This window comes from Hemiscyllium ocellatum, chromosome 12 (genome assembly GCF_020745735.1).
Source record: "Hemiscyllium ocellatum isolate sHemOce1 chromosome 12, sHemOce1.pat.X.cur, whole genome shotgun sequence".
Lineage (NCBI taxonomy): Eukaryota > Metazoa > Chordata > Chondrichthyes > Orectolobiformes > Hemiscylliidae > Hemiscyllium > Hemiscyllium ocellatum.
Window position 1 is genome coordinate 47,935,567 of NC_083412.1, and position 144,179 is coordinate 48,079,745.

The 144,179-nt window shown below is 39.8% G+C and overlaps 1 long non-coding RNA gene across 1 annotated transcript; it reads left to right on the forward strand.

Moving 5' to 3' along the window:
- The first annotated feature begins 60,938 nt into the window (after window positions 1-60,938).
- LOC132820738 (uncharacterized) lies at window positions 60,939-108,836 on the forward strand. The gene is made up of 3 exons (XR_009645235.1): window positions 60,939-61,018; window positions 104,999-105,104; window positions 108,784-108,836. It is a non-coding gene; the product is annotated as an uncharacterized LOC132820738 (long non-coding RNA).
- The last annotated feature ends 35,343 nt before the right edge of the window (window positions 108,837-144,179 follow it).

Sequence of the window (144,179 nt, forward strand, 5' to 3'; positions counted from 1 at the left end):
AAACAGAACCAGTCTGACTCCATATTGGAATACATACAGACTCTAACCACACAACTTTAATGCATTGTCTGAGCTAAGATGTCTCCTATTTTTATAAAACCTTAAATTCTCTCAGGAATGTGACTTGAAAGAAGTTCTGGAATTCATGTATTAATGAACCTAAACTTGCAAACCATTCTAAAAGATGAAAGACTTAACTGCAATTCATGTTTGTTCAATATAAATCAACAGAGTATAACACTATGATCTCTTGCTATAAATTCTATGTCCTATGATCCTACTCCACTAGCTACTTGATGAAGCACTCTGAAAGCTTGTAGTTCTAAATAAACCTTTGGACTATAACCTGGTGTTGTGCAGTTTTTGACTTTGTCCACTCCAGTCTAACGCAGACACCTCCACATCCTGATTGTCTACGTTAATGCAGGGCAACATTTTCCAATAATTCAAGGAGATGCTGCTTATCCATCACATTGCCTTTGATTGTCCCATGTCAAAAATATGTTTGCCTACAGGTATTCTCCTCACCCAACAAACTTGGAATTTGGGAATTGTGGTCAAGGCTTCTGAAATTGTGATTAGGAAACTAAGTTTGTCTGATGAGGTTAAAGAGTAGATATAGGGGTTATGATATTCACAAAATAGATCCCACACAAGGGACTTTTGTCGAACCTCTACCTCCAGTGCACAGGTGGAAGTAATTCAAAAATGTGACAAATATTTACAAGGTGCAGGAAGGAAAGATCTTTCCCTGACTGGGGTTTGCCCAAACATTCTCTAATATGTAGGAGGCAATTTTGAACTGAGATGTGAATTTTTGCAATCATTAAGAGGGAAGTGTTTATTTTTGTGCAATTCCTGTTAGTGGAGGCACTATCACAGAGCCTGTTCAGTCAATGCGAGGGAACATAGCAAAGGAACCTAATATTCTAATATGGATAGTGAGGCAAGAAGGCAACCACTGACATCAGGTCGGATGTGAGAGAACTGGGGAACATTCTCCAGGGTGAGTGGTTCTTATTTTGCTTCCTCTTAGTTTGAATCAAGACACATATTCCTGCAACCTCCATAAACCCCATTTGCAGGTGTAGGCATTGTGTTCAGCTACAGTTACTGACTGTTCTGTTGAAGGCTAGATTTGTAAATGCAGTTTCGTGTGTCAAACTGATCCTATTACTAGCACAGTAAAATTAAAACTGGATGCTTTATTGAAAACAATACTGTAAAATGAAATCCTCCTCTGTCAATGATGTATATTGCATACAGAAAGCATTGCTGCCCAGCCATTTGGTATGTAAAAGACAAATACAAAGACCATATCATCTTACTTTTTGACTTTTATTCCTATATGCTTTTCATTTGTATTTTTGTTTGATGTTAACGAGGATGGTTTTAAGACAAGGGACTGTCAAAGGAATTGCTACACTTTTAAAAATAAATAACTGTTTCAGAAGTATGTCTTTTTATACTGTGTTTTTGCATACTGGTGACTGAAATGTAAAAGTGCTTTTGTTTTTGAAAGTGCAACTTTTATTGTTGCGGTTCTATTCGCCAAGCTGGGAATTTTTGTTGCAAACGTTTCGTCCCCTTTCTAGGTGACATCCTCAGTGCTTGGGAGCCTCCTGTGAAGCACTTCTGTGCTGATTCCTCCGGCATTTATAGTGGTTTGAATCTGCCACTTCCGGTTGTCAGTTGCTGTCCGCTGCAGTGGCCGGTATATAGGGTCTAGGTCGATGTGTCTGTTAATAGAATTTGTGGATGAGTGCCATGCCTCTAGGAATTCCCTGGCTGTTCTCTGTTTGGCTTGCCCTATAATAGTGGTGTTGTCCCAATCGAATTCATGTTGTTGGTCATCTGAGTGTATGGTTACTAAGGATAGCCGGTCGTGTCGTTTCGTGGCTAGTTGGTGTTCACGGATGCGGGTTGTTAGCTGTTTTCCTGTTTGTCCTATGTTCTGGTGTGCTTCTGTGTGTTGTGGCCCTTTTGAAAAATGTCCTGATGCAACTTCGTTTGTGTGTGTTGGGGTGGTTGCTTTCATAGGTCAGGACTTGGTCTGTGTGTGTGGCTTTTCTGTATATACAGAAGTTGCATCAGGAATTATTCAAAAGGGTCACAACACACTGCAGCACACCAGAACTACAAAAAGAGGAAGAAGAACACCTATACAAGATATTCACCAAAAACGGATACCCGCGCAATTTCATCAACAGATACCTAAGGGAAAGACAATGAAATGAGGACATGACACAACCCAAAGGACTGGCCACACTACCATACATCAGGCGCATTTCTGAACTGACAGCCAGATTGCTGCGACCACTAGGACTCATAATAGCACACAAACCAACAGCCACTCTCAGACAACAACTTACCAGGACAAAGTACCCGATACCTAGCATGAGCAAAACCAACGTAGTGTACAAAATCCCATGCAAGGACTGCACAAAACACTACATAGGACAAACAGGAAGACAGCTAACAACCCGCATCCATGAATACCAACTAGTCACGAAACGACACGACCAGCTATCCTTAGTAGCCATACACTCAGATGACAAACAATATGAATTCGATTGGGACAACACCACTATTATAGGGCAAGCCAAACAGAGAACAGCCAGGGAATTCCTAGAGGCATGGCACTCATCCACAAATTCTATCAACAGACACATCGACCTAGACCCTACATACCAGCCACTGCAGCGTACAGCGACTGACAACCGGAAACGGCAGATTCAAACCACTATACATGCCAGAGGAATCAGCACAGAAGCGCTTCACAGGAGGCTCCCAAGTACTGAGGATATCACCTAAAAAGGGGACAAAACGTTTGCAACAAAAACTCCCAGCTTGGCGAACAGAACCACAACAACGAGCACCCGAGCTACAAATCTTCTCACAAACTTTGAGCAACTTTTATTCATTCACAGAGTGAGGGCACCCTGGTTAGGCCAGCATTTATTGCCCATCTTCAATTGCCTGGAGAGCAGTTAAGAGTCAACCACATTGATCTAGGTCTGGACTAACACAGAGACAGACAAGGTGAAGATGGCAGATTTCCTTCCCTGAAGGACATTAGTGAACCTGCTATTTTTTAAAACAACAATCAACAATGGTTTTATTAACTCTAGATTTCTTTTACTGGATTCAAATGTTACTATCTGCTATGGTGGGGTTTGAACCTGAGCTCCTAGAATGTTAGCTGAGTTCTAGATGAATGTTTGCTCGCTGAGCTGGAAGGTTCATTTTCAGACATTTCATCATCATACTAGGTAACCTCATCAGTGAGCCTCTGATGAAGCACTGGTGGTATGGCATGCTTTCTATTATGTGCTTAGGGTTCCTTGGGTTGGTGATGTCACTTCCTCTGGTGACATATTTTCCTGCAGTGATGTCATTTCCTGTACTTTTTCTCATGAGGTGGTAAATGGGATCCAAGTCAATGTGTTTGTTGATAGTTGGAATGCCATGCTTCTAGGAATTCTCATGTGTGTCTCTGTTTAGCTTGTCCTCAGGCATGTGTTGTCCCAGTCGAAGTAGTGTCCTTTCTCCTCTATATAATCAGGAAACTATAATGTAAGACCACAAAGACATGACCAACTCTTACTCCCACAACCTGAACTACAAATCTTCTCAAAACTCACTAATGTTAGCTGAGTTTCTGGATTAATAGTCTAGTGATGATATCATTAGGCCAACATCAACTTAAAGAGTGAAAATCATGAAAGGGTGGTTACAGGTTTGAAAGCAAGAAACCTGATACCCATTATAGACCTTGCATAATAAAATTGTTTAAACAAGCAGAATTGGAGAGTTGCAGACAACTTGAAGTAGCACTGATGCAACTTTCACGAAGAACAAGAATTGGTTGGTCTATGGAATAGTGATCAGTTATCAATAGCAGAGATCTTTTTGCCTGCCAACAATTGTGTGTTTTAGTTCTCAGGTTACTGAAAAGCTTGGAGCCGACAACGAGTGAGATAGAGAGGTATTCAGTTCTTTCTCAGCTGAGAAGCAATTTTTCTGTTATCTGCAGTCAAGACTCACTGTAAATCTGAAGAAGACCATTTCATATTTCCTGCAACACTTGTTGGATGCTGTGACTTATAACTGGTAAGTCAGAAACGTTTAGAAGTTACCAGCCAGCTTGTCTCTCTTTCCAACCAGTGGAATAAATGAGGGAAAGATATCTGAAGTAATGTGTTGGCCAGCAGAAAAGATATAAAGAAAAAGATAATCTCAACAACAGAATGTGGGAAAAAAGGACACTGAAATGTCTTTAGAGTCTTTTTTCCCCTCCGTTCATCACCCATACTTTCGGTGGTTGTAAGGATAGCTTTTAAAGAGATTAGAGGTTTAATTTGTAATATTATATGCTGACAATTTATATTAATATATATTAATTCAATTTTATTAACTCTAGATATCTTTTACTGGATTCAAATGTTACTATCTGCTATGGTGGGGTTTGAACATGAGCTCCTAGAATGTTAGCTGAGTTCTAGATGAATGTTTGCTCGCTGAGCTGGAAGGTTCATTTTCAGACATTTCATCATCATACTAGGTAACCTCATCAGTGAGCCTCTGATGAAGCACTGGTGGTATGGCATGCTTTCTATTATGTGCTTAGGGTTCCTTGGGTTGGTGATGTCACTTCCTCTGGTGACATATTTTCCTGCAGTGATGTCATTTCCTGTACTTTTTCTCATGAGGTGGTAAATGGGATCCAAGTCAATGTGTTAGATTAGATTACTTACAGTGTGGAAACAGGCCCTTCAGCCCAACAAGTCCACACCGACCCGCCGAAGCGTAACCCACCCATACCCCTACATTTACCCCTTACCTAACACTACGGGCAATTTAGCATGGCCAACTCACCTGACCCGCACATCTTTGGACTGTGGGAGGAAACCGGAGCACCCGGAGGAAACCCACGCAGACACGAGGAGAAGGTGCAAACTCCACACAGTCAGTCGCCTGAGTCGGGAATTGAACCCGGGTCTCAGGCGCTGTGAGGCAGCAGTGCTAACCACTGTGCCACCGTGCCGCCCACTTTGTTGATAGAGTTCCAGTTGGAATGCCATGCTTCTAAGAATTCTCATGTGTGTCTCTGTTTAGATTTATATATATATATATATATCAATTTTATTAATATAGAACTGAAAGTGTGTAAGTTCAACTAGGAGAAAGTGAGGACTGCAAATGCTGGAGACCAGAGTTGAAAAATGTAGTGCTGGAAAAACACAGCAGGCCAGGCAGCATCCGAGGAGCAGGAGAATTGATGTTTTGGGCATAAGCCCTTCTTCAGGATTTAAATTGTATAAGTGATGACTTCAAAAACAGTAGGATTTGATTTACAGTGCACTCTCAAAGCAACTGCAACACATTGGTGCGGCGTTTACACAGCTGCTTTACTCAAGATAGCACAAAACCAGAGTGTGTGCAATTTAGCCAGCAACAAGTATTTAATTGGAATTAACAATTACCAATCACCTTTGTCTTCTGCAAAGATGTGCAAGAATCTGGAGAAAGCATGTTGAAGAAGATGAAGTCTTGATAAACTGGAAGGATCATCTCAGCAAACCCTTATGATTAGGACATTGAACTGCATTTCCCACCTTTTTCCCTCCTCCATTTAAAGAAAAATATTGAACTAGTCCATGCTCAAATGCAACATGATCTGGATGGTATCCATTTTTGGGTTAACATGTGACATTCGGGCCAGACAAATGACAGGCAGCGATCATCTCCATCAAGGGAGAATCAAACCATTATCAATTGATACTCATTGGCAATGCCATTAGTTAACCTCCAACAATCAACATTCTGGGTGTTACCATTGATCAGAAACTGAATTGGTCTAGCCATATAAATACAGTACCTACCAGAGCAGGTCAAAAGCTTGGAATTCTACAGTGAGCAATTCACCTTCAGACTCCTTGAAGCCTGTCCACAATATACAAGGCACCAGTCATAAAATGGAATACTCTCAACAACAACACTCCAACAACACTCAAGAAATTTGACACCACCCAGAACAAACCAGTCTGCTTGATTGGCAACATCTCCACAATCATCCACACCCTTCATCACAAGTGACAGTGGTATATACCATTGATAGAAATTCACAAAAGATTCTTACACAGCATCTTCCAATCCCATGTCCATCAAGAAGGACAAAGATGGCAGTTACATGGGAAACACTACCCACCTGCAGGTTTCCTTCCAAGCCACTCATGTGCTGACTTGTAAATATATTTCAATTCCTTCAGTGTCATTGGGTTAAAATCCTGGAATTCCCTTCTTTATGGCATTTTTAAATCTACAACACATGGACTGCACCAGCTCAAGAAGGCAGTCACCCTTCTAAGGGCAACCAGGGATGTGGGTGTCAGTGGATGGACTAGAATTTACAGCCCATCCCATGAGTGAGTCATAAAAAACAAAGCAGCAAGTATTCACTCTAGAATCCTGAAGGAAGTTAAGGTTGTCCGATATATGCCTCCACTACGTGGACAGCTATCTGAAGCATTGAGTTTTCTTGATTGAGCAGGGGCTGATTGGTATGGCTAATTTAATTCCATTAAGTTTCACTATTAATGATATGCTAATGCCGGCAGATAAGGTTCTCAACACTTGTTGCCAGAAAGGTTGACCTGACTTTTAGAGTCAGGAAACTTTAATCATTAAAGTTCATCTTGGCAGCAAGAATCTTATTTTTTCCCTCTCACCCAATTCCATTCACCTTTTAACATTCTCATCTCCTCCATGATGAGAAAATCCTTACTTTCCAATTTAAACTCAGATTGCTAATTCCTTTCGAAGTGGAAACTTTCTCAAATGATAATGGCATCATATTTGTCCTGCTGTGAATGTTACTGTACATTGAAAATAGAAAATGCTTTAACACTTAATATCTGCAATACTACTCACTGCCAGAGCAAAAACAGTCCAAAAAGAATTAAAATTAAAACAATGTACATGCTTTTAAAAAGCCACAAAAGAATGAGTTCAAGGCTAATCACCAAAAAGTGGTAATTTGAGCACCTAGGTTAGATTACAGCCAAGACATAACTCTCAGGTATCTAGTATTCTATATATAGTCACTGCCACAATTCTTTTCACTATAACAACTGTTGCAAAGACAGTTAAATGATTAGACCGTAATTGACCCCCTATTTTGAATATGTTTTAGAGCATTCACCTTAGCAATAAACATTTGAATAAACTTTATATTCCTCTGGGCTCATTTTCTTCCCTTTTATCTCCAGAAATCATTGACGCATTGCTATGGTATAATTCCACAGCATCCATTGTACACTAATTCATTTAAGATGTCTTTATTCGTGTATTAGATTTAAAATCATAAAGTATGGTGAAAAATAGGCTATTTGGCCTACAAATTCAGCCTCAATCAAGATTCCTGCTGAATCTCCACAATCTATAACATTCACCTTTTTCAAAGAACAATCTATTTGCTTTAAATGTAAATTAGTATGGAGTAATGAACAATAAATTGTGACAGAAAAAATGTACAATTTATTTCCTTTCTTTGCCTTTTACGTGTTATTTAAAATTTGCTACTGTTTGCTGAACAAAGGAAGCAATCTATGATTTTCACCCTGTTATCATGTACTCTTAAATATTTCGATTGTGTTGCCATAACGCTTGGAGCTCAAATGAAGTAAATTCTTAAACTTTCACATCTTTCTTCAGAGCAGTAACTTCAACTCTGGTAATATCCTTATTATTCCACATCATATTGTTCTGGTTGCTTTTATATTCTTCTCATAATGGAATTGGTAAAAACATAGCACAATAGGCCAGATTTTTAATGTTGGCATACACAAACTATACCACTGAGTGATATTTTAAAAGTGACAGTTCAGTCATATGGTAGCTAAACAGGAAGCTGTGGTAAAGTACCATATCATTGGACTGGTAATCCATAACCTCAAACTAATGTTCTGGGGATAAACTAAAAGAACTGTGGGTGCTGTAAATCAGAAATAATAAAAAGTTGCTAGAAAAGCTCAGCAGGTCTGTTAGCATCTGTGAAGAGAAATCAGGGTTAACTTTTCAGGTCCACTGACCTTTCCTCAGAATGGTAATGTTATGGGGATGTGGGCACCACAACAAAGGATGAAATTTGATCTCAACTTAAACAAAATACTGGAATTTAAAAGCTGACATAATGTCAGCCATCTAACTATATCTAGGTTGTAGGAAACCTCATTCAGGTTTCAGGAAGAAAATCTGCCATCCTTACCCAGTGTGGACTGCATGTGACTCAAGAGATGGGGAATTCAGGCTGGGCATTAAATAAACAAATAAAAGAATACTCAAGTTCAAAGGATAATTCTGGATTATTCCAAATGGTATTGGGACTTGTGTGATGCAGTTTCAGTATCACTACTTCTCGGCCAGAGGGCCTTGGTTCACATCCCAGCCAAAGGTCTGTCATAATATGACTGAGTCAGTTGATTGAAATATCTACATTGGTGTCATGTAGCCAAACTCTATATACACATGCAAGCTGTTGGCACATCTCGGGATGTCTTTTTAGAACAGTTGTGACTAGATGATTTCCCTTTGCTGGAAATGACATGGAGCATCCTTATTCCTCTTCAATATTCTTCTATGAGTGGTAAAGATTAGTGTTAGTGAATTTTTCAGCTCAGAACCTTTGCAGAAAGGAGCTGTGAAGAAAGCAAGAGGGAACAAAAGGCTTTGAAAATTTTTGCATTTTCTTTGACTAGGTTCAAAGATCCTTGGCGTTATTTCTTGTAGACCATACCGTGGACTGGATTGGCCAGTTGCTACAGAGGTGTACAACAGTATGCTTCTGTCAGGTAGCATGTGCAAATCCATGACAGCCTCGCATCCTCAGAATTGTGTTTGCCTATGTGCTGGACAAAGTGGTGGACACCTCCTCATCACCTGGACAGGAAAAGGTCGTTGACAGACTATTACACTTCCAAATATGGGATATGGTCTCCAAAATAGACTTTGAGGAGGCAATCCATAATTGGATCCAACTGCTCTCTACAACATCAGTAGTTTAATCTCAATCAATAGGTGGGAATCAGAAAGCTTCCCAATGAGATCTGGAGCCAAGCAGGGCTGTCCACTCTCTCCCGCCATATTTATATGTTATATAGAATCTTTTGCAGAATCCATCAGGAAGGATGCAAGCCTGAGAGGTGTAATTATTCCAGGTAGTGGAGGCTTTTGGGTCAAAGCTTCCCTGTACATGGGTGACATCGCCATTTTCTACTCAGATCCACTGTTGGTTTTATGAGCATCTGAAACCAGTTCAAACTAAAAAGATGCAATGGTTTTTGCCAAGGCTCATCTGAGCAGCTCCACGACTCTGTGCTATACACCTTATTCCCCGGTATGCACACTGAGACAAACATTGCCCGTGCCTGGAAGTCCATCAACTCGGTGAAAGACATTCTTTGGTCTGCCCAAAACTTGCTGATCTTCCAGAGCAAGGAGTTGACCTTGACTGGGTGTTGCAGACTGGCACATTCCAAAGTCCAGGACTGCATGCTGAGGGATGCACTAAAGTTTGGTTAGCTGTCATGAAGACACAGTGAGGAAAGACCACTATTTAAGAGCTTTCTACTGTTCAGTTACTGGACCCTCCAGTGCTCAAATATATGTAAATATAGTCTTGTACTGGTAAGAAATATCTTTGGTTTGTTCTCCAAGTTTATTGGTTCTGCATAAGCTACTGTACAGAACAGGAGTAGCATGTTGGCAATGATAAGAAATCTTGAAGAATCAGGTAAGGCATCCAGCAAAGCCTTTCTAAACATTCAGAGCTATACATTGCATCTGTTAACTAAATTCCAAAATGTTGAGATACAAGTCTTAGTAGACAGTAGTGGGTTGCATATTAAGGGTGGGCATTGCTTGTTGATGGCTTTAAAAATTGCCAATCATACTTCATTAATATGCAGTTTCCACTGCAAGTAAATAGACGTCAGATTGGTACTTGGCGACTCAAGCTCAAAGGACCACATGCTGAATACTCAGCACAAGCCGCTCAGGGGACACTATATAGGTACCAACTATGCACTCCATATTTATTGACATTGATATGTGCCAATGTCAATCTCTAAGAACCCTCATGGCCTACCCACTTACAGCACATTTCTGCTGTACAATACAAAAGGCATCTATCACTATAATGCCGCAGCAAAGACAATTTGCACCAGAAAACATGCACTCAACTTATGGACTCGATCAGGATGTATCTTTGAGTGTTTGCTTGCTCTTTTAGTGCTTACTTACACTGAATCTACCTGAATGCTCACAGTATCCCTGCCTTGCAATGTATTTTACACCTTGCCCTTCAGCTAGAGATACAAAGCTTACAGAACTTACATGTATTGACATGCTATTTACTATCGACACAAAGCCAGGAAGCTTGTCATTGTGGTCTGCAGTCCTCAATCAAGTCAATGGAGATCGTGCATCGGAAACCCCTGACTGAAGATTAAGTCAAAAGGTAGCCTGTAATACCAGTCAGTCTGGGCTTGGGCACAGTCAGTCACTGCTCAGTCAAGATGAGGGATGAGAAGCAAATGTTGCGGCAGCCTATTACCCTTCTTGATCTACATAAAAGTGGGTCCAATGGGCTAGATTTTCCAAGGAGTGGCAATGAATAGCAAAATGCCACCCCAGCCCTCTTTTACAGGAAGAAAGGTGGCCTGCATTTTTGAGGAGATTCTGAGCAAGGCTGTTGAATCTCCCTTTGAAAATTGAGCTGTTCTTCTATACTGATGGTTTCTTCATAGTACAGAACAGTCAGGGGAATGCAAACCATGCATCTTTTTCACAGCAGTCAAATGGTTCAGTTTAAAAAGTGGAGAAGATGGGAGACTAATGAAAAGTGCATTAGAGCAGTTAGGCCTAGAAGTAAAGAGGCATAGATGGGGATTTCACCAGGAAGACAAACTGAGGCAAAGATACAATCAGATAATTAGAGCGGTGGTTATCAGCAGTCTTAGTGGTGGGGGAACAAGCTTCATTGGTCTCAGAAATTGCCAGGGAGGGGATGGAGTCAGTGGCTCAAGGATGGATTTTGTAGTTGGGAACAAAGACAAAGACAATATCCTCCCAATATTTAATTCAAGGTAATTTCTGCGTATTCCAATATTGGATGTCAAACATACTGGTAGAGAGGGATGTGGAAACTGCTGCCAATTTTTGGATGATTTTGTTTGAAAAATAGGGGGGGGTCGAACAAAAGTAAGAGGGGCACCTGAGAGGTATAAGTGCAGGAGCAGTAGAAAAATCCATTACAGGTAATGCTGTGGTTATTATTAATTAGAGATAATGACATTGGTGAATACATTTCCACCCAGTTGGACAATGGAGCTAAGTATCCTTTTAAACTCTTCTTTTTGCAGCTTTCCTATTTTTGGTAAAGTTGCTTTTGTTTTCATACAACTAATCATGATCACTTTTTATCCAATGCTTTTCCTTGATATTAGGAAGAAGTGAGGACTGCAGATGATGGAGATCAGAGTCAAGACTAGAGTGGTGCTGGAAAAGGACAGCAGGTCAGGCAACAACCTTTAGGAAAATCGATGTTTCAAGCAGGAGCCCTTCATCAGGAATGTCGATTTTCCTGCTCCTCAGATGTTACCTGACCTGCTGTGCTTTTTCTGCACCACTCTAATCTTTTCCTTGACATTGCCTACTTTTCCCTTTTTAAGCCCGAAGTGTAAAGGGAACTGACAAGCCTGCACTTACAGTGACTTAAAGAATAATGCTACGGTTAGGATGCTGTGTGATTTGAAAAGTAACTTACAAGCAATGGCATTACTGAGGTTTTGCTTCATTTGTCCTACTTGATTCTGAAATTGCAACACTACTTAATGATTTGCTTCAAACTAGAGTTGTGGTGTATCATGGCAGATATCAAATCCATTAGCAGGGATGGTGATTAAGACTGTTCTGTTCCAGATGTTCTCAAGCTTCTTGAATGCTTTCCAGTTTTCCAACTGAATGTTTCATTGTGTCTCTGATTGGCACCTTCAAAAGGGAAGAGATATACAGAGAGATTCTGGAACTAAATCATTCATCACAGAGTACTCAGGCTTCCTCATGCTCCTGTCGCATGAGGGATAATAATTGGTTTCCAAGATTCTGAAGAATAGTCTGTTGGCTACATTTATGAATAGTAGCACTGCCGAAGAACAAAAACAGATTGATATAATTACCAAGAAGTGATGCACTTTTTGATGCATCAGAAAAACATTAGTTAGGAGAATACTTCTGAATGAACTATGTAAAGACTCTTTTGATTTCCCAGATTTGCTATTCAAATCTATTTTGGATAATTAAAACATGTGCAATTTTGGTTGCCACGCTACCAGAAGGGTATGGAAGCTTTGGAGAGAGTGCAGAGAAGGTTCACCAGGTTGTTGCCTGGCCTTGAGAGCATTGATTTTGATGAAAGGTTAAAAAGACAAAGATTGTTTTTACTGGAAAGACAGTGGTTGAGAGGAAACCTATAGAGGTCTGCAAAATTAGGGAAGGCATAGATAGGGTGAATAGTCAGAAGCTTTTTTTCCTAACATTGTAGTTTCAATTAAAAAGGGGCACAGGTTTAAGGGAGAGGAGGAAAGTTTAAGGGAGATATGTGAGGGAAGTTTTCCATGCAGAGAGTGGTAGGAGCCTGGAATGCCCTGCTAGAAGAGGCAGTGGAAGCAGGCACACTGGTGACATTTAAGATGCATCTAGATAGTTACGTGAATAGGAAGGGAATAGAGGGATACAGACTAAATAAGGGCAGAAGGTTTGTTTTTTTTAAGTTTGGTTTGGGAATGATGATCAGCACAAGCTTGGGTGTGTGTGTGGGGGGGTGGGGGTGGGGGGGGGGGAATGGTGGGAGGTTGAAGGGCTATTCCTGAGCTGTATTTCTCTTTTGTTCTTTGTTCTTTTGTTGTCCCGGTCTCTGTTTTTGTTAATACAGCTATGTATTCTATCTGCCTCAATTTATTTTTCAATGGAAATACAACTCCAATGGATAAGAAAATCAGCAAAAGTATAAAAAAGATCTACATATTATCATCTATTTTCTGCTACTGTTGAGCATTATCCATAATGATTGCAAGAGACGGAGACACTATTCATTTTCGTCTGAGAAAAATAGCTGATAGAATGTGTAAAAGCAATCAAAAAAGAAGAAAGATTTGCAGTTATATAGTACGTTTCGTGACTTTATTCATCCCACAGCATCTTACAGAAAATGAATTGCTTTAAAAACTTACCTCGAACGTCAGGGCCCTCCACTTTTGTTGAGCAGCAGGAAGAGCGGGAGCGATGACCGGGGGCTGCTGCGAAGGTAAATGACTGCTTTAAAAACTTCTCATAATAGGCGGAGTACACAGAACAGGAGCGGACATAGGACTGCTGAATAAGTAAAGGAGTATATTTGGGTAGTTGTTTTACCGAAACACTACTTACGTAGTGTCTCCCACCTATCCTCCACCTCTAATCAAAAAGAAAAGAGTTCTGTGAAGCAGATTGGTAAGGTAACTATGTTTTTTTTTTCTTTATTTCTTTTTCAATAGTCTCTTTGGGAAATTAGGCTAGTAGGAATGGAGGATAGGACAGTAACTTTCCTCCTGCAGAATGTGGGAGGTAAGGGTCACCACTAGTGTCCTTGCTGACTGCGTCTGTGGGAAGTCCACCCAGCTTCAGCTCCTTGAAAACCACATTAGGGAACTGGAGCTGGAGCTGGGTGAACTTCAGATCATTCGGGAGGGGAAGGGGGTTACAGAGAGGAGTTACAGGGTAGTAGCCCTACCTCAGGTACAAGAAATAGGCAGATAGGTTACAGTCAGGAATGGAAAGGGAACCGGCAGACAGAGCAGGGAATCCCCTCTGACCATTTCCCTCAATAACAAGTATATAATTTTGGATACTGTTGGGGATATGACTTACCGGGGTAAGCCATGGGGTACAGGTCTCTGGCATAGAGTCTATCCCTGTTGCTTAGATGTGGATAGGGAAGGTGAGCAGAGCATTATCATTGCAGACTCCATAGTTAGGGGGGAAGATAGGACGCTCTATGGGAATGGGAGAGACTCACAATTGGTGTGCTGCCTCCTAGCTGCTAGGGTTTGTGGTGTCTCGGATCATATTTTTGGGATTCTTGAGGGGGAGGGGGAGCAGCTCCAAGTTGTCACTCACATAGGCACTAACGACATAGGTAGGAAAAGGAATAGGGATTTAAGGCAGAAATTCGGGGAGCTAGGATGGAAACTTAGAGTTCGAACAACAGTTGTTATCTCTGGTTTGTTACCCGTGCCACATGCTAGCGAGATGAGGAACAGGGAGAGACAGGAGTTGAACACATGGCTACAGGGATGGTGTAGGAGGGAGGGTTTCAGATATCTGGATAATTGGGGCCCATTCTGGGGTAGGTGGGACCTCTACAAACAGGATGGTCCTTACCTGAACCAGAGGGATACCGACATCCTGGGGGAAGTTTGATGATGCTCTTCAGGAGGGTTGAAACTAATTCAGCAGGGGGATAGGAACATAAACTGTTGTTCCATTGTCCAGGAGGTTGAGAGTACTGAGGTCGTAAATAAGGTTTCAAGGTCGCAAGAGTGTTCGGCAGGCAGGAAGGTAGTTTGAAATGTGTCTACTTCAACGCCAGAAGCATCTGGAATAAAGGTGAGTGAACTTGCAGTATAGGTTTGGTACCTGGGATTTTGATGTTGTGGCCATTTCGGAGACATGAATAGATACAGGAATGGTTGTAGCAGATGCTGGGATTTAGTCATTTCAGTAAGAACAGAGATGATAAAAGAGGGGAAGATGTGGCATTGTTAGTAAAGGACTGTATTATAATGGCAGAAAGTATGTTTGAGGATTCGTCTACTGAGGTAGTACGGGCTGAAGGTAGAAACAGGAAAGGAGAGGTCATTCTGTTGGGAGTTTTCTACAGGCCTCTGAATACTCCCAGGGATGTAGAGGAAAGGATAGCAAAGATAATTCCTGGATAGGAGCGAGAGTAACAGGGTAATTGTTATGGGTGATTGTAACTTGCAAATATTGAATGGAAATACTATAGTTCAAATACTTTAGATGGGTCAGTTTTTGTCCAGTGTGTACAGAGGGTCTCCCAACACAGTATGTAGACAGGCCAACAAGGGGCAAGGCCACATTGGATATGTTACTGGGTAATGAACCTGACCAGGTGTTAGATTTGGAGGTAAGTGAGAACTTTGGTCACAGTGACCACAATTCAGTGAAGTTTCATTCATTGATGGAAAGGGATAGGTATATATCGCAGGGCAAAGAGTACTGGGCTAATGGTAAGATTCTTGGCAGTGTTGATGAGCAGAGAGATTTGTCTGTCCATGGACATAGATCCCTGAAAGTTGCCACCCAGGTTGATATGGTTGTTAATAAGGCATTGGTTATGTTAGTTTTTATTAGTAGAGGGATTGAGTTTCGGAGCCAGGAGGTCATGTTGCAGCTGTACAAAATGCTGGTGCGGCCGCACTTCGAGTATTGTGTATAGTTCTGGTCACTGCATTATAGGAAGGATGTGGAAGTTTTGGTAAGGGTTCAGAGCAGATTTATGAGGATGTTGCCTCGTATGAAGGGAATGTCTTATGAGGAAAGGCAGAGGGACTTGAGATTGTTTTCATTAGAGAATAAAGTTGAGAGGTAACAGTTGAGATATAAGATAATCAAAGGATCAGATAGAGTGGACAGTGAGACCCCCTTTCCTCGGATGGCGATGGCTAGTATGAGGGGGCATAGCTTTAAGTTGAGGGGTGATAGATATAGGACTGATGTCAGAGGTAGTTTCTTTACTCAGTAGTAGGGGTGTGGAACGCCCTGCCAGCAACAGTTGTAGACTTGCCAACTTTAAAGGGCATTGTAAATGGTCATTGGATAACTATATCGATGAAAATGGAATAGTATAGGATAGATAGGCTTCAGATTTATTCCACATTTTAGCGCAAAATGGAAAGCCGAAGGACCTGTACTGTGCTGTAATGTTCTATGTTCTAAGTAATTTCTACAGTGCAGTCACTGTTATAGAAAAGGTTATATAACACATTTAATCAGTACAGGGTTCTACTTCAAAATAGGCTACTTAATTTACTAAACAAATCAGTGTTTACCAAAAACAAAAGATTTTAAACTTATCTTCTGGATTTTCGTCAGTTAACACTAAGAACAATCAAATAAATATTACTGAAAGCTTAAAAATGTTCCATGATCCTGAATAAATGCTGCCAATGCATTTTGGCAAGTTGTGTATGCACAACTTACTCAGACTGCAAGATCTACTTTCAGCTAACAGAGTAACATTACTTTGAACAAAAATTGGAAATCCTAAGCCAGGTTTTTTGAATAACAAGAAATGAACTTGCATTCATATAGTGCTTCATATGAACTCAAGATATTGCAAACCAAGTCAAAGCAAATAAGCTGCTTTTGTTCAGCGGTCAATGTTGCAATGCATGGGACTGTTATAATACGGGGAGTGATGTAATCAAGTAAAATACATATAATTTTTAAAAAACAAGTGTGTAGCATTAATCAGGTTGTTTCAGTATTAATCATTCTTGTTTTAAAACTTTAGTTAAGACAAAATAAGTTTGAACGACAAAAAAAAGGGAATATTTTTGGGCAATGTTTTGAATAAATTGAATACTGTTGTTGCTATATATTTTTCAGTTATAAAAAAAATGATATTATCCCATAATAAATCTTGACATATATGTTGTTTAAAACATATCACAGCAAATAAATTTGGTAAACAGGAAGTGTGTAATTTTTAACAATGTATCAGTCTGTCCTCTAATTTTGCACAAATTAAATCAGACAATATGCAAAAACATAAGGAGGTATCTGTGACACTTCGAGATAGTGCGTGTTGTGTGTAAGACTTTTGATTAGAAACAGAGGTAGAAAGAAAGAGTTAGAATGAAATGGATACCCAGAAAAGAATTCTCAGCAATAATGGACAGAGATGACAAAAATTGTTTCAATACCCTGGATGAAGTCCAGGAAATAATTAACTCAACAGGGCTATCAAAGTACAACTCCACTTCATACCTGTCTTATTTCAAACACTCTCGCTCCTTACTCCCTCTACATCCCATGCCTCTCCCCATCATTGTATATCATATATACAACATCTTCTGTGGTCTCAACTACTCCTCTCATTGTCCATACTTCATCTTTCTTTCACCATGCATGTTATGCTAAGTTACCACTGATATCTTCAAAACCTTTCAATAGGATATGGCCACATCTAAAGTCTATTCTGCTTTAGAGGTAAAACTAGCATACAAGGGATATCAATTTTTGTTCCCACTCGAGTAGCCACATAGTTGGCCCACAATAAGAGTCATATTGTTCTCAGGGAGAATTTCGGCATGGTCAAGTAACATTTCAGCTAACAATGTTCTGAAATGAATGTTGCAGTGCAACCCTGACCATGCATTCAGAATCTATTACATTCTATAACCTGTGAAATATTGAGAAGTCAGTTCTTATCCCATACCTTGACAACAAGAAGTGCAAGAGGATGATGAGAAAGAACATGAAAACTTGGAAAAGTGTGAATAGAATTGACACCAGTGGCCTAGCTCCTGGACCAAGTATCAAGAGACAGTCTGATAGTGCAAAGGAAAAAAAAACTAAAATGCTACAAAAGTTATGCATTGATGCATTGTAAGTAAAGAGCAAGGACCGAATTAGCCAGGAATCAATTGTATGTGTCAGCTTTCCAGTGGGCTACATTTATTGGCTGCATGGCAAATGAGCTATGGTGTTATATGAGACCAACTTAAGCAGTCCACCAGCCAGGCAGCATGACAGTTGTAATTAAGACAAAGAACTCTAATCTTTTCAAATTAAAAGCATTCTTACTTTAAACATCTGGGAGGCAAAAGACAACCAGAACTCACAACAAAACAATAGACAGTGAGGGAACTTAAAGAGAAGGAAATGTACTGAAACTTGGAATACATAAATTGCTTGTTTCTGCAGAGATAAAATCCTTTAACTTGGGGCTGAATGGAAAGAGGATGGAACAATGGTCTATGATTTCCACCATTGTTCCATTATGGAGACACAGGATCCAATTTTAATAGTGTGGATTAAATTTTCCCTCCCTGTTGTAATAGGAACAAAGCAAGAAAGTTTGAAATATGCAGATAAAAATAAATAGACAAAATGCAAAGAGGATAGAACAATGGTGGAAATCTTACTACGAGCCAACTATCCATGCAGCATGAGCTCCAAAGCTGCTGTATATTTCTAACAGTTTCCAAGGCATGAGGAATAATCTTCCAAATCCTATTCATCCTGAGGTATTCTTCAGGACAACTTTAGATACTTCTTCTATTAGTCTCAGAAAATGGTGTTCACATGGGTAAAAAGCAAAACTTCTCAATACCCAAGTCTCTGCTTCCTCTTCCACAATTTTTGTACAATTGATGAAGAAGGAGCTGATATAGTTGTTCTGGGAGCAAGATAGTAGGAGAACAAAAATGTAAAATGTTTTTAGAAATATTAATGCTCTACCCTCACAATTGTATCAAAGGTGTAACAGAAGCTGAGTGAAATTACATCCATAAAGTACAAACAACTCCAAAAATAAATTTCCATGACCAGTCTGTAATATGTTATGAAGGTGTCAGGGGTACTGTACCTTTAAGAGATTTGAAAGCTAGTAAGGACTTAGAGAAGCGCACAGAGTGCTGGAGAATTTGCAATGTAACAGCAGCTAGCAGTATCTGGATTGCTACGAGACAAAAACAAATTCAAATTCAGTCAGTTTAAGTTATGCCCCAAGATACTAAACTCCAATCAAGTTTGAATTTGGTATTTTGACAGTATTGAAACCAATGAAATGATCCGATGCTTTAGGGTATAAAGCCAAGCTAAAATTGAATAGTTAGGGAAGAACTGCCAAGCCACAAACATATGCAGACTGTCCACAGAATACCTCTCAAAAGGTACCTTTATCTATCAAAGACTTGTAAAACAGAAACCCCAAGAATAAGAAAAGACGGAGGAAGATACAAAGAGAAGATTCATTGGCTGGCTGGTTTTGAAATCTGAAATTTTTGGTAAATCTTATTGGGGGAGTTTATTGGATCAGTATTATAGAAGGGGAAATAAAAGATAGGTTAGAGAAAGGAATTGAAAATAGCTGTTAGTTAATTATTCTCTGTTAGACTTCAAAAAATAAAGTTGTTAATTTTTACTTTAAATAGCAACTTTTGCGATAATACTTGGCCTCTCAAATTTTCACAGACTACCGTATAGGTTGCTGGTTTAAATTTGCAGGGGGTTTACCCCATGTGGTAACAGTTAGGGGCATTAGTCCTAGACGTTGGCTAGGCAGATGGAGTGGTCCAAGGATTTATGGATAATGCCCCCAAACTGTTTCAACATGTATTCATCTGCTAATTCTGCTGCCCTTCTCACTTCCTAAACTTTAAGTTTCTTTCTTCTATTTTTAAAGCACGAACCCATCGTTCAAAATGACTCTATGTTTAATTCTTTCAAACTCAACATCAGTCTGACCTGGTTCCTTTTTATGTTTCTGAGCTACTGTCTATGTGCTTCTGATACCAATTCACAAGCATTAAAAAAGCCTGTTTAACCTCTTCATAATCTCTTGACCTCTCATCTGACAGCACAGCAAATATCCCACTCACTTTGCCTATCAGTTTAGTCTGCATTATCCATAAATCCTCAGACCGCTCCATCTACCTAGCCAATTGTTAAAATGAAATAAAGGCGGCTTCAATACTTTTCTCAACGAAATGTGGCAGAGTTTTGACATATTTGTATATATCAATACCTTCTCTTTTAATCTCCATCCTATTAACCTGACTTTCCTGACTAAGTTGCACTTCAAGTTCAAATTCTCTTTCCTTGTGTCTCCCTTTCTTTGCTCAACTAAGAACCTTCTCTCTCTCTCTCTTCGTTTATCTTCTAACTCCATTTTGCTCAATTGTAATTTAAGTTTTTCTATCTTTACTACACTTGTCTGTTTCTCTGACACATCTAATTATTTGAGTAACTCCCTTACAATTTCAGCTTTACTTTTTTTCCCTGATTAATTCCAAAAATAATTTCTTTGCTAATTCTAAAAGTGTGGCATTTTTCTTTCCTTCTAAACTTTCTTGGCAAGTTTGAGAATCATTTTCAAATCCCAGAACCTCTTTTGCAATTTTAAGAGTAATTTCTTTCACTTTTAATTTAATCAACCACAAATCACCAAAATTAAACAAATTGCTTCACCTACATTTTATTTAAAGATGCAGGACACTAACCTGCAAGTGCTTAAATCTACTGGGCTTTTCATATCCCAAATCTATTCAAATCTGTCTAAACATATTAAAATCCCAAATTGGAGACACCAACTGCTCAAATGAGCCTCCAAAGTGTTACAACATGGGGTGACCCCCTTGCCAGCTTAAACCAGCAACACAGACAAGAAACTACATGACACAAATTCCCAACTTGTAATAAGCTCATCAGTCAGTAATCAGTGAAAATTCGAGAGGCCAAGAATTATCCCAAAAGTCACTATTTAAAAGTAAAAATTAACAACTTTATTTTTTTTAAAGTCTAACAGAGAATAATTAACAAACAACTATTTACAATTCCCTTCTCTAACCTCTCTTTTACTTTCCCTTCCATAATACTAGTCAGATAAAACCCCCAATTAAGATTTACCAAAAATTTCAGGTTTCAAAACCAGCCAGTTGTCGCATCTTCTCTTTGCATCTACCTTGGTCTTCTTTCTCCTTCTTAGGGTTTCTGTTTCACAGGTCATTGAGAGATAAAAGTTACCTTTAAGAGAGGTATTCTGCAGGCAGTCTGCATATATTGGTGGCTTGGCAATTCTTCCTTAACTGTTGAAATTTTTTTGGGTTTTATACCCCAAAACATCAAATTGTTTTGGCAATATTGAAAACAATGAAACATCGAATTCAAACTTGATTGGAGTTTAGTATCTTGGGGCATAATTTAAACTGATTGGCCAAATTTGAATTTGTTTTTGTCTCATAGCAACCTCAGTACTGATAGATGCTGGACCAAATGTTACATTGTAAATTTCCCAACACTCTGTGGTTCTTTGTGAGCTTTCAACTCTCTTAAAAATTACAGTAACCCCTTACACCTTCATAACACAAGAGAAATATTATCATAAAGATATTATTAAAAAAGTGGTATCCCTGAAAGTATGATTTGAAAGCAAAACATATGTACTATATAAACATTTCTTAATAATATGGATGGATACATTTTATTGTGTTAATATTGATAATATTTGTCCTTGCCTAAGAAAGGTGCAAAAACATAACTTTGGCTCAGTGCAATCATAGAATTTACTACGGAGACATAGGATCAAATTTTAATACTGTGAATTATATTTCCCTCCCTGCTGTGACAGGAACAATGGCAAGAAAGTTGGAGCAATGCGAAGAAAAATAAATTAACACCACAATGTGAAGAAAATCTTTGTAATTTTCTTTTTAAGCATTAAATAACTTCAGAATCTTGCCACTGACAACCAACCAACTGATTTCCTTGCACTTTTATCTCATAGATAACTACCTTAGCTGTACACTATTCTCCTTTCTTTCCAGCAAGAAACTACATGACACAAAATCCCAACTTGTAATAAGCTCATAAGTCAGCATCAGCAAACCAGCAGTCTCAACAAATCATCGTGCCTGCTTTCGACCAACTGAGCACCACTTCAATACTTTACTTTGGAGCTCAGGGACACCTGCAACTTGTAAGTATCTGCCAGGTCAATTTGTGGGCAAGGACATACACACATTTCATTCATCTGCACAGGATACTTATGGCTCTTAGCTTGTTTGCTCCATGCACACTCATTGACTTAGAGGTTGCCAGCACCTGTGTGGATCATATTACTTTTTAATACAGAGGGTCTTCAGTGTTCAGTCACAGGTTCCTATCGTCTGTTGCTTGCACTGATTTTTTTAGAGCTGAGGACAAGGCAGTCAGCTTGTCATGGTGAGGAGCACTGAATTGTCAAAGGGATGGACATGTTACTGTTCAGCTTCATGCTATGTCGCACATATAACATGTCCCAGCAGTTTACATGGCAAGTTTAGTTTTTTTTTAAAGAAAGCTAGCTTTTTAGAGGGATGGCAGTGCAGGCAGTGCAATGTTCCTCTTGCAACATGTATGAGGTGAGGGAAGCCATTAGCGTCCCTGCTGAGTACACTTGCAAGAAGTGCACCCATCTCCAGCTCCTCCAAGCCCGTGTTAGGGAACTGGAGCTGGATTTGGATGAACTGCGGATCATTCGGGAGGCAGAGAGGGTCATAGATCAGAGCTTTAGGGAAGTAGTTACTCCGAAAGTTCAAGATAGATGGGTGACAGTGAGGGGGAGTAGGAGGAGGAAGCCAGTGCAGGGACCCCCTGCGGTCATTCCCCTCAAGAACAAGTATACTGTTTTGGATACTTGTGGGGGGGATGACTTACCAGGGGCAAGCAACGAGGTTCAGGCCTCTGGCACGGAGCCTGGCCCCGTTGCTCAGAAGGGAAGGGTGGAGAAAGGTAGAGCGATAGTTCTTGGGGACTCGATAGTGAGGGGTACAGACAGACGGTTTTGTGGGGGCGACAGTGACTCACGTTTGGTATGTTGCCTCCCAGGTGCAAGGGTACGTGATGTCGCTGATCGTGTTTTCCGGGTCCTTAAGGGGGAGGGGGAGCAGCCCCAGATCGTGGTCCACGTTGGCACCAACGATATAGGTAGGAAGAGGGGTGAGGATGTCAGACAGGCTTTCAGGGAGCTAGGTTGGAAGCTCAGAGTTAGAACAAACAGAGTTGTAGTCTCTGGTTTGTTACCCGTGCCACGTGATAGAGAGTCGAGGAATAGGGAGAGAGAGCAGTTAAATGCGTGACTACAGGGATGGTGCAGGAGGGAGGGATTCCGGTTTCTGGACAACTGGGGTTCTTTCTGGGGAAGGTGGGACCTCTATAAAAAGGATGGTCTACACCTGAACCTGAGGGGCACCAGTATCCTTGGGGGGAGGTTTGCTAGTGCTCTTTGGGAGGGTTTAAACTAACTCCACCGGGGCATGGGAACCTGGACTGTAGCTTTAGGGTACAGGACCTTGAGTGTAGGGAGGTTATGAATAATGCAGCGATCTCGAAGGAGGGTGCCTGTAAACAGAAGGGTGGATTGAAGTGTGTATACTTCAATGCCAGAAGTTTAAGAAATAAGGTAGGTGAACTTGCAGCGTGGGTTGGTACCTGGGACTTCGATGTTGTGGCCATTACAGAGACGTGGGTAGAACAGGGACAAGAATGGCTGTTGCAGGTTCCAGGATTTAAATGTTTTAGTAGGATCAGACATGGGGGTAAAAAAGGGGGAGGTGTGGCATTACTTGTCAAAGATAGTATTACAGCAGTGGAATGGACGATGGAAGAGGACTTGCCATCTGAGGTAGTTTGGGCTGAGGTTAGAAATAGGAAAGGTGAGGTCACCCTGTTAGGTGTTTTCTACAGGCCTCCTAATAGTCCTAGAGAAGTAGAGGATAATATTGTGAGGATGATTCAGGAAAAGAGTGAAGGTAGCAGGGTGGTTGTTATGGGGGACTTTAACTTCCCAGATATTGACTGGGAGAGCTATAGCTCGAGTTCATTAGATGGGTCGCTGTTTGTCCAATGTGTGCAGGAGGGTTTCCTGACACAATATGTAGACAGGCCAACAAGAGGTGAGGCTATACTGGATTTGGTTCTAGGTAATGAACCAGGCCAGGTGTTAGACTTGGAGGTAGGTGAGCACTTCGGGGACAGTGACCACAACTCGGTGACTTTTACTTTAGTGATGGAGAGGGATAAGTGTGCGCCGCAGGGCAAGAGTTATGGCTGGGGGCAGGGAAATTATGATGCAGTGAGGCATGACTTAGGATGTGTGGATTGGAAAAACAGGCTTCAAGAGAAGAACACTAATGAGATGTGGGGATTGTTCAAGGAGCAGCTACTACGTGTCCTCGATAAGTATGTACCAGTCAGGCATGGTGTAAAGGGCCTTGTGAGGCAGCCGTGGTTTAGTAAGGAATTGGAATCCCTTGTGAAAGGGAAGAAGGCGGCATATGTAAAGATGAGGCGTGAAGGTTCAGTTGGGGCGATAGAGAGTTATAAGGTAGCCAGGAAGGATCTAAAGAGAGAGCTAAGAGAAGCGAGAAGGGGACATGAAAAGTCTTTAGCTGGTAGGATTAGGGAAAACCCAAAGGCTTTCTATAGGTATGTCAGGAATAAAAGGATGACCAGGGTAGGTATCGGTCCAGTCAAGGATAGTAGTGGGAAGTTGTGTGTGGAGGCGGAGGAGATTGGAGAGACACTAAATCAATACTTTTCATCAGTATTCACTCAGGAACAGGACACTGTTGCTGATGTGAATATGGAGTCACAAATGATTAGAATGGATGGCCTGGAAATATGCAGGGAAGAGGTTCTGGGAATATTGGAGAGGATGAAAATAGATAAGTCTCCTGGGCCTGATGGCATTTACCCTAGGATCCTATGGGAAGCTAGGGAGGAGATAGCAGAGCCATTGGCCTGGATTTTTATGTCGTCATTGTCAACGGGAATAGTACCAGAGGACTGGAGGATAGCGAATGTGGTCCCCTTGTTCAAGAAAGGGAGTAGGGATAGCCCTAGTAACTATAGGCCAGTGAGTCTGACTTCAGTGGTGGGCAAAGTCTTAGAGAGAATGGTAAGGGATAAGATTTATGAACATCTGGATAGGAATAACGTGATCAAGGATAGCCAGCATGGTTTTGTGAAGGGCAGGTCGTGCCTCACAAACCTTATTGAGTTCTTTGAGAAGGTGACTAAGGAAGTGGACGAGGGTAAAGCAGTAGATGTTGTGTATATGGATTTTAGTAAGGCGTTTGATAAGGTTCCCCATGGTAGGCTAATGCTAAATCTACGGAGGTATGGCATTGAGGATACATTAGAGGTTTGGATTAGGAATTGGCTGGCTGGAAGGAGACAGAGGGTAGTAGTTGATGGACTATGTTCATCTTGGAGTGCAGTTACTAGTGGTGTACCACAAGGATCTGTTTTGGGACCATTGCTTTTTGTTATCTTTATAAATGATCTAGAGGAAGGGCTTGAAAGCTGGGTAAGCAAGTTTGCGGATGACACGAAAGTCGGTGGAGTTGTGGATAGTGAGGAAGGAAGTGGTAGGTTACAGCGGGATATAGATAAGTTGCAGAGCTGGGCAGAAATGTGGCAAATGGAATTCAATGTAGCTAAGTGTGAAGTCATTCACTTTGGTAGGAGTAACAAGAAGATGGATTACTGGGCTAATGGTAGGCTACTTGGTAGTGTGGATGAGCAGAGGGATCTTGGTGTCCATGTACACAGATCTCTGAAAGTTGCCACCCAGGTAAATAGTGCTGTGAGGAAGGCATATGGTGTACTGGGCTTTATTGGTAGAGGAATTGAGTTCCGGAGTCCTGAGGTCATGTTGCAACTGTATAAGACTCTGGTGCGGCCTCATCTGGAGTATTGTGTGCAGTTTTGGTCGCCATATTATAGGAAGGATGTGGAGGCATTGGAACGAGTGCAGAGGAGGTTTACCAGGATGTTGCCTGGAATGGTAGGAAAATCTTATGAGGAAAGGCTGAGGCACTTGGGGCTGTTCTCATTGGAGAAGAGAAGGTTTCGGGGAGATTTGATAGAGGTGTATAAGATGATTAGGGGTTTAGATAGGGTCGACACTGAGAACCTTTTACCGCTAATGGAGTCAGGTGTTACTAGGGGACACAGCTTTAAATTAAGGGGTGGTAGGTATAGGACAGATGTTAGGGGTAGATTCTTTACACAGCGGGTTGTGAGTTCATGGAATGCCCTGCCAGTAGCAGTGGTGAACTCTCCTTCTTTATGGTCATTTAAGCGGGCATTGGATAGGCATTTGGAAGTTATTGGGCTAGTGTATGTTAGGTAGGATTCGGTCGGCGCAACATCGAGGGCCGAAGGGCCTGTACTGCGCTGTATCTTTCTATGTTCTATGTTCTATGTTCTATGTTCTACATCACTGGCACTAGGATTAGTTGTCACATATACTCAATGAGTACAGTGAAAGGTTTTATACATCGGTGCTTACAGCACCATCTTAGATACAAAGGTACCTAGGTACAGTTTTTTTTTCAGTAGGGATCTTAGAAAATAGAAAAATGAAATGTCCAGAGTTACAGAAATAAAACTTCAGAACTACGGTCTTCCAAACCAGACCATGCCTGCACCTAGTCTCCAGTCCACACCAGGCCCTAACTCCAGGCTGTGCTGGACTTCACCTTAAGGATCATGAGGCTAGGAAATCACTTTAGACTGCAATGCTGGGTAGAGGACACTATGCCAGGCTGGGAGGTCCCTATGCCACGCTGGGAGGCTGTTGCACCAGCCAGGAGATTGTCACACCACACCAGGACTTAACTGTGCCAGGTTGAGAGGTCACCACACCACATCATGCCAGAGGCCACTACAGGGGTGGGGCTGATGAACAAGGCCGGGTGTTCATCAGTCATTGGAAGCCGCTACAGAAGGCTGCTACAACAAGTTGGGAGGTCACAAGTCATCAGAGACTGAGAATGATTGCTGGAGGCCAGGATAGCTGTCAAGAGTATGTGCTAAAACAAATGGTGACCACTGGCTGCACAGAGAAAAATCAGCATTCTTGATTCCCTGGGTACTCACAGACCTTGCCAGTGGAAATTACATAAAACTCTTACACTTTGAAGTAAAACAACTTCCTGTGCTGGAAGGGTTCACGAGAAGCTGGTTTAAGGGAGAAAGTATTGTTTAAATCAGGGTTACACGATATGTTAATGCATAGAACAAAGCTAATAAGATTAGGAAGTTAAAGAGACGCAGAAAATGCTGAAGAAACTCAGCAGGTCTGGCAGCATCTGTGGAAACAGAAGCAGAGCTGGTGTGACTCTTCTTCAGAACTCTGCTCAGGATGAATCATACCAGACTTAAAATGTTAACTTTGTTTCTCCCTCCATAAGTGCTGTCAGACTTGCTAAATTACTCCAGAATTTTCAGTAACAAAAACAAAAACAGAGATTGCTGGAAAACCTCAACAAATCTGGCAGCATCTATGAGAGAAATCAGAGTTAACGTTTTGGGGCCAGTGACCCTTCTTCAGAATGAATAGTACCTAGGAAAGGGATAGGTTTTGTACAGATTATTAGGGGTAGGCAGCAGTGGGGTTTGCGGTGATGGTGGAGATGGAGCCTGAAAAGAAAGAAAAACAGGCGGACAGACAGAGGAGTGCTTAATTGTCAGTCTGGCTGAATGAATGGCTGCTAATGGGGGCTATTAGGGTTTGACAATGGATAGTGCATATTAGCAGCCCATATAATGCCAAGGCTCTGTGTTGAGATGCTGTTCATCCAGCTTGCACTGAACTCTGCTGGAGCACTGTATCAATCCGGAGACAAGGTTGTTGGCAAAATTACATGGTGGTGTTGTTGAAGTGGTAAGCAACTGAAAGTTTTCAGGGTGTTTTTTTTGTGGTCAGAATGTGGGCATTATGTGAAGCAATCACCCAGTCTATGCTTCGTTTCCTGTATTTGTTTCAGATTTCAAGCATCTGCAGCATTTTGCTTTATTTGAGAGTTAAAGGCACAGATCGCCTTGAGAGATTAAGATGTTGTGGTTATAATAGAGACCTGGTTTAAAAAGGGAAAGATCTGAGTGTAAAATATTCCTGGTTATAAGGAGTTCAGAAAAGATAGCCAAGGGGAAAAAAAGGAAGAGTGTACTTTTGGTTAAGGAGAATGTTGCAGTACTGAAGAAAGAAAATGTTTCAGGAAATCTGGGTGGCACAGTGGTTTAGCATTGCTGCCTCACAGTGCTACGTATCAGGTTTGATTTCAGCCATGGGCGACTGCCAGTGTGGAGCTTGCACATTCTCCCAGTGTCTATGTGAGTTTCTGTTGGGTGCTCCAGTTTCCTCCCACAGTCAAAAGATGTACAGTTTAAGTGGATTGGCTATGCTAATTTTATCATCATATCCAGTGGTATGAAGGCTAGGTAGATTAGCCATGGAGAATGTAGGATTACAGAGTTAACGGGTGAGATGCTCTTCGGAGGGCTGGTGTAGACTTGATAGGCTGAATGGTCTGCTTCCACATTGTAGGGTTTCTATGGTTTTCTACATAAGTTGAAGGACAGATTTGCTTCGGTTAACGATAAGTGTGTAATTAATATGATTCATGTAATATATAGATCACCAACTGGTGGGAAGGACATAGAGGAACAATTCTACAAAAAAATTACAGAAAGGTTTAAACATCATAGAGTAGTTATAATGGGGGAATACACATATCAATTGGAAGTAAAACAACTTCTTGTGCTGAAAGGGTTCATGAGAAGCTGGTTGAAGGGAGAAACCAGTGTGGTTTAAATCAGAGTTACACTCTGTGTTAATGCTCAGAATAAAGCTCATAAGATTAGGAAGTTAAAGACACACACAGGAATGATAGTGTAAGGGACAAGAGTTCCTGCACTATATTGAGGAGAATTTCCAATAGCAGTGTGTGTCCAGTTCAATATGAAAGACTGGTTGTTGGGAACGAGGTGGGCCAAACAGATTAAATGACTGGAGAAATATTTATTGGACAGTGATCATTGCATCATAAGGTTTGGGATGATGGCAGAAAATAACATTAGTCAATCTAGAATAAAAATTCTCAAGTGGCAGAGAGTGAACCTCAATAGGTCAGGAACAGAGCTGGGCCAGACGGGCTGGCACCAAACATTGGCAGGACAAACAAGTTGAACAACTGTTTACCTTTAAAGCAGAGAAGGTTTGGGTGCAATCAAGCTGCATTCCTTCAAAAGTAAAAAGATGGGGCAAAAAAAAATGCAGTGTTCCTTGGATGACAAGAAATTAAATAAAAGAAAAACTGTAAACAAAAGGACTATTTGCATGAGTCTAGGAGGTGTCAGGATAATGGTGAACATAACCTATTGATCTTCATGGCCCACTTTTAGAATTAGAATTAGGTTTATTGTCAGATTTATAACTACAGATCATCATATTTTTTTTTACATTCATTCAGGGGATGAGGGCATCGCTGGCCAGACCAGCATTTATTGCTCATCCTTAATTACCTAGAGGGCTATTAAGAGTCAACCACATTGATGTGGTTCTGGAGTCATAAACCAGGTAAGGATGGCAGTTTCCTTCCCTAAAGGACATTAGTGAACCGGATGGTTTTTCCCAACAATCGCCAATGGATTCATGGAATCATTCTTAATTCCAGACATTTGTTGAATTCAAGTTCCACCATCTGCTGGGGTGGTATTTAGACCCAGGTCCGCAGGGTGTTACCCGAGTCTCTGAATTGACAGTCCAGCGATAGTACCATTAGGCTATCGCTTACTCCTACAGTGTGGAAACAGATCATCTGGCACAACAAGTCCACACAGACCCTCCAAAGAGTAACCCACCAAGACCCATTCCCCAACCTTATAGTCTAGATTTTCGACTAACTAATGCACTCAACCTATGCATTCTTGAACACTCTGGGCAATTTAGCATGGCTGATTCACCTAACCTGCACATTTTTGGGTTGTGGGAGGAAACCGGAGCACCCTGAGGAAACTTATGCAGAAATGGGGAGAATGTGCACACTCAACACAGGGTCCCTGGCACTGTGAGGCAGCAGTGCTAACCACTGAGCTACCATGCCTCCATGTAAAGTAGTACAGTGAAAAGTTTACAATATATCTAAAATGGCGTCATAAGAGACAAAGTACTGAGATACAATCTTAGATACAAAAAAAAGAGGAATAGAGAAGAAAAGTTGCATTAGCTTACAGTGGTTCATAGAAAGGACAACATTGACTTCAATATGACAACCCATAAATAGGAACAAATTACAACAGATGCTGGAATCTGTACTGAAAACAAAAAAAATGCTACAAATCACAGCAGGTCAGGCAGCATACATGGAAAGAGAGCAAGCTAACAATTCACATCTAGATAACTCTTCAACAGGGCTGATATGAAGTGTGGAGACAGCAGCATTTATGGTATGTGGGGGTTGGAGTGCTGAGAGAGCATGGCTACTGATAGTTCAGATTAAGCAACTGGAATATGAGAATGGCAAAACAATGGTGTGTATATCTGCCAGATTGGAAAGAATAGATAATCCCACTCAAGTGGTTGGAGCAGTGGGGGTGTAAAGGGAAAAAGGACGTGCTGACAAAGAACACAAATAATGCTAAAAGAAAGGGAAAGAATGGAAGTGTATTACAACCTGAAAGTGCAGAGACAAAAGGATGAAATGAAACTAGGGAATGGCACAGCTCGGAGACAGGGCAAGTTGATGTTGCTGCAAAGTGGAATCAAGTGTGCACATTTGATCGCACATGGAACAGATCACTGATCGCAAGCTGCAGCGGGAACAACAGTCCAAGGAACTTTGTATGTCCTGGAAATATTATACTCCTGGGTGAAAAGGAAACATGAAGGGTGAAACTGGAGTTGAAACCCATATGGGGTAAATGTGAATCATTGGCAGTCACTAAAAAAAACATGGCTATGAAAGCAAGTTTTGGCAAACACCTTTTCAAATGCCAGCAGTGAAATATAAAGCAATGAAAATGCACAGGTGAAAGAGACAACCAGAATTCCTGCTGGAGGGAAAAGACTTCTTCAGTGTCGGCATTCTTCAAAGAGACGTGGCAGTCAATTAAACACAAAGTAGGAGCAAATTACTGCAGATGCTGCAATCTGTGGTAAACTGGCCAAAAATATAAAGGAGGATAGTAAAAGCTTTTTTAGGTATGTGAAAGGCAAAAAAAAAAAAATTCGGCCCTTGAAGACAGAAACAGGGGAATATATTACGGGGAACAAAGAAATGTCAGAAGAATTGAATTGCTACTTCAGATCTGTGTTCACTGGGGAAGACACAAGCAATCTCCCTGAGGTAACAGTGGCTGAAGGACCTGAACTTAAGGGAATTTATAATTTGCCAGGAATTGGGTGTTGGAGAGACTGTTAGGTCTGAAGGTTGATAAGTCCCTGGGGCCTGATGGTCTACATCCCAGGGTACTGAAGGAGGTGGCTCGAGAAATCGTGGATGCGTTGGTGATTATTTTCCAGAGTTCAATAGATTTGGGATCAGTTCCTGCGGATTGGAGGGTGACTAATGTACCACTTTTTAAGAAAGGTGGGAGAGAGAAAGCAGGAAATTATAGACCAGTTAGTCTGACCTCAGTGGTGGGAAAGATGCTGGAGTCTATTATAAAGGATTAAATTACAACACATCTGGATAGTAGTAACAGGATAGGTCAGAGTCAGCATGGATTTATGAAGGGGAAATCATGCTTGACTAATCTTCTGGAACTTTTTGAGGATGTAACTCTGAAGATGGATGAGGGAGATCCAGTAGATGTAGTGTACCTGGACTTTCAGAAAGCTTTTGATAAAGTCCCACATAGGAGGTTAGTGAGCAAAATTAGGGCACGGTATTGGGGGCAAAGTACTAACTTGGATTGAAAGTTGGTTGGCTGATAAGAAACAAAGAGCAGTGATAAACGGCTCCATTTCAGAATGGCAGGCAGTGACCAGTGGGATACCGCAGGGATCATTGCTGGGACCACAGCTTTTTACAATATAATGTTAATGATATAGAAGATGGTATTAGTAATAACATTAGCAAATTTGCTGATGATACTAAGCTGGGTGGCAGGGTGAAATGTGAGGAGGATGTTAGGAGATTACAGGGTGACCTGGACAGGTTAGGTGAGTGGTCAGATACATGGCAGATGTCGTATAATGTGGATAAATGTATGGTTATCCACTTTGGTTGGAAGAACAGGAAGGCAGATTACTACCTAAATGGAATCACTTTAGGTAAAGGAGTAGTACAAAGAGATCTGGGTGTTCTTGTACCCCAGTCAATGAAGGTAAGTATGCAGGTACAACAAGTAGTGAAGAAGGCTAATAGCATGCTGGCCTTCATAACAAGAGGGACGAGTATAGAAGCAAAGAGGTTCTTCTGCAGCTGTACAGGGCCCTGGTGAGACCACACCTGGAGTACTGTGTGCAGTTCTGATCTCCAAATTTGAGGAAAGACATTCTGGCTATTGAGGGAGTGCAGCGTAGGTTCATGAGCTCAATTCCTGGAATGGTGGGTCTACCTTACGATGAAAGACTGGAGTGACTGGGCTTGTATACCTTTGAGTTTAGAAGACTGAGAGAGGATCAGATAGAGACGTGTAAGATTATTAAAGGATTGGACACTCTGGAGGCAGGAAACATGTTTCCACTGATGGGTGAGTGCCGAACCAGAGGACACAGCTTAAAAATACGGGGTAGATCATTTAGGACAGAGATGAGGAGAAAGTTCTTCACCCAGAGAGTGGTGGCTGTGTGGAATGCTCTGCCCCAGACGACAGTGAAGGCCCAGTCTCTGGATTCATTTAAGAAAGAGATGGATAGAGCTCTCAAGGATAGTGGAATCAAGGGTTATGGAGATAAGGCAGGAACAGGATACTGATTAAGGATGCTGCAAATGTGTTGCTGGTCAAAGCACAGCAGGTCAGGCAGCATCTCAGGAATAGAGAATTCGACGTTTCGAGCATAAGCCCTACTGATTAAGGATGATCAGCCATGATCATATTGAATGGTGGTGCAGGCTCGAAGGGCAGAATGGCCTACTCCTGCACCTATTGTTTATTGAAAACAAAAAATACTGGAAATCAGAGTGGACTTCGGTCATTCTCACAACTGAAAGACTCTACAAAGCTTCAAGTGAAATTGCCTTTACCTTCAATATGTATTAAACTTTTCTTCTGTTCTAAATCAAGCATATTATCTGTGTTTGCATATGTGCTTGATAGTGTTTTTATTATTTATTTTGAATGTAGAAGATATTAAATTCCTTTTTCATTCAAGAATGCAACTTTTTATTTTAATGTAACTAATCTGCTTTCATCCAAAATAATAGCTGGGTACTGAAATAGAAAATTAAAAACTAAAAAAGAAAACAATTTTTTTTGTAAATGACCACTAGGAGTTTATAAAGAGAGAAGTCAATTCACCCTCCTTATCTGATTATACTTTGGGGTATTCACAGAATAAAAAGGTGCTACATAAACTAATAAATAACAAAGTCATATTTATGTTGAATGAATGATTCCTGATCGCAGTCAGCAAATTGCCTTTTATTAGTTTTTATCCATGCTTTGCATCTACAATAATCACATAAAATATTGATCAACATTAGTATGTTTATCAGACTCATTTTATAGATAGCTACGATATGCTGTCTCAATTTTCTTTTGAGACTGAAGAATCAAACTGTATCTCAGTTTCACTTTAGAGCTTGGATATCTCTTTTTAAAATTAGCAGTCAGATTGAACATTACATTAATAGTCTGATATTCTGAATAATGTGTTACAGATTCATAGAGTTATGGAGATGTACAGCATGGAAACAGATCCTTCTGTCCAACTCGTCCGTGCAGATCAGATATCCCAACCCAATCTCGTTCGATTTTGTAGGACTTGGCACATATCCCTCTAAACCCTTCCTATTCATATACCCATCCAAATGCCTTTTAAATGCTTCAATTGTACCAGTCTCTACTACTTCTTCTGGCAGCTCATTCTGTACACGCACTGCTATCTGTGTGAAAACATTGCCCCTTAGGTCCCCTTTATGTCTTTCCCCTCTCACCCTAAACCTATGCCCTATAGTTCTGGACTCCACCCCACCCTGGGGAAAAGACCTTGTCTATTTTTCCTATCCATGCCCCTTATGATTTTATAAAATCTCTGTAAGGTCACCCCTCAGCCTCCGATGCTCCAGGGAAAACAGCCCTAGCCTGTTCAGCTTCTCCCTATTGTTCAAATCCTCCAACCCAGGCAACATCCTTGTAAATCTTTTCTGAACCCTTTCCATATTCACACACTTAATATTATAATCTGATAATTATAAGTTTATTGATGACGAATGCCAAGTGAAAAGACAACACTTAATGAAATAAAATGAATGCAAGAAAATTCAAAATGAGAGGGATATCCTGTACATAAAGTGCAAGAGTTCAATAATAAAAAAAATCAGAAACCCTATTTTCTTTTCTATTTAGGCTTACCTTAATGGGTGCATTTTGACAAGTTTTAGGCAAATTGCAGTTCAGACACTTGTAGAAAAAAGGAGGAAATAATGCTGCAGATGTGTCACCCAGCAGGATAGCTGAGAAGCAGGTTCCTAGCATCCTTGGAAATATTAGGTAGATTTCAACACTTTTGGCAGCAGAATCTTTTTAAATGTTTCCACCAGAGTATCTACTTTGATTCTGTAGGCTTTCAATAACAAATGACACAGAGACCTAAAATCAAACTTTTGATGACAGCAGTGCAGGACAGAATCTTCTGGACACACCAAGAAGTTTTAGAAGGGCGAGTGGGAAAAGTTAATTTGGCAGAAGGCAACAATAAGTTTCCTAACAGTGGGTTAAAACTTTGCTCTAATAGATCAGAACCTTGCAAGCAAGTCAAAATTTGTGACTTCCATGCTTTGGAACCACTGCTGCATTTGTTTGCATGCAATGAATCTCCAGTGGTATTCCAGCCTGCTGGAATAATATTAATGGACACAACCTTGTTCACCAAAAATAGAAACACATGCACTCCTAAACTTGACACTATAAATTAGGCATGTACCTACTGATATTAACTTATTCCTTCAAGTTCAAGTACAGACTACTTTTGTTACTTAGCTCCTTCATATGCAACCTGTAGGTTCGATATAGGGCTATATCACAAAAAATAATTAACATTACCTCGAATTAGATTGCTTCCCATGCATGTAGCATTTAGAACAATATAAAGATCAAGGCCACAAATGTCTTAACAAGGCAGCTTCAGGTAAGGGAAAACTATTCATGGGTCAATGAGGATGCACTTGACCTGTAATGTTGGCTTAGGTGGTTGAAGGGCAGATTTTCATCATGAACAGCCTCATAAGAGCCCAAAGTTTGATACTGAAAACATACCCCTCATTCCAGATCTTTCTTCACAAATCAGTATGCCAGATGTTTGACCAACAGCAGTTATATTATCTTTCCAAGGATAAGAAAGGATTAACAATGCCAAAAGAAGCAAGACATGAGGATTAGGGGCTGCAAGTATAGATAAATAAACAAAACAACCAGGGGAATCAGAGTCATCAAATTCATCAAGCAGACTATCAAGTGTTTAGTTATCTGCATGCGTGAAAAGGGTAGTGCTGGAAGTTACTCCACATGACTAGGGAAGCCATCATCTACATCTGCTTTCTCTTGCAGGCAGATCTGCAGAGTGCAGCTTGGGAGACACAGTGCTCCTTTCAAACCTCAACTGGACACACATGACATTTCCAGCTGGCAGTGCACAAGTAGATTTTTGAGTTCACTAATATTCTTTACAGAATGCAATACAGTTTGCCCAGTTTACAATGGGTCGAGACAACCAAGTTGCCTGACCTGCTAGATTTGCAACCATTGCTGAATCCTCTCAGGTAGAAGGAGCCATCAAGCTAAATGTATTGTATATGTGTTCTTAGGGCTCCATTGCACCATCTAGGCAGATTACTGAACAAGAAGACATTTTAATCAATTAATGGTCAGTTCATTTGTGACTACAGACGTTAATTCCTGCAGTTGAATGCCTGCAATCCAGCTGTCATGTCATATCAACATAAAGGTTCTGTGATAGTTTGTCTCCCAACACCATTTCCATGGCTGACTCATGAATGAAAAAAGGTACCTCTAAAAAGCATGTTTATTGACACCATTTTGATAACCTCAGACTGATCCCAAACAGCACTACATTGCTGCCCATGCATCGACTAGGGCCATCGCTGGGCTGACAATTGGTCCTCTGAAAATGTGCTTTAGTTGCCTGGACTGCTTCAGAGCAACATCCTAGCACTCACCAGACATGGTTTCCAGAATAATGTTTGTTTGCTGTGCCCTGCACAACAGAATTCAATGAACTTAGAAGAGGGGACAATGAATGAGCCACTTGTTTCCTCAGATGAGGAAACAGGGGAGTCTAACAGAGATGCTGAGGGAGACAATATCAATGAGGAGGATGCCGAGGAAGCCAGGACAGTAATGAGGTAAGGTGGACAGGCATGGGAGAAACTGATGGTAGCTAGATTTGAGACATAATCACTTTGTATTAACATATGTGAGCGCTCAGAACCATTAATCAATTATGGTGCAGTGGTATAATTGTCCACAAAAGGACTGGTCCATTTTTGAACATTAAAACATTAAGCTATTTTGTTTGATATAATCGGTTTGTTAATTAGCTACCTTGGGCAACAATAACCTTCAGTTCTGTTTTTGGGCCAGAACATCGTGCAAAGATCGTTAATGGGCTGTGCTCATCTGATTGAAACCTTTATTTGCAGGGGCATTCATCTATGACTGAGATTTGAAGGAATTAAACAATGCTAACTGACTCATAATCCCAACCATTTAGCTTCTTGCATTTGTTAGGCCGGAATCTCGGGATTCCGGTCTTTGCGAGTTCGTTGGAAGGAGAGACCACACCAGCTTCTTTAGTTAGGAGCAGAACACCGTTTATTTTACAGAATCACGACTGGCAAACTATACAACGAATTCTACAGCATGCAATTCGTTGGAGAAGGCATTCTCTCTTCCCCTTCGGACCTGGCTCAATTATACTTCACGCCGCCCGGAGTTCCCGGTCAGTTCTCCCTCATTCGTCCCCCTCATTGGTTGGTACACCTGAGAGAGAGGGGGTCTGCGCCTCCATTGGCCGTATCGAGGTGCCTGTCCAGCTCCTGCTGTGCCAGACAATGGTACAGCCATCCTGGGGTCGGCAGTTCCGATCCTGTAATCAATGGTCCATTGTTCCGAGTATCGATCTCATTACTATGCGTCTGACAGAGTCAATGGTCTTCCGCAAGCGAATTAACAAACATTATCATTTATCATGGGTTTCGATGGGAATCTATTCTGATAGGTACATTAACAGGTGCTTTAGTAATCATGTACTCCGACAGTGCAATTCACACCGTTCGACAGTTACCGGTTCCTTTATTAGTCATGAGTTCTCAATGGGGCAGTCTGATACTGGCTGGCATGATCTAATCAGCGAGGAATGTTACTTCAGACAGGTAGCCTTGCAGTTGCCAGGTTCTCCCCCATGGCTGCGATTAACTGTTTAGGGGCTGGAGCTGGTAATGTCTGGTGTAGTAACAGTGCTACCCTCCCTAGCCCCACTCTTAGGCAATCTAGGGGCTATTCTCCCCAACACATTCCAGAGAATATGTTCCTTCCAAAAGGCACCAGTGAATGAGAATCTTAGCGCGCTTCACACAGAATCTGCACATGAGCACCTAGAATAATCCTCAAGGCAGGCTACAGGAAAAAAGAAGTAATCAGAAGATTCAACATACTGAAAGAAACCACAGGATTGTTGTATGAGGTGCTGTCTTTGTGTGAAGTACCATATTGTCCAGTAGATTGATAACTATGCACCAAAAGTAATTTCAATGTTTTTTAATCTCTCTTTTGTTACTGCTCCATCTGCTACTTCAGCAGCCACAGCTAGACCTTCTGTCGGTTTGGCCACTCCACTTCAGAAGACTTTCATACACATCCTCTAGTGCTCCAGAGCCTAAAGGACCCTTGACTACTAGGGGCTCCTGCATAGGTGTAGATGCAACCTCCTTGGCCTGACCTGATGGAAACATTTGGATCCCTGGCAATGGGAAGGTGATGCAGCAAAACTTGTGGGAAATGCCATGGTGTGGTAATTCCTAGGTGCCTGATGTCTTCTCTTCCTTATGGGTGCACAGTGGAAAGGTAATATCCTTTCACTCTCTCTTGCTTAGCCTGTGAATGAATACAGCTTTATCTTGAGGGACTGATTGAAGGTCCCTACATATGTCCATCTGATAATGATTGTTCTGCTGAATCTGGCTCTCCAAAGCAGCCAACAACCAGTCAATGAAGGCAGTTATGTGCTTGCATGTCACATGCATTACATTAGACAAAATTTGGGCAGACTCCCACGTTCTTCAATCTAGTTTATGCATGATCTGATTTCTCTACCTGACTTTCTCCTATTTGCAATGCATCTCCACTAGCTCATTATTGGCTGGATCCAGAGATTCATCTGTTCTGGTCTCAGCAGAGGCTTGTTCTCCAGCAGTCATCCAATTGTCAGACATCTTAGCCATTTGTTCCCCCCGTAAATGTCAGTTTGTGTTAGTACTGTGCTCACACTAATGTGATCCCGAGCTTATGTTAGATAGATTACCCTTTGAAGCTCATGACTGTTATCCCTCAGAGGTATGATGTGAAATTCTATTAGAGACTGGCCTGGAGTTCTTCTTTAAGCCCTGCCTTAAGAGTTAGCTCTGTTTGCATGGAAAACCATAACATTTTGTTAATGGTGCAAGCTATCATTCTGACGTAAGAGTTGAATTATTCTGACTTATTGAGACAATGGCTGGAGAATAGGAAGAATGTGCTGGTGTCCATGGAGAAAACAAATGATTACAGTATCTAGTGAGAAAAGCATCCAAATCAATCCTGGGATTGGTTTGGAAGTTTTTCTCACTAGATACTGTAAATATATGTTTTCTCCGTGGACACAGGCACATTCTCCCTACTCTCCAGATAGTTTGGCAACTTTCTCCATGCAGGGAGAGAGGAGTGTTATTAGGTGTTCTCACCCACTACCCAACTGCACCCTTTCAATGAATGATGTTCCACAGGTAGTATACAATATACCTTTAAGAAACATGCCTTTAATATCATCACTGTATCATGGCATATGATCTGGCAATCTAAAGATCTTCTTCTCCACATTTGTGCAACATCACACTGAGGGAAGCTTGCAACAGTTTGCAACTACATTGCTCAGTACTAGCCCAAACACAGCAGAGTCTAAGATTGTAATATATATATGCAGGTACCAAGTGTTGTAATAAATATCTATTGAATCTTACTGTACTATGTGACTCATTCTAGTTTTATGTTTTGTGGCCTTCTTCATTTCAATGCCATCTCATCCAGTATTACCACCTACCATTTAACAGTGCAATGTCAGGGCAATGTCACTCAAATGTTTTCAGAACCATTTACAAAAATTGTGCCAGATCCTTCCACAGAACATGCAATTTGACAGCGTTTCTGCATTTGCATTATCAAATTCTTACATTGTAAACCCTTAAAATCTGCACTACAACCATGATCCAAAGACTTGGATCCAGTCTGATTCTACCTGAACCTTGTTTGGAAATTTTCCATTGGTAATTGTATGTGAACAATTCAATTGCAAAAAGAAACCTGATTAACTATGAAAATGCATCAAATGATATCCTTGGTTTTTCAAACGTTTGGCCAATAAGCATGTTTTCTGTCTGTTGATAAACTCAGTAGGCTGGAGAGCTGGTTTGTGTTCAACATTAATGCCAACATCAGTTTAGTTTCCGGACCAACCGAGGTTGCCTCCCTTTACAAATTTGTTGACCTGGGGATAGGTGACACTCAGGTTAACCTTACAACCAGTCATCTCTCTTTCTCTCTCTCTATAATGATCTCAAAATCTTTGGGACAGTGGTGATTTTCACTTTTTTTTTGACCATCTGATCTATGGCCATTTCCTTCTAAGTTTCCTTTTTTTCATTCTTATGAACTCCAAAAAATAAGGTCTGGGGTTTCCCTCTCAACCTTCAGCATTATGAACAAATATATTCTATCTTGTTAAAATTAAAACACTTTAGCTTCTGATTCACACCTCTGCCCTATTATTTTTCTTCTTTAGGCTAAAGGGAAGATCTTGATGCTTTCCCAAGTATCTATTCCTTAACAAATACAGAAATTGCTCAGGAAAAATCAATTGGTCTGGCAGCATCTGTGAAGAGAAAACAGTTAACATTTCAAGTCCAGTGACCCATTTTCAAAAAACCTTTTTTTTTGATATTGAGAAATGGAAGGAAAATATTAGAGGCAGGCCAGATGAAATTGAGGGAAGGATGGAAATTGGAAGCAAACTTGAACATTTTTCCAATTCCACATGAGAGAGGGAAGCAGTCCAAAGATGTGCAGGTCAAGTGAATTGTCCGTGTTCAAGAATGTGTTAGTTAGGGGGTAAGTGTAGAGTAATAGGGTAGGGGAATGGGTTTGGGTGGGATAGTCTTCAAAGGGTTGGTGTGGACTTGTTGGACAAAAGGGCCTGTTTCCACACTGGAGGGATTCTATGATTTGCAGGGATTCTAATGATATCAATGGACTGGTGAAAATGTTGTCAGGAAGAACCTGAATAGGACTTCAACAAACAATCTTTCATTTATTCCACAAAGAGACAGGCATAACTGGACCTCTTTCAGGTACCCATAGCCATACATTCTGTATGAAGAAAGTGAGAGGAGTTGAAGGAGTTGTTCAAAGTGAGAATGAGCTTGGCTAGATGTAGGTGGTGGATGTCTAGACCCTCTTTCAATGAAGGAACAGAGAACATTAAAACCATTCTAATGGAGGGTTGGATGTGTATGGAGAATTCATATCCATATTGAACCACCAGCAGATGATACTCACAAAGAGCAAACTTTGAAACCAACATAAAGTGTTAGATGAATTGCAGATGTCAGTGGGAAGAGATTGGATGTAGGGAGAAAAGAAAAATCGAGTGAAGGTAGGAAGAAATAAGGTTCATGGAGTAGAAACAGACAGAAATAATGAATTGGTCTGAACATTCCTGTTTGTGGATTTTGGATAGAAGGTAGAAATGTATAGGGGTAGAAGACTATGAGCTGGGAAACTGTATGAGGAGATCTCCAGATGATCTGAGGTTAGTGACAGTCATGGACATAACAGCCTGATGTCCAATGGTCATGGTTTAGGGGTGAGATAGGAGGAGGTGTCCAAGAGCTGTTTCATGGAATAGCTCATAATTGTCATCATTGCTGCCCATTTAGCAGTTGTAACTTTTCAGGCCTCAACATTAGTTCTTATTGTGGACTGAAAGGAGTTTTAAAGTTGTTCTAAGAGAATAACCCCTGAAGAGCTTCATACATGGTTTCACCTTTTAATATCAAAATTACTTTGATTAAGCCTCTCAAATTCAATGTACATTTGCCAAGGCTGCTTGCTTAAATTCCAGAAACTTTGGCTATATGCCTCAGACAGTAACTCATATGTAGCCAATGTAAGTTTCTGCACTATATTATCATGCCAAAAAAAAACTCCTGACAGTGAAACATAAATTTCATCTGCTTTGTCTGTCAACTTTTAAAAAGTGTGTAAAGTTCACAAATTTACATGATTTTCAGATCCAAGTTAACAGAAAGCATCAACCAGGTTTCTGTACTGAACAAGATTTTATGAGTAATTAAACTCTAGCTACAGGTAAACATTCAACATATAATATTGCTAATTTAAAAAATAATAAATCTTTTTATAAACTGACAAATACACAAAAAAAAACAGGTTAAGGACAAAAACCAAACAAAAAATTCAATAGCTTTTGTTCCCAGGTACTGATGTTGAGATGATCTTTATGACTCTTCTTGTTGGCCAGCACAGTTATTTTTCTTCCATTTTTTTCCATTGGTTCATGAGATATTAGGTGACTAGTGTACTTATAAAAGATCTGATTTGTCAATTAAAACTCACTGCCTGAACCACAGGTTACAGGAAAAAATAAACCAGAGTTAAAAAGTAGTAAAACATGGAAATGGGCATATTAGCTGTACTGGACCACCATTTTGAAGTCCTATCATGAGGTGTCAGCAGGTCTCTTGTCAGTTTTAGCACATTTCCTTCAGGGAGAGGCAGTGTGTGGATTGAGATCATGGTGTTGGTCTTATGTTTACTGTTTAATTAATGCACATATATCAAAAAAATCTTCATAACAATTTGTAGATATTAATTTTCTTTCTGATCTTCTTTATTAAGGTAATATGAGGAACGTAAGCCAGTCCCAAGCATTCCACACAGCAGAATGAAGCCAGGGAAAAGCAATCAATTTCATTGACCCAAACTGCACAGTTAAACAATGTATGTAACTTTATCCTTTAAGCAGAAAAATCAATAAATAATTTAAATCATTATATTGCATTCTTTTGGAGTGTTTCTTTAATTAGAGGTGGCTTCAAAATGTAGTAAATGTAGAATAAAAATTTCTGTTAATGCTAGACAGCTCAGACATCACATTAGCAAAAGTGCTACTGCTACAAACATGTGTCGGTGGAAGTTGTACATTAGGTTATTTGCACCTTTTATAAATAACCTATTAGCACATTTTTGAATCTCTGGTTATGTAACCATGTGTTGTTAATCGTTAATTAATGAAATAGACTATAGGACAAATAGTTTTTGGAAATGGAATGCTGAAGTCACAAATTTAATCAAAATATATAATTTATACTGAATAATCAATATAAACCTAGTTTATCTTTACGTCTGCTTGATTTGGATATTATTAGGTAAGATTCAATCATGGGAAAATATGAGAAAGAAAGTCGCCAGTTAACTTTTCTCTTTTAGTTTACAGCTTTTTACAATTAACATAATTGGCAACAATCTTACCTTTTGTGTATGGTTGAAATGGAAAAGTAAAAAGGTTCCCCATGGGAGACTGATTAGTAAGGTTAGATCTCATGGAATACAGGGAGAACTAGCCATTTGGATACAGAACTGGCTCAAAGGTAGAAGACAGAGGGTGGTGGTCGACGGTTGTTTTTCAGACTGGAGGCCTGCGACTAGTGGAGTGCCACAAGAATCGGTGCTGGGTCCTCTACTTTTTGTTATTTACATAAATGATTTGGATACGAGCAAAAGAGGTACAGTTAGTAAGTTTGCAGATGACACCAAAATTGGAGGTATAGTGGACAGCAAAGAGGGTTACATCCGATTACAACAGGATCTTGATCAGACGGGCCAATGGGCTGAGAAGTGGCAGATGGAGTTTAATTCAGATAAATGTGAGGTGCTGCATTTTGGGAAAGCAAATCTTAGCAGGATGCATACACTTAATGGTAAGGTTCTAGGGAGTGTTGCTGAACAAAGAGACCTTGGAGTGCACGTTCATAGCTCCTTGAAAGTGGAGTCACAGGTAGATAGGATAGTGAAGGCTTTCCTTTGAAATGCTTTCCTTTTCTGGTCAGAGTATTGAGTACAGGACTTGGGAGGTCATGTTGCGGCTATACAGGACATTGGTTAGGCCACTGTTGGAATACTGTGTGCAATTCTGGTCTCCTTCCTATCAGAAAGATGTTGTAAAACCTGAAAGGATTCAGAAAAGATTTACAAGGATATTGCCAGGGTTGGAGGATTTGAGCTATAGGGAGAGGCTGAACAGGCTGGGGCTCTTTTCCCTGAAGCTTCAGAGGCTTAGGGGTGAACTTCTAGAGGTTTACAAAATTCTGAGGGGCATGGATAGGGTAAATAGGCAAAGTGTTTTCCCCGGGGTCGGGAGTCCAGAACTAGAGGGCATAGGTTTAGGGTGAGAGGGGAAAGATATAAAGGAGACCTACAGGGCAACATTTTCACACAGAGGGTGGTACATGTATAGAATGAGCTGCCAGAGGAAGTGGTGGAGGCTGGTACAATTGCAACATACGAGGCATTTGGATGGGTATATGAATACGAAGGGTTTGGAGGGATGTGGGCCGGGTGCTGGCAGGTGAGACTACTTTGGACTGAAGGGTCTGTTTCCATGCTGTACATATCTGACTCTAAGACTCTATAAAGCTGAAAATATGCAGCAATGGTTAGTCAGCATCTGTGAACATGTAACATTATTCTTTACACCTGCTTACATCAAAAATGTATTAAAAGTTACATCAAGCAGAAATAAAGGTAAAGTGAGTTTGTATTGATTTTGTATAAATTTAAACGTTAGTTAGTTAAAATGCATTCCATTTCCAAAATCTAATTGTCCTGAAGTTACAGCTTTGAAGCATCATTTCATATTGATATCTATGCTCCATGCAAACCAATGAATAATCATAATGACATACATAGTTTCCACATTCATCTCCAAAGATACTGACAGTTTCAGAGCGGAAATTTTGGTCCTCAGTTAGAAACAGATGCAAATGGGGCTGAAGTAAGTTGGTGCTGGCAGCATACTGATTTTCTGATGTTTTTCCTGATGCTAGCCATTTCAAAGAAGCTGCGCTTGAAGTCAAAATGACTAGGTCGCCTTCCCATGAAGCGGTAGATAGCCAATTCAGCTCATTAAAGAGATCTGTTAAAATTACTTAAACAAGGCTGACTGGCTTCCCACAACAACAGGGGCTATTTTACATGCCTGGAAGCATGCACCTTGCAGCAGGCCTGGGAGACCAGTTTGCCAAGCAGGCCAGAGACTATCCTTAGGCGTAAGAGCACCATGAAGACAGTCTCTATGCTTCATTAGCATTTTAGAAAAGCTGGTCAGGAGGATGGCTCCATGTTGAAATACTGTCTGTTGCTTACTTGCCATTCCATCTTCTTAATTCAGAAGGTCTATGACTAACAGCACTTCAGCTTCAACTGATGCTTGTCAACCTTAACTGAACAGCAAACATGTCTCCATGTCAATTAAGGCAGCATCTGAGGTGCTTTTCTCGCACTACACTCTTTGACTTTGATCTCCAGTATCTGCATTTCTCACTTTCTCCATGCCAATTAAGGATGCTAGTTAGTATTGGCTGTTTGAAAATACAAATGAATGACTGTTTCTAATTCCCTGGAGCAGATTTGTCAATTTTCCACCAATTTATGGAGATCATTAATGACCTTATGTACAGATTGCCTTGAATGTTGAACTGTTCTGTTAAAACTTGAATTTTGTTTGCTCCCAGATTAAAGCAAACTTCAAAAGTTAAAAAACTTAAGTATCCATGCCTTCTTTTATGCCTTGATAAGCTGTAATGTTATCAGTTGTAGGTTACTACTGAATATAATCGTGTATTTACTTGTTCAGTTTGTGAACTAATGTCCAGCTAGAAATTAACTCGCTATCAGATAAAAATAACATCAATAAGTTACACATTGTAATAAAGTCTATGAGAAGACTAGGATAACAGGTCTATCCTGCTTGCAATTAGATGTTATGGATTTTCTCCACCCAAGGCCTTATGACATCAAATAGGGGAAGCTTTATGCCATTCCCAAAATTAACCCTTTCACAATGTTGCCTTATACAGCAACTACTACTGTTATTTTCTATTGCAAAAATACCTCTCCACATTCTTACAAACATTCAATCAATTTCAACTATTTAGCCCCTTTCCCCCCCATCTTTAAATATCCCTGTATTAACTACACCACTTAATTTTGCACAATTCCCTCCAAGTTTATATTGAACAGTTAATAAAATTTGCGTTTATATAGTGGTGATCGTAACTTCTGAACATTTTGAAGTGCTTTACCATCCATGATGCACGTGTGAACTGTAGGAAATATGAAATGAAATTTGTCAGTTTCAAACAATGAGATAAATGACCAGATAAACATTTTAAGACCTTGGTAGAGGGATCATAATTAGCCATGAAATAGACCTGCTCTTCTTCAAATAGGTTATCAATAATCTTCTCTCTATCATAAAGGCCAGATGCAGGGATGCTTGCTGATGATAGCACACAGTTCAGCACCATTTCTGAATCTCAGAAATTGAAGCAGAATGTTCCACATTCAGCAAGTTCTGAATAATATTTAGGATTGAGCAGAAAAATGGCAAGTAACATTTGAGGTGCACAAGTGCCAGGAAAGAAACATCTCCAATGAGAAAGAATCTGTTCCCTTGATATGCAGTGGCATTACCTCCTTAAATCGTCAATAGTGAAGTCCAGAGCATTAACACTGATCAAAAATGAAATTGAATCACCATTTAATACTATGCCACAAGAACATGACATATGCTAGGAATTTTGCAGTGACTAGTCTCCTGACTCTAAAAATGTCCACAAAATGTAGTTAGGAATGCAATAAATACTCCCCACTTCACTGGATTCTGCAGCTTCAAACCTGTCAAAAAGCTTGACAGCATCCAGGACAAATCAGTTGCTTGTTTGGCTTCCCATCTACTACCTGAAACATTCAATCCTTTTGCAACTGACACACAGTGGCAGCAATGTGCACCCAAATAAAAATTGCTGCAACTCACCAACATTCCTTTGACAGTACCTGCTAAACTCATTTCATACACTATTGAAAAGACCAGGGCAGCAGGTACCCACTCTACCATCTGCAAATTATGCTCCAATTTCTGCATCATCCTGACTTGGACCAATAGAGATTTCCAGACATTCACTACTCTCTAGAAGAAGAAATTTCTTCATATCTCAGTTTTAAAACAAGTGGATTTTCATTCTGTAACTATGACCCTTATTTCAAGATATCTCTGCTAATTGAAACATCTGCTCAACATCTACTCTGTGACATCCCTTCAGAATCTTCTATATTTCAATAAGATCAACCTCATTCTTTTAAAGTCTAATTAACAAACAACTAATCCATTTAGTCATTCTTATTAGGTTAACACATTCATCCCCAAACTCAATCTAGTGAATCTATATTGTGCTGTCCCATGCCAGCATGTTCATGCATAAATATGGAAATCAAAATTGTACATAATGCTCCAGGTAAAGCCTCAAACAGGAAAATATAGTATAGATCTGACATTAGTAAACTCAATTACTAAACAAACAAGCTCATAAATACTCAAGAGCAAATTCAGAATTTGGTTAAAGTGTTGTAATAGGTTAGAGACAGATAAGTTGTAACATCAATGACGAGAATATTTATTTCCAGGACACTAGAATTACATCTATGGATAGAATGAAAGTATTTGGAAGCAGTTAACTAACCTGAAAATGGTATATGCAAACAGAAGAGACTACATGGAAATGAACAGCAAGTTGTCTGAGCTTTATTTTACCAATGCTATGGTGGTGACCCACTGAGCAGAGCTTATGGTGGCAGGAAAATAGACGATTGTAGATATCTTCCTGTTGACAGGGATGCTCTTTGAATGATCTGGGATTATAACTGGCTGTTCACTTCAACAAGACAAAAGCCAATTATTAAGTTTCTCATTAGGGCAATTCTGCCAATGCAAAAATATAGTTTCCCCCACTCATCCGTAAAGTCTGTCAGCTCTGTGCCCCAAAAAGCAGTAGTCACAGACAGGTTGCTAAACAATTCTGTTCGAGGTGTTGACTCTCCATTTTGGACAACAGGCATGGAGGCAGCAAATTGGAAGGCCGTTTACTAGATTTTCTTTCTTGCTGCTCTCTGCCACTCAGTGATGGCTAGGAATCCTTTTTGTTCTCCATGTTGGAGTAAGTCCTAAAGCTGGTGAGAAACTAATGTACTGGAATAGAGGAAGCATATGTTAATTGTTGTCTCACATACAAAACATATACAGTGCTTTTAGCTTGCTGTAAGTGAATATGTATTGTGTAAACAATAATTGTATGGCAAATTACCAAGACCAAGGTAATTGCAATAGCAAGATGCCAAACATGGTACTACAGAGTACTATTCTTCCAGAACAGAGACAAGAAAGCAAATCATTACTGATGTTCCTGTATTGTAGATTGCTACATATAAAATGAAGTAATTTTGTAAAATGATGCAAGAAAATGAGGTGTAATAGTCTTTAGATTGGTGGAGACTGGGGTAAATGGAAGCCTTAAAAATAGTGAAAAGGTGCGTAGTTAGTCTGAGTGGTTGGGAGAAAAAAAAATGAAGTCAAGACAAGAGAAAACTTACTTGATGCAAGCAAGGAGTTGAAACATTTGGCCCAACGGAAAAGCCCTGATAGTGTAATCTTACAATACATATTAAAAGGCAAAACTGACAGAGATACTTGAAGTGCAATTAACAGGTAAGTTTTGTTTTCATTTTTGTCAAGAGATTTCAATCTACAATCACTTGTTTTCTTTACAAATGACATCTGATCTCAAATCTGTCTAAGTAGATGTATTTCTTCATCAGCCAGAAACTGACTGAAGAGTTCAGATCAGATTATTAGATCTGAATTAAACTTTACCTCCATAAATCCTTGATGTATATTTGTATTTGAAATTCCTTTCAGGAAGTTACATATATATTTTAAAAATAAAATGCACTGCCACCATGTGATACTCTAGCTTTATTAGTTTCAGTAAAATCACTATTTATTCATATTAGTGGTCAATTTCCAACCAATAATTCAATCAAATCATAAAGACAAATAGTTTTTTCAAAGATTATTTTGAATTTGATTAGAAAACGCAGTTACCTAATGATAATGCTATCAACTACAAAATGCCAGCAAATGATTTGAGTGGAACCCTTAAGAGTTTTTCTTTCTCATATTCTATCCTTTTATGACAAAGGCATTAGCTCCTATTGATATGTTTCCAGCAGCAATGACAAACTTTCAATGTCTTGTGAGATGCCATTCTTCAGGTAAACTTGATCAGGCACTACATTGTGTGAATGCACAAACTTCCCAAACAAAATATAATAGCAATCAAGTTTTTTTAAAAAATGTGCATGTATAGGAACTGGAAGCCTTGGTGATGTTTCTGCCCAATTAAGTCATATTGAAGCCATCTGCAGCAATTCAAGTGCTGTCCTACCTGAAAACAGCAAACTCCATCAGACCTCAAAACCAAACAACCTATTATTAATTCATTGTGATAATTTAGTGAGTACTTTCCCCAAATAAAATCGTTGTAAATATCCTAAAGTTCAAGACACTTTAGTCCACATAAAATCCTATCCTTATGTCTTTTACCTGTTCTCAAAATTTAAAAGCTTCTCAATTTTCCACTCTGACTTCGTCCTACCAATATCATCACTATCCCAACACAAAACTTGTGATATTTCTTATTATCTTCCATCTATTTCTGATTGACTATCAGATTCTAGGCATAGATAACTAGACCAAGTTACATTCACATTTTGACTGCTACTCCCAGACTCAAGTCAATCACTCTTTCCACATTTATTTTCACTTTGGTATTCTATTCTCTTCTCATGGCTCTTCTCCCTTCTTAGATATCTAGCCTTCCCAACACCCAACCTAGTTACCCTATAGCATTCCTTTGTATTTCTCTAATGGTCTCACCTTATGTCAACCATCCTGCTCAGTGTGTCGGGGGTGGGGGGGATAAATCTATTAAAGGAGCCTGCCATCTAATTCACACCTCTCATAGCTGATTCCGTGCATGGATCAGCTCACACTGCTTCCCTATGCATCACCTTCTGGAAGATCTGCCAACTGTGCACAAAGCACTTGCTACCCATCAATTTATTATAAACAGTCACCTTAACAGAAACATGGATGAGGGGTGATGATATGCTTTCCCTAAATGAAGCCTTCTTACCTAGCTATGTATTTCAGCACTTGCTCCAATGTGACTGTTGCAGCACAGAACTTATCACCAGATCAGACATTAGCCTGCACCACTATTAACCTCTGCAAATTAATCTTATGTGTATTAAGAATCACATTGTCAATCAGACTCACAAAATGGTGCTCCTACACACAATGTAAGTAAATTATATTACAACTATTCTTTGCAGATAGAAATAACATTTTACCTGTTTCTATTTAACAACACAGGTGACAACTATTGTTTGGTTCATTCCTTAAGGCAATGCCTTCACCAATTTGATTCAATTGGTTTAAATTTAAACAAGCTGGGCAGTTAATAATCAGTCATTACCTAACTGATACGTTTTCCATAGCAAAACCTCTATCACTCAGAAGTCAGTCAGCCAACCAATCAACACTTAAAAATATTGTTCTGCTTTTTAATTGGTATTCTTGATGAGTGTAAGGCATAAAGCATTTCTTCAGCAACACTCAAGCATCTTAATTGTTATTATAAAACTATGCTGTTGTTATCACACTGATCACAACTTTTGCTGATCGCATTGAACACAATCTGCTTGTATGTTTTATGGGTACAAGGGTTCTGTCTTTTTCATCTCTTATGGCTGTGAGTAGCAGTGACTTGCATTTACTGCATCAGCTCTCAAACCAGAAGGAGATTACACGTAGTCACCAGCAGGCCAAAGGACACTGCTGTAGATCAGACTTTTACATATCTTAACCCAAATTAATCCAGTCACTATGTTAGAAATTTATTTATGTTTCAGTATTGGATAATTGTTAATATTAATATCTACACTGTCCAAGGTTTTCAAATTAGTTGTATGTACAACACAATCATATTTTTAAATGTATAACTATTCTTTACAGACAGAGTTAAAGCTGGGTTACTTTAAAATATTCGAATGGTGGCATAATGGTGCACAAATGAATTACGGAATCACAGTCTCAGGTTAAGATTTAGGACTGAGTTGGCAAGAAATTTCTTTGTGCATAAGAAGTAGGAGCAGGACTAGGCCATCCGGCCCTTCAAGCCTGCTTCACTATTCAAGAAGATCGTGGCTGACGTTTTCGTGGACTCGTGGATCCACTTACCTGCGCTCTCACCTTATCCCTTAATTCCTTTATTGTTCAAAAAAACATCGACCTTTTGAAAACGTTTACTGAAGTAGAGTCAACTACTTCACTGGGCAAAGAATTCCATAGATTCACAACTCTCTGGGTGAAGAAGTTCCTTCTCAATTCCATCCTAATCTGCTCCCTCTAATTTTGAGGCTATGCTCTCTCGTCCTACCTTCACCTGCCAGTGGAAACATCCTTTCTACTTTTATTTTATCTATTCCCTTCATAATTTTATCTATTTCTATAAGACCCCCTCCTTCAATCTTCTGAATTCCAATGAATATAATCCCAATCTACTCAACCTCTGTTCATAAACCCCTCAACGCAGGAATCAACCTCCTCTGCACCCCTTCCAGTGCCAGTACATCCTTTCTCAAGTAAGGAGACAAACTGCTCACAGTACTCCATGTGTGGCCTCACCAGCACCTAGTACAGCTGCAATATAACCTCTCTGCTTTTAAACTCAATCTCTTTGGCAATGAAGGGCAAAATTTCATTTGCCTTCCTAATTACTTGTTGTACCTGCAGCCAAACCTTCTGTGATTCATGCACAAGGACACCCAGGTCCCTCTGCATAGCAGCATGCTGTGACTTTTTATCATTCAAGTAATAATTCTTTTTACTATTACTGCTACCAAAATGTAGGAATTCATATTTATTTATATCATATCCCATCTGCCAGACCTTTGCCCACTCATTCAATGTATCTATATTCCTCTGCAAAGTTAGACAGCCCTCTGCACACATTGCTTTGCCACTCATTTTCGTGTCATCTACACATGGTCTCCAACTCCAAATCATCGATATAAATTGTAAATAATTGGATCCCAACACCGATCCCTGAAGCACACTCCTAGTCACTGATTACCAGCCAGAATAACACTCATTTATCCCCACTGTTTGCTTCCTGTTAGTCAACCAATCCTTTATCCATGCTAATACTTTACTCCTAATACTATGCATGCTTATCTTATGCAGCAGCCTCTTGTGCGGCACCTTGTCAAAGGCCTTTTGGAAATCTAGGTACACCACATCCACTGGATCCCCCATTATCCACCTTGCATGTAATGTCTTCATAGAATTCCAAATGATCTGACATGAAGCTGCCCTTTGTGAACCTATGCTGTATCTGCCCAATAGGACAATTTCTATTGAGATGCCTTGCTATTTCTTTCTTGATAGTGGACTCAAGCATCTTCCCCTCTCCACCCCCACCACCCCACAAAGAAGTTAAACTAACTGGTGTATAATTCCCCATCTTTTGTCTACCTCCCTTTTTAAACAGTGGCATTACATTTGCCGTTTTCCAAACTGCTGCGACTGCTCCTGAGTCCAGTGAATTTTGGAAAATTACCGCCAGTGCACTTGCTATTTCTCCCGCCATCTCTTTTAGTACCCTGAGGTACATTCCATCAGAGCCAGAAGACTTATCAATCCTTAGCTTCATTAGCTTGCCCAAAACTACTTCTTCCACTGGTCCCCAGCTACCTTCATCTCTTTGTCAATTACTGGCATGTTGTTTGTGTCATCCACTGTGAAGACTGATACAAAATACCTGTTCAATGCTTTGGCCATTTCATCATATGCCATAACTAAATTCCCCTTCTCATCCTCTAAAGGGCCAACATTTACTTTAGCCACTCCTTTTCATTTTATATATTTAAAGAAACCTTTGCAATCTGTTTTTATATTCTGTGCTACTTTTTTTCTCATGTTCTATCTTACTTTCCTTTATTGCTCTTTTTGTGGCTTTCTGTTGACCATTCGAGTTCTCCCAATCTTCTAGTTTCATGCAGTTTTTGACCACTTTGTATCCCTTCTCTTTCAATTTGATAACCTCTGGGTGTCTTAGACACCCAGAGCAGATTATCCCTTTTCTTGCAGTCCTTCCTTTTCACTGGAATACACTTCTGCTTTTTTAGATTAGATTAGATTACTTACAGTGTGGAAACAGGCCCTTCGGCCCAACAAGTCCACACCGACCCGCTGAAGCGCAACCCACCCATACCCCTACAGTTACCCCTTACCTAACACTACGGGCAATTTAGCATGGCCAATTCACCTAACCCGCACATCTTTGGACTGTGGAAGGAAACCGGAGCACCTGGAGGAAACCCACGCAGACACGGGGAGAACGTGCAAACTCCACACAGTCAGTCGCCTGAGTCGGGAATTGAACCCGGGTCTCAGGCGCTGTGAGGCAGCAGTGCTAACCACTGTGCCACTGTGCTGCCCACCGAGCACTCTGCTGAGCACACTGAAAAATTACTTTGCACGTCCTCCACTACTCATCAACTGTCCCATCATAAAATCATTGTTTCCAGTCTACTCTAGCCAAGTCCTCCCTCATTCTAATGTCGTCCTCCTGGTTCAAGCACAGGACTCTAGTATTGGATTTTATCTGCACACTGTCCACCTGAATTCTAATTTCACCCATACTGTGATCACTCCTTCCAAGAGGATCCTTAACTATGAGGTCATCAATTATTCCTGTCTCATTACACAGGACCAGATCTAGGATAGCTTGCTCCCTCATCGGTTCTATTGCATACTGTTCAAGAAACCTATTACAGATACACTCAACGAACTCCTCCTCAAGGCTACCCTGACCGAGCTGGTTCGACCAATCTACGTGTAGATTAAAATCCCCCATGATAATTGCCATACCATTTTTACAGGCATTAGTTATTTCTTTGTTTATCGCCTAATCAAATGTGATGTTATTATTTGGTGGCTTAAGAGTGACTTTTTCCTCTTAGAATTTCTAATTTCCACCCAAATGGATTCAAACTCATTCTCCATAGAACCTATATCATCTGTCAGCACCACTCTGATGTCATCCTTGAATATCAGAGCTACACCACTTTTCTTACTTTCCTGTCTGTCTTTCCGATTAGTCTGGTACCCTGGATATTTAACTCCCAGTCTGACCATCCTGTAACCATGTCTCCATAATGGCTAATAAATCATATTCATTCATGATGATTTGTGCTGTTAATTCACCAACCTTGTTACAAATGGTACAAGCATTCAGGTAAAGTGCCTTTTTTGCTAGCTTTCTTACCCTCATGAATTCCAACATCTCTAATAATATCTCCTGAGTTATCCTTCCTTTTTGCTTCTTTCATGGTCTATCTTGGACTTAAACCGTTCTGCACACATGCTAACCTACTACTTATCTTTTTATTTACCATCATACTCCCTGTCATTTTCCCTTTCCATTCCACACCCCCACCTCGCCGACTCACTAGGTTAAAGACCTAGTGACCACCCTATTTATCCTTTTTGTGAGAAAATTGGTTCCAGACCGTCCATCAATACAGATCTCGCCAGTTCCAAAACTGATGCCAATGTCCCATGAAATGGAATCCCTCTTTCCCACATCTCTCCCTTAACCACATGTTTACTTCCCTAATTTTCTTATCTCTAAGTCAATTTGCACATGGCTCAGGCAGTAATCTGGAGATTATGACACTCAGGGACTTGTTCCTTAATTTCGTTCCTAAGATTCAGAGTTGCAAAGCATTGAAAATAGTTACCCTGGGATCCTGTGGCTATGTAGATCTTAAGGAGAGATCAACATGCTTTGAGAGTAGTAAGGTAATTAAGACATATGGAGATTATCTGTTTCATTCGCACACATTCAGCCAGGATTTTATTTGAATAGCAGAGCAAGCTTGAAGGACCATTAAAGATATTTCTTAAGTTTCAGGCAGACTTTGTCACTTCTAAATTGATTGCTATCGCCTCACTTTCAATGAAGTCACAGGATAGGTAAAGTAATTGTAAGGTTTATAATAAGAATGTCTGGAACAAAATTTTAGTCAAGGAATTTTATATTATAGTATTTGGGAATTTTGATTTAAAATGTGTATGTAATTCTAAATTGCATATAGTTGTAATAAAAATAATTATTGACATCTAATTCCACCAATATCTGGGACTTTTGTAAAAAGGAAACACCTTTAATTGAGGCAGGACGTTATTTCAAAATGGTGGGTGAAGATATCTGACAAAACTCAACAGGAACTTACAAGATGGATGCCTAAACATGACTTAGGAACAGATTACAGTAAGATAATTGAATTGACATAATGCTGCGACAAAAGCCAGAGATAAAAGGAACCTGACAAAAATCTAGTCTGCAGAAAATGTGCACAGGGCCTTCTTCTAGTTTAATGGCATCTTAACAGTTTTAAAAATGGGAAGTCAAAACTCCTTCATAAACATGGGATGTCTCCATTGTGTGTCAATAGTGAGCTATACCATGATCAAACCCTAAGGAAAGAAGTAACATTATAAGTTTGTCTGCTTGCTTTAGAGAGATGGTAACTTCAAGAAGACCTACACAATGGAATACTATAATAGTGAAGCATTTTGTTTTGTCAAATTTGAATCCTATATTGTTACAAGCTGGAATACATCAGAGATAGAGAATTTAGAAACAAAGTGAATTTAAAGTGTCACAGCACAGGAAAACGCCTGGTTACAGTTTAAACAAAGCTTTCACCAGAAGAACAGTCAGCTTACATTGACTGTAGTCACACAGGAACTCAGGGCCAAGATTGAAGAATACTTTCCTTCCCCTGTGGACTTGAGCATTTTTCCACTTTCTACCCTTTGGCTTAGAAACATAGAAAACATGAGCAAGGTAGGCCGTTTAGCTTTTCAAGCCTGTTCTGCAATTCATCTAACTGATCACCAAACTCAGTATGCTATTCCCATTTTCTCCCCATACTTTTTGATCCCTTTAGTCCTAAGAACTGTATCCATCTCTTTCTTGAAAACATACAATGTTTGGCTTCAACTGTTTTCTGTGGCACAGAATTTTACAGGTTATCCAGTCTCTGGGAAAAGAAATGGCCTAGTCTGTATCCTTAGATTGTGACCCTAGTTCTGGACTCAGTGGTCATTGGGTAAACGCAGTAAGGATGTCCTGCGTTTGAAGGTAGACCTGTTGGAATTTTATAGGTTTCTGTGAGATCTCCCTCATTCTTCTAAACTCTCGTGAATACTAGAATCAAATCTAGTTTCTATTCTTACATCAATACTTCTATCCCAAAGAAACTAGTAAACATTTGTTGCACTCCCTCCAGAGTCATCCTTCCTCAGACAGGAGATCAAACCTACACCACACGTGGTATCACCAAGATATTCTTGGTCCTCTACTCAACTTCTCTCGGTGTGAAGGCCAACACACCATTTGCCTTCTTCACACCAACTGCACCTATATATTTACTTTCAGTGACCAGTACAGATCTTGTTGCACCTCCTCATTTCAGAGCCTATCACCATTCAGATAGATTATTATCTGCCTTCTGTATTTGCTACCTCCGAGGTACTCCCTTTCGGACACTTTTTTACTTCTTGATTATGTTTATCATTTTTAAACTGTGCTTTTTAAAAGTAATAAAACAAACTATTGCTAACTTGTGTGAAATGCAGTGACGCTGGAAATCAAATTTAAAACAAAACAAATGCTGGAGAAATTCAGCAAGTATGGCAATACTTGTGGAGACAGGAAAAGAGTTAAAATCTGATTCTGATATAACTCTTCTTTAGAAGACCACTTCTTCCAAATTCAGTATCTGTTTATTCTGTTTTTCCTTCTCCACATATGTCAACAGACCTGAGTTTCTCTAGCATTTTCTTTTTTTCATAATTAACTTAATATGTCACAAGCGAAAATTCTACCACTGAGGCAGCGAAGAGGGTTACCTCAGATTACAACAGGATCTTGACCAGATGGGCCAATGTCCTGAGAAGTGGCAGATGAGTTTCATTCAGATAAATGTGAGGTGCTGCATTTAGGGAAACCAAATCTTAGCAGGACTTATACACTTAATGGTAAGGTTCTAGGGAGTGTTGCTGAACAAAGAGACCTTGGAGTGCAGGTTCATAGCTCCTTGAAAGTGGAGTTGCAGGTAGTTAGGATAGTGAAGAGGACGTTTGGTATACTTTCCTTCATTGGTCAGAATACTGAGTACAGGAGTTGGGAGGTCATGTTGCAGCTGTACAGGACATTGGTTAGGCCACTGTTGGAATATTGTGTGCACTTCTGGTCTCCTTCCTATTGGAAAGATGTTGTAAAACTTGAAAGGGTTCAGAAAAGATTTACAAGGATGTTGCCAGGGTTGGAGGATTTGAGCTATAGGGAGAGGCTGAACAGGCTGGGACTGTTTTCCCTGGAGCTTCGGAGACTAAGAGGTGACCTTATAGAGGTTTACAAAATCATGAGTGGCATGGATAGGATAAATAGACAAAGTCTTTTCCCTGGGGTCAGAGTCCAGAACTAGAAGGCATAGGTTTAGGGTGAGAGGGGAAAGATATAAAAGAGACCTAAGGGGCAGTTGTTTTCACACAGAGGGTGGTACAGGTATGGAATGAGCTCCCAGACGAAGGGGTGGAGGCCAGTACAATTGCAACATTGAAGAGGCATTTGGATGGGTATATGAATAGGAAGGGTTTGGAGGGATATGGGCTGGGTGCTGGCAGGTGGGACTAGATTGGGTTGGGATAACTGGTCGGCATGGACGGGTTGGACTGAATGGTCTGTTGCCATGCTGTACAGCTCTATGACTCTATATGACTAGTTTGTCATTAAAAAGTATGCATGTCTTTTAAAAAGTCCAAAATACCAATCTCAGGAGTGAAAAGAGAGGAATTTATTCACATTTCTGAATTTGAATGTGTCGGTATTCAATCTACTAAAATTTCTAGCCGAAGCAGTTTGCAATGGTAGGGGTTAGATACACTTTCTAGCTGTGTGTACAAGGAGATTGACCAACTTTCTCATCAGTGAGCTGATGATCCCATCCCCAGCTGGAAGTCTGGGTCTATTGCTAAGCTAATTATTCTCTGAAGATTGTGACCTAGTACTTATATAAAAAAAATCCAATTTCTCATGTCCCTTTTAATATCATTCACCTTTTGTGGAATGCAGAACATTCCTTTTTATATATCTTGGACTAACAGATCTGAAGTAAAATATTAGGGGTAGTAAGCAGAAACCTCCTGGTGACTGCCTGTACAGGATCATCAGTTGGGGTTTGGAATATGTCACACTCTGCATTAAATTATTCCATGGATAGTACAAATGGTTAATTAGGACATACTTGTAGAGAAAAACGACTTATAAAGTGAGGAAAACACATTTTAAACTTAAATATGCTGACTTAATATGCACGATATTAAACGATCATGCTTCAATCAACTTTCAATAGCTTATTCATTCAAAATTAAATAGTTACAATTAAATGAAATTTTCTTCCAACACACTTAACTCTGATTCAGTTCCATGACAGCAAAAAAGCTGAAAAGAATGCAAATGTTGCTTACGTACAAGGCTGTTTAATTATTAAACAAAGTTTACCACATGCTGTCATGATCTCCATATTAAAAATGAGCAACCTTGTCCCTTGTTCTGAAATTCAATATGGCAGCCATGTATCTAAAAGCATTTGATAAAGAAAACGGCGTTGCCACCAGAATATCAGTTACTGTAACAGAATATGCACTGATTGTTATTTTCTTAGTAAACAACTGCATTTTCACTTGATAAATTTCTGGTAACTATGCCACAAATGTTAATATTTTAGCATGCATATTATCACACATCAAACGCATGGGACACGATAAGTTAGCTTTTACCATGGCAGCTGTTGTTTTCAAAAGTAATCGGCACAGAAAAAAAAACAAACCAGTCCCCTAGGAACTGTGCAGTATAATTAAAAACTGACAAGATTACAGCGTTGACAGAAAATAGTGCGCAATGGCTAGAAAATCGGGTTTGTATGAGTTGTAATATTGTACGGGATTCTTAGTGGAAAGTTTATATAATCATTCTGGGCTATCTGCTATTATCCACATGAGGAAAACTAAACGAAAACTAAAGTTAGGCAAATGTACTGGCAAAATTAATATCTGAAAATGGATGTTATAGCAACACTTCATAAGTCACTATCAATTTGATATTAGGTCGCTTCGCACGGACATACTAGGTCTTCCAATAAAGCAGACAGAAATAATTTTTATCCAAAGTAGAACGACTCTTAAGTGGATATAGTGCATGGAATTAATTAGGTAAGTCATTTTATTTCTTAATATACCAAAATGGTTTCTGAAAATTAAGAGAATTATTACCAACTGGATCTTCAAGTTCCGCCTTTAGTTTAGCTACTGTACAGTAATTCACTTATTCTATCACTGTTGTGTCTTATTTTAAATAGAATTTTAGAACTGATGTGAACAGTTATGTAGAAACTTATTTCTTCCAGTAAATTATTTACAGAACGTCTATTTCATGAAATGTTCGAACCTTTTACTTATTAAAATATAGCTCTGGAAAGATTACGAAGCACAATATTTTGAATGTTATGAAGAGATATGTGATGTTATAACCGACTATGAATTCGGAAAATGTTGATGGAGTGGTTTCCTCTGCATTGAAATGTTGCTGTCTTAACGGAGTACAATAAGGGAGCTACAGTTGGTTTTACAAAAAAAAAGTTGTGATTACTTCAGAAGAGGGAGAAAAGAATCCTCTTTTTCGGAAGAACATTCAGTAATTCAGTTTCGGTAGACTACCGAGAGCCGAGGGTGGGGAAGGGGTTTGTGGATATGTCTCTAGCCACTGGTTCCAGGTGGAAGGTCATGTCGTTTCACAGGTCACCTTACAATCGCCTGGTGAAATGATACACGGTAGGAATCATTTCCTCACAATATTTTCTTAAATCCTTTCCAAAACCACCGACCCCCAAAAAGCGTCCAATGCTCAGCAAAACCAAAAACTTTACAGCAGGAAACTGATCCGCCAAAATGCGAAACAGAAAAATAAGGTGCAGCGCCAAGCAGCCAGTCTCGGCCATGAGGACATACTCCAGGCTGGTGTGTTTACAGTGGGGTCCACGTGAGGACAATGTTTGGGCTCCGAGCGCCGGGGCTGCGTGACGTCACCGGCGGACAGGTTGAATGACGTAACCGCTGTTGCTGACTCGCCGCCTCGCGCTCCCCAACAAACGGTAAGTTTAAAAACCAGGCTCGCGCACCCTTCAACGTTCCAACACAACGGTCCGCCAGGCTGGGCAAACCGCCTCTCCCTGCCTGCGCTCTCAGTTTAATTGTGGGAGACGCTGGTGTAAAGTCGGGTCGCTGTCGCTGCAGCCGCCTCCTCCTCTCCCCTCCCGTGTTGATCCCGAGAGTCGGCTGCAGTGACGGCGGTCGCTTTCAGTCTTGACATACTCTTTTTGAGTGATGTGCCTTCAAGTACCTTCTGGGGCTTGGCTGGGGGGAGAGAGAAATAGGGCGCTGCTCTTCTTAACCGCTTTATCTTCCCCTTCCACCCACTTTTACAATAATATTACAAGAAGAGCGCTCATTAGGGGGCAAATAAACACACACTGAGCCTCATCAGCAAATAAAACTAACCCTGTCTTCAGATCTTCCTTTCCTATTTTATAGTTTTAACGCTCTGCCTACGGTTTTATTTCAAAAGAAATAACGGAGCTGTTGAGTCACTTTTGCAATGGGAAATAATTGTGTGTCTGTGGGGGGGGGGTAACTTTTCAGTTTTTTTTACCTCTCTACTTGGGCTTTATTTGTACCTGTTTGGCTTTGTTCTGAGTTATGATTGAGGCCTTTCACTCTTTAGGCTAGCAGCGTGTAGGCCAATGGATTTTAGGCCATTTTATTTCAAAAACTGTCACCTGCCGCTTCGAGGCGTCGAGAGCCGTCGGGCTGAAGGGGTGGGGGTGTGTAGAGAGGAGGGGAATAAAAGAGACAGAACACAAAACATAAAATGCGTAGAAACTAAACAGGCGACGGGCGACGTCAACCGAACTTGATGTCGGAGAATTGAAAAACTCGCCGTGTCGGCGCTTGATTGACGGCTCTCGCGGCCAACGGTTTGCGCGCCGCGAGGGATTGACGTACGGAGGGCTGATTGACAGGTAGCTGAGCCACTCAGCGATCGTTCCTGCGGTGATTGACATCCGGCTCAGCCAGTTAGTGGCCAACACCGCACTGATTGACAGCTGACAGCTCCAGGCGGTGGGGGCGCCCCCACAGCTGGAATGATTGACAAATTCGAGAGACAATGGGAGCTGGATCATGGCTGTCCCTCTCCCTCCCCCTCTCCCTCTCCCTCCCTGGGAGAGAAGTGATTGATTAGACAGAGCGGGTGATTGACGGCGGTCTGAGTCAACCGGGGAGCAGTGTATTACATAACAGGACTTCGGACTGACCTTAAACCAATCAATCTGGTCAAGAGGCAGCAGGCTGGCCTGTTGAGATGCTGCACCAATCACTGTAATCTCGAAGCTGGGTGTCTGGTCATCATGTTAGGTTGTCTTTTGTGTATACAGAAGATGGATACAGTATTCAAAGTGTCTACTTTGGAAATGTGTTTTATTTCTGGGAATATATCCCTGCACTTGGACAAGTAAGGTATGTGCAACTTGTTAAAAAAAGATCTCGCATGTAATTATCAAATAATTGGAAAACTTTTGTAAATTATTTATTTTTCGTTTTTCACTATCATGATCAAGTGAAATTTTAGATTAATTGGCGACTTTAGATGGTCGCTTCAGTGAATTGTGGGGCTTTTAGCGCTATAATAATCTGGTATCTGTGTTGGGCACTGTTTTTTTTCAGTGGTGTCCTCAGGGGAAAGGTGATGAAGGTTTGGGTGGGTATAGTAGGGGAGGGGAGGGGAGGGGGTGTTTCGGGACATTTAAAAATAATCCAGGTCGAAGTGAGAATTTTAAATTCCTTTGTTCGTTTGACATTCACTGCATTAATGCAAAGCAAAACAATTCGCTGTTTTTCGTCAGCTGGCGAATCTTTGAGAGTAAAAAATGTTAACAGTTTGGTAAAAGTCTGGAAGTGCATTACCAGGCCCCAGTTGCAGAAGATGCAAGTAGTTTTATCTGGAATCTGTACCGTTGACGATTCTGTAAAATAATTCATTTCATGACGCGATGGGGAGGTTTTGTTTTTAGATGGTATTTACAAACGATATATCCTGGGAACTGCTAACTGCTTGGTAAGCTTTGTTTTGTTGTAGTCAGTTGAGACTTTTATTTTAAAACAAAGTTGTGTTATTTGCAGTTTCATGTGCAACGAACAGTTTTTTTAAATAGTTCCGACTTGGCACCCTATTATTTATATTATGGAAATAAATCGTTGTTATCGCCCAGTCCATTTCTAAGATTTGATTTTTTCGAAACCACAGAGAACCAACGTTAATAGCTTGTTAGCAATTTTATATAAATTCTTAACTAGATATATTATGTAGAACCGAAAATAAAATCATTGATGAATTTCCACATTAAAAACATGAGTGAAAAAATGACAATTAATGTTTTGTTTAGTAAAATACAATATTTTTAGATACAATACATAATTTAAAAAAATCTATCTTCTTGTCAACCTGTATATGAAACTATTCTGACTTTATTTCTGCAACATTTCTAGCATGTATATTATTTTGCTGTCTATGCCTATACCCATAAACATATCTGTTTTGAATATACTAATGGTCATTACTTACAAACTTCTGGGTATTTTCAAACTGGAATTATATCGTTTTGTTTTCAGTTTTAAAAAGTTTTTTAAAGACATTACTGTCTTTGTAGATGGCGCATGATATGTGGTATTTGACCATAAGAAATCGAACAAATCCCATGAAATCATACTGGGGTTTATAATAAAACTTTATAATTAACATTCATAGAAAAATAACAGTGGAACCTTTGCCACAAAAGTGGTAATATTCTTAATTTTATGTAACCATATCTTTTTCAATTTATTTTAAATTATGGTAAGACATTGCAATGTAGACTTTGGCTTTGTTTCTTGAATGGAGGTCTGTTACAAATGAAAAACTGTTACAGTAAGTGCTTTTTTAAAAAAAGGCTTGTACCAGGAAATCTGTAACTTTATGAATTACAAAGAAAAGTTTTTAATATCACTTTTTTTGTTAGCCATGAAGTCTCAAATATATGAACAAGTTGAAAATAGTTGAAAGTTGACAATGTCAAGTTTGGCATGCCCATCTTGTCAAAGTTTTGGAAAAATTATATAAGCCATTTTGTGTTATGAGGGATGAATAAGGTATCGGGCCCTTGCAACAATAGCTGTGATCTCCAGTATCTGCAGACCTCATTTTTTACCTTGCAACAATACTCTACGTCTTCAATAAACAACTCAACTAATCGCTTAAAGCATCATAGATGATCATTTCTTCTGTCTTTTCCCCATGTATGCCCTCCCTCTGTCTTTGCTTGTCAATAATTATTTCCAGTTTAGAATGTTTTTTTTGCCCTACACTCATGCAACATATACACAAGACCAGCGTAAAGACACAACCTATTAAGTAAAGCTGAATACAGGTACTGGGACTTCTTAGAAGTTTCTTTTATTCACTTATCTGCATGATTTAAGCGAAAAAAGTAGCTACTTAGCAGAATCTTTATTTTAGTTATTTGCTGATTTGACTATTTAAAAACTTGTTGAAAGTGACAAGCTAGTGATATAGCCAGCTTGTTATGTCACCATTTTGGGTTGAATAGACTGCAGTTAGATTTTGTTGTCCACCTGCAGCTTGATTCTGTTTCTAAGTGGAGATTGATCACATGCCTCACTGCAGCAATCTTTTAAGCTAATAGAAAATGCTTGACCCACTTTCGAAATAAAACATGTTTAGGGTAGTTTTTTTTTAAAAAAACTTCATAGCAGTTCTGGCAGAATAATTCATTTCTGTAGGAACTTTGGGTGCAAAATTTAACTTTTTTTTGCTTTCTTAAAGCATTTCTCTAAACAAATTTTGCTATTTAGTCATTGTTCTCCTTTTTTATTTTATATAATGCATGTCAAGTTCTTGAGTTCTAGAGTTTGATTTCAACCTTCCAGAATTTACTATCCTTTATGGTTCTAAATATATAAAAGTAGTTTTTTTAAACTTCTATATTGTCACAGAATTTGACGTTCATTTGATCACCAATGTTTCAATCAATAAATTGTGATTATTCAGGCTAAATACAGCGAGAGTAATTTGAACTGAAATGTTAAATCATACCCTATGACCTGTGTTTTCTATGCTTAAGGTTCAAACACGAAAAGAATTGATGCACCATCTAACTAAAAAGGCACAGATATATGTTTTACTATTGGTGGTCCATGTTAGGACATTTGTTTCACCTAACATTCATGAGTAGTTTGCTTAAATTGAAATTACTACATTTATGGAGAGATGCTTGGCATCGTTGTTGGGCAGTATATTTTACATTTGTTAAAAATTGGAATTGAGCCTATAGACTGTTTCTGCTTTGGTTTATCCATATACAGGCAGCTAAATACTTATACAAAATGGGGATATTACGAGCTTTGTTGTTGATGTATTTGTAGAGCCTTCTGCAAAAGCTTGCCACCAACTTCGGGGTGTTTATGGCACATTATGCATGCCAACTATCTCATGTTTTGGAAACATTCCACGTTTTGACTCTGCTTATTTCCTAACATGGGTTTTCTTAAGATTGAAAGGGAAGTTGTTTAATATATTTTATTTCATAGAAATACTTCTTTTAAGTAGTATCAAAAAACATGCAACATATTGATGCACGCACATCATATATGCTCCTGGAAGTTGCAAAGCAAATGTGATGTCCTGTATCATAATTGTAGTTGCATAGACTTTAGCAACGCTCATGACACTTTCATTTGCTGTACCCAGCCAATGGCAGATGACTTGAATAGTCTGTATACTAAGCAATATTTTGTGTGTTATTGTTGTAGAATTATTAATGAAGGAAAAGTTAAGCATCCTTGTTAGATTCTTTAATGAATGTATTTTGGTATATGTTTACCAGTTTGTTGCACTTTCATTTTGAGTTGTATTTTATGATGTAGGATACTCATTGCAGTTATGTATCTTGTTAGTACTCTTCAAATACTTGGCTCCAAAGCGCAGTATTGAAATGAGTGTACTTTAAGAATGTTTAATAAATAGTTTGTATGTACAAAGGCAGCAGTAATGACTTTAGCGTTAGTTTCCAGATTTCTTTAAATTTTTCTTTTAAGGATCGATTTTTAACTAATTAGCCAACAGACACAAAATATATCAATCACTTTAACCATAGCTAGTTATATTATTCAAAGCGGAATTAAGAATATTTTTATGTTCTTCTGGAAGTACTTTTTAAATGCATTTAATTAACATTGTGAATGAAGAACATGTTTGTAGTTTTACACAAATGTATTCTTTTCCTCTGCTTTTTTGGGCCACATTGCCTTTCACTGTAGGGTGGAGTTTTCTATTTTTTTAAGTCTTAATGCACTTAAGTAATATATTTATGACAACTTTTGAACCTCAGTATTTCATAAATGTCATGTTCATAATTGAATGCAGGGAATTAGAATAGCCAATTTTTCACAGCGAGGTCTGACACATAACTCAATAAATGAACTATTAATTTATTTTTGTGTTTTACATGCCACTGGAATGAGTCCTCTGTTTTTGAACTAATGCCACAGGACTTTTGCTTTTAAGTTCACCTTGTAGGCAGATGGGCTATTGGTTTAACATCGATCAGAAAGCTGGCATTTCTAACAACACAATATTGTGTGTGACTCAGCACTCGTCAACTCTAAAGTGATAGTTGTGGTTCTATGGCAATAATGTCTTAAGTTTCTCATTGGGTTTAGCATTTTGAGATAAATGGTTTCTTTAATTAACTGGTGATTGATTTGAAACAAACTGTTAGCCTTCATTTTCCAAATCTAATTTTCATGAAATTCAGGATATAAATTCACTCATTATCTAAAAAACTTTCAAAGGATGAGAACATCACAGCCAAGGCTGGCATTTATTATAACTCTCTTACTGTCTTTGAGAAAGTGATAAGGAACAGTCGTCTTGAACTGCCAGTATATGGTTGAGATGGACTTCTGTGAATTTAACCTTGACAGTGAAGGCATGAAGACACCATTCTACTTCAAAATTATTTGATTTGGAGGGTTTGGTGGTGCTCGTCAACCTATCGTTCTGCTATCCTGATTCCTAAATGGATGGAGTCGTGGGTTTGGAAGATCTATAAAAGGAACCTTGGTAAGTTGCTACATTGCATCTTGTGGATGATCACACTCCAACCACTATATGCCTATAGGATGAGGAGTGAAATTTTAGATATTTTCCAATCAGCCTGTTCAGAGGTGCTCTTAGACATGCATGAAGCATGTGGTACTTTGACCCAGGCCTTCAGGTCAGAAGTAAGGACACTGCCACTGCACTCCAAGAGGAATAAACTTTTAAGCTGTTGGATGGGGTACTGATCAAGCAGGTTGATATTAAGATTTTTGAGTTGTTGGAGCTGCAATTATTGAGCAGATGGAGAGTACAGTATTCTGTCACAATCTTGACCAGTGCCTTGCAGATGGTGGACAGGACTTCTTTAATCCGACTGCTGGTGATTGATCTCTTACTAACTGGAATGTAAGGATGGTTAAGGGTGGAGGAGCTTCCAGTGAATAGAGAATGCTACTGTATAATCATTGAATATTTCTTCTTTTCTCTTCTGTGTGGCACACAGTCATTTAGTGGTTATTTTTCTTTGAAATCAAAATGATGTCTTCAGAGATCTTATTTCTAGTTTTAATTGCGTTATTGAAGTAACTATTTCAGTTATGTATTTTTTAAGCCATTGCCAATCCAATCTTAGCACTAATAATTTACTACATTTGAGTTTTATCAGGAATTTTGGAGTCATTTTTATTTTTCCTTCTAATTTCCCCCAGGCTTTTGGTACATGTATCTAACCTTACAAAAATAAAATGTGAGAAGTTAAATTTGCTTTTTAAAAACTCTGAACCAGGAGGAAATGTGAATTGTGTGAAAAGCACTACTCTGCATTACATTTAAGAAACTAATTATGTTTTAATTATTGTTGCTGTGAAATCTAATTTTGCCCAAAAGAGCAATCTTTCTTCTTTCAATGTTTTCATATCCAATTAAAGTTGAACAGGTGAATTGCCTGTTCTGGAGGAAGACATGGTTGTTTGTAATGTCTCAGAGAATCCTAAAAGTTTTTTTTAGAAAAACTGCCAGAAAAAACCCTACAAAACATGTTTAGTAACTGCTAACTAAAAATAATTGGAATGATTTTACAAATGCAGAATTTGAGAATTAGAGGGTTAAGAGACCCTATTATGAATTCCAATATCTCTGGATTAATTTCTCCAAAATGAGAACTTTTTATAAGATTGGAATACCATACAGACTGATACTGCCCAATGTTGAAGGAATATTAAAATCATCCCTCTGCTATGAACTGTCATCTGGTTTCTTAGAATACTTCAGTTAGCCTCCTTGAATTCAACTATATGAAGATAATTAATATCATTTAAACAATGAAAATTCTACAGAATAAGTGGTCTTGTTTTCGAGGTGATGGGGTTAAAGACTATTATGCTTGTATATGAATATCAAAAGAATACATTGAGTGGCACCAGGTAGTGTGCCAACTAACAGCCAGAATAGGGGTATTTCTTCCAGTTGAATACTAGGAAAGGCATGTGATTATACAAGTAAAATGAATTCTATTGTAACATATTTCTGTAATCACCAGTTATGTTGAATTTTGATCTGTTTCCACAATTGTACTGCCTTCACTTTTGGATTATTCACTGTATTTTCACCTATTTAAATTGTCGCTTGTTGAACCTTTTATCCTTTCACCAGGGTGACAATAATAGGATTTTATTCCTGATTCTTCACATAGCAGGACTGAAAACAATCGTCAAGTATGCTGTGGGCCATCTCATTAGAACTCTGCTAGTGCAGGGAAGAAGTGTTAAGTTCAGCATAGTGGCCCATGAAAGTGTAAACAAATTGAACTCGTGTCAATTTTGAAGATTCACTACTTAGTGATTTAGTACTAAGTATTACCACTGGAGGCCCTCAGTCTCCTATGCAAATATTGGCACTTCATACAATAGTGGACAATTGGTTCTTCAACTTTTAAGTTCATGGGTTCCATGGAATATATAATATTTTGTCCATTTCTGAGCCAAAAAGATAGTTGACATTCCTGTGGAATTTTAAATGTCTCTTTGCATTATTTTCTGTTTGAGAGAGTGCTCCCTACTACCAGTAACACAATAGGGACCAATTACTCTTTAGACAGAAAATACAATTGTACAATGTTAATTTAAATAGGATAGAGTGTGAAATGCAGCATTGCTTTGCAAAACTCATCGGGCATTTTACACTACATTTTAAATTTGTGCATTGGTAAATTTAATAGAAAATATGCAAAACATTTGTTTCCGAATGAAGTACAGTAAAATGATGTCATTGGCATTGGAAGTTTCAGAATTTGAAATTAAGTCTTAGACAGTTTCACAATTCAAGAATTAAACAGACCTTTACACCCTGTCATTTGATAATGGTTTGGGAGTGGGGGGAGTTTGGTTTGTTTATCATTTGTTCATGAGTCCACACTTGTAACCTCATGAATACCAGAGAATTCAAAGTTTTCCTGAGGTGTTCGTTTTCATTTGAAGAATTTAGCTTGCATTTTACCAGTTATTGTAAGCAAGCAATATTTTTATTACAGTTACACTTATCTAGCGAGTACTAAAACAAACAACAGAAATAAATATATCTGTCGCAAGTTTGCTTATCCTGTGCTTTTTTTCTTCTTTTGATTTCTCTTCCCCTTTCTGATATTATTATATTTTTAGTGAAAATATCTGCTTGATACTTAATTTATTTTACACTTTTCTCCCCTTTATCAGCATCACAGAAGATTTAAACTTTTATTAAAGTTGGGGCAAAAGGTGTTTTTCATTCGGTTTAATCAGTACGCTTGGTATTAATGCCATGTGTTCCACACAATCAAATGTGGTATAATCAGATAACTTAACTTACCCGTGGCACTGGCAGTCTGAACTGGTTGAAACCTCATTTGTTGTGCCCTTGGAAGGTTAGGGCATGCCAAATTAGTAACCACATGTCTGTACGAAAAATAGCCAATAAAATATCTCATTGCACTGATAATAGTGAATAAATAATGAGCAATGTGATCAATAAAACAATAACACAAGTAGGAAATAACAGAATCACCAGAATTGTTATGGTGCGAAAGAAGAACGTTAGCCCATACTGTCTGCGTTAGCCCTCCAACAAACATTATAACTTACTTCCATTCGCCTGCCTTTACTCCATACTCTTGCCTATTGCTTCTCTTCAAATAATAATCTCATACCCCCTTGAATGCCTCCATTGACTCTGTCTCCACTACACTTCCAGGCTGTGCATTCCAGACCTAAACCACTTGTTACTTGTAAAAGTTGTTTTTTGCATATTATTTACCACATCTGCAATCACTTTAAATCTGTGACTTCCCCTTTTTTTGTTCCTGTTATATGCATCTACTCCATCCAGACCTGTCAAGAGTTTGAAAGCTTCTATCTGATCACATCTTAGCTTCTTTCCAAGGAGAATTGTTCCAGTTTCTCCAGTTTATCGTCATAACAGAAGTTTCTCAAGCCAGGAGCCCCCAGTTTTGTAAATCTTTTCTGCATTCTCTCCAACACGTGCACAACACTCCCAACTGAGGACTACAACTTGGTGTATTGAGATTAACATAACTTTCTTCTTTTACCCTGTGCTGTACTAGTAAAGGCAGAATACTGTATGATTTATTAACAACACTCTCCATTTGTTTACTTTTAGTGATAATGCACATACACGTAAGTTCTTCTGCCCTTGTACCCATTTAAGTATTGCATTCCCACTTAATATTGTCTGTCCATGTTCTTGCTTTCAAAATTGACCACCTCCCCTATCTGCTATTGAACTTCATCTGCCCAATTAATCCACCAACTTAGCAAAGTCTTTCTGCGGTTTTGCATTGCCCTTTTTTAGAGTTTACAATGTTTCCAAGTTTTGTATCATCTGCAAACTCGAAATTATCATCTGCATACCAAGATATAGATTTTTCAATACTGGGGAAAATGCAGGTCACCTGCTCCAGGCTGAAAAATATTCATTGACCATCTATTCAACCAATTTTGTATCCACATTGTTACTGTTCCTTTTTCTTCCATGCGCCAAACTTTCCTCATGTTCTTATGTGACACTATATTAAATGTGTAAATCCACCACATCAACAGTATTACTCATGTTGACCTTTTTCAGTTAACTCTTTAAAAAAACTTCAGGTTAGTACAACCGATTTCTGTTCTAGAAATTCATGCTGACTCTTTGTAAATAACTTAACCTTTTCCATGTGACTACCATTTCTATTCTGAATAATTGTTTGGATGAGCTGTTCCATCACTAAAGTTAAACTTACTGGCCTGTAAAAGGTAGGCTTATCCTTACAACCTGAGAAATTTAGAAGACTTTTATACGTACTAGATTTTCCAAGGTATTCTTGTTGGTGGCTTTAAGCATGGTGTTCTGGTATAACGTGCGTTTTGTCAACGCAAATTGGCTATAATGCAATTGACTGATTGTGGACAGTGTTTGGATAAAGCAGATTTTCTCCTGAAAGTGTGTAGTGATTTTCTGTCGTGTGATTTTCTACACTGTGGGGTTGCAGAGGAATGCAACTGCTGCGTTATAACAGAATGATTTGCTTTTGCAAAAGAAAGGGGTGATAAGGCCAAGACGTTGGATGCAATGGGAGGGTTGATCCTAGTGAGTTGAACATTGTCAGTAATATTAAGGTGAGAACATACTGAGATGCAAAGAGCCCCAGGGTTTGGAAAGAGTGTGAGAACTGCAGTTGAGTTAGAGAGGAAAGTGCTGGGAAGTGGAAGGGAGCACAGACCTGGAGTGTGTAATTTTGAGCATGGTGGGACTTTTATTTTGTGACATGGGAAGTTTGGAAATTGAACTTTTGAATACATGCAGTCTTAGGGAAGTGGGAACTGGTGAGAATTATACCTTTAAATTACTTTTGAATCTTTCAGACCTATGTAGTGACCACTCAGACTATGTTTTCACCAACTCCTCATCTCCCAAACCTGCTCAGAACTTTCTGTGCTCTCATCTATGTCTGTCCTCCCCCAGTCAGGCATGTTATGACGTGCCTCTGGTACAGGTTGGACTTGAGCCCAGACCATCTGGCTCAAGTAGGGGGACCCTGCCACTGTACCTCCTGGATTTTATGCTCGGCTTGAGCCTTCAGTTTGCAAAAATTTCAATGAAGGCCGCTAAATGGTAGAGTTTTTATTTGTGGTTATGAACCATGGTATTTAATCAGATTTTTAATTTATATTGGATTTATTGAATTTAACTTTTTTGTTTCCAATCATTTGATCTTGATTATAAGTGCATTGTCTTAATTAATCACTCAGGATTGGTATTGGGTGTTATGAGCAGCTTCTCCAGTCAGGTTTCTGTTCTTTCATGATGAATTTGATTATGTCCATTGCCTAATTTTTACCTACCAAATAAATTGATTGTTAGTTTGCTGTTTTACTTTGAATTACTTCTGTGATTTTTATGTTGACACTTTTAACAATTGAAGCATTTGCATGGAAATATTTAAGGTTAATGTGGAGAAAGTACACACTTGATGCATTTAATTATCATTAGTGGTTCTTCTTTGGAATTAAATTTTCTTTGTTGATTGAGTATGGCTGATGCTGATAAGGATGCATTCATTGCCCACAGAAGTTAGGATAAGCTGCTTGAGTGTTGCAATTGTGCTGATTGTGTTTTTGCAATGATATTATGAGGATTTGCAGGATATAGTACTGATTTAGCAACAGTACAATAATGGTGGTAGTTTGCTTGTTATTGGAGATGATGTTCCCATAACATTCCTACTCTTGACTTCCTTGGTTGTAGGTATTGGGTAAAGATTTTGATCTTGCCAGACTAGCTTAGTTGTTGCGATGCTCAGTGCATCCACAGTGTTCCGGTGGTAGAAGAGCATATGTAGATTCCAGTGGAAGGAGCACCAGTGAAGGACACTGCATGGTGTTGAGTTCTTATAAGTATGCGCATGTGTTTATCTATCAGCCTGATAAATATTCCATTGAATTTGAAATTTAAAATGTGTTGATGATTGAGTGATTCTGAGCAGTCAGGGGGTAAACCACTAATTGCAAGTATCTGGCCCTGCCTTTCATCCCAGGAAGCAACCTAATGAACTTTCTCAGAACTGTCTCCAACAGATGCATACTCTTCCTTTTTAAAGAGACCAGAATGGTAAATAGGATTACTGGTGTGGTCTTGCCCATGCAGTACAATTGTAACAAGACTCCCTTTTTGTTCCATGCCCTGTATAATAAAGGCCAACTTCCCATTTGCCTTTGCTGTATCTGTATGCTAGGTTTCTATGACTAATGCAGTAGTTTAGTATCATGTAATGTACGATGTTGCCCAGAAGGGATCAATATTCCTCCTGCCTCAAAAGGTGTATTTTGGTTTTCTGGGGGGTCTTTATCATTCTCACCAACTCCTTTATTATCATGATCCCGTCTTGTAATAAAATTGCTATTTTGTACTTCTGCTGAATTGTGGAGTATTTGGATTTGTACTAAATCATAATTAGAAGAATTCAGCAAAATACTTACTGTTCCATTAAACTTATAGCCACACCATATGGAAAACATTAGTTTAAAGCATCACAGTATTTAAATTGCTGCAAGATAATACACAAGTTGGCAATAAATTTCTTTAAAAAACTGATCCATAATGATGCACAAAATGCGATCATGATCAACCCTGTTGTCTCAAGACGCTTCTCTCTTTCCACTTTCCACCACCATTTGCTGTTGCTTTTGTCTCTTTCTTTCCCTGCTCCCATCTCTACAGTCCCTTTTCTGCCAGCTTCTTGCTTCAGTCTTAAACATAGTAACCTCCTGCCCCATTCCAGCTTCGACAAACCTGCTCACTGCAGTTCTCACCACCTTGCCATTTCTCCAATCACATGCTTCCTTTCTTCATTATGAAGCTAACAGCAGCAAACATGAACATGAATGTAAAAACGTCAGTAATTGGAGGAGCAGCTTCTCACTGATGCTGACTGTTCCAGCAACTGGGATGACCATTAGACCATATGACATCGGAGAAGAAATTTGGCTGATCAAATCTATTCTGCCATTCAATCATAGACAGCCAGGAGGCTTGCTAAGCAGTATCAGGAGGTGGAGAAGTCGCTTTTCGGGTGTGACCCTTCTTCAGGACTAGGGGGTGGGTACAGAGAGAGCTGTAGATAAGGGGTGTGGTGGGGGCAGGGTAGTGAAGTGGGGATAGGTGAAGACAGTTGCTCCCGATGCGGTCTCCTCTACATTGCTAGGAGGCGCTCAGTCTCCCCAGAGTGCTTTAGAGAACATCTCCGGGACACCCGCACCAATCACCCACACCGCCCCGTGGCCCAACGTTTCAACTTCCCCTCCCACTCTGCAGAGGACATGGAGATCCTGGGCCTCCCTCACCACCAGACGCCTGGAGGAAGAACGCCTCTGAACACTTCAACCCCAGGGCATCAATGTGGACTTCAACAATTTCCTCATTTCCCCTTCCCCCATCTCACCCTAGTTCCAAACTTCCACCTCAGCACTGTCCCCATGACTTGTCCGGACTTGTCCTACCTGCCTATCTCCTTTTCCACCTGTCCACTCCACCCTCTCCTCCCTGACCTATCACCTTCATCCCCTCACCCACCCACCTATTGTACTCTATGCTACTTTCTCCTCACCCCCACCCTCCTCTAGCTTATCTCTCCATGCTTCAGGCTCACTGCCTTTATTCCTGATGCAGGGCTTTTGCCCGAAACATCGAGTTCGCTGCTCCTTGGATGCTGCCTGAACTACTGTGCTCTTCCAACACCGCTAATCCAGAATCTGGTTTCCAGCATCTGCAGTCATTGCTTTTACCATTGAGGCTATCCAACAATCTGATTTTTAATTGTTTGTCTGCAGTTGCAAGGCAATTGTATTATTCCAGTAAAACCAATGGAATCTTCTGATCTCTCTGTCATGAAGTTGTCTGACACTAACGTAATTACCTGAAAAAGTGACCTCCACTGCATCACTACTGCACCCACCAATATAGAAGTCAGCACATCTTTAGCAGCCATCTCTTCGCTGCTGGGTCCACCAGTATAATTAGTCTTATGTTTTCTCTTGTGTTCATCAAACAAACTTTGAGACCTGTGAAGTCTTTATCAGAGAAAAAAATACATTGATCACTGGTATTTTATTTCTGACCTGGTTGATATTGTTCAATATAGTGTAGAAACTTAAAAGCAAAACCTGTGTTTCTGATGAGAAGCGATGGTTTGTAATAGCATACCAGAGTACTTGCAGCATTCCTTCCTGCTTGTGCTATGTAGTTTTCTGTCAGATAATTCTAGTATCGTTCTTTTCAACCAAGAGATTTTCTCAGCTAATTCAGTAACATTTGCCCTTATCAAGGTGGAAATATTTAGATGAAAGTAATCCATCATACTCCTAACTTGTGCCTTGTAGATGGTGGATAGCTTTGAGAGTCAAGAGGTAAGATAGTTGTTGCAGGATTCCTGGCTTCTGTTCTGTTGTAACCAGATTATTAATATGTCCAGTACAGTAGAGCATCTGGTCAATGATTACCCCAGACTGTTGTCAATGGTATCAGCAATGATAATGCTATTGAATGTCAAGGGGTTAGAATCCCTGTTGTTGGAGACGGTCGTGGCCTTATATTTGTGTGTCGAGAATGTTACTTGGCACTTGTTAGCTCAAGCTGGCTATTGTCCAGTTATTACTCGATTCAAATACGGACTGCTTCAGTATCTGAGGAATTGTACATGATGGTGATCATAGTGCACATATTGAACATCCCTATTTCTGATGTTATGATGGAGTGAAGGTAATTGAAACAGCTGAGATGGTTGGGCTTAGGACGCACCCTGAGCAACCCCTCAAGTGATGTCTGGAGTTGAGATGACTGAGCGCCAACAAAAACAGCCATCTTTCTTTTTATCATATGTCTCCAAGAATCTGAATTTTTTAAAATCTCTGCTTCTAATTGATTTTTGGTAAAGATCCTTAATGTTATACGTGGTCAAATATACCCTTGATTTTAAGGACCACCACTCACCTGACCTCTGAAATTCAGCTCTTCTGTCCATGTTTGAATTAAGGCTATGATAAAGTCAGGAGCTGAATAATCTTTGTAGATCCCAGACTGAATGTTACTGAGAAACAAGTGGTGTTCATGCTTTCTATCACTTCATTGATAGTGAAGAGTAGACTGAAGTAATATTGGCAGGTTGGATTTGTCATGCTTTTTGTACTGGGCAAACATGATCAATTTTCCACATTGTCAGGTAGATTGACTATTGCATCCTGGAATTTTGATTTCAATTTCCTCCCCCTCATCTTCTTTTAAAGTGAGTTTTGCTTGGTAGAACTCTATACCACTGATACCCTTTTCTTTACCATAATTGTGCTGCTGAATAAAATATTCAGATGCCCACAGCTGGTACCATCTATATGTTGGTTTCTGCTGAAACGATTTGAATGCATTGGCTAGATTTGCTATTGCCAATCCTCTTAAGAGTAAATACACATCACTGCTACTGAAACAACTTGGAGACCAGCGTTAGGCCTAATAGATGTTTAATTTCATACTGGGCAAAACTTAAAATAAAACTGTATGTCAGAATGTTCGGTGATTTGGTGTATCTGTTCACGTTGTTTCCCTGCTTGAAAGGGGGGTCCTGGAACCTGAGAAGACCTCTTGGGAGGGTGGGGAAGCTGTGGCCAAAAAATGGTTGGTAGTCACTGCTTTAAAGCACAAACTGACCAACACTGAGCCTTTGACTTATAATAAACGGCTTAGGCTTTTGTAATTTGTTTTGCAGAAGATTTGGGTGGCATGGTGGCACAGCGGTTAGCACTGCTGCCTCACAACGCAAGAGAGCTGGGTTCAGTTTCCGCCTCAGGTGACTGTGTGGAGTTTGTACATTCTCCCCGTGTCTGCGTGGGTTTCCTCCGGGTGCTCCGGTTTCCCCTCTCAGTCCAAAGATGTGCAGGTCAGGTGAATTGGCCATGCTAAATTGCCCATCGTGTTAGGTGAAAGGGTAAATGTAGGGGTGGGTTGCACTTCAGCGGGTCAGTGTGGACTTGTTTCCACACTAAGTAATCTAGATTAGATTAGATTAATCTAATTTGGATGCAATACAGTCCTTGAAACTACTTATCTCTGGATGAAGTGGGGTTAGGGAGGTAGGTTTTTGCTGGGGATTGTTACTTCAACTTCTTCCCCATTTAGTGGTATAGCTTTAAAGCTGCCACTATAATTAGTTCCCTTCCCTCTCCTGAGCATGGAATCTTTCCAAATCTCTTAATTTGTTGTTGAATGAAAAAGTCATGCGAGTGATAGTTGTAGATGTTTCAAGGAGCATGAAATAGGAGGATAGATTAACTCAGCAAGACAAGGGAAGTATGCAAAGACAGAAAAGCAGTATTGACATTTTTAGATTAACCTTCCATCTGACAGACATTAACCATTTCTTCTTCTGCAGATATTACTTGACTTGTTGAGTGTTTAAAATATTTTCTGTTTTCAATACTGATTTTTCTACCATAAATGAAAAATGTTAGATTTTCTGTTGTCCTTGACAGGTGAATACATTGTCTCTGGCATGTTGAGAAACAAACTTCATTTTGTCTCGATTATTGCAGGATACTAATTTTAAATCAGTGTAAACCTATTTAAACATAAATTATTTCCAAATCCTCAAGGAGAATAGTTTCAAATTCCTCATAAGTGACACTTGCCATTGCATCTTTCTATTCTTTTTTGTAGATGTAGATATGAGTGAAGAAGCTTGAACTATAACTAACAAAGTACGTGTCGGATTTATCATTTTTGTAAGCATTTCCTAGTTTTGCTTGAGTTGAGCATAGTTAATAGGCCAGGTAGTCAATACATCCTGAGACATGGGCCATGTTAAGTTGCATTATATCTTGTTTAAAAAGGCCAAATCTTGCACATCACAATGGAAAACCATTGAAAGCGAGAAATTAGTTTTTTTTTGCACATTTTCAAAACCTTTGGAAAACTTTGGGAAGTTCATTTTGAGGTCAGCAGCAAAAGTATGACTCTTTGTGTTATCTTAAAAGATCTATCTACAAATGTTTAGTGGAATCCGGAGAGTAGATTTACTGTATTTCAGCATCACGTCGAATTTGGTGCCAACTATTCAGAACCAATGACATCAACAGCAGGGCGCTTGTTCAGCCAATCAGCTAACAAGAACTTTCATAACCAGAAAAGCTGCAAGTAAAAAGCTGCATATGTAATCCATGCTTAAATTTTTTGGAGAGAAAAAAGAATAAAAATTGGGACATGAGCCTTGGATTACGGATGAAGATGGTCAATACTTAACATTCAGTTTTATTTCATAGCAAGAGTAGTTGATGTTCACGCTAAGTCACAAATCAAATGAATGCAGTTTTTGCAGATGAAAACAGCACAACAGCAGGCCCAGTGAAGAAAGGATATTGCTGACAGTAGCTCTTGGATTTCAGTGGCTGGTTTGCACATATCAGGAGTTTGTCAATTTTACACAAATAATGACAGCAAGGCCAGTTTTACTCTAATTACAACCGTAGATCCTTTAAAACTTTCATGGAAATATAAACTACTTGGATACAGCATTAAGAAAAATAAAACTTGTACAGTTTAGCTTCCTGATGTTACCTGTGAAAAATGCATTTATTTCATTGGAATCTTTATTTGTCACCATTGTTATTTGACTCAGGGTTGAAAGGTTTGTAACTTTTGAAAAAAGACTTATTGACATTGAATTTGGTGTTTTATAATTTTATTCTGGGAGTGTATTGCTGTATTTTTGCCTCATTTTCACTCTCTCATGCAGTCCCTTAACTTGGGTCAACTTTTATTTAAAAGAAAAGCTAAATCACCTAAACTTGTAATAGGTAATTACATTTTTGTTTGCTTTTACATGGTACGCACATATATGCTTTTATAAAATATTTGCATTTTATCTGAAACTTAAGTTTTGAAATTTGTTCTTTTAAATTTTCTTCAAAATATTTAGAAGCATATTCAAATAACATTAGTTTGTGACTGAGAAAATTGTGGCTTTTGGCTAGCTAAATACCACTGCTGCATCCAGAAAAAAATTAGGCAAAGTGCAGAATCAAAGAACAAAGAAGTTGTTGAGATAAATTAAAGAGGATCAAGCGGTAGCCAGTCTAGCAAAACATTAACCTGTAATAGATATTAGTGCACCTAGTTTAGATTCACCTTTTCAATGCAATTAAGTACAGTCAATTTCTTCACAGAAAATTTCACAGGACATCAACTATTTTGTGTAATGTATTTCATTGGAACACACTCTCACTGTTGCATTAATTGCTTTAAAAAGCATCCATGGTTACATATCTTCAAACTCCATCGGCCATTGCATTTGTTGCAGAATAGCTTCATGACTAAAATTTGCAGGCTTCCTTTTTTTTTCCAGAGCTTTGCTTGCTTGAAAACAGTAAATTATTTACATGGAAAGTTCATTATTGTAGACACACAGGCTGCATAATGTAAATATACAAAATTGCCAGCTGTATACAAAACACTAGTTGAAATTCCTGCACATCATCTGATGGTTTCCTGCCTCACCTGATTCAATATTAGGCTTCAATAATCATTACAAATGCCAAGGGAGCAGTAATATTCTTACTGGGTGTTAATCTTTTTTGTTAAATTTACTGCACTTACTTGCTGCTATGGTTACATTTTGCTGTTTAGGCAGCAATTATATAAAACCTGTACCTGGAACTTTAAATAACTAGTGATGCTTTAGCTCTTTGCAGATGGAAAATACTGAATTTTAAAAGGATTATGGTCTCATTATTAAACATCAGCTTTATAAATGTTAGATTTTGTTGCCTAAAACATTTTCTTGGGATATAAACCAATGTAATGAGTTGTATTAAAATCAATTGATCATTCTAGAATACTGATCTTTTTGAAAAAGCTTGTTTTAACTGTATGAATATTAATGATGCAGACTGTACATTGAATGAAACATATACATTTAATAAACAACATTTCATATTTTTCTTCATTCTCTCACCTTTTAAGATAATTTTTTTATTCTGCTGTGTTGCTTTATTCAATAATACTTGATAATATGTATGACTCAGCATGACAGTTTACTGAAATAGTTACACTCTGTTTTCCCTTTTATTGGCTTAGTTGATTCATTTCCAAAATCAACCATACTAAACCTCAACTTGAGCTTGAAACCGATTCACAAGGACTCCTGTCTTTGTATTACTACAACTTTTTATATCACCCTTAAACTTTACATTTCAACTGTTTGAACTGTGACAAAATAGGGGATGGGAGAAGATCTTTAGTGAGCTAAAGAAGATCAGTTTACTAAATGGTGGCTGGTTTCATTTGAATCGTAATGCTACCAATATATCATAGAAGCCTATGTAAACTAAACTAGTAAAAAAACTGAAAACAAAAAAATGCTGGAGATCACAACGGGTCAGGCAGCATCCATGGGGAGAAAGCAAGCTAATGGTTTGAGTCTAGATGATTCTTCAGTGCTGAAGTGAATTGTGGAGGGGCAATAATAATGCAGTGGTGGGGCGGTGGGGGGCGCTGGAATGCAGAGGGAGAAAGAATGTTAATAGTTTAGAATACATGATTGGAATGTGAGAATGGCAGAACAATGGTGTGTCTAACTGCCAGATTGGAAAGAACAGACCGTCCCACTGGAGTATGGAGGGGAGAACATGGTGGCCAAGAATGCAAGGAGCAGTGTGAAAGAGAGGAATGGAATAGGTTCATGTTTTGAGGGGATTTAACTCAATATTTATTCCAGAGATTGTAAAATGCCTAGTTTGAAGAAGAGATATTGCTCCTCTAGTTTTTGCTGTGATTCAGTGGAACATTGCAGCATGCCAAGGACAGACAAGTGGGCGTATGAGCAGGATGCTGTGTCAAAATGACCTGCTGTGGGAAGATCGGTGTCATGCTTGTGCACAGGCCAGATACAAAGTGGTCACTCTGTCTAGTTTCTCCAATGTAGAACAGGCCACATTGGGTGCAATGAATACTATACACAAGATTGTTGAAGGTATAGGTGAAGTGCTGCTTCACCTGGAAAGACTGTTTGGGCCCAGGAATGGTGAGCAAGGAAGAAGTGAAAGAGAGGTGTTGTACCTTGTGCAGTTACATGAGAGGGTGCTGCGGGAAAATCGGATGACATGGTTGACAGGGCACTTACCCACATCTGACACATTACCTGTGCTTCTGATCCTTCCCCTTCCCATCACTCACAACTCTCATTTTTCATCTCACCAACCTTCGCATTCAAAGGATCGTTCTCCACCATTTCAGACAACTCCAGCAGAATGCCACTGCCAAACACATCTTCCCCTCACTCCTATGTCTCCATTTCACTGGGATCGTTCTCTCCAGGATACTCTAGTCCATTTCTCAACACCAACATTACTGCACCCTCCCCATGGCACCTACCCATGTAACCACAGAAGGTTCAACACCTGTCCCTTCATCTCCTGCCTGCTCACCATACAAGGGTCTAAACAGTCTTTCCAGGTGAAGCAGAATTTCACCTATGCCTCCTGCAACCTTATTATAGTATTGGCTGTGCCCACTGTGGCCTACTCTATATTGGAGAAGCCAAACGCAGACTGGGTGACCACTTTGCAGAACACCTCTTGTTTGTGTGCAAGCATGACCCAGACCTTCCCATAGTAGGTCATTTTAACACCACGTCCTAATCACATTCTCATTTGTCCTCGGCATGCTGCAATGCTCCAAAGAATCACAGCAAAAACTGAGGAGCAACATCAAACTCGGCACTTTACAACCTACTGGGCTCAATGTTGAGTTCAACACCTTCAACTTGTGAACCTATTCCTTTCCTTCTCTTTAGTTTTGCTTGTTATATTCTCTGTCACCATGTCCTCTCTTCCCCTCCCTGACTCCAGCAGGGGCTGTCTGTTCTCTCCAGTCTTGCAGTTGGGCCCACCATTGTTTTGCAATTCTCACATTCTGAACGCTTAATCTGAACTATCAATATCCTTTCTACCACAACACTCCAACCTCTTCCCTACTCCCAGTATTCCATAAATGTCACACCCTTCACACTTCACTTCAGCTCTTCTGAAGAGCTATTTAGATACAAAACATTAGCTTGCTTTCTGTCCATGGATGCTGCCTGATCTGTTGTGCTCTCCAGCAAATTTTTGTTTTCAGTACAGATTCAGAATAATTTATTCTTAGTAAATAAAATTGATCAGTTTTAAAAAGAGTTGGTATAACTCATAAAAAGTTTCAACTGAAAAACAATTTTGCATGAACTGAACATAGTATATTATGGAGTAGGCCATGGGTTTGCCATTTACTATATCTGTTGCTCCTGTTGCAGTCTTCTCTACATTGGGGAGACAAGACACCTACTTGCAGAGCATTTCAGGAAACATCTCTGGGACACCCACACCAACCAACCCCACCAACCCATGGCCGAACACTTCAACTCCCTCTCCCATTACGCCTAGGACATGAAGGTCCTGGGCCGCCTCCATCGCAACATCCGAACCACCTGATACCTGGAGGAAGAACTCCTCATCTCCACCTTGGGACCCTCCTACCTACAGCATCAATATGGATTTCACCGGTTTCCTCATTGCCCCTCCCCCCCAGCTTATCCCAGTTCCAACGTTTCAACTCGGCACCACCTTCATGACCTGTCCAATCTGTCCAACTTCCTTCCCACCTATCCGCTCCACCCTCCTCTCTGACCTATCACCATTACTCCCACCTCTGACCATCTATTGCACTCTCAACTATATTCTTCACCCCCCACCCCCCTTCTCATTTATCTGTCCACCCTCTCAGCTCACAGGACTCATTCCTGATGAAGAGCTCATGTCTGAAACATCAATTATCCTGCTCCTGTGATGGTGTCTGGCCTGATGTCTCTACTTAGCATAACTCTTTGTCAAAACTCTCATCTCTTGCTTCTTCCTGGATTAGATTTCCCTGATTTTCTATTCCCCAAGAGTCTTAAGTGAAGGGACAGGTGAGGAGGCTGAGAGATTGCAGAAATAACCATGACAGCTAGGTGAGTTAATAAAGAAGTGTCAGATGGAATATAATGTGGGAAAGTCGACGCTTCTATTGGGAAGAATAAAGGCATACACTATTTTGTAAATGGCTTTGGAAATCTGAAGCACAAAGGGACTTGGGAGTCTCAAGATTAACGAGCAGGGTCAGTTGACAGGTGGAAGGCAAATGCAATATTAGCATTTTTGAAAAAGCTCGAAAGAAAGAGCGAGAATCTACTGCTGAGGTTGTTTAAGACTCTGCTCAACCCCATTTAGAACATTGTGAGCAGGTTTGAGTTTATATCTAAGGAAGGATATGCTAACCTTGGGCGTCAGAAGTGGTTTATAAGAATAATCCTGGGGATAAAGGGCTTGAGATATGAGGAGTGGTTGAGCACTCTGAGCCTGTACTCAATGGACTTTAGAAGGCTGAGGTGGGATCTAATTGAAACGTACAGAAGACTGAGAGGCCTGGATAGAATGATCGTGGAGAAGATACTTTCATTAGTAGGATAGACTAAGATCTGAGGGCACATGATCTGAGTGAAGGGACAATTGGTTTTTAGAACTGAGATGAAGAGAAATTTCTACAGCAGAGGGTGATTAATCTGTGGAACTAAGTCATTGAGTGTTTTTAAGATATGGAGGTGCTGGTGTTGGACTGGGGTGGACAAAGTTGAAAAACATCCAACACCAGGTTTTAATCAAACAGGTTTATTTGGAAATACAAGCTTTTGGAGTGCTGCTCCTTAGTCAGGTAGCTAGTGGGGCAGGATCATAGGACACAATTTATAGTAAAACATCGAAGTGTCATGTAACTGATGCACTGTTGAACAAACCTAGTTTGATGTTAAATCTTTAATCACTTAGAATGGGGGTGCAAGTTTCAATTTAATTAATATGTAAATCTCAGAACTTCTTTCAAGGCACAGTCCTCATAACTTCAAGGTTTTATAAAAGAAAAAAAAAGTCACATCTCGGAGGTTAGAGTCTGTCTGTATCCCAACCTTGAGTCAGACTAGTTCAGTTTCCAAAATAGAAGTTTATAAAACGTCACAAGGACTGACTGCCTACAGATTGTGTGCTTTTTGAACAAAGTAGAATGTATCTGCAAATATAATTTCACCTCATAGACTTGTATACGTGCATGTTGGGGAGAGTGTGACAGAGTATTAGTGTACACCTGAGAGTATGCATGCTCGGTAAAGTGTTTTCGAGTGTGATGGAGTATATGCCTGTGAGAGGGTGTAGGTATGTGTGAGAATGAGAGAGGGTCTGTTGGAGTGTGCCTGTGTGTGAGTGTATAGTGTAGTGGGGTCACTTGTAGTGTAATATGAACTCAAGAGCCCAGTTGAGCCCATCTCATGGGTACTGAACTTGGTTGTCAGCCTCTGCTTGGTCTGCCTTGGAAAATCTGCCTTGGAAGACGGTCACCCGAAGATCTGAGGCCGAATGTCCTTTACAGTGAGTGTTCCCCAACTGGGAGGGAACATCCCTCTCTGGCGATTTGTTGTGGATTGTCCATTCGTTGTAACGCTTGCTTAGTTTTGTCAATATACTATGCCTCAGAGCATCCTTGCCTTCAGAGTATGAGAGAGACAACTTTGGTTGAGTCACACGAGTATCTGCTGCACACATGGTGTATGTATATCTTTGAGGTGTATTTGCTTTTCCATATTTGTATTTGCAGATGCATTCTATTTTGTTCAAAAAGCATGCAATCTGTAGGCAGTCAGTCCATGTGTCATTTTATAAATGCTACTTTGGAAATAGAACCAGTCTAACTTCAGCGTTGGACACAAACAGACTCTAACCTCACACCTTTAATGCATTGTCTGAGCTGGGATGTCGCTTTTTTTTATATAAAACCTTAAGTTATCTCAGGACTGTGACTTGAAAGAAGTTTTGAGATTTACATATTAATCAAGTGAAACCTGCAGCCCCATTCTAAGTCATTTAAAGCAGTCTAGGTTTGTTCAATACATTGCATCGGTTGTATGACACTTTGATCTTTTACTATAAATTGTATCTTCTATGATCCTGCCCAGCTAGCTACCTGACAAAGGAGCAGAGCACTGAATGCTTGTACTTCCAAATAAACCTATTGTACTAATAACCTGGTCTAGTGTATTTAAGTCAGAGCGAGAAAGGTTCTTGATTTGTAAGGAGATCAAAGGTTAAGAAGAGACAGCTTTAGAATGGGATTGAGAAACAGATCAGCCATGATTTGAATGGGAGAGAAAATGTGATGAGCCAAATCACCAAATTTTGCTATTGATGCCAGAATTTTCGATTGTACTTTACTACTTATTTTCTCATCTTTTCAAAACATCCTACTTAAATGACATTTTTGTTACCTCTTCCTTCCTGCCCATGTTTCGTGAACCTCACTAAAAAAAACTATGCAATGTTTTGCTACATGAAATATGTATTGAAATATCATTTGTTGGCCTTTTGTAAAGAGGCAAATGTCAAAAATTGTGAAAATCTTATTTACTTAATATATGGTACAAATTATTTAGCCCACGAAGCATAAGTCTTGAAAAAAACGTAATTACTTAGTTCTTTGTATGAGCTTATCTTAATTCTCTGATCATTTAAACCCAAACAGCATTTCTCATTTCACCTGCATACTTCAAACTTCTGAAGAAGCAATGAGCTCCAAGTATCTGAACTTAAAAAAAATTAAAATAACCTTTAGCTATAGTAGAGAACAAGGAGTCTTTGATACTTAGAAACATTCATTTCATGCAAGTGCTTAGAATCTTGGAATGTCAGTGTTTTCAGTGCCAAAGTGAAGGAACATAGCTGGATAAACAGAAATTGTGTAAGAAACCAGAGCTTCAGAACTGAAATATGACACAAGCATTGAAGCAAATTTAAATTAGTAACAATTTGAAACATCAAAACTTTGTTACAGTTCTCGGGGAAATGAAAGAAGGTTAATAAGCAGATGTGGTTGGATTTAACCTAGTTTCTAGGAAGCTGGAGTGAGTTCCTTTTACAGTCTGGAGGTTTTTGGATGAATTGAGCATGATAAAAATAGAATGTTATATTGTCATGTGTATATATTAATAGTTCATGCAGAGGAATGTGAACTTTTAGGATGAATGGCTTTCTTTAACAAAAAAAATTAAAGATTATAGTGTACTGATATTCATTTTATTTCACAGTTTTGTCTTTTGTACTTTGATCCTTAAGAAAATAGAATTTAAGTACTTTTAAAACATTTTTCATTTATTGTTTTAATTTCCTTTTTTTCCAATCCATTTACAGTTGCCTATCTGTAAACAATATTCTGTGGAGCTATCCATTTCACAAGCTTTTCCTTGTTTCTTGTTAATGGTGCTGAATGATCAAACCTTAGCACATTCATTGAGCAGAGATATAGTGGGAAAAACTGACTCATTGCTACTTCACTGCTTCTGGTGTCATCCATAAAGTTACTCGCCATATTTGCCCTATTCTCATACAAATTGTTTATTTCAATGACAAGCAACGATGGACCCAATACTGATCCTTGAGAAACAGCACTGGTCGCAGGCCTCCAGTCTGAAAAACAAAGCTCTGCCACCACCTTCTGTCTCGTACCATCAAGCCAATTTTGTTGCCAATCTAATTGGCAAACTCTCCCTGAATCACACACGATCTAACTGTTCTAACCAATCTATTATATAGAACCTTGTCAAAGACTTTACTGAAGTCCATGAAGACAATGTCTGCCCTGATAGATAGTCTGCCCTCATCTATATTCTTGATCACGTGCTCAAAAATCTAAAATCAAGTTACTGAGACATGATTCCCAAGCACAAAGCCATGCTGACTATGTCAATTCTAATCAGCTTGGTAATGTAGTTGTTCAGTACTTAAATATTTTGTTTATAGGTTAGAGTGTCATGGAATTTATCACTTGGTGCCACGTGTACTTTAAGCTAAAAGTCACGTTTTAACTCATCTTGTCTACAGCCCCTTTGCTTAAACAGTATACAGCATGGACACAATGAAATAAATAGATTGTGTGCAATGCTGAAACAAAACATGTTTTATAATTTGTATCTATTTGAGGATGAATACCTGATATGACCCAGCTGAACAACATGAGAATAAAAAAAATTCCAAAAATTTTATAGATTCTGTATGTAAGCAGTCTAACAATATAGAAGTCATTATGCAGTGCTTTAAATCAAATTGTTATTGATTTGTTTTATTTCCGCTGTGCCCCCCCCCCCCCCCCCCCCCACCACCACCACCACCACCACCAAACACTACTGGTTTTCTATTAAGAAAGTATATACCTGATTGCAAAATATTGTTTTAATTTCCTTTTTTTTTCAATCCATTTACAGTTGCCTATCTGTAAACAATATTCTGTGGAGCTATCCATTTCACAAGCTTTTCCTTGTTTCTTGTTAATGGTGCTGAATGATCAAACCTTAGCACATTCATTGAGCAGAGATATAGATTGATTTATGTGATGATGTTATTGCCCTATAATGTGAGGATGAATAAAGTGAGCCTATGTTCTAGATGTAAGTTTGCTCGCTGACTTGGAAGGTTCATTTTCAGACATTTTGCTACCACACTAAGTCACATAAATAAGCCTCCAGTGAAGCTCTGGTGGTATGGCCCACTTTTTATTTGTGTTTAGGTTTCCTTGAGTTGGTGATGACATTTTCTGTGGTGATATCATTTCCTGTTCTTTTTCTTAGGGCGTAGTAAATGGCTATCAACAAACACATTGACTTGGATCCCATTTACCACCCCCTGAGAAAAAGAACAGGAAATGATATCACCAACTCAAGGAAACCTAAACACATAGATTAAAAAGTGGGCCATGCCACCAGTGCTTCACCGGAGGCACACTGATGATGTTACCTATATGAAGCCGAAACATCTGAAAATGAACCTTCCAGCTCAGCAAGCAAACTTAAATTCAGAACCTCAACCTGAGCTACAAATCTTCTCAAAGCATGCTGGTATTATAGAGGGCTGAGAGGTGATCTCCTTCACACATAGAAGATGTTGAAGGGACTTGATGGGGAGACAGTGAAAGATTATTTTCCTTATTGGCGAATCTAAATCACTGGATGCACAACCTCCACATAAGGGACCAATCATTTTGGATAAAAATGAGAAACTACTTCAGTTGTAAGATTGGGAATATTTGGAATTCGCACCACAGGTTTGTGGATGCTTCATTGTTGAGTTTATTTCAGTAGACATATTTTTGATTTTAATGTGGTGTGGAGCAGGAATTGGTGTTGAGGTGTAAGATCAGTCATAATCATATTGACTGGTAGAGATCTGACCTGCTTCTATTGTTATGCTTTGTTTTTCTGACTGCAACTAGACAACTATGTTATCAAGAAAAAGAGAGGGGCAAAGGAGAGGGTACAAAAATAAGATTTACAAGCAAGTACCAGAAATTGGTGATCACATGATCAAGAAAAGAGGAACAATTGAGAACATTTGCATTTCTGTTATGGCAATGCTATCTTCCTGGAGATGTGGAGATCAAAACTGCACACCATACTCCAGGTACAGTCTAACCAAGCTCCTATACAATTGAAGCAATATATCACAACTCTGCTCAAATCTTCTTACAATAAAGGCTAACATTCCATTAGCCTTCCTCATAGCTTGCTGAACCTGCATGTTAGTCTTCAGTGACTTAGCAACACATCTACACATTACAACCACAGGGTTCTGGGTGATTCATTGTCAAGTTTATTTCGATAAGACATATTTACAACCTTTTGCTATTCATGAAATACTTAGCATGTTAAGCCTGTCCAAATCCTCCTGAAGCCATTTTACATTATCCTCACAACACATTCCCAGTTAGCTTAGAGTCATTCACAAAGTTAGACATGTTACATTTGATTGCAAACACCAAACCATTGTTATATTGTGAAGAGCTGAGGCCCAAGTACTGACGTGTGCAGTACCTCACAAGTTACAGCTTGTGAAATGTGAAAAACCCATCAATTTCTATTCTCTTAACCAATTATGAAGTCGTGCCAAGACGTTATTTCATATTCCCTGTGCTTTAAATTTTCCAAAATAACCTTTTGTGGGGCACTTTATCAAAAACCTTCTGAAAATCTTAGTATACTGTGACCATATTTTTAAAAATTTGTTTTAATATCTGCAAAAAAACTCCACATTTGTCAAGCATGATTTCTCATTCACTAATCCATGCTGACTGTGTCTAGTCAGGAGGAGGGTCGAGAGTGTGTTGCTGGAAAAGCACAGCCAGTCAGGCAGCATCCAAGGAGCAGGAGAATCGACGTTTCGGGCATAAGCCCTTCATCAGGAAAGAGGCATGTGTGTCGGGGCTGAGAGATAAATGGGAGGGGGTGGGGTTGGGTGGAGGAAGTTGTGAAAGAATTAGGTGGATGAAGATGAAGGTGAAGGAGAAGGTGATAGGTCAGACGGGACAGTGATGGATGGGTCCGGAGGGCAGCACAGAGTTGGAGGCTTGGGACTGAGATAATGTTGGGACGGGAAATGAGGAAGCTGTTGAACTCCACATTTATCCCATGTGGTTGCAGGGTCCCAAGGTGAAATATGAAGCGTTCGTCCTCTCGGCTTTGGGTGGTAACAGTTTGACAGTGGAGGAGGCCCATGACCTGCATGTCCCTGATGGAGTGGGAGGGGGAGTTGAAGTGTCCAATTAAATCATTTTATCTGTCTAATTGTGCTATGATTTACAATAGATTCAAGCATTTTCCCTGCTACTGATCTAAGGCTAACACATCTGTACTTTTTTTTCTTTCACTCCCTTAAATAGTGGGATGACATTTGCTACCTTCCAATCTGGAGGCATCCTGAATCCAGTAAAGTCTGGAAGATAATAGCCATTGTATCAATTAACTCTATAGCCACCTCCTTTAGCATGCTGGGATGTAAATCATCAGGTGCTGGAAATCTATCACTTTTTCAGCCTCATTATTTTCTGCATACAAACCTCTTCGTAATGTTAATTTCCTTCAGCTATTCATTCTCTATAGGCACTTGGATCTCTAGTTTTGAAAGATGTCTGGTATTTTCCTTAGTGAAAAAAGATGCAGTAATTATTTAACTTATTTGCTATTTTTTTCTTATTTTGCTTTTCATGAACCACTACTATTTCTGGTAACATTATGAACCTTTTTCTTTCAACTTTATATAATAGTGAAGTTGGTTTATTAGTTATGGTTGACTGGGCATTTTTGATTTATTGCACCTTGATAGGAATGTTGTTACTGTAAATGATGTAATACTTGTTAAAGAATATCCATTGCCCATGTGCATCATGCTTTAGTGTATTTTCCAAATCCATCTTAGCCATTTTGTGCTTCATGCATTCAAGATTGTCCATATTCAAATTAACAAGCTTGCTTCAGAATGGCTGACCTCACTTTCAAACGTAATATAAAATTCTGTCATATTGTAGTCACTCATGTCTCAATGTTCTTCTCCAAGCATTGTTAATTAGCCCTTTTTCATTACATAATACTATATCTAAAACGGCATGGTCTAAGAACATAGGAGCAGACTGTTCTACCTTAAATGAGATCCTGGCTATTCATGTCCTTAATCCATGTACCTGCATTTGGACCATATCCCTTAATCCTTCTGCTCAAAACAAAAACAAAATCTGTCTTAAAACATTTAGATTGAACATTTAACAACTGATTCAGCATCCATTTCAGTAGAAGAGAGTTCCTTTAGGCCTCCAGATGACTCCTCAAAATATTGATTGAGAAAACCATCCCTTACATTCTAGAAACTTGTCCCCCACAGCTTTAATGCGCAATTGGTTTACTCATTTTATTATGACATAGGAGGCAATTAGCAAAGAATTATGGGTATATTATTATGAAAAAGGATAGCAAACAAAGACTCATTTGTCTGGAGAATTATGATAAACTGATTTTGTCCCATTTGCGTGCCTTATAAGAGTATTTTCAACATTTTCTGTTTTTGATTTCTAGCATCTGTAATATTTTGCGCTTAGGTATATTAAAAAATAAGATGGTAAGAAAACAAAGTAAGAGTTAAAGATTGCATTTCAGATTGGTTCTAAATAAGCTGTGATAACCCGTAGTTCAGGCACTTCTGTGTGTATTAATGGTTTCAGTATAAACCAAGATGGTGTGTGCCAAAATTTGTAAATGATGTCAAGTAGAAGGTATAATTAATTCTTTTGAAATCCAAAAGAAGCTACAAAGAAATGTGGATAAGGTGGTAGCATTGGCATAAAGAAGAATGTTAAATGAAGTGATTTATTTTTAAATAACAGCAGCAGTTATAATCTGAATGCAGACATGGGTAATGGGGTATGAAGGCAGGAGGAGTTGGGGTAGAGTGTCACATGGTCTTATCAACCGCTCTTAAAGTACTCATGAACAGCTAGGACAGTTCCAGGTTTTATCACATCATACAGCATAAAATATCCACAGAGCCATTATAATGTCATTATCTGCTTTGGGGTTTAGCATGAACTATATTGTATGCAGTAATCCCATGCAATAGGAGATAAAATAACTTTGGGGTTCCCATACTTCCAGTGATTTCTATGGGCTTGAGGAATAATTGTTTCATACTTTTGGGTAATGCAGTTTTGCAGCCCCTATTTCCATATCTTCCAAGTCTGCTCCTGAACGTGTATTAGTAATTATTCCAAGATGCCATCTCAGTTGTATACACTTGATATCATCTTAACTGTTGCAAACAAGACTAACAACCATAATCGCTGCTGAAAATGTGTTGCTGGTTACAGCACAGCAGGTCAGGCAGCATCCAAGGAACAGGAAATTCGACGTTTCGGGCCAGAGCCCTTCATCAGGAATCCTGATGAAGGACTCTGGCTCGAAACGTCGAATTTCCTGTTCGTTGGATGCTGCCTGACCTGCTGTGCTGTAACCAGCAACACATTTTCAGCTCTGATCTCCAGCATCTGCAGACCTCACTTTTTACTCGAAGATAACAACCATAATCAACTTCCTTTGTGCAAGATATGACTCCAACCAATAAAGAGCTTCTCCTCTTCTCCCCCCTCTCCATTCACTGATAACTAGGCTCCTAAATGCAATATTTGATTAAATGGTGCTTTGATGCTAAGGGCTGTCGTTCTTATCTTCACCCATGGTTATGTTTGAAACAAAGCAATTGAGGTTTGGAACCATGTAGCCCTGATGAAACTCAAACTAATCTCCGTGAATGAGTCGAAAACAAATTGCTGGAAAAAATCAGCATGTCTGGCAGCACCTGTGGAGAGAGAGACTTCAGATCTTCATCCAGAGTTCTTTGTTTTACATCAGTGAGTGATTGTTGACAATGCTATCAACAATACCTTGTATCTCTTTGATGATTGAATGCGCAGATGTTGGTATTTGGCTGGACTTGGTTAGGCCTGCTTTTTATGCGCAGTATCTCCTTGAGCCATTTTTGTTTTGTTGGATAGATCCCAATCTTTAGGTTAGGTAGATGGGCAAAAGAAAAGGAATAAAGTGAAACAGAAATATGGTGAATAAATGTTTAAGGATTATTTACTTGTCGGGAGATTATGCATTACCATGGCCTGGTTGGGCTCAATGGCCAATTTGCACTTTTTATTTTTAACCTTTTTTGAACTTTTTTTTCCTTCCTGGGTGGTGCAAAATTGCAATCCAGTTGTAGTCCACATTTAGATTTGGTATTCTCCAAATTTTTATCCTTCCTGTTGTGACTCCTATCTGGAGAAAATAAATTGATGGAGGAAACATTTAATTTTTAAAAATTGAAGCAACATGATATTAGTGTGAGTTTGAAGAGACGTGGCGTAGATAGGACAAAATTTGATGGAGAGAACAAAATTATGGATCAAAAAATTAGCCAACTAATGAGTTATTATTTGCAACCAAGACTCAAATTTGAATTGCTAAGAGATAAGTTGTTTTGTTTTGTGGGCAAGATAAGAGATATTTAGATGACTTTTAATAGACCATGAAATGCAATCTTAAGATTTGGTTGAGGAAAAGAAGTATTTGGCTGAAGGAGCAAATTGCATGGCTCTTTCCCAGTGCCTTGGCTTTAGAATCATTCCCTCAGGTTCCATGACCAATGAAATCTCCATTCTGTCAAAGGAAGGATTTTTAACAATCATATATACTTGAGTAATAGTTGATCTCACATAAAAGTCAAAAACTAAAGTGCTGGAAAAGCACACCAGGTCAGGTAGCATCCGAGGAGCAGTAGAGTTATGTTTCATGCATAAGTCCTTTGTGCGGAACGTGGAGGGGCAAGGGGGCTGAGAGATAAATGGGGGGAGGGGGATTGGAGGGAGGTGTGTGGGTTAGTGATAGGTGAATGCAGATGGGAGGTATTTATGATAGGTCAGTGGAGAGGATAAGTGGGAACGAAGAATAACAGGTCAAGAGGGTGGTGCTGAGTTGGAGCGGAACTGCCAACTGGAGGAAGAACGCCTTACCTTCTGCCTCAGGACCCTACAACCACATGGTGTCAACATTTGACTTTACCAGTTTCCAAATCCCTTCTCTCCTCCCCAGCTCATCTCAGATCGAACCCTCCAACTCGGCACTGTGCTCTCTATCTGTCCTACCTGTCCATCTTCTTTCCCACCTATCCACTCCACCCTTCCCACCTACCTATCACAATTAACTTCCATTGGCATCCAACTAACACCAACCCCCCCACCTCCCCCCACCCCAGCCCCATCTCCCTATTTATCTCAGCCTCCTTCCCCCTCCACATTCCTGATGAAGGGCTTATGCCTGAAACGTTGACTCTGCTGGTCCTCGGATGCTGCCTGACTTGCTGTGTTTTCCAGCACCACACGTTTTGACTGTGACTCTAGCATCTTTCTCCTGGATCTCATGTAAAAGTCGGTCCCTTATTTTTGGCCAAAAAAATCTGGAATTTTTCATGTATCTCGTGTAAAAATCAACCTAGTTCGTCACAGATAACAGCAGCATTTATGAGGAGAAAATGAAGGCTGCAGATGCTGGAGCTTAGAGTGGAGAGTGTGGTGCTGGAAAAGCACAGTAGGTCAGGCAACAGCAGGAGCAGGAGGATCAACGTTTCGGGCATAAGCGTCATTCCCGATGAAGGGTTTATGAGCCAGGGGTTTGTGATATAAGTGGGAGCAGGTGGGGCTGGGAGGAAGGTAGCTGGGAATATAGGTTGGTGGATGAAGCGGATGGGTGGGTGAAGTGGATGGGTGGGAAGGAAGATGGACAGGGAGGACTGGTCAAGGGGGCGGTGCCGAATTGGAGGCTTGGGACTGGGAGAGGGGAAATGAGGAAACTGGTGAAATCCATATTGATCCCGTGTGGTTGCAGGGTCCCAAGGCAGAAGATGAGGTGTTCTTCCTCCAGGCGTTGGGTGGTAAGGGTTTGGTGATGGAGGAGGCCCATGACCTGCATGTCCTTGGTGGAGTGGGAAGGGGAGTTAAAATGTTCAGCCATGGGCGGTGGGGTTGGTTGGTGCGAGTGTCCCAGAGATGTTCTCTGAACGATCCACAAGTTGGCGTCCTATCTTCCCAATGTCCCAATGGAGACCATATAGGGTGCAATGGATACAGTAGATAACGTGATTGAAGTACAGATACTTCAATCTGTAGTTGGATGTGGAAAAATCCTTTGGGGCCTTGGACAGAGGTGACGGGAGATGGTGTGGTTGCAGGTTTTGTACTTGCAGTGGGAGGTGAAGGTGCCGGGGTGGGGTTTGGGCCAGTGGTGGGCGTAGATCTGACGAAGGAGTTGCAGAGGGAATGATCTCTCCGGAATGCAGGTAAGGCTAGGGAGGGAAATATACCCCTAGTGGTTGGCTTTGTTTGTAGATGGCTGAAGTGGCCGAGGTTGATGCAATGTATGCGTAGTTGGTGGGGTAGAAGGTGAGGACCCAGGTGGTTCTGTCCCTGTTGGAAATGGAGGGGAGGGGTTCAAGGGCAGAAGAGCAGGAAGTGGAGATGCACTGGAGGGCATTGATGACCATGTCGGAGGGGAAATTGCGGTCTTTGAAGAATGAGACCTTCTGGGATATTCTCTGGTGTAATTGGTCCTCCTGGGAATAAGTGCGGTGGAGGTGAAGGAATTGGGAATAAGGGATGACGTTTTTACTGGAGGTAGGGTGGGAGGAGGTGTAGTCCAGATAACTGTGGGAATCGGTAGGTTTGTAGTAAATGTCCGTGTCTATTTGGTCGTCGGACCTGAAGATGGAAAGGTTCAGGATTAGGAGGGAGGTATCCGAGATGGTCCAGGTGAACTTGAGGTCTGAGTAAAAGGTATTAGTGAAGTAGATGGACTTTTCACCCTCCTCGTAGGAGCACGCGGTGGAGCCAATACAGTCATCGATGTCGCGGAGGATGAGGTGGGGAATGGTGCCAGTGTAGCTGCAGATGATGGATCATTCCATGTACCCGATGAAGCAGCAGGCATAACTGGGACCCATACGAGTGCTCATGGCTACCCCTTTGGTTTGGAGGATATGGGACAATTCGAAGGAGAAGTTGTAGAGGGTGAGGACCAATTCAGCCAGGTGAATGAGAGGTCAGTGGAAGGGTACTGTTTAGTTCAGCTTGAGAGGAAGAAACAGTCTGCTTAGAGGCCTTCATTGTGGTGGATAGATGTGTAGAAGGACTGGATGTCCAAGGTGAACATAAGGCAATTGGGAAACAAAAGTTGTGGAGGAGGAGAAAGGCATGGGTGGTGTCCCAAACGTAGGTGGGGAGTTCCTGGAATAAGGGGGACAGGACGGTGTCAAGGTATGCAGAGATGAGTTCGGTGGGGCAGGAGCAGGCTGAGATAATGGGTCGACCGGGCAGTCAGGTTTGTGGATCTGGGGGAGGATCATTTGAGTCAGACTGTCGCACTCTGCTCTAGGTCTTGCAGTCTGGTGCCTTTCGTGCTCCACTTCAGGTTTTCAGAATTCCCGTAATTTGTTTTTTAACCTTTTTATTCGTTTAGAGATCAGTTGGGTTTCTTCTAATACGGTATGAATTTTGACTGGCATGAATTTCAGCCACTCAAATATGGCATCCATGCAATAGTTGCCCCTTAATTTTAATCGTACAAGGTTGTCAAAAAAAATTCAACTATCACCATTACCCCCACCTCCAACAGTACCTACTGCAGTCTCAGCTACCTTCCCCCTAGCCCGAGACCCCTCCCACTTATCTGTCCAGCTCCAAGGCCCCCAGCCTCATTCCTGAAGAAGGGCATTTGCCCGAAATGTCGATTTTCCTGCTCCTCGGCTGCTGCCTGACCTGCTGTGCTTTTCCAGCACCATGCTTTCAACTTTAGTGTCTAGCATCTGCAGTCTATATATATGGTAAAGAGTCCACAATATAGATTATAGTGATATACTAGCACTTGGATTTTTTAGGCTGTAGCACATGCTCAGTTGGAGAGAAGACTTGGGAAGGATGCTTCTCTGTTTGTTTTCTTCTAGTACCATGCAGGTTATCAGCCACCTGGCAACATGGTCCCCTGCTTAAAGGATGTCTTATTCCAAGAAGCTGCACTTTCCTGCCTGAAAAATGTAATTTTGAGACATTTGTGTTCAAGCATGTTAAGAAATCTGATCTGTTGCCATCCAATCCTGTGCCGTGAATCTCCCCTCTTTTCAGCTAAGTATCCATGTTTGTTGCTGCTGCCCTGGAATGACATACAGCTGAGTAGAAGGCAGTTAGTGGAGCTGCTGAGGGCATTGCCAGTTACTAATGGTGATCCAGCCAGTTGGCAATCACTTGTCAAGCAGTAGAAGCATCCTTTGAGAGAAGATGTGTTATGAACAGCAGCCTTTCATCTGATCATGTTAGAGTTCTTATGTTTTGCTGCTCAAAGTTTTCCAGCTCTTTAGTTTTGCCGAAAAAAAAATGATTTCCATTGTGCTTTCACCTTGGTGAACCTAGTGAGTTGCTGACAGATCAGGACACAGGTGCCTGCTTAAAATGGGCGATAAGCATCTTGAATGAGGCATTTGGAAGTACAGAACCTAAGTATTGCTTAGAATGTACGCATACTACCAAGCTTTAAGGTTATAACCTGGCAGAATGATTTTTAATTAGTCAAGCCATTGCTCTCAGAAATGAATTAGAGTGTGTGTCCATTTTGTGGAATTCCTGTCTGTCAGGAACACTGCCTTATTTGTCAATATATGCAGCTGTCAGTACATGCAAATATATTATGTGGCCCAGAAAATACTAAATTGGTTGTCAGTATAATTCTTCTCTTGCTCAGGATTATTTAGCATATTTTGATTTAATTGCAGAATCTCATCTAATTTTGGACTTTGTTTTGAAGTTGGAAGCATGGATTGGTTGGTGCAATCAGACCTTGACTGTCATGATCATCTGATAAGATTGCAGGCTTGTTGCAAACTGAGATAGACAGTCTGACGTCATATTAGTACTGAAATGCATACGCTGAACATGTTTGGCATCTGGTTATTGGCGAGCATGGGTCTTGAGGTTTCATGCTTCTACTATGTAGTAGCAATGTGAAACCTTACCTGTTGCTCAAACTTCTATGGTGCCATACCCTACCAGGACATTTTGAGATACACTGAGAACCTTTCAGGACAAAAAGTGATGGATTTAGGTCCATCCATGTGTTTGCACAATGTGCAGCAAGAAATGACCAGGATTCCTGAGGAAGGGTCACTCGACCCAAAATTTTAACTCTGATTTCCCTCCACAGATGCTGCCAGACTTGCTAAGGTTTTCCAGCAATTTCTATTTTTGTTTCTGTCACGCAAGATTGTGGGAATCCCAGTGTAAATCCTGATCCATGAAGGTAGGTTTGCAGTACGCAGATATGGTGAATCCCCTGGCAATTTCTAAACTAGGACATTAAGAAAGCAGAGGCCATTTCACTGTTCCATTTCAAAGGTGAATTTGAGCATTGGATGGAGCCCATTAAAACATGTAGTGGTCATACCATTTCTTTCAATAAATAATGCCAACTAATGAATGGACCTAAGAGTCATAGAGTACAGCATGGAAACAGACCCTTTGTCCAGGCCGACCAGATATCTCAACCCAATCTAGTCCCACCTGCCAGCACCCGGCCCATATCCCTCCAAATCCTTCCTATTTGTATACCCATCCAAATGCCTCTTCAATGTTGCAATTGTACCAGCCTCCACCACTTCCCCTGGCAGCTCATTCCATACATTTACCACCCTCTGTATGAAAACGTTGCCCCATAGATCTCTCTTATATCTTTTTCCTTTCACCCTAAACCAATGCCCTCTCGTTCTGGACTACCCGACCCCAGGGAAAAGACTTTGTCTATTTATCCTATCCATGCCTTTCATAATTTTGTAAACCGCTATAAGGTCACCCCTCAGCCTCCGACGCTCCAGGAAAAAACAGCCCCAGCCTGTTCAGCTTTCACTGTAGCTCAGATCCTCCAACCCTGGCAGCATCTTTGTAAATCTTTTCTGAACTCTTTCAAGTTTCACAACATCTTTCTGATAGGAAGGAGACCAGAAATGCACACAATATTCCAACAATGGCCTAACCAATGTCCTGTACAGCTGCAACATGACCTCCCAACTCCTGTACTCAATATTCTGACCAATAAAGGCAAGCATACCAAACGCCTTCTTTACTATCCTATCTACCTGCGGCTCCACTTTCAAGGAGCTATGAACCTGCACTCCAAGGTCTCTTTGTTCAGCAACACTCCCTAGGACCTCACCATTAAGTGTATAAGTCCTGCTAAGATTTGCTTTCCCAAATTGCAGCACCTCGCATTTATCTGAATTAAACTCCATCTACCACTTCTCAGCCCATTGGCCCATCTGGTCCAGATCCTGTTGTAATCTGAGGTAACCCTCTTCGCTGTCCACGAACACCTCCAATTTTGGTGTCATCTGCAAACTTATTAACTGTACTACCTATGCTCGCATCCAAATCATTTATGTAAATGACAAAATGTAGAGGGCCCAGCGCCAATCCTTGTGGCACTCCATTGGTCACAGGCTTCCAGTCTGAAAAACAACCCTCCACCACCACCACCCTCTGTCTTCTACTTTTGAGCCAGTTTGGTATCCAAATGGCTAGTTCTCCCTGTATTCCGTGAGATCTAACCTTGCTAATCAGTCTCCCATGGGGAACCTTGTCGAACGCCTTACTGAAGCCCATATAAATCACATCTACTGCTCTGCCCTCATCAATCTTCTTTGTTACTTCTTCAAAAAACTCAATCAAGTTTGTGAGACATGATCTCCCACACACAAAGCCATATTGACTATCCTGAATCAGTCCTTGCCTTTCCAAATACATGCACGTCCTGTCCCTCAGGATTCCCTCCAACAATTTGCCCACCACCAAGGTCAGGCTCACTGGTCTATAGTTCCCTGGCTTGTCTTTACCACCCTTCTTAAACAGTGGCGCCACGTTTGCCAACCTCCAGTCTTCTGGCACCTCACCTGTGTCTATCGATGATACAAATATGTCAGCAAGAGGCCCAGCAACTACTTCTTTAGCTTCCCACAGAGTTTTCATTTACACCTGATCGAGTCCTGGGGATTTATCCACTTTTAAGCATCCAGCACTTCCTCCTCTGTAATGTGGATATTTTGCAAGATGTCACCATCTATTTCCCTCCAGTCCAAATTTTCCATATCCTTTTCCACAGTAAATACTGATGCAAAATATTCATTTACTATCTTCCCCCATTTTCTGTAGCTCCACACAAATGTCGCCTTGCTGATCTTTGAGGGGCCCTATTTTCTCCCTAGTTACCCTTGTTTGTCCTTGATATATTTGTAAAAACCCTTTGGATTCTCCTTTAATTCTATTTGCCAAAGCTATCTCTTGTCCTGTTTTGCCCTTCTGATTTTCCTCTTAAGTATACGCTTACTTTCTTTATACTCTTCTGAGGATTCACTCGATCTATCCTGTCTGTACCTGACATATGCTTCCTCCTTTTTCTTAACCAAACCCTCAATTTCTTTAGTCATCCAGCATTCCCTATACCTACCAGCCTTCCCTTTCACCCTGACACGAATATACTTTCTCTGGATTCTTGTTGTCTCATTTCTGAAGGCTTCCCATTTTCCAGCCATCCCTTTACCTGTGGACATCTTCCTCCAATTGGCTTTCAAAAGTTTTTGCCTAATACTGTCAAAATTGGCCTTTCTCCAATTTAGAACTTCAGCGTTTAGATCTGGTCTATCCTTTTCCATCACTATTTTAAAACAAATAGAATTATGGTCGCTGGCCCCAAAGTGCTCCCTCACTGACACCTCAGTCACCTGCCCTGTCTTAACTCCCAAGAGTAGGTCAAGTTTTGCACCTTCTCTAGTAGGCACATCCACATACTGAATCAGAAAATTGTCTTGTACACCCTTAACAAATTCCTCTCCATCTAAACCTTAAACACTATGGCAGTCCCAGTCGATGTTTGGAAAGTTATAATCCCCTACCATAACCACCCTATTATTCTTACAGATAGCTGAGATCTCATTACAAGTTTGTTTCTCAATTTCCCTTTGACTATTGGTGGGGGGTGGGGGGGTCTATAATACAATCCCAATAATGTGATCATCCCTTTCTTATTTCTCAGTTCCACCGAAATAACTTCCCTGGATGTATTTCCAGGAATATACTCCCGTCTAAACTTTTGCAAATTGTCCCGGTAAGTGCAAGATGAAAAGCTTGAAAATGTTTTCTTTTTCTGGCATCTTAAGTCCTGAAGGGCTACAGCACAGATAAGGCACCCCCTCCCCGGTCCATCAACTCTGCACTGATCAGTAACAAGCATCTAACTATTCTAAATCTCTTTCCTAGCACTTGACCCGTAGCCTTTGTGCCTTGGCATCTCAAGTTCACATCTAAATACTAGCAAAGTGTTATGAGAGTTGCTGCCTCTTTCTCACTTAGAAGCAGTGTTTTCCAGATTCTTACCACCCTCTGAATGAAAATACTTCTCTGCATGTCCTCTCTAAGCTTCCTGCCCTATTGTTATTGATTTGCTTCACCAAGGGGAGAAATTTCTTCCTGTTGATGGTTTCTGCTGCTTTGAGCGCTTAGGATCTGCCTAAGGCTAATTTTTTCTCTTTATCCAATTCTGTATATTCCTTGATTTCCAGGCTTAATTGAAACTGTTGGTCCCACTCTTTAGCATATTGAAACTCTCCCTAATCCCTTAAACATCTCGTCCTTCTCTGAAACAAATTTGCCTGAAACTTTATTCCTGATGAAGGGCTTTTGCCCGAAACGTCGATTTCGCTGCTCCTTGGATACTGCCTAAACTGCTGTGCTCTTCCAGCACCACTAATCCACTGGTTTCCAGCATCTGCAGTCATTGTTTTTACCTCTACTATTTGCTCCCAGTCTACTCTTGCCAAATCATACTTGACCTCATTTAAATCAGCCTTCCCCAGTTTAGAACTTTCTTTCAGGCACATCCTTGCCCTTTTCCATAACATAGTTATGACTAATGTCTGTAAAAGTTCACCCCCTACCAAACTGATAATTCAACAACTTGTCCGGCTTCATTAATAAAATTAAGTGCAGGACCAATCCCTCTCTCGTAGGACCTTCTATGTACTGGCTGAAAAATCTCTCCTGGTTGCATTTTAAGAATTCTGCTCCCTCTAAATCTTTCACACTATGACTATTCTCAGTTCAGGTAAGGGAAGTTGAAATCCTTCGCTATTACTATTCTGTATTTTCATATTTCCCTAATATTTGCGTACATGTCTGCTCTTCTATTTCTTTTAAACTGTTAGGGATCTATAGATCCACTTCCAGCAATGTGATTGTGATTGATTGATTGATTGTTCCTTTTATGCTTCATCATTTCTACCCATGTGGTTTCATTTGTATAGCTTTCTAAGATATCAGTCCTACATATTGCTGTCATAGATTCCCTGATCAATGTTGCAACACCACCTCCTTCAGAGGTGGTGGTAAAATACCCTATATGCTAGGTAAATATATTAAGGTTCAAATCCCAGCTCGGTATTCTACCAATCCTGCCTTCTTTCGACCACATCTCAATGACAGCAATGACATTATGCCCCCTTGTTTTAATTTGGGCTATCAACTCATCTTTGTTTGTCAGTCTCCTTGCATTAAAGTAGATCTCAGATTTTCCAAGCTCTGTTATGCCTTAATTGGCTTCTATGTCTCTGGAGCCCACTACTTGCCAAGTTAGTTTAAACCCTCTCCAACATCACTGGTAAACTTCCCTTGAAGAAAACCCATTCTGGAACCATTTTCGTGGTATTGAGACCTATGTCCCAGAAATCTAAAGTCCTCCGTCCTTCATGGTTTCTTCAGCCATTTATTAATCTGGACTAACTTCCTATTTCTATGCACACGGCACCAGATGCAATCTAAACATGACTACCCCTTGGCTCCTGTTTTTAATCTATTTTGTAGCTCCCTATATTTTGCTTGCAGGATCTTAGTCCTTTCTCTACCAATGTGGTTGGTATCCATGTATATCACGTTATGTGTTTGTTTTCCCTCCGTCTTCAGAATGCCCTGCAGCTGTTTAAGGACATTCCTGATTCTGACATCGGAGAGGCGACATACCATCTTGAATGTGATAATAAGGGACCTAATGCCTGTTCAATGCAGGACATCGCAAATTCTTTTAAGAAAATTGGACCGCTAAAACATCAAGAATGATCTTATATTTAGATGCTCCCTTTCATCACATAGGGAGTTGGTGGTATAGTTGTAGTAATTACTGGACCATTAATGTTAATACGCTGGGGACATGGGTTCTTGACTTACCATGCAAATGGTGAAATTTGAATCAATGATGATCTGGAATTAAAAGTTAGTACAGTAGCAATCATGTAACCACTTTGTTGTAAAAACCTCCTTAGTTCACAAATGTCCTTTTGAGGGTAAAGAAATTTGCTGTCCTCACATGGCCTGCCCTACTTATGATTTCAGACCCACAGCAATGCTGCTGAAATGGCTCTAGCAATCACCCAATTCAAGCAGCAACTTGGGACGTGGCACCCAGATCCCTTGAACAAAATTTGAGGAGACCCCATTTCACTTACCTTTTGTCAATTCAGTCTGAGAGACCGTCTGAAAAACGTGCAAGCTTTGATTACCGATTCCATCAGAATTAGGGCGGCACGGTGGCACAGTGGTTAGCACTGCTGCCTCACAGCGCCAGGGACCTGGGTTCAATTCCCGCCTCAGGCGACTGACTGTGTGGAGTTTGCACGTTCTCCCCGTGTCTGCGTGGGTTTCCTCCGGGTGCTCCGGTTTCCTCCCACAGTCCAAAGATGTGCGGGTCAGGTGAATTGGCCATGTTAAATTGCCCATAGTGTTAGGTAAGGGGTATGGGTGGGTTGCGCTTCGGCGGGTCGGTGTGGACTTGTTGGGCCGAAGGGCCTGTTTCCACACTGTAAGTAATCTAATCTACAAAATGAGAGATATTGTGAAATCATCCAAATGCAATTGATTTATACAGGTACTGGAAACAAAAATTGCTGGAGATCACAGTGGGTCCGTGAAGAGAAAGCAAGCTAACATTTCGAGTGGTTTCTATATGTAACCATTTCCATTTGAGTTAGTAACTGCCATTTCAGAGAATGTTCAATAGTGCACGATTCTGGTGAATGCAGTAAACGGTGGAGTAATTTATTAAACTGCCTTTTTGTAAGGATGGAAAGAAAATAAGTATCTTCTAGATTGTAACAGATAAGGCTTACTAATAGAAGCTGTTGTTAAACTATTGATTGGAAGGCGGAAAGGAAGTTTACTCTTATAGGTAAGTCAAGAAATTGGTTTGGAATCCAGACACTTTTTTAAATGTAGGGGTTGCCTCTGTAGGACAGATATGAGTGGATTTTTCTTTTTCTCCTGAAAATTATGATTATGGAACTCTATCTCAGAGGGCAATTGAAGCAGGTTATTGAATATTTTTAATTCAGAAGTTAGATTCTTCTTAAGTAAGACAAAGATTATTGGGATATATGGAATGTGGAATTTTGAACCCAAACCTTGATTTTACTAAATCACAGGGCACTTTTGAAGGGCCAAATGACTTACTTTTGCTCTTAAGTTGTGGGTATATGCACATAGAAGAAAGTGAGGACTGCAGATGCTGGAGACCAGAGTCAAGAGTGTGGTGCTGTAAAGGCACAGCAGGTTAGGCAGCATCTGAGGAGCAGGAGAATCAACATTTCAGGCATAAGCTTTTCATCAGGATGAAGGGGTTATGCCCGAAATGTCGATTCTCCTGTTCCTCAGATGCTGCCTGATCTGCTATGCTTTTCCAACACCGTACACTCGACTGGATATGCACATATATTTGTAAGATGAGTTTTGTAAAACTCCTTGACTGCAAATCAGAAATTTGTGTGACCATTCCAGGTATTCTTAATCATCCTGTCTGGAATTGTAATGACATATCTCTGGAGCAAATTGTCTCCTGCTGCTAAGGTAGGGACATTATCACTGCACCACAAGAGCCCACAAGAAATGACCATTGTAGATATTGTCTAATCAACCTGATGGGAGATGTTATTACACACTTGGGGCAAGTGAGACTTGAACCCAGGCCCCCGGCCTAGAGACAGGGACACTACCATTGTGCCACTAGATCCCCCATATGTTGACAGTTTGTAGACTGTTTTGATAGAAGTGCAATTTAACAGGTAAACCAGGGAATGGAGCAGATAGGTGAATACAATGAGGTCCAATTTGAAGGAAGGTTTGACTTTGGCTACGTATTTGTTTTTACTGATGCCAGTTTGAAAAGAAGTCCAAACAACATTAGTGATTTTGCTGGTGGGAAGGTTATTCAACTGATGGTGATAATAGCTCCGGATTGAGAAAAGAAAATCTAGATTTGACTAGGAGCACTTGTAACTTAGTTTCCCTCCCCCTGAGCCAGGAGATCTAGGTTCAAATCTCACCCATTCCAGAGGTGTATCATAACCTCTCTGAAGAGATTGATTAGAAAATAAAGTGAGGTTTAGCTGATATCAGTTTCTTGTCTTTGAAAGTGGAGATTGTCTTAGACCAGGGTCTTTTGATAGACAGAGCCTTTTTCTTAGAATCACAGAATTATATGGTATAGAAGAGGCCTATTGAGTCTGTACCACCAAAAGGCTACTACTAACCTCACTAGTCCCACTTTCCTGCACCAGGCCCATAGCCTTGAATATTATGGCACAAGAAGTGCACATCCAAATAATTTTTAGAGATGATGAGGTTTCCATCGCAGGCAATGAATTCCAAATCTCCACTACCCTCCAGATGAAAACATTTTTTCCTCAAATTTATACCTCCTGCCTTTTACTTTAACATTATGTCCCTTTGTTATTGACCCTTTAACTGAGGGAAAAGCTGCTTTCCATTCAATTTGTCCATGCTTGTCTCCTCTCCATCAATATGTTTCATATTTACTGACAAGCCTCTTGACTAAGACCTTTTATTGTTACCTTTCTACAAATCCAAGTGTGTCATGTTATTAAATCTGTTCTTATGGTTATAACCAAAATCAACAGTTGGCAAACAATTTCACTTTTAGAGTATGTGGGAGGGCATTTGTGATGAGAGCATAAAAGATCTGCAAGGGGATATAAATAAATTGAGTGGGAGAGGTGGAGAATCAAGGTAGATTGAGTTCAATGTTGGAAAGTGAGAGGTCTTACACATTGCTAGGAAGAAGTAAATGCAGACTATGATATAAATGGGCAGCAATTCCAGAAAAGTAAAGCAGAGAGGGATTTTGATATTCTTGCTAGGATAGATGCTGAGAAAATGTTTCCACCAGTAAGGGAATGTAGAGGTTACAGATTAAGAGAGCACATTCAAAACTGATATGCAAAGGAATTACTTCTCAAATACAGTCTGTTCTGTTATAATACGTGTTTCTTCAGCTCAAATTGACTTTAATGCAATTGGAGAAATTAGACTGTTATTTGTAGAACACAAATTTTCCTTACATGTATTGGCTGTAATGAGATTCTGGCCCTATTAGTTTAAATGGTGCAGCAATTGTGCGATTTTCTTAACACGAGCTCGCACAAGAACGGAACTATTGCGTTATATCAGAACTGACTGTATAATTAATGTCTGGAATTCTTTATGCCAAGAATAATGAAGTCTGGATCACTGCAAGTATTTAGAGAGAAGACGGATTCTTGAAATGCAGTTGTTTCTGCTATAACGGGCCTTTCTTCAACGCGGATTGATTATAACGCGATTGAAGAATTTAAACCATTATTTGTAGAGAATAAGCATTTCTTACGTCTATTGACTATTTTGGCCCTATTAGATTACATGGTGTTGCCATTACATTATGTGATTTTCTTATTACTTAGGGATGCAAAGGAACAAAACTATCATGTTATATCCGAACCAACTGTATAGGGGGTTGAATTGGCATCAAACAGGAGTTGAGGTCTTGGGCAGATTAAACCAACAAAGGTTTGTAGGGTCGAATGGCCTACTCTTGCTCCTATTTCTCCAATTATGTTTATAAATATATTCTTGTATCAGTTTTTAAATGTATGGTTGTCACATTCTTGTCACTTTCCAATACTTGCCCTACTAAAATGTCAAGCTAAGTATATCTGTCCTTCTGCATTTTCTCTCTTCACCATAAAATTAAGCAGTTACTTTTGTTTTCTAGTTTGTTTTAGTTTAGAACATAGAACATAGAACATAGAAGGATACAGCGCAGTACAGGCCCTTCGGCCCTCGATGTTGCGCCGACCGAGTCCTACCTAACCTATACTAGCCCAATAACTTCCAAATGCCTATCCAATGCCCGCTTAAATGAACATAAAGAAGGAGAGTTCACCACTGATACGGGCAGGGCATTCCATGAACTCACAACCCGCTGTGTGAAGAATCTACCCCTAACATCTGTCCTATACCTACCACCCCTTAATTTAAAGCTATGTCCCCTAGTAACACCTGACTCCATTAGCGGTAAAAGGTTCTTAGTATCTACCCTATCTAAACCCCTAATCATCTTATACACTTCTATCAGATCTCCCCTAAACCTTCTCTTCTCCAATGAGAACAGCCCCAAGTGCCTCAGCCTTTCCTCATAAGATTTTCCTACCATTCCAGGCAACATCCTGGTAAACCTCCTCTGCACTCGTTCTAAAGCTTCCACATCCTTCCTATAGTATGGCGACCAAAACTGCACACAATACTCCAGATGAGGCCTCACCAGAGTCTTATACAACTGCAACATGACCTCAGGACTCCGGAACTCAATTCCTCTGCCAATAAAGCCCAGTACACCATATGCCTTCCTCACAGCACTATTTACCTGGGTGGCAACTTTCAGAGATCTGTGTACATAGACACCAAGATCCCTCTGCTCATCCACACTACCAAGTAGCCTACCATTAGCCCAGTAATCCAACATCTTGTTATTCCTACCAAAGTGAACGACTTCGCACTTAGCTACATTGAATTCCATTTGCCACATTTCCGCCCAGCTCTGCAACTTATCTATATCCCGCTGTAACCTACCACTTCCTTCCTCACTGTCCACAACTCCACCGACTTTCGTGTCATCCGCAAACTTGCTTACCCAGCTTTCAAGTCCTTCCTCTAGATCATTTATAAAGATAACAAAAAGCAATGGTCCCAAAACAGATCCTTGTGGTACACCGCTAGTAACTGCGCTCCAAGATGAACATAATCCATCAACTACTACCCTCTGTCTCCTTCCAGCCAGCCAATTCCTAATCCAAACCTCTAATGTATCCTCAATGCCATACCTCCGAAGTTTTAGCATTAGCCTACCATGGGGAACCTTATCGAACGCCTTACTAAAATCCATATACACAACATCTACTGCTTTACCCTCATCCACTTCCATAGTCACCTTCTCAAAGAACTCAATAAGGTTTGTGAGGCACGACCTGCCCTTCACAAAACCATGCTGGCTATCCCTGATCACGTTATTCCTACCCAGATGTTCATAAATCTTATCCCTTACCATTCTCTCTAAGACTTTGCCCACCACTGAAGTCAGACTCACTGGCCTATAGTTACTAGGGCTATCCCTACTCCCTTTCTTGAACAATGGGACCACAATCGCTATCCTCCAGTCCTCTGGTACTATTCCCGTTGACAATGACGACATAAAAATCCAGGCCAATGGCTCTGCTATCTCCTCCCTAGCTTCCCATAGGATTCTGGGGTAAATGCCATCAGGCCCAGGAGACTTATCTATATTCATCCTTTCCAATATTCCCAAAACCTCTTCCCTGCATATTTCCAGGGCATCCATTCTAATTATTTGTGATTCCATATTCACATCAGCAACAGTGTCCTGTTCCTGAGTGAATACTGATGAAAAGTACTGATTTAATGTCTCTCCAATCTCCTCCGCCTCCACACACAACTTCCCACTACTATCCTTGACTGGACCGATACCTACCCTAGTCATCCTTTTATTCTTGACATACCTATAGAAAGCCTTTGGGTTTTCCCTAATCCTACCAGCTAAAGACTTTTCATGTCCCCTTCTCGCTTTTCTTAGCTCCCTCTTTAGATCCTTCCTGGCTACCTTATAACTCTCAATCGCCCCTACTGAACCTTCACGCCTCATCTTTACATATGCCGCCTTCTTCCCTTTCACAAGGGACTCCAATTCCTTACTAAACCACGGCTGCCTCACAAGGCCCTTTACACCATGCCTGACTGGTACATACCTATCGAGGACACGCAGTAGCTGCTCCTTGAACAATCCCCACATCTCATTAGTGTTCTTCTCTTGAAGCCTGTTTTTCCAATCCACACAACCTAAGTCATGCCTCACTGCATCATAATTTCCCTGCCCCCAGCTATAGCTCTTGCCCTGCGGTGCACGATTATCCCTCTCCATCACTAAAGTAAAAGTCACCGAGTTTAATGTAGTTATTTCTGTATTACACTCTCTTCTTTTTTTCACTCATTAGTTGTTTTAATTTAGTTTTATTTTCTGACTTATACTATTTTTTTCTTTAAGACTAAGACTCTGAAACTGAATAGTAAGGTGACTGCCAGATAACAGACCAATCTGGTGAAATATTTGATCAGTAATTGGTGAAGCATATGGGTGTTTTGGTGATGCAGTATTAACTTCTCTAATACTTTTATTTCTAATTCTTTGAGTGGTCAAGAACAGATTTTGTTTTCGGAACAAGATAGCATTATTGAAGGCATCTGATGTTAGAAAATTGAGTATAATCACAGCAAGAACGTGTGTTTTCAGGGCTTGAGACAAAACTTTATTAATGTATTTCCAATATGGAGCATTTTAGAATAATTTTAAAAAATGTAAATTATTGTTTCCACATTTTTTTATATACTGTTTTATATAGTGTAATAAAACTGTTAATTGTCTTTTGTGTAGGCTTGTCAGAAGAAATCTGATGGCATGATTTCTTTCATTCTCTTTCCAATATCAGTTTTCAGCTTCCACTTTGACCTCCACTAGAGTACTGTGTACATTTCTGAGCTCACTATATAAAAGGGATGTGAATGCATTGATGGAAGAGGTTTACAAGAATGGTTCAAAAGATGAGTAACTTCAGTTTTAAGATAGATTTTCCTTGGAGAGGAGAAGATTCAGAGGAGATTTGACAGAAGTTTTCAAAATCATGAGGGGCCTGGACAGAACAGATATGGAAAGCTTTCATTCATAAGTTAATCAAGAATGAAAGGCGCAGTTATAAAGTTAAGAAAATAAATTATGTCAGTGAATAGTTAGTATCTGGAATGCATTGTCTGGAAACATGGTGGAGGTAGATTCATTAGGGTATCCAAGAGGGCATTGGATGATTATTTAAATAGAAACAATATTCAAGGTTATGGGGGAGAAAAAAAACACAAAAAACCTGAGCCATGCTCATTCAAGGAGCAGTGTACACAATGCAAAGAAGACTCCTACACTGCAAAAATTGTCATTCAGTTTTTGATGTAAATTTTTGAAATTGTCATGGTAGTTAATTTCCAATTGGTATGTGGTGTGTACCTGTTTTGCTTTTGTCTATTTTATGGATCAAAATAATCTTGTGGTGCAGTCCTTTGAGCTTGGAGACCTGGGTTCAAGTTCTGACTGCTCCTGATAAATGTCTTGATTCTGTTTGTCTACCAGACTTGTAGAGACAAAAACAAAAGGATGGGAAGAGGACAAAAAGAACATTTGGTCCATCAATCTTGCACTGTCCGGACAGATTGGTCTTTCAAATTTGTCGATCAAATTTGTAATCTTCTGAGAGAGAGACAAAACAAAAACAAAGGGGCCAATTTCTGAAGTAAACTTCTGGAAAATTTCTGACTTCTATTTCAGACAAACAACCTTCAGAATATTGCAGTAACTTGTATTTTCAGCAAGTCTTTAACATAATATGGAATGCACACTTATGTCAGGAACCTGATGGGAATCTCTACACACTACTTTTGGGTATCTAACTTTCTATCACTGTTTACAAATATAGCAAGAGATAAAACTTAAATGAGTCTTTCAAAAAGAACTGTTTTTTTTCTGACTTTGACAACATTTGTCCAGATGTACTTTGTGTCACTAAAATATTTTGCTTAAGTAAACACATTTTAAATTCAGTGCCTTACTAGCCTGAATAATTCAGTTCTTTCAGAATTTCTGCTGTTAATAGTGTTAAATGATTTGGTTTAGATAGTAATAATTTATATGAGAAAATTATAAAGTGCAAGATTTTGTGAGTTCTTTAAACTTTTATATTTACTCAATAAAGAGTTTCTTGAAAATATAAATATTTCTCGTGGAAAAATCCCTAATTATTCCTAAAATTAGTCCCACAGATTACTTTTACAGTCAGCAACTCTGGCAGTGGTTGTAAACCACAGTCATTGTTTCTAATCCTGAATCATTAATAGTGAGTGTTGTTGGTTTGTGTTGAGGATTTTACATTTTGTTTCATGTCTTTTCAGCTGACATTTCTGAAGGGAAAGGTTGCTCTGAGAATCTCAAGCTTCACGCAGAAAACACTGTTAGGCACAGTGTTAACTTTACAAAATAATTTTCAAGCTTGCCTAAAAGATTACAGCAAAACCAGCATGGGCATTAGCTGCTAATCCAGTAGTGTAGTACGGCTGGGAGACTGTTCACCAAACTCCAAATGGAATTTCAACTATTTCCAGAGCTACTGAAGAAGCCTCTATCAGGGACCTATCATTTCTCCCCTCAATCAGATCAGAGCTGTGAACATGACGATCAATTGAACCCAAAAGACAAGTATTCAATAACCTTTTTGAGGGAGCTTGAGGATTTTCTGGATCTTCTTTGCCTTTACTTTTTAACAGCTGTGGTCTTGAATTCCATCTTTGATCCCCAATGCATAGCTCTGTCATTGCTAATGTCTTAGTTATGTACTGAAGAGTAGATTAGATTAGATTACTTACAGTGTGGAAACAGACCCTTCGACCCAACAGATCCACACCAACCCTCTGAAGAGCAACCCACCTAGACCCATTCCCCTACATTTTATCCCTTCACCTAACGCTATGGGCAATTTAGCACGGCCAATTCACCTAACCTGCACGTCTGTATGTTTGAGAACATAGCAAATGAGTTTTCCACTTGCTCTGCACTTGAACTAGAGGATGTAGGAACATCAAGTCAGTGGGAAGCAGCACTGTGGGAATGTTATTGGAACAGTAATCCAGTCATCTGGTTGAATGCTCTGGAGATCTGATTCCACCATAGTACCTTGAGAAGTTTACAATAAGTTAATAAGTTCGGTCATCCTGTTTGTTGTGACCATGAAACCAGCAGAATGTTACAAAAATCCATTGGACTCATGTTCTTCAAGGAAGGAAGTCTGTGTACTTGCCCAGTCTGGCTTACATATGACTCCAGACTCTCTGAAAAATGCTGTTGACTCTAAATCACCATCTGAATTGTCCCAAGCAAGCCACTCAGTTGTAGGTGGTTCACCACTTGCTAATGAGTTATTCAGAATGTACAATAATTGTTGGCCTTTACAGAATACTTGCATCTTAATTAAAAATTGTAGAAAAGGTCAATATTTTGATATTTTTCAAGATTTTGGTTGCTGGTAGTTGGTAAGGGAGTCTTAATGTATTTGTAAAAATTTAATTTTGTTTGTGTTTACTATTTGACTGAAATCTATTGTTTCACATCCAAATTTCCCAATCTAATAGGGTCTATTAGCTCAGTTGGCTGAATGGCTAGATTAGAATGCAGACTGGCACTGTCTGAGGTCACTGTGAAGATCTTGCCTTCTCAACCATCCCCTTTACTTGGTGACCAGGTTAAATGCAACACCAGTTGGTTCTCTGAAAGAGCAGCCTGATGGTCTGTTGGGACTATGGCAAATTCCGTAAGACCAGAAGACATAGGAGTGGACGTAAGGCCATTCAGCCCATCGAGTCCACTCCTCCATTCAATCATGGCCGATGGGCATTTCAACTCTACTTACCAGCATTCTCCCTGTAGCCCTTAATTCCTCGAGACATCAAGAATCTATCAATCTCTGCCTTGAAGACATTTAGTGTCCCGGCCTCCACTGCACTCCGCGGCAGTGAATTCCACAGGCCCACCACTCTCTGTCTGAAGAAATGTCTCCGCATTTCTGTTCTGAATTGACCCCCTCTAATTTTAAGGCTGTGTCAACAGGTCCTAGTCTCCTCACCTAACGGAAAAAATTTCCTAGTGTCCACCTTTTCCAAGCCATGTGTTATCTTGTAAGTTTCTATTAAGTCTCCCCTTAATCTTCTACACTCCAATGAATACAATCCTAGGATCCTCAGCCGTTCCTCGTATGTTAGACCAACCATTCCAGGGATCATCCATGTGAATCTCTGCTGGACACGTTCAAAGTGCAAGACCTCGCATTTGCTCACGTTGAATTCCATCAGCCATTTCCTGGACCACTGTCCCAACCTGTCTAGATCCTTCTGCAGCCTCCCCACTTCCTCAGTACTACCTGCCTGTCCACCTAACTTCATATTATCGGCAAACTTCGCTAGAATGCCCCCCGTCCCTTCATCCAGATCATTAATATATAATGTGAACAGCTGTGGCCCCAACACTGAATCCTGTGGGACACCGCTTGTCACCGGCTGCCATTCCGAAAAAGAACCTTTTATCCCAACTCTCTGCCTTCTGTCAGACAGCCAATCCTCAATCCATCCCAGTAGCTCACCTCGAACACCATGGGCCCTCACCTTGCTCAGCAGCCTCCCGTGTGGCACCTTATCAGAGGCCTTTTGGAAGTCTAGATAGACCACATCCACTGGGTTTTCCTGGTCTAACCTACTTGTCACCTCTTCAAAGAATTCCAACAGGTTTGTCAGGCATGATCTCTCTTTACTAAATCCATGCTGACTTGTTCTAATCAGACTCTGCTCTTCCAAGAATTTAGAAACCTCATCCTTAATGATGGATTCTAGAATTTTACCAACAATCGAGGTTCGGCTAATTGGCCTATAATTTTCCATCTTTTGTCTTGATCCTTTCTTGAACAATGGGGTTACAACAGCAATCTTCCGGGATTTTCCCTGACCCCGTGACTCTTGAAAGATCTCAACCAATGCCTCCGCTATTTCCTCAGCCACCTCTCTCAGAACTCTAGGATGTATCCCATTAGGGCCAGGAGATTTATCAATTTTAAGACCTTTTAGCTTTTCTAGCACTATCTCTTTTGTAAGGGCAACCATACTCAACTCAGCCCCCTGACTCCCTTTAATTATTGGGATATTACTCATGTCTTCCACTGTGAAAACTGACGCAAAGTACTTGTTAAGTTCTCCTCCTGCTATTTCCTTAGCTCCCATCATTAGGCTTCCAGCATCAGTTTGAAGTGGCCCAATGTCTACTTTTGCCTGTCGTTTGTTTCCAATGTATTGAAATAAACTTTTACTATCATTTCTAATATTACTGGCTAGCCTACCTTCATATTTGATACTCTCCTTCCTTATTTCTCTCTTTGTTATCCTCTGTTTGTTTTTGTAGCCTTCCCAATCTTCTGATTTCCCAGTGCCCTTGGCCACTTTATAGGATCTCTCTTTTTCTTTAATACATTTCGTGACTTCCTTTGTCAGCCATGGCTGTCTAATCTCTCCCTGGATAATCTTTCTTTTCTTGGGGATGAACCTCTGTACAGTGTCCTCAATTATACCCACAAACTCCTGCCAGTTTTGCTCTACTGTCTTCCCCGCTAGGCTCTGTTTCCAGTCTATTTTTGTCAGTTCCTCTCTCATGCCCTCATAATTACCTTTATTTAACTGTAACACCATTACATCCGATTTTGCCTTCTCTCTCTTTCAAACTGCAGAATGAACTCTACCATATTATGATCGCTGCTTCCTAAGGGTTCCCTTACTTTAAGATCTTTTATAAAGTCTGGTTCATTACAAAGCACTAGGTCCAGAATAGCCTGCTCCCTTGTGGGCTCCATGACAAGCTGTTCCAAAAAGCCATCCTGTAAGCATTCCATGAATTCCCTTTCTTTGGATCCACTGGCAACATTATTTACCCAGTCCACCTGTATATTGAAGTCTCCCATGATCACTGTGATCTTGCCTTTCTGACATGCCTTCTCTATTTCCCGGTACATGTTGCATCCCTGGTCCTGACCACTGTTAGGAGGTCTGTACACAACTCCAATTATGGCTTTTTTGCCTTTGTGGTTCCTCAATTCCACCCACACAGACTCCACATCATCTGAAGCAATGTTATTCAGTGCCATAGATTTAATTTTGTTCTTAACTAACAAGGCAACCCCACCCCCTCTGCCCACCTCCCTGTCTTTTCGATAAGTTGAAAATCCTTGGAGGTTTAACTGCCAGTCCTGACCCTCCTGAAACCACGTCTCTGTGATGCCTACCACATCATAATCATTCACCATGATCTGGGCCATTAGTTCATCTGCTTTGTTATGAATGCTACGAGCATTCAGGTAAAGTGCCTTAATGCTAACTTTATCATTAGAGATATTGGAAGTCATAAGATGTCCTAAGTTTTCCTTCCTTTTTGCTGCATTCCCAGTCTGCCTCGAGTTTAGATCTGCCTGCACATATGCTATCCTGTTGCTTATCTTTCCATTTAACTCCATACTCCCTGTCGCTTTCACTTTCCCTTCCCCTCCCCTCCCCAACTCAGAAGTCCTACTGACCACCCTATTTATCCTCTTCACTAGAACATTGGTACCTGATTGGTTCAGGTGCAGACCGTCCCAACGGTACAGATCCCCCCCCCCGTTCCAAAACTGGTGCCAATGCCCCATGAAGTGGAATCCCTCTTTCCCACACCAATCCCTTAGCCACATGTTTACTTCCCTAATTTTCTTATCCCTATGCCAATTGGCATGTGGCTTTGGCAGTAATCTGGAGATTATGACCCTTGAGGACCTGTACTTCAATTTCCTGCCTAGTGCTTCGTAATCCCCAAACAGGTCCTCCACCCTAATCTTGCCTATGTTGTTAGTGCCAACGTGGACTACAACAACTGGATCTTCCCCCTCCCTGCATAAATTCACTTTTATGCAGTCTCCATTGGAAAGGCAGTTGAAGCCGCCAAATTAAGGAAAGTAGAGGAAACCTTTATTTTGTAATTGGGGTCAGAGAGGTTTTTTGTTTCAGGAGCACAAAAAGTTGAGCATTTCTGTGCAGCTGAGCATTGACATTGGCTTTGAGTGCTAGACGTTTGGTGTTCTAAATGTACCGGGTGTAGAAGAGGATGGGCTACATTATTTTTGTTTTGTTGTAACTTTTTCATCCTCAAGAAATTGATTTATATTATGCCACAGGAAGAAGCTAGCTATTTGCTGAGTACTGGTAAGTGGTTAAGGTCTATTCTGTTCATAATGTTTAGATTGCATTGATCAATAAAATAAATATAAAAGAAGAGTAAATAATTGAACAAAGTATTTAGGGTGGTTATTGAAAGAACACGAAAGGTGGTTGGACAGGTGATGGATCAAAGCTGCAGCATGTGGGAGCTCCTGGATGTCAGTATGATACAGCGCAGCCTTTTCTGTAGTAAGTGTTTGTCGCTCAAGAAGCTATGAACTTTAAGTTTTGCAGATACTGTAACAAATAAGGGTGGGGGAATCCACATGGATGCTTTGTACTAGAAGACAATCGCAGCTTTAGGACATAACTTTTCTGACTTCATCATTTGTCAGGAACAGTCCCACAGAAGCCCCAGCCTTTGCAATTGTCCAGCAAGTTTGAAGTTCTTACAGTTTGTTTGGATGAGAGTGATGATTCAGGGTGGATGAGTTAAATGACCACAATACCATGATACAGGAGGTCATTCAAGTCGGGACAGTTAAAAGGAATGTAGTGGTAGTTGGAGATAGTGTACTGAGGGGTGTGACATGATGAAAGGCAGTCATGAGCAAGAGTTTGGAGTCAAGATTGCCTGCTCAGTGCCAGGGTTCTGCTCGAGACAGGAGAGGTACTTGCAAAGGAATTGGAAGATTCAGTCATTGTGGTCCATGTAGGTACCAGTGGCAAAGGCAGTACAGAGAACAAAGCATGGCCAATATGAGGAGCTAAGCACCAAATTAAGAAAAAAAGATGTTTGCATCCACTAGAGTTAAGATTACAAGGTGACCTGATTGAAATATACATGACCCTGAGGAGACTTGACAGGGTGACTGTAAAGAGGAAGAACCTAGAATTAGGGGTTTCTCATTTAAGATTGATGAACCAAATTTTGCTTTGAAAGTTGATAGTCTTTGAAACTGTTATTCTCAAAAGGTGGTGAAAACTAAAGTGTTTGAATATTTTTAAGGCAAAGATGCATCAGTGCTTGGTTAGAAAGGGATTGAAAGGTTATCAGGTAGGCCAGATTCTGGAGGTGAGTTTATAATCAGATCAGCCTTAATTTTATTAAATGGTGGATCAGGCTCAAAAAAAATGGCCAGCTCTTGCTTCTAATCATTTATATCAATAACAATTCATTATTGAGCTGAAGAATGTCCATGGAGTACTTGTCTGTAGAACATCACTAGCTAACTACCAATTTGATTTTTGGGAAGCTGAGGATTGAATTACTGCTTATTAAACATTACTCATTGTGTAATGCTGTGTGTTATTTTTGTTGTAATGACGCATGCCTGTCTCTTATTATGAACCTTTTTTTGTGAACGTGCTGCTTTTCTAAGTGTCTTCAGCTGATAACATTCCTGATGTATTTCCAACAATTGGGTCTCGGTATGTGCAGTTGCCTTAAAGATGTTGTCACCCCAGTTTATTGCATACAGTTGAAACTAGTAGACTGGAAAACAATCTAGGCAAGTTATGTTTTAGTTCACCATTGTACCTACAAATCTGTTTGTTAAAAATGGTGCAGTTCAGTGAACAAATTAGGGTAATATAAATACTGATTATAGAAGATTTTGCCTTGATCTTGCTGATTTGAATTAGGAGAAATTGTGGTATTGAACAAAAAGAGTTTTAGTTTCTTAGCTGAAAGTTTTGTTTTAAACATGCTTAACACCATAGGTTAGTGTGAGATTGGGTAGGTCATAGAATGTGTGAGTCTGACACTTAATGTGTGAGATTTCACAGATCTCAATGATGGGCCATGAAGGGTATTGAAATGAATTGTTCAAGTAAGAATTTAATGAATTTTTAACCATTAAATAGAAATGTCTGTTATGGGATTGAATGTGTTTTACATGTTAAAGTAAAAACAGATGAAAGCCAGTCAAAGCACTTCCAACATCTTCCTGTGTACTGCTCCTGCTGGCACTGATCATTAACAGTTTATGTTAAACAGGTTGAAGCCAGCAGGAGAAGCAGAGACTAATACGTGGACATAGTAGCAAACTACTGAAGTGTATTAGATCTATTTCCTGTTTAAAATACCAGTCCTAAGAATTTAAGAAATTAAGAGCAGTAAGCCATTCAGCCCATTGAAACTACTGCACTGTTGAATAAGATCATTTCTTCATGTGATTGTACCCTTAACTCCAACTTCTTGTCCAGTCCTCATAATCCTTGACTTAGTTGGTCAATCAAATATCTCATTACTTAAGCTTTGAATATATTTACTGACATGGGGGAAGAGAATAGTAATGATTGTGTTTGAGGGAAGAAATTCCACCTCTGCTTGATCTTCGAAGGGAAACCTCCAGAACCATCAGTTTTGGATTTCCTATCCAGGGTACTTTTCATCTCTGAATTTATCCTTTCAAGCTCTCTCAGAATCTTGTGTTTCAATAAAATCATCTCATTCTTCTGAATGTTAGTGATTACAAGACCAACCTACTCAACTACTCCTTATATGACACTCTCTCTTATCCCTAAAATCAGACTAGTCAACCTTCTCTGAACTGCCTGCAGGATAAATCTATCACTCTGGGTCTGGCAGTATCTGTGGAGAGAAAATCAGAGTTCAAGTTTCAGGTTCAGTCTGGCAGATGTTTCTAGACCTGGAGAGTTTCAAAGCAGTTCGTGTTGTTTTCTGATTTCCAACATTTTGATTAAATATGCTCCTGAGGTAAAATGACCAAAGACTGGTACAATATTTTAGGTGTGGCCTCATCTCAGCCCTCTATAATGATGACAGCGCTCCATCCTCTTTGAAATAAAGATCTGTATTCCATTTATGATTCTAATTACTTGCTGTAACTGCAAGCTAATCTTTTGTAATTTCAGGTACAAGAAATCCCAGGTCCCTTTGTACCTTTACATATTTAAATAATATTGTCTTTTTGTTCTTCCTGTTAAACTCAACAACTTCCCAATTTCCCACATCAGGCCCCTCCATAATTTGTGCCCATTTGCATCACCTATCTACACCCCTTTTGCAGACTGTTTCAATCTTCCTCACCATTACTTTTCTACCTACCCTCATATCTCTAATTTTGGTAGTAATATTTGTTTCTCCATCCAAATCATTAACAGTTTAAGTAGTTCTGGATGTAAGTTTGCTCACTGAGCTGGAAGGTTCATTTTCAGACGTTTCATCACCATACTAGGCCACATCTTCAGTGAGCCTCCAGGTGAAGCAATAGTGGTGTAGTCCACTTTCTATTCATGAATTTCCTAGAGTTACTGATGTCATTTCCAGAGGTGATGCCATTTACTACCATCAAGAACAAGCAACGACATTACCATAAGAAATTATGTCACCACAGGAAATGTCATCACCAACTCTAGGAAACTCAAACATAGAAAGTGGGCTACACCACCAGTGCTTCATCTGGAGGCTCACTGAAGATGTTACCTAATATGGTGATGAAATGTCTGAAAATGAACCTTCTAGCTCAGTGAGCCAGCCTACCTTCAGAATCTTAACCTGAACTACAAATGTTCCCAAAGCTTGCTAGTATAAGTTGTTTTTTTTTAAAGCGTATACTAGAACTGATCCCTATGATATTGCATTAGTTTGTTTGACAACCTGAAAATGGCAATTTTATCCGAGCTCTGCTTTCTGATTAGTTATTCAACCATCTGTAGAAACATAGGAATTAAGCGGGAGTAAAGCATTCGGCCCTTTCTGCATCATTCAGTAGGAACATGGTTGATCCTCTATCTCAGGGCCATATCCTGATTTTCACCCCAATCCCCTTGATGCCTTTGGAATCTAGACATTTAGAATATATTTCTTTTTAGGATATGTTCAGTGACTTGGCCTCTGTAACTTGACCTAGTAGAGAATTCCATAGGTTCATCACCCTTTAAGAGTCATAATCATAGAGATATACAGCATGGAAACAGACCTTTCAGTCCAACCCGTCCATGTCGACCAGATATCCCAACCCAATCTAGTCCCGCCTGCCAGCACCCGGCTCATATCCCTGCAAACCCTTCCTATTCATCTACCCATCCAAATGCCTCTTAACTGTTGCAATTGTACCAGCCTCCACCACATCCTCTGGCAGCTCATTCCATACACGTACCACCCTCTGCGTGAAATAGTTGTCCCTTAGGTCTCTTTTATATCTTTCCCCTCTTACCATAAACCTATGCCCTCTAGTTCTGGACTCTCGGACCCCAGGGAAAAGATTTTGCCTATTTATCCTATCCATGCCCCTCATAATTTTGTAAACCTCTATAAGGTCACCCCTCAGCCTCCGATGCTCCAGGGAAACCAGCCCGAGCCTATTCATCTCTCCCTGCAGCTCAAATCCTCCAACCCTGGCAACATCCTTGTAAATCTTTTCTGAACCCTTTCAAGTTTCACAACGTCTTTCCGATAGGAAGGAGATCAGAATTGCATGCAATATTCCAACAGTGGCCTAACCAATGTCCTGTACAGCCGCAACATGACCTCCCAACTCCTGTACTCAATACTCTGACCAATAAAGGAAAGCATACCAAACGCCTTCTTCACTATCCTATCTACCTGCGACTCCACTTTCAAGGAGCTATGAACCTGCACTCCAAGGTCTCTTTGTTCAGCAACTCCCCTAGGACCTTACCATTAAGTGTATAAGTCCTTCTAAGATTAGCTTTCCCAAAATGCAGCACCTCGCATTTATCTGAATTAAACTCCATCTGCCACTTCTCAATCCATTGGCCCATCTGGTCCAGATCCTGCTGTAATCTGAGGTAACCCTTTTTGCTGTCCACTACACCACCAATTTTGGTGTTATCTGCAAACTTACTAACTGTACCTCTTATGCTCGCATCCAAATCATTTATGTAAATGACAAAAAGTAGAGGACTAGCACCAATCCTTGTGGCACTCCATTGGTTACAAGCCTCCAGTCTGAAAAACAACCCTCCACCACCACCCTCTGTCTTCTACCTTTTGAGCCAGTTCTGTATCCAAATTGCTAGTTCTCCCTGTATTCCGTGAGGTCTAACCTTGCTAATCAGTCTCCCGTGGGAAACCTTGTTGAACACCTTAAGATCACATCTACTGCTCTGTCCTCATCAATCTTCTTTGAGTTTTTTTTGATGAAATAACAATCAGGTTTGTGAGACATGATTTCCCACGCTCAAAGCCATGTTGACTGTCCCGACGTTCCAAATACATGTACATCCTGTCCCTCAGGATTCCCTCCAATAACTTGCTCACCACCAAGGTCAGGCTCACTGGTCTATAGTTCCCTGGCTTGTCCCTATCACCCTTCTTAAACAGTGGCACCATGTTTGCCAACCTCCAGTCTTCCCACACCTTACCTGTGACTATCGATAATACAAATATCTCAGCAAGAGGCCCAGCAATCACTTCTCTCGCTTCCCACAGTTTTTGTGTACACCTGATCAAGTCCTGGGGATTTATTCACCTTTAACCGTTTCAAGACATCCAGCACTTCCTCCTCTGCAACCTGGACATTTTGCAAGATGTCACCATCTATTTCCCTACAGTCTATATCTTCCATATGCTTTTCCACAGGAAATACTGATGCAAAATCTTCATTTACTATCTCCCCCCATTTTCTGTGGCTCTACACAAATACTGCCTTGTTGATCTTTGAGGTGCCCTTTTCTCTCACGAGTTACCCTTTTGTCCTTAATATATTTGTCAAACCCCTTTGGATTATCCTTAATTCTATTTGCCAAAGCTATCTCATGTCCCCGTTTTTGCCCTTTTGATTTCCCTCTTAAGTATACTTCTACTTTCTTTATACTCTTCTAAGGATTCACTCGATCTATCCTGTCTGTACCTGACATATGCTTCCTCCTTTTTCTTAACCAAACCCTCAATTTCTTTAGTCATCCAGCATTCCCTATACCTACCAGCCTTCTCTTTCACCCTGACACGAATATACTTTCTCTGGATTCTTGTTGTCTCATTTCTGAAGGCTTCCCATTTTCCAGCCGTCCCTTTACCTGTGAACATCTGCCTCCAATCAGCTTTTGAAAGTTCTTGCCTAATACTGTCAAAATTGGCCTGTCGCCAATTTAGAACTTCAACTTTTAGATCTGGTCTGTCCTTTTCCGTCACTATTTTAAAACGAATAGAATTATGGTCGCTGGCCCCACTGATACCTCAGTCACCTGCCCTATCTTAATTCCCAAGAGTAGGTCAAGTTTTGCACCTTCTCTAGTAGGTACATCCACATACTGAATGAGAAAATTGTCTTGTACACACTTAACAAATTCCTCTCCATCGAAACCTTTAGCACTATGGCAGTCCCAGTCTATGTTTGGAAAGTTAAAATCCCCTACCAGAGCCACCCTATTATTCTTTCAGATAACGGAGATCTCCTTACAAGTTTGTTTCTCAATTTCCCTCTGACTATTGCGGGGTCTATAATACAATCCCAATAAGGCGATCATCCCTTTCTTATTTCTCAGTTCCATCGAAATAACTTCCCAGGATGTATTTCCGGGAATATCCTCCCTCAGCACAGCTGTAATGCTATCCTGTGTTTAAAATGCCACTCCCCCTCCTCTTTTGCCTCCCTTTCTATCCTTCCTGTAGCATTTGTGTCCTCGAACATTCAGCTGCCAGTCCTGCCCATCCCTGAGCCATGTTTCCGTAATTACTATGATATCCTAGTCCCATGTTGAACCATGCCCTGAGTTCATCTGCCTTCCCTGTTAGGTCCCTTGCATTGAAATAATTGCAGTTTAATTTATTAGTCCTACCTTGTCCCTGCCTGCCCTGACTGTTTGACTCACTTCTGTTCTCAGCTGTACCCATCTCGGATCGGAAACTGTGCAGGTCTCTCTTCCCCCCCCCCCCCCCCCCGGCACTGTCCTCACCATGTGCTTCCTTTGTCTGCACTTCTCCCTTTTTAAACTGCTGTCGTTTTGACTTTTCTTTTTCTCCAAACTTCCAAAACAATGCAACAACATATAAAACAGTAATTGCTGCTCCTGGGATTCGAGGAAATCGCCTCTAACACCTAAAATACCTCAAAAAAAAGAACAGCTCTTACAGCCAGAAATCTTTCCCGTTCTCCAACTTTTGAGTGAATAATTTTTTTTCTCGTCTCAATCCTAAACCCTCTACCCTGAGACTGTGTCCCCTGGTTCTGGACTCCTCATCTGGCTTCTAGTCTGGCCAACTTTGTTAGAATTTCATTTATTTTTATCAGATCCCCTCTCATTCTAAATTCTGCTGAATAAAGGCCCAGTTGATCCAATCTTTCCTTTGTTGGACTGTACTGCTGGTCCTGTTATCATTCTGTTGAACCTCCGCTTCACTCCCTCCGACAAGTATATCCTTTCTCAGGTAGGAAGACCAAAACTGCACACAATATTCCAAGCTTTGTCTCATCAAGGCCCCACATAACTGCAGTAAAACTTCTGAACTTGGATCCTTTTCCATTGAAGGCAAATATACTTAGTTGCCTTGCTAACTACTTGCTGCATCAGTCTGTCTACTTTCATTGTTTGGTGTAAGGACACTCCGATCCCTTTGTACATCCACACTTCCCAATATGTAAATGTATAAAGAATACTCTCATCTCTGATTTTCACACCAAAGTGTATAATTTCACATTTGGTTATGTTGTAGTCTATCTGCCGTATGCTTGGTTGCTTACTCAACTTGTCACCTTGAAACCTCCTTACCTCTTTATAAATTACCCCCCCACCCCCACCCCGCCCCCTGAGTTTTGTGTAGTCAGCTCATTTGGAAATGTTGCATTTTGTTCTTTCATCTGTCCCATACCCTACTAATCACTGCCTGCCACTTGGGTAAAAGACCTGTTTATTCCCATTCTCTGTTTCCCATCGAGCAGCTGATTCTTAATACTTGCAAATAAATTAAACAGTAATCCATGTTCTTCAGTCTGCCCACTAATCTCTAATGAGGAGCATTATCAAAAGCCTTTTGATAATCCAAATATGTCCCATTCACTGGTTCTGTCTTATCTACTCTCCCAGTTACATCCTCAAAAAAAACCTCTAGTAGATTTGTTGATTTTTTTTTCCTTGACTTTCAAAAGCCCATGTTGGCTTTGTCCAATCCCGTTAATGCTTTTCAAATATTGTTTTATCGCATCATTTATAATGTCCAGAATTTTCCACGACTGATGTTAGGCTAATTGGTCTGTAATTCTGATTTTTCTTCCCTTCCCTTTTTAAATAGAGGTGACATTTGTCACTGTAGGAACTGTGCCAGTGTCGATAGAATTTTGGAAAATGGCCACCAATGCATCTAATACTTTCAGGACTACTTCCTTTACCATTAATCAGGCCCTGGTGATTTGTCAGCTTTTAACTTCATTAATTTCTCAACTTTACTTTCAAATTAATTTCATTAATTTCTCAGCTTTTTTTTGATATTACTGATTTCCGTCAGTTCCTCCTTATTACTATTCTTTTGGTTCTCAAACATTTCTGGGAGATATTTGTGCCTCTTTTCTGAAGACAGAACCCAAGTATGTTTTCAATTCTTATGCCATTTCTTTGTTCCCTGTTGTGACTTCCACACCTGTCAGTAATGTACCTACAGTTATCTGTACTAATCTTTATCTCTCATATCTTTATAGATACTTTAGTAGCCAGTTTCCATGTTCTCTGTAACTTTACTCTCCTATTCTATTTTTCCACACTTTAACAAACATTTTGTCCTCCGTTGCTGAAATTTAAACCTCTTCCGGTTTTCAGTCTTTTTTTTTCTGGCAATATTTGTATGTTTCATCTTTTGGATCTAATACTGTCCTTAATTTCTTTTGTAAACCAAGGTTGAGCTATCTTGGCTCTTTGTTTTCTCACCATTCTGGAATGAATAATTATTGTAATTCATGCAAACGTTGTCTCTGGTAATGTATTTCCCGATAAACATGAGCTCTGACCTTGTGCAGTAACCTTTTTATTGTTGAATATTGTTGAGAATCGTAAGATATTTTGCATCTATTAATATTTCTGTATTCATCTTGATTGTTACTCAAAGGACTGGACCCGTGGGCACAGCCTTAGAATTAGAGGGGCTGAATTTAGAACAGAAATGAGACATTTCTTCAGCCAGAAGATGATGGAATTCGTTGTCATGGAACATAGTGGAGGCTGGGACATTAAATGTCTTCAAGGCAGAGTTTGATAAATTCTTGATCCCGCAAGGAATTAAGGGCTTCAGGAGAGTGCAAGTAAAGAGTTGATATGCCCATCAGCTGTGATTAAATGGCGGAATGGACTTGATGGGCCAAATGGCTTTGCTTCTACTCTTATGTCTTATGGTCTGATGGACTCTAATAAACTTGTCAAATACAATTTCCCATTTCCAAAACCATGTTGACTCAGTCTGATTGCATTATAATTTTGTAAAGATCCTGTAACTACCTTAGTAATGCATTCTATATTTTCCCAATGACTGATGTTAGGCTGCTTTCCTAAAGTTTTCTGCTTGAATAGAGGTGTTATGTTTGCAGTTTTTCAACCTGCTCGGACTTTTTTGAACCTCTAGAATCTTTGCCCTGTAATAATAAAATAAAGCCAGTGACATATTGATAGCTAGTTATTGGTCTGTACGCAAAGTAAAATCTGCTATGTTCCTGCTTTTAACATGTCAGCTCTGTGTTCAGTCTGATTGATCAATGCCATAAACCTTTCGGCCAATTATGTATACGTTGCAACTTTTGCAATTATTTTCCAATTAATTTCTCTCCTGCCCTCTTTTCCCCAAGCCGTGTTTGCTTCAAGTATTTATCCAGTTCATTTTGACAGTTATCAAATGCGTCTCTTTCCACTTCCCTTTTCTAGCAGTTTATTCCAGATCATCATAATTCTCTACATGTTAAAAAGATTCTGAAATCATTCCTATTTCTTTTGCAACTCACCTTAAATCTGTAACCTTTGGTTAACACCTATACTGCTACTAAAAATGTTTCTCCTTATTTATTAAAATTCTTTGATTTTAAACACCTAATTTAATCTTCCTTTAACCTTCCCTGATCCAAGGATAAAAGCCAGAACTTTTTAAGTGTCTCAATTAACTGAAGCCACATATACCTGATATTGCAGTAAATTCTTCTTTTCTAAGTCTGTTTTAAAAGATGTTTTTTTGTAATTAAACACCAGACTCCAACTGGGCCAAACTGATGACTTATAAATCTTTAGCATAACACTGATTCCTTTAACCACTATGCTCTTGTTTGTAAACAAGATCCTATATGCCTTTTTCAACTGAATCTTGCCATGATAAAAGATTTATGTACGATCATCCCCAAATCACCCTGTTTCTACTGTTTAAAATTTTGTCGCTGCAACTGCTTGTTCCATCTATCAAAGTGCATCAGTTCACTTCATATGCTTCCAGGATCTGCCCAAGAGGAGATTTGCTTATAAAAATTGTTTGCTTCTTAAACAAATGTGTTATCACCGTAGATTTACTGAGTTCTCAGGCACTTGTTCTCATAACTTTCTGGACAATTGAAAAGTTACTTTAATGTTTAGTTTAAAGTTGTCAGAATGTTTTTTAAAGAAAGACATTTATTTTACATTCCACCTGATTCTTTCCATTAAGCAAAATCTAGCAGCTGGTCTGCTGATTAAATTGTCACCATCTTGTGCACCTACCAAATACCAATTTTATTTCTGTGTATTTATATTACTTGTGTTTTGTACTTCCTCATAAAGGGGAAAAGTTCATAAGCTTATTCATTAGATCACAAAATTGCAAATTATATCACACCAGGTTTATTATTAGGGCTACTAGTATTCTGCTGTCCCCTGCATACATAAATAAATAAAGATTATTGTAGTATTCTAAATGAGATCAATCTGTCTTTTTTAAAAAAAATTGATTTCCCTTTTCCATGATCTGTCTTGTCCGTATGCTCTGTATTGTTCATATGCTATCTCTTTCCCAAATTGTGATAACTCTTCAAGCTAAAATTCTCTAAGGATGATAACAATGCATCAGCTGATACCAGTATGTATTGGGTTTATGCCTAGAATTATGCCAATTTATCTAATTTGCATTTTTTTTGAGATATTTAAAAGTATTGGCCTTTCTGAACGATTGACACTGCATTGTGCCTGACCCTCTTGCATTGTACCTTGATTGTTTGCTTCCTGTTTAGTATTGTCACATGATAGAAACAAGTTTAGCATCGCAAAGCTAAATTTTTGAAAGACTATGATAGAATTGAAGTTTTTCTCTGATCTGAGAAGATGACTTTACTGTTTGTGATAACCCAAGAACATATTACAGAGCACATGCTGGACTGTTTTGTGGCTTTGAATTGAAAGGAATGTTCTGTGAAATGGGCATGAAACTTTTCATGAGCTTTTGCCAGTGTTTTTCACTAATTTAAATAAGTAAACAATTAATTAGTGGTATTGCAGTTGACAAGGTTGTTGCAACTGTTAGTCTATGCTGATTTTACAATTCAAAGGACTTTAAAATTATGAATACAAAATATTTGCTGATGAAAATGTATCATTTATATATTGATTATTATCCTAATCAAAACAAATAAAAAGGGCCAATGGGATAAGAGATTCAGGCAGCTCAAACCATTGTTTGAAATGCAAGGCATTCCAATTTAAATGTGGTCAAGTCTGTCGATCTAATTTCCAGTTCAGCTGAAATTGAGCCTACAGTTCTCTGGTATTTCAATGTTATTGTGTGCATTTGAACTCTAATTGCATAAGTCAGACATATCCAGATATATCCATTATATCATCTTATTGAGAGGAAAGGGGTCCATCTGGCAAAGGCATTATGAACAGAAGGCTTTGCTCAAGATGGGAGATTTTCTGAATCCAAAAGAAATGGGAACAGAAGGAATCAGGGATCACCAGGTTACAGGAAATATGAAATTAGGCCCAGAAATGCCCATCAGCAGCAGGGGGACAGATATAATTTTTCAAATATACACTGATTAAACCCGGTAAGTGTGTAGTGCTAACTTGTGAGTACAACTTATCTACAGTTGAAATGTTTGAGAGCAGAGGCTGGAAAAGAGAACCAATGCGATATATTTTTGGATGGTATCCTTTTGTGCAGTATGCTGTATAGCTTTGGAGGGCAGAATCCTTTTTCTTCTGTTTCTACCCCCCCTGAGTTTACAGAATATTCAATGTTGCAATTCATTAATTTACTTGTAAAATACTTCAGGATAGTTTAAGGTGTCTAACGTTTTTCTCTGGCAGTTGTAAAACCAGATTTGTTCTCATCGAAATGAAGAATGTTATTGCTGGTGAAGTAAAGACTTTGATTTTATTTATTGTCAGGTTAGATATAGCACAATGAAATGTTCCTTAAAATTCTGTAAACCAGTCCCCACAACATGCCTTTGTTTCATTCTAATAATAGCACTTTCTGTAACATTTCAATAAAGTTGCTAACTACAGCAGATGTAGGGCAGTTTGTGCTTTGGGCATCAGACCACGAGAAAGTGGTCTAAGACATAAATGCGTTTTTACTCTAAGCATGCTTTTCGAGAGAAATGATGTATTCCATTCCTCTGAGCTGAATTTGAATCCAAGCCTTGGAAAAGGGAGTCAGCAACTGTATCTCTCCATTATGGTCACTAGACGGCTTGTTTTAATCACAAAACTGTAATAAATCCTCATTTACCATCACCATTGATGGATGTTTCCTGTTAGAATTCTGGCTTCAGCATGTGGTAAACTTAATCTATGCATCTATTATTGAAACAACAGTACAAATTGTTGCCGAGATGAAGAAGCATATTTTAACACCAATCATATCGCTGTTATAGAACATTTGTCAATTCATTTAGTATTTCCCCAACAGTTGTAAGTTTAAAATTCTTACTGGTGCCCTTTGATGAACATTGGGATACCGTTGAACTTTTAGAATCAGATTATTTGAATGTTGATAACTTGGATCCACTGCAACTGCAGCTAACTGAGTAGCCTGCAGAATTTGGGGAATATAATGGTGCAGTGCCAATGCTTTGTAATCCAAAGTCCTAAGGGTGTAGGTTTGCTCGCTGAGCTGTAGGTTTGATGTCCAGACGTTTCATTACCTGGTTAGGTAACATCAGTGGCGAAGTTGTTGTCTCTTGCTTTCTATTTATATCTTTCTCCTGGATGGGGTTCCTGGGGGTTTGTGGTGATGTCATTTCCTGTTCGTTTTCTGAGGGGTTGATAGATGGCATCTAGATCTATGTGCTTGTTTTTGGCGTTTATAGTTGGAGTTGTCAGGCCTCTAGGAATTTTCTGGCATGTCTTTGCTTAGCCTGTCCCAGGATAAATGTGTTGTCCCAGTCGAAATGGTGTTTTGTTTTCATCCGTGTGTAGGGCTATGAGGGAGAGGGGGGTCGTGTCTTTTTGTGGCTAGCTGGTGTTCATGTATCCTGGTGGCTAACTTTTTTCCTGTTTGTCCTACATGGTGTTTGTGGCAGTCCTTGCATGGAATTTTATAGATGACGTTGGTTTTGTCCATAGGTTGTACTGGATCTTTTAAGTTTGTTGGTTTTTGTTTGAGAATGTTGGTGGGTTTGTGTGCTACTAGGATTCCGCGGGGTCTCAGCAGTCTGGCTGTCATTTCTGAAACTTCTTTAATATATGGTAAGGTGGTTAGGGTTTCTGGCTGTGTTTTGTCTGCTTGTCGTGGTTTGTTCTTGAGGAATCTGCGCACTGTGTTTATGCCTCACAGGCATAAAGTTCACCAAGGAGGAAGAAACTGACAACAAACTCACATTTCTGGACATCACAATAGAAAGAAATGACAAGGGAGAATTACAAACCTGTGTAAACAGAAAACCGACAAACACTGACCAAATACTCAACTACACCAGCAACCATCCCAACACACACACAAACGAAGCTGTATCAGAACACTATTCCAACGAGCCACCACACATTGCAGCACAGACGAACTTCGAAACAGAGGAGAATCACATATACGACGTATTCAAGAAGAACGGATTCTCAAAAAACACAGTGCGCAGATTCCTCAAGAACAAACCACGACAAGCAGACAAAACAGCCAGAAACCCTAACCACCTTACCATATATCAAAGAAGTTTCAGAAATGACAGACAGACTACTGAGACGCCTTAGAATCCTAGTAGCACACAAACCCACCAACACACTCGAACAAAAACTAACAAACTTAAAAGATCCAGTACAACCCATGGACAAAACCAACATTATCTATAAAATTCCCCATGCAAGGACTGCCACAAACACTACGTAGGACAAACAGGAAGTATGTTAGCCACCAGAATACATGAACACCAGCTAGCCACAAAAAGACTCGACCCCCTCTCCCTCATAACCCTACACACGGATGAAAAAAAACACCATTTCGACTGGGACAACACATTTATCCTGGGACAGGCTAAGCAAAGACATGCCAGAGAATTCCTAGAGGCCTGGCACTCCAACCACAACACCATAAACAAGCACATAGATCTAGATGCCATCTATCAATCCCTCAGAAAATGAACAGGAAATGACATCACCACAAACCCCAGTAACCCCATCCAGTAGAAAGATATAAATAGAAAGCAGGAGACAACAGCTTTGCTTCACTTGATGTTACCTAGCCAGGTACTGAAATGTCTGGATATCAAACCTACAGCTCAGAGAGCAAATCTACACCGTAAACCTCAACCTGAGCTACAAACCTTAGCAAACCTTGCCCAAAGTCCTAAGCTAATACTCTAGTGATATGTTTGAAAATTCCACTATGGCAGCTGGTGGAATTTAATTTCAGTTAATGAACTGTAGAGTTCCAGACTAGTCTCTGTAATAGTGTTTGTGCAACGATTACTGGTTGTTGCAAAAAGCCATCTGGTTTACTCATGTCCTTTTATATAGATGAAAATCTGGCATCCTTACCTGGTCCTGCCTACTTGTGATTACAGATCTACAGCACAGTGGTTAATTCTTTACTGCTGTTTGAAATGGCCTCACAGTTTAAGGGCATTTGGAATTGGGCAACAAATGCTGACCTTGTTATCAATATCCACCATATGGTTTTTATGTTTTCTCGTTATTCTGGAAGGCCCTGCAAAGTGCAAACTAATGGAAAAGGGGGAACAAAAAAAATTATAGATGTACCCTAGAACTCTGTGGGAAGCTAGGGGAGTGATCACTGGGCCTCTTGCTGAGATATTTATCTTGTGTCGATAGTCACAGGTGAGGTGTCGGAAAACTGGAGTTTGGCTAACGTGGTGCCACTGTTTAAGAAAGATGGTAAGGACAAGCCAGGAAACTATAGACCAGTGAGCCTGCCGTCTGTGGTGGGCAAGTTATTGGAGGGAATCCTGAGGGACAGAATGTGCATGTATTTGGAAATGAGAAAGTGAGGACTGCAGATGCTGGAGATCAGAGCTCCTGCTCCTTGGATGCTGCCTGACCTGCTACGCTTTTCCAGCAACACATTTTTCATGATTTGGAAAGGCAAGGACTGATTAGGGATTGTCAGCATGGTTCTGTGCATGGGAAGTCAGGTCTCACAAACTTGATTGAGTTATTTGAGGAAGTAACAAAGAGGATTGATGAGGACAGAGCGGTAGTTGTGATCTATATGGACTTCACTAAGGTGTTCGACAAGGTTCCCCAAGGGAGACTGATTAGCAACATTAGATCTCATGGAATATAGGGAGAACTAGCCATTTGGATACAGGATTAGAGTGGTCCTGGAAAAGCACAGCAGTTCCGCCGGCATCGGTAGTCATTGTTTTTACCCATTTGGATACAGAACTGGCTCAAAGATAGAAGACAGAGGGTGGTGGAGGAGAGTTGTTTTTCAGACTGGAGGCCTGAGACCAGTGGAGTGCCACAAAGATTGGTGCTGAGTCCACTATTTTTCATCATTTATATCAATGATTTGGATGTGAGCGTAAGAAGGTATAGATAGTAAGTTTGCAGATGACACCAAAATTGGAGGTGTTGTGGACCTTGAAGAAGGTTACCTCAGATTACAACAGGATCTTGATCAGATGAGCCAATGGGCTGAGGAGTGGTAGATGGAGTTTAATTCCGATAAATATGAGGTGCTGCATTTTGGGAAAGCAAATCTTACCAGGACTTATACACTTAATGGTAAAGTCCTAGGAGGTGTTGCTGAACAAAGAGACCTGGGAGTGCATATTCATAGCTCCTTGAAAGTGAAGTCACAGGTAGATAGGATAGTGAAGAAGGCGTTTGGTATGCTTTCCTTTATTGGTCAGAGTATTGAGTACAGGAGTTGGGAGGTCATGTTGCGACTGTACAGGACATTGGTTAGGCCACTGTTGGAATGTTGCGTGCACTTCTGGTCTCCTTCCTATCGGAAAGATGTTGTGAAACTTGAAAGGGTTCAGAAAAGATTTACAAGGATGTTGCCAGGGTTGGAGGATTTGAGCTGCAGGGAGAGATGAATAGGCTCAGGCTGGTTTCCCTGGAGCATCGGAGGCTGAGGGGTGACCTTATAGAGATTTATAAAATCATGAGGGGCATGGATAGGATAAATAGACAAAATCTTTTCCCTGGGTTTGGGGACTCCAGACCTAGAGGGAATAGGTTTAGAGTGAGAGGGGAAAGATACAAAAGAGACCTAAGGGGCAATTCTTTCACAAGAGGGTGGTATGTGTATGGAATGAGCTGTCAGAGGAAGTGGTGGAGACTGGTACGATTGCAACATTTTAAATGCATTTGGATAGGCATATGCATAGGAAGAGTTTGGAGAGATATGGGCTGGGTGCTATCAAGTGGGACTGGATTGGGTTGGGATATCTGGTCAGCATGGATGTGTTAGATCGAAGGGTCTGTTTCCATGCTGTACATCTCTATGACTCTATGACATATCTGGTTCTTAACATGCCCTTTTCCCTGCTTGATATCCAATTGGAGTGAATGCTGCATTCTACTTCACTTTGGTTTTAACTGATATGAGTCCAAATTTTGGCAATTTGATCCATAAATCTTGAAGTTCAGGAGAATTGAGAGAAATCGTTCAGAATCTTGTGCCCGTGATATTGGCTGTTAACAGTTTTTTGTCTTCACTATTACAAAATGTTCTTGCAGATCAAATGAGAACTGTACTCTACTTGTATCAGCTCTTGCTTTTCAAAAGGCCCAGGAGTTCGGTCTATCTTGGAGAACCAGATTCTTTTTAAAAATCAATATGGGGAAAAGTCAAGCTAATAACACTCATTATTTGTGTCTTCAGCAGTAAGCTTCTTTAATGCTTGCTTTTAAGGTATTTAGCTTTTTAACTAAAATTTCTTGATGTTTGGAATCCGAAAACATTTCAGCGTATATTTATCAGTCCTTTGGATTGTTTGTGAATGTATGTTGTTTCTATCCCCACTGCAGTTGTCACAAAAGGCTAACTTTTATTGAGAGGATTACACTGGTGAAGGCTCATTGTCAGACAAAATGTAGACAGCAGATTAGTTCATTTTTCATGTTATTTATGAGAAATCAATTTTGAAGCCTGGTAAGAAATAATGATCCAGATATATGTTGCAATTATCTGTGTGAAGAACTGTTTGACTCACAATTAATTATTTATATAACTTAAAAATAGGGAATCAGCTGAAGTACCACACACTAACTGTAAATTACAAGTTTGTGTTCCTCTCAGATTGTTCTCCAGCAATAAATCAATCAGCATTTGTTTTGTCATCTTGCAACTTATTGCAATGCATGCTATAAGCTGTGTCAAATTTCTGCAAAAGTGTTTTGTATGTTTGAAATCTTAGAAAAGTGTATTTTACTGAAAAACAAATACTTTAATCGCAGTTTTTCAAATATATATTCATTCCTAAATAGGATATTTGAAACAGAACAATGAAAAACTGCGTTGTGATGCCTACTTTAATGCAGCACCTCTGTGAAGTATGACAACATTGTTGACGTGTTAGCATGGTGTGATATCAAATTATACATATTTGTAGTCTCATCAAAAGATAGTCAACTTCATGTTTTTATCTGTGTAAGTTGTAAATGTTCAGTTATCAATATGATCCGACAAACTGTCTTCTAATTTACTGTTTATACTTGAAAATAATTTGAGTATAAAACCCAGCAAATTTAGTGTTGACAGTTGGTGTTTATGTTTCTCTAATTTGGAGGTGCCGGTGTTGGACTGGGATGTACAAAGTTAAAAATTGCTAAGAAACTAGCCAGATCTTCTTCAATATATAATTTCAGTTAAATCACTCTGTAAACTTTTGCAATAAATTGTGTCCTATTCTCTTATACTCCACAATCACCTGATGACCTGATGACTAGCGCTCCAAAAGCTGGTGCTTCCAAATAAGCCTGTTAGACTATAACATGGTGTTGTGTGATTTTTAACTTCATCTTTCTCTAATGTTAAAGAAAAATTATGCTCATTGTGTCAAAGATTTATTCTGTTTTCACACAGAAACAACATTTCTTATTTCCTTCCTGAGAAATGCTTTATCTGCAGTTCTATATGAATACCTCCAGAGGGACTTGCTTGATTAATTTGTTTGGTCAACCCTGTCTTGACTTCTGGTTCTGTTGAGCTGTTCAGCAGTTTGCCTTTATTTATTGTGTTAGATTTTCTAAAGGAATCCGTCAACTAAATTTGTTGTTTTATTGTTTTCTAGATAAATACAATCAAAGCTGAAGTGCAGGCAGAGCAGTTGAACAGGAAGCTTTAATGGAGATGTCTTGTAACTTCAGTTTACATGTGCTAACTGGCTATTGCAAACTAATATGCCTGCAGCATCCTGTGACATACATCTCTTCCTGTGATGACAGAACTAAACATAATGTAAATTTATTTAAATATAACACAGTCAAAAGTGCAACAAAGTAAACAACTTTACTTAGTTAACGCCACAACCCAACAAACAACATTATGAAAGATGTAACTTTTTATAACTTGTACACAAATCAAAAGCAGTGTAAATTATTCATGAATCGTTAACAGGGTAAACTATGAATTGCATATGGATGACAAGTATAGCAAAGGAGATCTTGTGACTTGTATGGTCCCAGTTTCAGGTACATTCATCTTGCAGGCAAAACTCCGGTTCCTTTGTCTCCAAGGTGCATCACCGATTCTCTGCAGTCAATAGTTTCTATGTAAACAGAGTTCCATCTTGTAATCTTTCTTACATGACACATCTCATTCTCAACTGTTACCTTCCGACAGCGTGGATTAACCAAAGTCTTCCCAATAGCTCACCCTTTCTTCTTTGTGTCTGTTTTCTACATCACCTCTGTAATTTAACTCCCTTCCTATTCGTACTGCTGGAGAAGAGTTGTCAAATCACATGGACAGTGTTGCGCATTATCAATAGTTATGAATGATCCCCTGGGAAGTAATACAAACTCTTTAAAAGTATTTTCAAGCAATTTTTAAAATAATTATTGGATCCCTAAATGTTAACATTTACAAATTTTACTTATAATAATATGTGTGGGTCAAAAGCTATCATTCTTACTCAAATAATTGTATCTACACCTGTTTAACGTGTTGGTTCATAATGAATAAGAGTCTCACAAATCTTCAAATTGAAGTAATGTGAAACATAGTGAAAATTTATGCTGGGTAAAATTCATGGAGTATGTTTTAGTGGACCTTTGTATCTCATAAGAATATTTGGATTCATTTACACAACAGTACTTGTCTAAGGAGACTTGATTTAGCGATGAAAACTTTTCAAAAAGACACATTGTATCATTTTGATGAAAGTTTTGTGAAATGAAAATCACTGTCAATCCAAATAAATTACAATTAAATTGAGCAAGCAGAATTCAGCAATCAATTATTTAAAAAGTCCATTAAGGCTCAAATACATTGACCATAAACTAGAATTAGCTTGTCAGATATCAGAAAAACACTGCAAATCAATAGGAAGTATTTTGAAACACCAGTAAAATGGAGTAATGTGAAATATGAAGGAATACACTCCAGACTGCAGTGCTGGATAACCATGATGCTGCAGAAATGAACAAATGGCACCATGGTCTTGCGCAAATGCAATAATTTACAGTTCTAGCTGGTCTAATAAATCTAATTTTGCTCCAGCACTTAATTACTGAAAGACATCGATTTGTAGAGTGCTTGTGCCTTTGGTGTAAATGAGATGTGAAACATGGTGGGAACATGGTCATCACCCAGTTGAAAACTCAAGACTGTATTCTGGCTTAGTATACAGATTAAAATATAATAAAACTAGTTAAATGTTATACCCTATTGGAAATTGTTATAATTTCACGGGAAACTTGTAAACATAGTTTTAGAATTGTTTAAGAGATTACATAATCATGTGGTTAACACCAACAAAGTTCAAGGGAAATGTCATTAGATGCTACCCTTGAATGAAAACCTGACAGTAAGTAAAACTCTATGGAAGAAAGTAGAGTCCTTTTTGAAATAAGGATGCTAAAGCATATGGTAAAAATGCAATACTTAGACCATAAAAAACAAATGAGGAAATAGTTGAAATTGCAAGTGTAAAAAGAACTTTGTGACATCTAGAAAGAAAATGTGCATATTTGTAATTAAAATGGAAGAAACAGAGATATCTTATTGAGGGAAAAGTAGAGGGTGTCAAAAAGAGGAGTTGACCTATGTGTAATTAAATTCTATGATGAATATCAGAGTGGTTGCTGACAAGCTGTAGTAGATGTGTGAGCTTGGTTTACAGTAGGACAGCAGATCTCTGGGCATATGTAGGCTACAAGAAGTAGCACACAGAAAACATGACCTCAGGATATTTGACAGGTTTGAAAACAGTGATCAGATAGGGAAAGTATGCTATTTAAGTTGTAAGTAGGTGAACATTTGCATGACAAACCCAATGTCTTGAGCGTCTATTTTTTTTGGATAGTTCACATGTAAGCCTATTAAACTCCTAACTAAGACAACTGAATACCAATTGTTAACATCGGTGGAATCTTGAAATGAATGGAAGACCTGTCCCTTTAGTTGTTCAGAACAAAATCATCAAGAATGGATCAGATATAACTCAGAATAAAGTTTGAATGATGGCATTATGAACGTATTAGTTAAAGCTTATGAGTGTGGTGCATGAAGCAAGTGAACATTCTCTTTCTATTGCAAAGGTAGACCAAGTACTAGCCAGTGGAATTATGCTTTTGTTTGTTGAGTGCATTTCTGCAAGTTCCAGTACTCATGAATAGTTAACAGTCAGACTGCAACAGATTTGTGTTTTTACATCTGTCGGCTTACAGTTGTAAAGACAGATCAATACATGAAGGAGAAAAAGATCTTCTATATGCTTTTATAAATTGCTGTCTTAGGCATTACTAGACTATATATTAAGAAGCATGAAAGAATTAAACGTTAAATTGAAAGATGAGGAAGAGGCAGCTTGGATAATTATTCTATGCTATGCTCAGGTCATGGCAGGTGGTAATTAAAATGTGCCCGAGTGCACAATTTCTCAGTTTGAACCAAAGGAAGTGGCCGAGTCATGTACTGATGCCAAACCCCCCTGGAGACATTTAAGAGAGTAGAAGATTTCTTTGCAAAATAACAAGTAGTGTATAATTGACAATAACAACTAGAGTACAATTTATAATAGATTTAATTGAACTGTGCTGGTGCAAGCAGAATAAACGTACTCCATACTACAATGAATACATGCTCAGACCATGTATCTTTGAACTTGGAACCTGAGACAAGGCTTTTAATTTGTTAATTAAGATTACAATCAAAAGTGTACCATGATTATCTTCCAATAGGTTGTAACACAGTTCAGCATACCCACAGCAGATTGTTAAACATTCATTCTCTCAATATCTGTCAGGATACAGTCAAATTTTAAATAAAGCATATTTAGTAAACCAGAGGTCGAAACAAAGTATTGCTTCAATTCATTCCTAATAGGGTGTGTCCAGATGTATGAGGACAAGGCTGCCCAAAGTACAGGTTGGGATTCCAAGTAGGGTTGCAAGTGAAATTGTCAGGTTCCAAGCTCGAAGACAAGACTGGTTGCCATGGAGTGTTCACAAAGTTATAACAACTATGCGCCTGCTTTAACAGGCTCCTACTGTCACAGCCTTTCATTCCACTTTTACAGTTCTCACCGAGTGGTGCCAACAATTTACAAGTCTCAATATCAGGTCATGGAGGAAAAAAGTTTTGGAAGCACTTCACAAGTTATGATTTATCACTATTACTAAATGTTAAAATGCACTACATGATACATAGTATTCCTGACACCTCGTTTACGATGGCAATACTTCTTTGAAACAATGAAGAGGATTTCAATTATGTTAAAGTTACCCAATCTCTAAAGATGTATGTTTCCACTTTTTATCAACAATCATGAAATAGTCATTGTGTCTCTGTTTTGCTAAGATTGTTATTGTGCATCTGATCACCTTTATTCAAATAAATTGTCTTTTTAGCAAGGTAGAGAAGCAGGAAGCTGGAAGAACACCACAAGCTAGGCAACATCAGGAGGTGGAGAAGTCAAATTTTTGATGTAACCCTTTAGGGTTTAGCAAGTGCATGTTCATATTCTTCAAAAGTAAATCTTAAAATCAAAATCAGCACTACTAGCTGATTTTTTAAATCTTACTGTGAGATAGAAAATTAAACAAGGCTCTTTTACTATAATTTAATTATTGCAAATACTATATTTTGCAGTAACAAGATTTTTAAATCGTTCTTTGAAATTGTTTTATCAATTCTCGGTAATCCAAGATGGAGGATGGGAAAACTTTCTGGCTGTAACAGCTGCTTCTTTGAGGTATTTTAGGTGTCGGAGGTGATTTTCTCAAATCCCAGGAGCAGCAATTACTGTTCAATATGCTATTGCATTGTTTTGGAACTTTGGAAAAAATGTCAAAACAACAGCATTATTAAAAGGGAGAGGAGCAGATAAAGAAAGCACATGGTGAGGTCATTGTAGGAGAGAGAGAACCTGCACAGTTACTATCTTTGCTGTTTGAATTGATGTATCACTGGACATTGGAGTGCACCTGGCAAAATTAACAAGCAGTGAAATTCACAACTGATCTTGGAGGAAATGTTGGGCAAAGTTCACAGCACAGACTCAGATAAGTAAATCGTTGTTTTTAAATGTGGCTGACAGAGAATCTGCAGTAGGGAATAGAGTGGGTTCTTTCTTGATTATATGTTTTTTGGAGATATGTCGCTTGATTAAACTTAAAATATAAACCATAACTATCAATTTAACTTGGGGCAGTGTTTGTAGAGGAATAAGACAATGTTATTTTCTGGGTCTGTAGATTGTGAAGGAGTAAAAATGTTCTTTAATAGAGTGATATGTACTTCTTGTCAGATGTGGGAGTTTAAAGAGAGTTTTAAGGGTTACTGTGGATTATATCTGTCATAAGTGCTGTAGGCTGTGAATCTTATGAGCTCGAATGGATTGGTTGGAGAGACTGTTATAAGCAATGAGGAACTTGCAATGTGATGGATGGCAGTTATAGGAAGGGAGGAAAATCTCCGATACAGTCACATAGATGGGTGCGGGAGTCTTTTGTGGATATACAAATTTCAAACAGGTGTGCTGTTTTGGAAAATGTAGGGGATGATGGATTCTCAGGGGAATGTAGCAAAAACAGCCAAGTTTCTGGTATTGAGACTGGCTCTAATGCAACGAGGGGATGTCGGGTTCCAAGAGATCAATTGTGTTAAGTGATTCTCTAGTTCGAGGTACAGACAGATGTTTCTGTGGCCAGCAGCGAAAAAGCAGAATGATGTGTTGTTTCCCTGGTGCCAGGATCAAGCATATCTTAGAGATGGTGCAGAATGTTCTCATGGGGGAGAGAGGCCAGCAGGAGGTCATTGTCCACATTGGACCAACAACATAGGAAGGGAAAAGGTTGAGATTCTGAAGGAAGATTACAGAGAGTTATGTAGAAATTTAAAAAGGAGGTCCTCAAGGGTAGTAATATTTGGATTACGCCCAGTGCTACGAGCTAATGAGGGCAAGAATAGGAGGATGGAGCAGATGATTGCATGGCTGAGGAGCTGGTGTATGGAAGAAGGATTCACATTTTTGGATCATTGATATCTATTATGGAGTAGAAGTGATCTGTATAAGAAGGATGGATTGCACCTAAGTTGGAAGGGGACTAATATACTGGTAGGGAAATTTGCTCGAACTGCTTGGGAGGATTCAAACTAGTAAGGTGGAGGGGGGGTGGGGAGGGGTGGGACCCAGGGAGATGGTGAGGAAAGAGATCAATCTGAGACGGGTACACTTGAGAACAGAAGCAAGTCAAACAGGCAGGGACAAGGTAGGACTAATAAATTAAACTGCATTTATTTCAATGCGATAGACAATAGACAATAGATGCAGGAGTAGGCCATTCTGCCCTTCGAGCCTGCACCACCATTCATTATGATCATGGCTGATCATCCTCAATCAGTATCCTGATCCTGCCTTATCCCCTTAACCCTTGATTCCACTATCTTTGAGAGCTCTATCCAATTTTTTGTTAAATGAATCCAGAGACTGGGACTCCACTGCCTTCTTGGGCAGAGCATTCCACACACCCACCACTCTGGGTGAAGAAGTTTCTCCTCATCTCTGTCCTAAATGGCCTACTCCTTATTTTTAAGCTGTGTCCTCTGGTTCAGCACTCACCCATCAGCGGAAACATGTTTCCTGCCTCCAGAGTGTCCAGTCCTTTAATAATCTTATACGTCTCAATCTGATCATCTCTCAGTCTTCTAAACTCAAGGGTATAACAAGCCCAGCCGCTCCAATCTTTCAACATTAGATAGTCCCGCCATTCTAGGAATTGACCTCGTGAACCTACTCTGCACTACCTCAAAGCCAGAATGTCTTTCCTCAAATTTGGAGACCTGAACTGCACACAATATTCCAGGTGCGGTCTCACCAGGGCCCTGTACAGCTGCAGAAGAACCTCTTTGCTTCTATACTCAATCCCTCTTGTTATGAAGGCCAGCATGCTATTAGCTTTCTTCACTACCTGCTGTACCTGCATGCTTGCCTTCATTGACTGGTGTACAAGAACACCCAGATCTCTTTGTACTGCCCCTTTACCTAACTTGACTCCATTTAGGTGGTAATCTGCCTTCCTCCTCTTGCCACCAAGGTGGATAACCATAAACTTATTCACACTAAACTGCATCTGCCATGCATCTGTCCACACACCTAATCTGTCCAGGTCACTCTGTAATCTCCTAACATACTCTTCACATTTTACCCTGCCACTCAGCTTAGTATCATCAGCAAATTTGCTAATGTTACTATTAATACCATCTTCTATATCATTAATATATATTGTAAAAAGCTGCGGTCCCAGCACTGATCCCTGCGGTACCCCACTGGTCACAGCCTGCCATTCCGAAATGGAGCCGTTTATCACTACGCTTTGTTTCCTATCAGCCATACAACTTTCAATCCAAGTCAGTACTTTGCCCCCGATACCATGCGCCCTGATTTTGCTCACTAGCCTCCTTTGTGGGACTTTATCAAAGGCTTTCTGAAAGTGCAGGTACACAACATCCACTGGATCTCCCTCGTCCGTTTTCAGAGTTACATCCTCAAAAAATTCCAGAAGATTAGTCAAGCATGATTTCCCCTTCATAAATCCATGCTGACTCTGACCTATCCTGTTACTGCTATCCAGATGTGTCGTAATTTCATCCTTTATAATAGACTCCAGCATCTTTCCCACCACTGAAGTTAGACTAACTGGTCTATAATTTCCTGCTTTCTCTCTCGCTCCTTTCTTAAAAAGTGGTATAACATTAGCCACTCCAATCCGCAGGAACTGATCCTGAATCTATCGAACTCTGGAAAATAATCACCAACGCATCCGCAATTTCTTGAGCCACCTCCTTCAGTATCCTGAGATGTAGACCATCAGGCCCCGGGGACTTATCAACCTTCAGACCTAACAGTCTCTCCAACACCAATTCCTGGCAAATATAAATTCCCTTCAGTTCAGGTCCTTCAGCCACTGTTACCTCGGAGATTGCTTGTGTCTTCCCCAGTGAACACATCTGAAGTACCAATTCAACTCTTCTACCATTTCTTTGTTCCCTGTAATATATTCCCCCGTTTCTGTCTTCAAGGGCCCAATTTTAGTCTTAACCATTTTTTTTCCCTTTCACATACCTAAAAAAGCTTTTACTATCCTCCTTCATATTTTTGGCCAGTTTACCTTCGTACTGCATTTTTTCTCCGCATATTTCCTTCTTAATAATCCTCTGTTGTTCTTTAAAAGCTTCCCAGTCCTCTGTTTTCCCACTCATCTTTGCTATGTTATACTTTTTCTCTTTTGACTTCATATGTTTCTTAATTTCCCTCGTCAGCCACTGCCACCCCTGCCTCCTCATAGGATCTTTCTTCCTTTTTGGAATGAACTGATCCTACATCTTCTGCATTATACCCAGAAATATCTGCCATTGTTCCTCCACTGTCATCCCTGCTAAGGTATTGCACCATTAAACTTTGGCCAGCTCCTCCCTCATAGCTCCATAGTTCCCTTTTATTCAAATGAAATATTGTCACTACCGATTGTAAGGGGGCTAACAGGGAAGGCAGAAGAACACAGGGCATGGTTAGGAACATGGGATTGGGATATCATAGCAACTACAGAAACACTACTCTTGGGAAATAAGGCAGGGCAGGTGACTGAGGTGTCAGTGGGGGAGCACTTTGGGACCAGTGACCATAATTCTATTAGATTTAAAATAATGATGGAAAAGGATAGACTAGATCTAAAACGTGAAGTTCTAAATTGGAGAAAGGCCAATTTTGACGGTATTAGGCAAGAACTTTCGGAAGATCATTGGGATCAGATGTTCACAGGTAAAGGGATGGTTGGAAAATGGGAAGCCTTCAGGAATGAGATAATGAGAATCCAGAGAAAGGTTATTCCTGTCAGGGTGAAAGGGAAGGCTGGTAGGAAAAGGGAATGTTGGATGACTAAAGAAATTGAGGGTTTTTTAAGAAAAAGAAGGAAGCATATGTAAAGTATAGACAGGATAGATCGAGTGAATCCTTAGAGTATTAAGGAAGTAAGAGTATACTTAAGAGGGAAATCAGAAGGGCAAAAAGGGGACATGAGATAACTTTGGCAAATAGAATTAAGGATAATCCAAAGAGTTTTTACAAATACATAAAGGACAAGAGCGTTATTAAGAAGAGAATAGGGCCCCTCAAAGATCAGCAAGGTGGCCTTTGTGTGAAGCCGTCGAAAATGGGGAGACACTAAATGAGTATTTTGCATCAACATTTACTGTGGAAAAGGATATGGAAGATATTGACTGTAGGAAAATATATGTGACATCTTGCAAATTGTCCATACTACAGAGGAGGAAGTACTGGATGTCTTCAAATGGGTAAAGGTGCATAAATCCCCAGGACCTGATCAGGTATACCCAGAACTCTGTATGAAGCTAGAGAAGTGATTGCTGGGGCTCTTGCTGAGATGTTTGTATCATCAATAGTCACAAGTGAGGTGCTGGAAGACTGGAGGTGAGCAAACGTGGTGCCACTGTTTAAGAAGGGTGTTAAGGACAAGCCAGGGAACTATCAACCAGTGAGCCTGACCTTGCTCGTGGGAATATTGTTGGAGGGAATCGTAAGGGACAGGTTGTACATGTATTTGGAAAGGCAAGGACTGATTAGGGGTAGTCAACATGGCTTTGAACGTGGGAAATCATGTCTCACAAGCATGATTTTTTGAGGAACTAACAAGAAGATTGATGAGGGCAGAGTGGTAGATGTGATCTATATGGATTTCAGTAAGGCGTTCGACAAGATTCTCCATGGGAGACTGATTAACAAGGTTAGATCTCATGGAATAAAGGGAGAACTAGCCACTTGAATACAAAACTGGCTCAGAGGTAGAAGACAGAGTGGTGGTGGAGGGTTTTAGACTGGAGGTCTATGACCAGTGGAGTACCACGAGGATCAGTGCTGGGTCCTCTACTTTTTGTCATTTACATAAATGATTTGGATGCGAGCATAAGAGATACAGTTAGTAAGTTTGCAGATGACGCCAAAACTGGAGGTGTAGTGGACAGCGAAGAGGGTTACCTCGGATTACAACAGTATCTTGACCAGATGGACCAATGGGCTGAGAAGTGGCAGATGGAGTTTAATTCACATAAATGTGAGATGCTTAGCAGGACTTATTCACTTAATGGTAAGGTCCTAGGGAGTGTTGCTGGACAGAGAGACCTTGGAGTGCAGGTTCATAGCTCCTTGAAAGTGGAGTCGCAGGTAGATAGAATAGTGAAGAAGGCGTTTGGTATGCTTTCCTTTATTGGTCAGAGTATTGAATATAAGAGTTGGGAGGTCATGTTGCGGCCGCAGAGGACATTGGTTAGGCCACTGTTGGAATATTGCGTGCAATTCTGGTCTCCTTCCTATCGGAAAGATGTGAAACTTGAAAGGGTTCAGAAAAGATTTACATGGATGTTGCCAAGGTTAGAGGATTTGAGATATTGGGAGAGACTGATTTAGGCTGGGGCTGTTTTCCCTGGAGGCTGAGGGTTGACTTTATAGAGGTTTACAAAATTATGAGGGGCATGGATAGGGTAAAAAGACAAAGTCTTTTCCCAGGAGTCAGGGAGTCCAGAACTAGAGGGCATAGGTTTAAGGTGAAAGGGGAAAGATATAAAAGAGACCTGTGGGGCAACGTTTTCACACAGAGTGGTACGCGTATGGAATGAGCTGCCAGAGGAAGTGGTGGAGGCTGGTACAATTGCAACATTTAACAGGCTTTCAGATGGGTATATGAATAGGAAGTGTTTGGAGGGATATGGGCTGGGTGCTGGCAGGTGGGACTACATTGAGTTGGGATATCTGGTTGGCATGGACTGGTTGGACCGAAGGGTCAATTCCATGCTGTCCATCTCTATGACTCTATTTCAGTTCTTCAAGGAAGGTTAAATGGGACTTGTGATTTATTTACAAACCCTAATCAAATAAATAACTTAATTTGTGAACAATTCGTTCAATATGACATCTTGTGTGACAATTAATCAAATGTTGTTGATGGTCTAATGTGATAGAACCCAGAATTATTCTATCTGTGAGAATTAAGAGTGTGATTTAGATTTTAAACTCAATGGAGGACAACCGTGCTGGTTTGTGGACTATCCCAGCACATAATTGTATTCTGTATTTACTCTTCAGTTTAGAAAGAATTTATCTTTAATGGCAATTGCTGCTGTTGTGTCGGTGCTCTTTGAAAAATTCCGTACACCTTTATTTACCTCATCCTTTCGAAAAGAAAACAAGATGTTTGCACTATCACACTGATTCAGCCATTAGTTTGACAAGTATAGGCATCAACATAATCTTCTACTTTGGTTCAGGTAAAACTGGTTCTTCCTGCCTCTCTGACCATAAATATTTGTTTTAACCAGCACAGCACTATGTGCTATCAAGGGTTCCAATGGTCTTTTAGATAGAACATTCCCTTCTAAAACCTTGAAGGTTAACTTGTGAATCAATTCAATGTTATCCTCAACAATCTTGTCTTTCAGATTTCTTAACTGGCAGAACTTTATTAAACTAATGGGAATGTTAACAAGTGTTTCCCCATACCGTATGATGCTGCAGGTCTTTTGATTATTCTTCTCTTAATTTAATGAAATGGATAATATGAAATTTTAATCTTTGGTATAGAACTTCCTCGATAGTAATTGCACACTAACTACAAATATATAAATGAGTACAAAAAAAAATTACTTTCCAATATGCCATTTGCTAGTTTGTGAGTGAAATGGTGGCATAT